This window comes from Dipteris shenzhenensis, chromosome 24 (assembly GCF_047967505.1).
Source record: "Dipteris shenzhenensis isolate YYH24624 ecotype China chromosome 24, Dip_SZ_1.0, whole genome shotgun sequence".
Lineage (NCBI taxonomy): Eukaryota > Viridiplantae > Streptophyta > Polypodiopsida > Gleicheniales > Dipteridaceae > Dipteris > Dipteris shenzhenensis.
In genome coordinates, this window is record NC_141619.1 from 52,659,518 (window position 1) to 52,803,696 (window position 144,179).

Sequence of the window (144,179 nt, forward strand, 5' to 3'; positions counted from 1 at the left end):
ACTTTCATTGAGAATGGGTTCTCAAAGCCGTAGAGCTAGTAGACGTGAAAGATGTAGAAACCCCCCCCCAAATCTCATTGACGAGGAGTGCAAGCAGAAGGCTCGTGAGCGTAAGACAGCCTCTAGAGCTAGAGCTCGCACTGCCACCACTGATCCATCTCCACCTCTACATCTCACCTCCACCTCCACCTCCACCTCCACCCCCACCCCCACCTCCATTGTCCCCCCCTCCACATCCTCATCCGCTCCCCTACCTCCAACCTCTGCCCTTCCCCTAGCCACCTACATTTTGCCCTCCACCTCTACCTCTTCCCCCTCCCCCTCCCCCTCCCCCCCTTCCCCTTGGCACCTCCCTTCCCCCCTCCACCCTACCATCTCCCATTGATCCCCTTACCCCACCTTGCAGCAGCAGTGTTGCTTCACGATGTGACTTGCCGAAGTCCACTATCTGTTGTCATAATAGCAAGATTGTGCAGTCTTTTTTTAGTGACCTCACGCCAGCTTCGCAGTGTGCTCTTCTCATGTCCGTGATTGATCAGCCTGACTTGGTAGAGTGTAGGAGGCTAGCTAGTCTTGGTGCACGTAGAGATAGGGTTATATGTAGCGAGGTCCTTAGCAGTGTTCGACGTTTCTATGATTCTATTAAGCATAGGAACTCCAGTGATGCCTTAGCAGCACGTCATGCTATTGTGGCTGCCATTAGTAGACCTCATATGACAGGCCATGTGCATACCGCTTCACGTCTTCTTCAGATTGCACCAAGCACATTGCGAGCAGGCATGATTTGGAGGCAGAGTCTAGAGGATAGTGAGATTGATGCTCTTTGGGCTTCTGCAGTGATCGATTGTTGGATGATTCCACTAGGTCCTTCATACAACAGTTTTGGAAGGAGCATTGTAGAGCATCCCCGGTGTTCAAGAAGGCATTGCGGAAGAGGGTGTCACACGGTGTGTACATTGAGCATGGTGCATGTTTTTTGGAGTGTACCTAGGCTGATTATACACTCAATTTGTAGAGGCGCATCCGGAGTTCAGAATTGGGTAGAGGTCATTTTACTGATGTAGGCCATGGTTTGTGCGATGCTCTCAGGAGCGTGACACATGCTGTTGTCACTACCATGTGGATTTTGGATTGATGTATGACATATTCCATTCCCTTGATGGTCATAGGGGAGTGGTTCCTACTAGCCCTTGCGACTTCATTCATTCCATATTGTGTACATGAGATGGCGATGCTTTATTCCACTCCCTTGATTGTGTGGAAGGCAGGTGTACTTTGTGTGGTGACTTTGCGAGTTGCACTAGATACTTGTGATGTGCAGATGGTTCGTTGGCAGTAGTATGAGTACAGTACCCAGACATTAGATGATGGTGCATAGTCGAGGAGGTTGCAGCTTGTGGGGAAGGAGACACCACGTGTTGTATTCATTGACAGTTTTTGAGGGAAGCTGTACCATTACATACATCACTCGCACACTACGAAGTGGGAGGATCATCAATCCTGTGCATGTTTGAATACATTTCCTATAGGGGTGGTTGTCTCAGTGTGGACTTTGCGGAGAATTATACCTTTGCACCACAGCATGAGATCCAATCGGAGTATTATTTCTCCGAACAGGTGATGTCTGATTGAGTTATTGGTTTTTTTATGGCCTCATTATATTGAATTATTTTAATAGTCATTTTTTTTCAATGCCATATTGCAGGTTGCTATATTTATGCACATTAGCTATCGTCATGCACAAGCTCATGTGGATGGCATTGATAGCACCATGGACTCACGTGTCATTGTGCAAGAGTATCACTTCTACATTAGCGATGATCGATCGCATGATGCCCATTTTGTGCAGCCTTGCTTCACTTTGCATGATAGTTTCTTGAGGGATCATGGTGTCACATGGCAGTGGCGTTGGATCTAGTCAGACAACTGTGGTGGTCAGTTCAAATCTGCTAGACAGTTTTATTGGTTCTGCAGATGGCACCGTGAGATAGGCATTCTGATCACATGGAGCTACTTCGAGATAGGGCACAGTAAGGGAGAGCACGATGGTGCAAGTGCTTGTGTGAAGCGTGCTTTGCGTCGATACCAGTTGCATCACAGTGCCGATCGCTTCAAGGATGCACATGATGTGGTGCGGTGGTGCGTATGTTCCTCTAGAGATTATGACCAGCTTACAGATACGTTGTGTATTGGTGATATCTTTGCAGTCATTGCTTTGGAGGGCAATGAGGAGGGTGTGGATTATTACTTATTGCGATGCTCTATGGTGAAGAGTGTGCTATATGAGGATACAGTGGATGGGCATGGGATGCACTTCAATGCTCATAGCATGATCGTAGGTGGCCACTATTTTCAGCAGATATAGAGGCGTGGTCGCTATATTGAGTTCCAAGAGTACACGGCGGATCAGGAGGCATACATGTATTCTCATCTTATTGTTGCGATCAAGATTACTTTGAGTTGTGTTTGCACTCACAAGGCGATGTCCACTCCACGATGGTGCCTTGTAGTCAAGGATCACGAGAGCATACTTGCAACTATTGGCATGAGAGCTGATCCTAAGGAGTAGCACATTACATATCGTAGTTTTGGGATCATCAGTTGATCACATAGATTTTTATTGCGTATCACTAGTTGATTACATATTTTTGTATTCGATATGTATAGGCTCACTGTGTGACCGTACCATTTTAATTTTCATGGACTCATATTTTGTATTTCACTACGATGGTTTTATACACGTTCATACACATCATTGTAGGTAGTGAAAGGTATCCTCCTACAGGCATTATAGTGTCGTACACTAATATACTTCGAGCCCTAAAAAATATGATTCAAATGCATAAATCTTGGACATGACATGTCCAATCATAATGGTCCTATAGTTCTTTGGGCTTATGGGATCCCCTACCTTGTGGATGGGTGAGATAGTTTAGCAAGACTTTGAATCCATTGCCACCTCAACCAAAAAGGAGACAAACTAGTCCACCACCTGTCATCATGGTGAATCAAATCCACTAGTAAAAGCTACAAAGTTCGAAGGGAAAAAGGGGCAAGACTGTCATGTAGGGCAGTTCAAAACATGATGGATTGCAAGCGGTTTCTAGGGATTGAACACTGTATTAGGGAATTTGGGAATTTTAAAAATATAACAATGCAGCACCTAGGAGACAATAGAACTAGAACTGGAATACATGGCAAAGACAAAATAGTTAAGCATGCACTTATTGTGGGCTTGACAATCGACATCGTCAAGGACCTTAGTGTGAACTGTGGTGTAAACACAAAACTGAAAGAGGCATACCTATTATGAATTTCACCCCCAGATTTAATGTAAATACTCCACCACAATCACCAGCAGGGGTAAATTCATTTTGGAGACTATTGTGGAGGAGTCCAAAGAGATCTTCCAGGAGGAGACTACAAGAATAGTTACAAAGATTCATAGTAAACATGATATTAGTATCCTAAATGTGAGTGTGATTGTTCAGAGTGTTGAAAGGAAGCTAAGGTGTCCATGGTTTAGTCGAATACTGATGCGTTAGTAATCACAAGGGTGGGAGCTAAATCCCAAGCTCAAGCAAAACACCCATTGGCATTTGATCCCAAATAATTGGTGGATTGGTAGGAACAGCAAGGAGTCAGGGAGGCATCCTTAAAGGCTATATACAAAGCAAATGAAGTGAAGAAAGATAGAAAAGGGGAGTCGTGTAAAGGTTCCTCTAGTTCTTCAATGGCACACCTAGCTCCCTCGTGTCTTTGTTCCAATCCAGGAGCTGAGAGGGGGTGTTAGAGGTCAACATCTCCTGATGTCACCTAGAGAGAGAGGGCCTTGCTTGTGGGTGTGCTGCCTAATGATGAGTGAGGCTAGTGTAGATGAGTGAGGGCCTGTGTTGTAGGTGTGCTCGCCCCAGTGAGGGTAGTCTAGGGTAGGCTGGTCACCATGTGTCTACCCATATTTGGATTGGGGTAGCCTCCTGTAGGGTTGCATTCAATGACACCCTAGTCAAGGTTGAGGGGCAAGAGGAGAGGCTCCATTTAGGGGTATCCTAAAGCCCTTTATAGGGCACTGTGGAGACAAGGTAGTTGGCCATGGAGGTGCCCTGAGAGTCAACCTTGAGCATCCCCTTGGAGGGCTACTACTAGGCCCTTTTATAGGGCAGAGGTGGGTCATCCCACCCTCTCTTGCTGATTGGCCATATGGCTTGATCGGTTGGCCATCTAGGGCAATGGATCAGCTATTCGCCCCCTACTAGTTAATTTTCTAGGGACGGGCTGGGAGCTATTTATACGCCCCCTCAGCCCTCATTTATCACTCAATAGAGCACCATTTCCATTTCTATAGAGCTATTTTACAGTAGGGTTGTGGAGCAGTTCATCCACCCCTTTGTGGTTCTAGTTGGTGAGGTTGTTGGCCTGTCCAATAGAGCTCTTGAGCAACTTGTTTGTGTAAAGGTTTTCCCCCAGTTGTGGTGGGGATTTTTCTAGAGATCACTTGCATTTCTCTTGTTCCTTTCTCTCCTTCTCAGTGTGGTGTGTGTGAGGTGATCTCTCTCTCTCTCTCTCTCTCTCTCTCTCTCTCTCCATTTGTGCTGCAGTTCTCACAAGTAGATCCTACCATTCTTTGAGCATAGGCATATTGGTACAAGAAATAAAGTATGCATATTATTTAATCAAACAAAATGTGCAAGATGTCATGCTTGGATAGCTCAATACAATCAAGACATCCAAAGAAGCATGGGATATGTTTGTAGCTCTTTATGAATCCAACCTGAGTCCAAGAATACTTCTAGGATTCTAACACTCATACAAGATCAACCAAAGGTTTTGCAACATCAATGAATCTGTTCATGCTTATGTACTCTAGGATCAGGATTACAACAATCAACTTGCAAGCAAGAGAGACTATGAATCCCGTAGAGATAGTTCAAGTCATCTTTAATGGGGGCTAGGAGAGGGATATGAGAACCTAGTCCAGAGTATTACCATTCAAAGGCAAGTTCCACAACACTAAAGGAAACTAGTGTGAAACCCATGGCAAGCCACGAGATCTAATAGTGCAACTCCATGATCAAGGTGAAGCTCATGTGTGTAAATAGTTTTCTTCAAATAGCATATGACTATATGTCCTTCTAATCTCTTTGTTGGTCATTCAAAGGAAAGAACTCCACAACACTAAAGAAAACTAGTGTAAAACCGGTGGCAAGCCACGTGATCTAAGAGTGCAACTCCATGATCAAGGTGAAGCTCATGTGTGTAAATAGTTTTCTTCAAACAGTATATGACTATATGTCCTTGTTGATAATATACTATAGGCCTATAACTTTTTTCATTCTAATCTATTTGTTGGTAATATACTATAAAACTATATGCCCTTGTTTCTACATAACAACGATGAGTCATCATTTTGTTGGCTTCCAACGAGCTTCCAACACTTTCAAAGATCCCCCCCAAAAAAACATGCTTACATTCTATGGCATTGTGACACATCCCCTCATCATGCTTCCAATTATTATTCTACAGTTTGTTGTGTACTACCTGGCATCTTGTAATCATGGATTCTTCTATGGCCACACCATACAAGGAGTATGAATGCCCATCCTCGTATGATTCAATGAGCTTGAATATCCAAAGAGCCAATTACAAGTCATTGAACCTATGGTTGGAAGTGAGTCCTTAAACTTTTCACGGTAGAGTGTGACACCAGCCATGAAAGTTTCTTCTTTTCATTGGGTGCAACCGATCCTTAAAAAATCTAAGGTCTTACATAGGAAAGAATCTAGTAACAAATCTTTCTTATCACAAGCTAAGGTAAAGATCATATATTTCATGCACAACCTGCTGCCCAGTCTCAAAATGTAGATTATTTGATTTTGATTCATATTATCATCTACATCTTGTTGTGTACAGTGGTGGATTTTGCTTGGACCATGTTTGTTCCGGTCGGAGTTCCACATAGGTGAAGAGGATTTTTCCTTGGGGGGTTCACTATGTATAAACCCTCTATATCATGTGCGCTCAAGGCATATTTCTAAAATCCCTTATCTGTAAATTTTTCATTAATAAAATGTACCCTTGTTCTATACAAATCTGTAAATTTTTTTGAAAATTGTTTTAAATACTCCCTTATGTAAATTAACTTTTGTTAAATTTAGATATTAAAAACATCCTTCTATTGAACTCACATGATAGGGTTACATATAATCAGTGACCCCCCCGAGGATTTTTCAAAAGCACAGTATTACTATGCTAGAGACAGTGTGGCTGCCTAGTTCTGATCTCTGATCGATCCAAAGCACATCAATGATCCTTCATTCATTCTTTAGATAGTGCGCAGCTCTAGCCCTTACAAATCCACAAGCGGACAAATGAACATGAAAATCCCCCTCATGACCAAACTTCCACCAAATTAAGATAGGAGAGGTTGAAGGGGCATACTTGCAAGAGTTGAAATTGTAACATCTACCTGAAAGAGAATTGTTATATAATTTGCAATCATTGTTGGTGCTTTTTTGAATTCTTTGTCAGAATACTTTTGCTCTGCCATCCTGTACCCAAATGCAAATGCCTCCCTATCGTTCACCGCCTTGAAGAATAGCACAACCACATTTTGGTCTACATTGCTCAAAGTCACAAAAGCCTTGCCGATCCCCCCTATTCTCAAGAATGCCAACAAAACATGGCATGTGTAGGAGAAAATCGCGAAGTAATAAGAGGCATTTTTGGCTTGATACCGCACATGAGTGAAAGGATATGAAAATCATGAGGAAAGAAGCATTTGATTGTAGCAAGTTAAAGTGTAGACTACATAGCATCCTCTTAAATTTAGGTGGTGTCCATCTTGTTACCTCTTGGCACATTAAGAAAATTCATCTGATCCTCGTAGACATACTAAGGTAGACATGATTGTGTTATGAAGAGTATGGCTCTAGGCATAATCCAAAATCATTTGGAATCCATTTGCCATGAAACGTAGCATTGCCTATTTGCTTCTTCCACTCAACACATTAGCCCACAAAGTACGATTTAACGTTTCCAAATTCCTTTGACCTCCCCAGTGTGACCTCACCATTAAATGTAGATTTGGCGAGACCACATGGACCACAATTAAGTGCTTAGGTGGAAGCTCTTGAAATGATGTTATGAAAGGCCAATCCTCGAGCATCAAAAATTTAGAAGGATGGATGTGATGAAGTCGGACGGACATTCCTCACGATGCACCATGTAACTAATTTCCATCTAATGGCTTATGTTCATCCATTGAAATCTAAGGGATCTCTTTCATTCCATGGTACTAACCGATTAGCCTCATTAATATATGATAGATACAATTAGTGTTACTTGGTTAAGAAATAAGGACTCAAGCCATTCAATCATAAAAAGGTCATTCCAATGATCAAGAATTCACATCCTCAGACAAAGGTAGAGGTAGAGGTAGAGGTAGAGGCAGAGCATCTCTGAGAAGTGGACATCGGCATCAATAATAGCACTAGCATCAGCATCAACTTCCACACCATCAATAGTAGTAGCATCATCCCAGAGGAAATCCAATAGAGTGAGCTTTCAAGAAAGAGAGAATGCATCCACTGGCATGTTAGACATTTAGTGCAACTATTGTCACAAGTTGGGACATTATGCACAAGATTGCCATAAGAAGCAGTATGACCAAGGAGGTGAATCTAGCAATAGTAGCAAAGGGAATTTTTGTGGAAGAGAAAATTAGCATGATGGACATCAAAGTCATAGTGATTATGCCAATGAACCTCACACAATGTATCTTGTGCATGAGGACATGCAAAATGAGGTTCTCCGACAAATTGTGAGTGGGAAAACGTTCATCTTTCCTCATCTGATAATGAATTCAAGAAATCTATATCATCCTCCATAGTACCATTTCTTCTCACTCGAGTTCCAAATCTCAAGGGTTATGTGAAGGGCTACCTACATGATGGGCAAGATGTTCTAGTTGGTCATGCAAAACCATTACAGCTTTGGTTTTTCATGCAAGGTGAAACACCTATGATGCAATACAAAGTGCATCCAAAATCACCAAATTGGATGCTCATAGAAGGGGGAATTGAACTACATCTCGACTCTTGACTGGGCAACCCCAAGCCATATGGGTATATAGGGCCAAATGGCATCACCAAGAAAAAGTCACCTTGCTTGACGTCCACCACTCATTGATGTGAGCATCTATATTATCCTCCTCATTAAGTGATTGTGTTCTTGGCCAAAAATCTTTGTGCACTCCTACCTTTGAGACGTTCACTTGCTCGAGTTCTCCAATCATGTTTTTCTAGTAATCCATCACTGGTCTAATATAGGATTCATACGATGCATTATTTTCCCTTGTCCACCTCTCCCAAAACCTAATGTAATCCTTTATGCCTGATATCACTTGCAAGTGGTCTTTAACAATGGCTATCACTTTTTGCCATCAGTATTCCAAACGCAACATCTCCTAACTTCAAGAGCACCATCAATTAAGGGAAAAGGTCTCAGTGATGAGGAGGTCTATACTAATTGTTGGAATAAGTATTGGGAAAAGGATAGGTTAGACCCACAAGTATGGGAATCTATTGATTTGATGGTTTGGTCATGGACATCAAAAGCCACAAAGCCACCCAAGAAGATAAAGATTCCACAGCATGTATGTATGAAGCCATAGGAAGGCATGCTTGTATTGAAGCATAGAAAATGGTGATGATTTTGTACATCATGATCTCCCAACCTATCAAGTTAAAATGTTCTCCCATGTAATGTTTCCCATTAGTTGTGATTTATTGAGTTCCCTTTCTTTGGAAGGTGCCTCAAGTTGCAAGGCCTATGTAGGAGTGATAATAGGAGAGACATGCTGCAACAACTCCTGTCATGCCAACAAAACATCCTACAAAAAAGAATCTAGCCTCGCAAACTATTGAGCAAAGTGGGTGACATAGGCCTTGTAGGCCGTCCTCTCCTAGTCGTATTGATGCCCTTTGGGCCTTGGTATGTGCCATGTAGCTTTAGTTATTGGCACTTAAGTCACCTAGTACTTTTAGTGTCTTATGACACCTAGTACTAGTGGTACCACTAGGACACTAGGTCCTAGGGTTCTCTTTTATAGTACTTTGTACTTTCATTTTCATTCTACTAGTTGATGTGATGGCCTCCACTTCTTGCTCCACTCTTGCGCATCCTTTTGCTTCCGTGAGTCTACAGTGGTATCATAGCACTTCCTTCGTAGACATGCTCCCTACTCCTAGCTTCCTACTTCCAGCTCCAGCTCCCACACTTTAGCTCCATCGTCAAGCTCAGCTACAGGGCATCCTGCATAGCTCCGACATGACCCCGCGAGACTTGATGTCTATACTATTTCATACACTCCGTACAGTTGTACACATTTTTGTCTGGCGTGTCAGCTATCCAAAAAAATTTTGGTTCATATGATTCCGTATGGCCGTCCATACAGCACGTCAGAACCTGTCCGTACAATTGTATGGATTTTCATACTGTCTGTACAGTTCGGATTTCCTTACAGTTTTGATTTCATACAGTTTTAATTTTTGTACATTTTTGTACTTCGGCGTCCGTACAGTTCCGTGTTGTATCATTCCGCACATTTCGTATCGTTCGGGGCAAACATTCACAGCAGATCTGTAATTTTTTAGTGACATTTGGGGCTTTTGCGTTCGGGCTACGATTTTGCAGATAGTTTGCAGATTTGCAGACAATTTGGGGCTTGTCTTGAATTTGCCCCATTTTTGGCTCAGTTTCGCTCTACAAATTGGGGCTTTTGAGTCTATTACAGGCAGATTGCATTCAGATTTGCAGTGAACTTGGCAAGAAATTGTAGGCCATTTGATCACATTTGCAAATTACAGCTTCTTTTGGGGCTTTTTTAGATTTGGATAGTAAGTCCTATTTTTCGCAGTTGCAAGCCTTGAGGCTATCTTTTGGGTCACTTTGTCAATGTTTTTTGACTTGTCCCATTTGCAATGGCCGGCAACAATCATGATTTATTTGGCATTCTTCGTGAAGATGATAAGTTGGATGGCACTAACTATCCAATGTGGTCTTATCTCATGAAACATATTCTTGTTGCAAGGCATTTTTTGAACATTGTTTCTTGGGTTGATCTGAGGCCAACCAATGCTATAGTGGCTGCCCCTACTACTGGTCCCTCTATAGAGGGTACTCCTCCTGATGCTTTATCCTCTAGCTGTGAAGAGAGTGGGAGAGAGGAAGGAGTCTCACTTGTAGCTTTCTCACATACACAATGGGGGAATACACACAAAGGTGGAGGTTGAAAATAGTTTCCTCTTCTTAGTTGTGAAAGCCAAAAGAACTCTCTCTAAGTACAAAAGGAATAGGTGGACCCTATATGTGGCTCTCAAACCAAACTCAGCTAACTAAGGTGGCATACTAACTGAGCCACTAACTAGAGTACATAAAGATAGCTATCATCCAGCTATTATTCATGGGCGGTGTACCAACTGCATTTGCAGCTAACAAGTCGGTGACATAAAGGCACAATGGTCACCCTGGCATATCACGAGTGGAGCTCGATATCTCAACACTCCCCCTCGAGCTCAATCCCAATTCTTGCACACCATGTAGGTCTCTGAACTTGCGCAACTTCTTTGTGCCCAATGCCTCTGTGAATATGTCAGGTACCTAATCCTCTGTGCTGACATAAACCAGATCAATAAAATTTACTAGAACCTTCTCCCACACATAGTGATAATGCACCTCAATGTGCTTTGTTCTAGCATGATAGACTGGGTTATTTGCCAAGTGTATACTGCTCATGTTGTCACAATAAATGACAATTGGCCCATCTGTAGACTGATGCATATCATAAAGTAGCTTATGCAACCAAGATGCCTCACATGCAACCATTGCTACACCCCTGTACTCAGCCTCTGTGCTCGACAAGGCAACTATAGGCTATTTCTTGCTGCTCCAAGTGACTGTAGCACTCCCAAAAGAGAACATATATCCACTTGTAGATCGTCTATCAGAAATACTACCAGCCTAATCAGCATCAATGTATCCATCAACTGTATCTGAACCCCAGTCTCATAAAATAGTCCATACTGCAATGTGGACTTCACATACCTCAGTATGTGTCTAGCCACATCCAAATGCAGTTTCCTTGGAGCCTGCATAAATTGACTTACCAACCCAACATCATAGCTCAAATCTGGCCTGGTAATAGTCATATAAATCAAACTTCCTACTATGTGCCTGTACATAGTAGGGTTTTCCAGAAGCTCACCTGCATCTGCGCTCAACTTCACACTCTGCTCCAAAGGAACTAAAATACACTTATAGCCTGTTATCCCATATTTGGATAGTATGTCCAATCCATACTGCCTCTGCAAGAGCCATATCCCACTTGTGGATCTAATCACCTCAATGCCCAAGAAGTAACACAGCTCTCCCAAATCCTTCATCTCAAACTTCTGCTTCAATAGCATTTTCACATTGAGGATATCTTCATCACTATCACCTGTGATGATCAAATCATCAACATAAATGACAAGCAACATAATGCCTTTCTTTGAATTTGATGATACACCATACAAACTCCTAAAATGAGGTCTATGGCTGAAGAGGTTTATTCCATTTTGGGTTCTAAGAAAGTCCGCTAAATTAAAATCGATATGACATGGGAAGGCTCAAATGGTTAAGTGGGTACTAGGGTTAATCATAAAAAAGAATAATAATAAGGACAAATAAAAAGAGGAGGGATACTTAGAGTTAACTAATAAAAGGGTGGTGTTAGTAAATGAAAGTGAAAACAAATATTTGAGGATCATAAGAAACTCATCTAGACCCGTTTTTTTGTCATCGAAGTCACCTTGCAATCAAACTCATCCTATAGAGCTATTGGTGTAGGATCAGTTGTTGTTCTATATGTGGAGTGCCTTGGGATACCAATGGTTTGATTAGCCTCACACCTTTGTTAGTCAGGAGCTTCTTCCATGGTAGCAAAGTGTTTTGAAGGGCTCCAATATCTTTTGTTGTAGCATGTTCTTTTGGATCTACTCCATTTGTATGAGTAGATTCTTGTGGGTCTACTACTATATGGAATTGACTGAGTGTTGTATTGAAGGAGAAGGTTTGTATTTCTTCGTGGGAAAATTGATGAAGGCCTTGAACTAGCATTGCCTTGCCTTTGTGTACCTTGCAGTAGGTTCTTATGTTACTACTCCCTTTTTAGGAGTGGTTTCTTGTGTAGCTACTACCAGTGAATGCTTCATTGTTGGTGTTGTAGACTCAAACCTTTTAGGTCTCTCCTCTTTCCTTTGTGGCTTTAGAGGGGTGAAGCTAACCATGATACAAGAACAAGAAGGTGGGCTGATGCATAGGGATCCACATTGCCATTGTAAGATCCTTGAGCTTGTAGTAGTCCTTCTTGATCCCATCTTTCTGGTGCCTTTGTCAATAGCATCCTCAAGCTTGTTCAACCTCCATTGTCTCACTGTAATAAAGTGATGCATGTCCTTTGGAGAAAATGTGAGTATGATCATAGTGTCTTGGCGATCTTTTGTTTCTAATGAGCCCAAGTTGCTTCTGAGAAAGTTGCCAGTGAAAACAAATCATCATTCTCATTAGAAGGTTCTTGTGTGACTTCCATCGTCTTTGGCATGGTTGATGTGACACGCGTTGCTATCACAAAGCTTGATGCTAAATTTAGTACTAAGGTTCTTGTGTAGCTCCTAAAGTATATTCCCTTCTTTTCATGTCAGGTTATTGTATTAATGTCTCTTTTTTGAGACATGTTCTTGTGTAACTACCATTGGCCTTGAAGATGATGCAATGAATTCAAAGGCATTTTGGTAGATTGGTGGTTGAGTAGGTTCTTGTGTCACTATCTCTTTTTTTGAGATAGGTTCTTATGTAACTACTCGATAGAAGGTAGAGGATGATCTTTGTGTGTGATCCTTTTGTATTGGTGCTTTTCCCTTATCCTTGTTGCGAGTAGATTCTTGTGGTTCTACCCTTTCTAAGGTAGGTTCTTATGGTTTTCTCTCCAATGTTTACCTTGTTTTTTCATAATCGATAGGCTTGAATTTGATGGTTTCTTCTCATTTGTTAATGATGAATATTTTAGAGGCTTGGACCTCCATTCCTTCTTCCGCTCTTTACTTAGCACATTGTCGTTGCTATTTGAAGATGATGGAGGTACTCTTGTTGCACTAAGTACCTTGGGTACCCAAATATAAGTGTTTCCAAGGTAATAACCATGAGGTTTTAGTAGTCTTCTGGTAACCCTCAGTATTGCGCCTTCCTTTTTGGATGGCTTCATTTGGATATTTGATGTCGAGGTTTGTTGTTTACATACTTGGGTGGCTTTTGATGTTATGGTGTGTGGACCAATACCTCCATTGATACTAGGATGGACATGGAGAATGAAGCCAAGATGTCAAATTTACTTCCATGTTAGTGTGCAAGTGATGCACCAATGCTTCTATTGCTTGGGGACCATGCATGGGAGACATCATCTCCACAAAACCATAACTTCATTTAAAGCTTGTGCCAGAATTTGCACATTTGATTCTCATTAGTTAGTTTTCCACATTTGTGGCCAATATATGAGAACCATGCCTAAAAACACATCTTGCTTCCCCTCTCAGCCTTGCATATGGCTCAAAAGAATCACCTATATCTTCTTCATGTACCATATTGTCAATAGTAGTTGCATTTCACCACTTAGAGAAAGGTGGATGCCTCTCTTAACTGCTAGAACATTCTACCTTTGCAAAAGATGCTGCAAGTCTTCTTCTAGGAGGCAGTGAAAACTCATAGTCATGTTAATGACTACCATGAATCCCTAATCCTTCACCCACCCCTTTTTTCTTCCTACACATTTGAGAATAGCACTTGTAGAATTTGCAAATTCAATTGCATATTGTGGGTTAATATAATTTGAGTTGGGTCTAAACAATCTAATGCAAAATATTTTCCAAAGAGGGATGTGGTCCAATTTACATTTATCTTTCATGATGCTCATACTATGCAATTTGCAACAATGTAGTAAAGTACCCAATACAAGAAACATACAATGATACTTGTCTTATGCAACCCTCCAATGCCAGCCAACATTCATGTTTATATTCTCACAAATTTGTCTTTAGAGTGGTGCCTCAAATATCCATCACCTGTAAGAAGCCAACATCAAATGCATTGCAATCTAGAAAAAAACAAATCTCACACCCAAATATATGTTACCCACCTAAACCACAAAGTTACCCCAATGAGATACCACATCCTTGAAGTCCCACCAAGCCATCCATTGGTCCAAAAATAGAATATCACTTTATTAGGCATTCTTATATCTCCACCATTGTCTCACAATCCATGACTATTCTATTGCATCCTCCCTTGTTTTTGCATTCATGAGGCTCTAGACTGTTCTAAGTGTGTTTGTCACAATATGTATTTGCTTGTGACTCTTTGTAATCCTTGCTCTCAATGAAAAACACATAATCACTCTTTTCCTTCAATACGATTGTCTACCCCTCCATTTTTCATTGTCCTCACTACTAGCCAATTGGCCTAGGGATAAACCCATTGAATCCAAGATTTTTATTTTCAATTTTTTGTTGTTGGTAGTGTAGGATCTTGGACTATGGGCAAGAGACTGCTCATGGAGCCATTTTTTCTCTCATGCTCTCATGCCTTCTCTCTTGTTGCATTCACACTACTCTTGAGTTGCCCCTGGCCCCCTCCCTCCTACTTGCTTTTCGGTACTCTTTCCATCCCAAGTAATTCCCACATTCACCAACACTTGTAGCCCTAAATCTCTTCAAGCCGTTATTGAAACAGGCTATTCAGAAGGTCATTCAAATAATGATCTACATCCCACTCCCTCACAAGCTATAGCACCATTCATGGCATGACTATCTTGTAGTTGTGTCCATCCCACTCCCTCACAAGCTGACACTTCATAAGCATCTCCTTGTTGAGAGCTAATGATTCCCACCTGAAGGTGGGGATACAGCTGGGTATTACTCCCGGCTCAGTATACACTAATGAAAAATTATGACTCAGCTCAGATGTGAAGTTGGGGATAAGGCTTGGTGTAGGATCTTCTATTGTGTGCAGCACCGCACACAGTAGAAGGGGGTTCCCCTCTACATTGAATTACACCTCAAACCTCATCAAAGCAAGGAGCTTATACAGAGTGCAAGTCTGTAGCACACGCTCATCTACTCTTAACCTTTAATCAAAATTCTAGTGCATAATGAAAGGTGGAGAGAAGGTAATAATTAAACTAGGAGTAGAGATGGATACAAGGTAATTATTAAACTAGGAGTAGAGGCGAATACGAGGCTGAAAACAAGAAAAGAAAAGATGCAATGGAAGGTCACTACAAATTCTAGAGCACCACCTTTGACTATGTGTGGTATCGCACACACTGGTTGGAGGACCTCCTTGGAATGTGAGGTAGATCCACTACCCCATAGTTGAGCATGTTATCCATTGGTTGGAGGACCTCCTTTGAATGTGAGGCAGACCTTGGGAATGTGAGGCAGATCCAATACCATGTAATTGAGCATGCTATCCACTAACCTAAACTTGTATCTGCTATCCATAGTCCACTGTCCCACTGACCCAATGTTGGATCTGCTATTTTGCCATTTACACTTGAGGCAACACTGAAGATAGGTCTTGCACAATGGCTTATCAGAAATTTGACACCTTCCCTCTTATAGGTAGTGGCAACCTCGTCCCATTGTGGTTTTTACAACTCGACATAAAAATTTAAATGGAGACACTATTGGAAATGGCACTAATCTATCCATGAACATGCTACTCAAGGACCTTATCCTTCATTCCACCCCTTGGTGGAAACGCTCCTATGGGTAGGTATTCAATCTAAATGCTCTTGTCCAACTGTTGAGCTACTATGTTCCACACATAGTTGAAGATCCCACACAACAACAACAAGAACTAATGCAATTGTAGCACATACAAGAAAGCTAGAAGATTGTATCTCATCACTCCTCCATCACCTACAAATGGACAACTTTCCTCCATGTCAATTTGGTGGTAGGGAGCTTTGAGGACAAAGGAAGGCAAGGAGATTGCAAGCAGTGAGAAGGAGGAGGAAACAGGTAAGGAGAAGAGGAAGGGCCATCATTTGCAAAGCCCATAATTAAAAACCCCACCCGAACCATTTGATTTAGCTTCACATCTATCATAGGCTAGTCTATGTACATGGATGGAGAGTAACATGCAATAGGCCTTCATGCGTGGTCTTCTTGCTATGGGGGATCTTCAGTTGTGTGCATCGCTGAGGGTCCACATTCTCCACATTTTTTATATATAGCCATTGTGAAGAAGCTTGAAATTCTCCACATTTTATATATAGCCATTGTGAAGAGGCCTAAAATTCAGTTTGTACACTTCCTTCTCACTTCCATCATGGTTTTGAAGTAGAGTTTGTGGCAACGAGTCTTCAATTTCTCTATCTCCCAAGTCATTTTTGTAGAAGGTTTGTTCCACTTCAAGATCTAAAATCCAAAGATTCAAGATCTTCGTGATCAACAATTTTTTTGCATCAGCATTGTAATTTTCCTTTTGCAAGTTCAAGTTTACATTCAATCACAAAACAAGAAGACATTTACAAAATTCATTTAAAAAAAAGGTTTTCATTTCTTCTAACATAAGGTGTTACATAACGAAGATAGGCCCAAACGCCTCACAAAATATAAGCATTTACTAGTTGGATTTGGCCCAAACGGATCTCAAAATTTCATTACATATTTCATTTGGCCCAAAGGGATCACAAAGTATCAGTTAATTAATATGTATGCCATGCCTCTATGCCTTTACAAGAGCTAGATATGGAGGTAGACATGGAATAGTACAACTCGTGGATTGAGTTTCATCCAGAGTATTAGTGGCTCATTCTCGAGACAGCAGTGCTTCGGGAGAGGTCACGAGCTCTCAATGCTTATAGCAATTTAACCTTCACTACACATTTTGAACAAGAGTAATATTCAATTTTTTTGAACAATTCTTCTAGCTTGAATGGGAATTGTCAATGCTTTCCATATAGGGATTTTGCTACACAATGGAAAATCATCATCTCCCATGTCCTTTACATGTTCATCAACCCCAAAATAAAATACCTTGACCCACCATCAATCACGCCTTTAATATGCCTATCAACATTTGTCCAACTTAATTTTGCGTCACCATAAGAGAAAATGTTACATCATGAGGCATGATTGAACACGGTGAAACCATAGCCTCCATAGGCACTCAACTCTACAACTATCCTTTCCCTTGATAGGGAATAGCCCAGGAGGTTGAAGGGTAATAGCTCCTAGATTGTAGCATTTTAAGAAAACATTTACTCAACATGGCAGCATATCTACACCTCATCTTAAACTTCCAAAACATGAATTCACGATCGCACACATTTGCACTCGTCAGACATGCCATTCTTCATTTTGTTGGCCCCATACCAGATCTATAGCTCGATTCCAACTTGCATGTCATCACATGTTATGCCTTTGGACATGCTCTTGAAATGTGGTTGTTCAAAATCCTTTAGACAGTACCCCAACATACCTTGATAAGTATGAAGATTCTTTGGCTTGAGAGCATGGCACAAAATCACCCCACCGGCCGATCTGCATCCCAACTGAGATTTTTTTGGATCAATCTATTGACACATTTGTATGCTATGTGTAGTTATGTGTATCATCATATGAAAATGCAAATGATAGAAGGCACCTCGCCTTTCAACACCACAGAAACCTAACATGTAGGCTTATTCAAAAAAAAATTGCACTTTAGAAAGCAAACACTTAATCTCGACATTCCCGCCCCCTACTCCTACTGTTATGCTCAACTCTAAGGCCTTCGAACCCTCACTCTTCTTCGAGCCATTACTTGGAGTCCTCCCCTGCTTCCTTGATCCTACAACACTCCTTCGTTCTGCACACGAGTGTTGCATCCATTTCTCTCGGCTGTTCTCCGTTCGCATCTTCCTCGTCATCACCCATCACGCACAACTCTCCATGTGCTTTAGCCATCCTTTTCACCTTCATATTGTGCACCTTCGCCTTCATGCAGGGAAACCTCCACACAACCATATTTATCATCCTCTAGGCAATCGTCATGCGCGGTTGTCATGATGATACACTCTCACTCTAACTAATGATGGCACAAGGCTTCACTCTATGAGATGAATTTGCTACTCCACAAGGATGATTTTCCTTTTAATTGATGCCTACGATGTTTATTTTTTACATTCCATTTTAGGCCTTGTGATTAATAATTCATATAGATAGCTCTGCATATACTACACACTTGAGACCTTGGTACAAAGCTATGGCATGACTTGGATTTTATGATACTCTACAAAAACTTGTGAACTTGTTGCAAAATGCCCTTTTCTGAGTGCAATTGCATTGTGGATCAATTCATCCTATGCCTTTGTTGGGTAGGTGATCTCATGTTGCACATCTCTACATCATTGGTGAGAGTGTTCAACAACCAGGATTACAACACCATTTTGCCTTATACGTTGTTAAATTAATTTGTTAACACCCTCAATTGCACCACAGAGTAATACACCAATTTTCCTTCCCATTGTTTGTCTTAGTTTAGCTTCTACATGATATCTTCCTTGCAAAACTTGTGCTAGAACATTCTCAAAAAGGCCACCTTCAACTCATCCCATGTGACAAAGTGCTCATTTGGATACTAATCAATGGCTTTGTCCACAACATAGTGGGGAGGTACATCTAGCACTCTTCCTTTATATTGACTTGTAATATCACATAAACTCACTGTAAAGTAAACCCCACTTGTTAGGTTGGCCGCCTGGAATTTTGGGAGTGGCCTAATTCATTGCATAGAGTGGCAATGCACACAGTGTCAAGGGCGCTTAGTTACTATCGAGTGCAATAATTGAGAGGGAGTGAGAGTGAAAGACAAGGGGCCATCCACACTAACTAGAGTATTAACTACACATTAATTGTTTAACATAAACTAACTCTCTAGATATACCTACATTGACATAAAAAGACTAAAAATTTATAACATTGTAACATTATAATAAGATTATAACATATACTATACTAACATTATACTACAATTTTAACATATACTATACTCACATAATAATATATACTATACTGCATTAACTTTTTCCTTATAGCATATACTATACTATATTATCAATATTACATCATTACTCTATCCTAGAATTATAATATTACTCTATACTATATGGACATTATCTAATTATTCCTACCCTAGCATTATTGCATTACTATATTAACAACATATTAACATATACTATAAGTATATCAACATTATTACATTATCCCTATCCTAACATTATAACTTTACTCTATTCTAACATTAGCACATATATTGTATAAAAAATACAATATTATAACGTATAAATTATTAACATTATAACATTATCCCTGTCCTGAAATTATAACATTATATCTATACTAACAAATAACTATAAATCTTGATTCGCAAATTAATAACACATATACTAACATTATAAAAATTAGAAAATAAAAAATCTTGTCATTATAACTCTACGCTAAAGAGAAGATACCATAAAATATTTGTTTCCTCCAATCCACATAATTGTTGCAAGTCATGGAGCCATTAGTAATATTGCCCTGTTGTGCAATGATTGCTATTTTCGTGGCAAAAAAATAAATGAATATTTAGAAATAAAGCCTTGTATTAGTGTATCCACCTCATAAGATAATTGTGACAGTTCCACCTCTGTTTTAATAATAAGACATCTGTCTATGGGTATGGTTCTTCAATCTTTCTTACCCCTAGTCATCTATTTCTTCTTGCTCTCCTATTGAACTGCCATCTCTTATCCTACCCTCTCCTATTGCCATGCCTTCCCCTGCTATGTCATGTACTATCAACCACTTCTTTTATATTGTCATTTGTTTCACTAAAATTTTCTCTTCTATTTGTGGGGGTTAAAGGCCACTGTGCCTTAACCCCGGTTATGTACAATACTCAAACACACACATATATATATATGAATGACAAAAGATAAGGGTGTTTTGCTCCTAGCAAAACTACTGGCTCCTGTTTTGCTCCTTCTCTCCCAATGTGTAGGTTTCCATTGTGTGCTCACAACTGGTATCAGAGCCTTTCCCTCTTTCCACCCTCTACTTTCCTATTACTGTGGAAGCTTGTGGGAGAGCTATTCGCTTGTGGCTTCGAAACTGAGGAAGGGAATTTTCTTGCTGCATCAATGATTTCTAGCTTGTTGCTTGCTTCCTAAAGCTTGTTTCTTGCTTGTTTCCAGCCTAGGAAGGGTTATCTTTGCTTGTAGTTATTGCATGGAGTAGTCTCCTACTGCCCGTGGGTTGCCAATGGGAGCCATATTTTGACATAGTCTAGGTCGTTTTTATTATTCGAGGTGTATATAATAGGCTGCTCTATCTTTTTAGATAGTTTGTTGCTTGTTTTAAGAGGGGGAAGTCATATATTCATCCTCTGGGAGCAAAAACCACCTGCTATACATCGGTTTTAGCCTGTGCTACACTTGTTTTCAGCCACGGGAAGCAAAAACGACCTGTTTTTTTAGGAAACTTTGCTACTACGAGTGTTGAATGTTGTCACTTTGTGGTTTCATGCCCAGGAGGTTGCCAGTGATGCGTTTACGCCGCATTGGGAGCTAAGCATTCTCTGATTTGTAGGACATTTACAGGATTTGTGCTTGTCCACTTTGCATACTTGCTCGGGTGCAGAAGAGCATTGGTTGCTCATTTTTATGTGCATTGGTTACTAATGCATCATGGCCATGATTGGCTGAGACAAAGGGAGATTGCAAAGTTAATTGTGAGGAATTTTTATGCTATTGTTTTTTCTGTTGCAAATTGTGCGAACAGTCACTTTCAGGAGAGAATATCTCCCAAACCTTGAGGATTCAGAATCTGAGTTAAATAGAGAAAGTGTATACTAAATTAAGAGCTACAACTTTGCTTTTGAAAGTTTTCTGATCTAGATTATCTGTCAAAAGTTATCAGACCTGCAAAACAGCAAAAAGTCTACAGCCTATGAAGCCCATTACTGACGTGAATTTCTTTCCAACTGTGAAGAATTTAGTCTGGGTCTAAATTGGATAGTTTGAGACCATTGGACAAGCTACAATCTTTCTTTTGAAAGCATTTCAATTCGAGATTTTCAGGAAAATCTATTGTATGCCCATGATTTACAGTTTTGACAATTTATGACAGCAGCTAGAAAAAGTGAGCAGGAGGGAATCCATAAGGAATTTGGATCTATAGTAAATTGGAAATTTTTAGAGCTATCAGTTGGCTACAATTTTGAAGTTTACAGTTTTTGTATTCGAGTTATCATTTAAAATATATTGGCTATTCAAAATAGGGAAAAGTTACTACGGAGACTGCTGTAATTTCAGCACCTTGATTGTCATTTGGATTACCATTGCAGTTGGCATTTTCTTTTGGGCTAGATTTACTCATATGGATGCATAGTATATGCACATGAGTCAGATGCATTTGATGCTTTAAGCTTTGAGTTTTTGGTGATATTACCCTCCATTGTGGCATACATATTTGGGTGCACCTGGTATTTGGTGTGATTCTTTCTTGCAGGCACTAGCATTTTGGATTTTGCTTTATTTGCATCATGGCATCCTATTCCATGTTTGAAAAGGAGTTTTTCACTATTAAAAAGTTTGATGGGACAAACTTTTCTTCGTGGAAATAATAGATAAGTGATGTACTTATTCAAAAGAAGCAGATTAAACCCTTGGTAGGGATTGCAACTAAGCTTGCAAATATGTCTGAGGATGATTGGAATGATTTGGATGCATAAGCAAAGTCTACTGCTAGACTTCATCTTGTAGAGTCAATTTATTTCATAGTAGTAAATGAGTAGACTATAGAAGATTTGTGGAAGAAATTATGTGCCACTTATGAGAAGGAAACTGCCTCTAATAAATTTTACCTCATGAAGAGGTTGTTTGAGCTGTAGATGAAGGAAGGGGTCTCCATTTCTTCTCGCTTGAATGAATTCAATATTATTTTTAGCCTGCTTCAGGCTCAGAAGATGAATTTTGATGTGGAGACCAAGGCAATATTCCTCTTATGTTCATTGCCATCCTCATGGGATACCTTCCATACGACTGTCTCAGTAACTCTGCACCTATTGGAGTACTAAAGTTTGATGATGTTATGGGTAGCTTGTTGGACGAGGAGATTAGACGAAAGTCTATGGATGGCAACAAGTAGGATACAGCCTTAAATGTGGAAAGAGGCAGATCACAGTTTAGGGGGAAGTCCCAAGAAAGAGGGAACTCTTGTAGCAAATCTAGGGCATGGAACATTGAGTGTTACCATTGTGGCAAGAAGGACCACATTAAAAAGGATTGCTACAAGATAAAAAGAGAGCAAAAGGATAAGAAAAAGAATGCAAATTGGGATGCAAATAAAAAGGAAGAGAGTCCAAGGGAGGATAAAGTAAAAGTGAAGATCGATGAGATCAATGCAATCATCACTAATAACAGTGACAATGATATTCTCTTAATGTCTAGTCTGCTACCTGCAAACTTGCTTACCACTTCAAATGATGCATATTCCTAGGATTGGATTTTGGATTCTGGTACTTCATTCCATGTTACTCCCCGTAGGGAATGGTTCTCCACTTATGATAGTGGAAAGACAAGTTGTGTGCATCTTGGAAATAACTATGCATGTGACATAGTGGGAGCAGGTGACAAAAAGTTTTCTTTTGCAAATGGGTTTGCATTTGTTTTGAAAAATGTGAGACATGTGCCTAAGCTGACCAAGAGTCTTATTTCAGCGCGTCAGCTAGATGATGCTGGTTTTCAGGCCACCTTTTGTTTTCAGAGTTGGAAAATTTAGAAGGGCTCTTTGGTTTTGGCAAGAGGTGCCAAGTGTGGGACATCGTATCCCTTACATGTATCAGGGGTGTCTGATCATGTTGTTGCAATACCCGTGTAACCAAGTACTTCTTTGTGGCATTGCCGCTTGGGGCACATGAGCCAGAATGGAATAAAACTCTTATGCCATTTGGGTTATGTACCGCATTTGAGTTTTTCTAACTTTCAATTTTGTGAGCATTGTCTCTACGGGAAGCAAACTAAATATAAGAAAGAGGTTGAAACGCTTGATTTGGTACATTCAGACACATGTGGTCCATGATCATTAAGTGGGGCTGAATACTATGTGACATTCATTGATGATGCAACTAGGAAAGTATGGGCTTATGCTATAGCTCGAAAGATTTCAAAAATGGATGGCTTTGTTGAAAATCAGTCAGATAAAACGCTTAAATGCCTACAGATTGACAATGGTGGAGAGTATTTTTCCCATGACTTTCAGCATTTTTATGATATACGTGGGATCAAGAGCGGAGCTCATGTCCTCTCATACTCTAGAGTAAAATTCAATTGTAGAACATATAAACCGCACCATTCAAGAAAGGTTGCAATGTATGCTTTCCAATGCATGTCTTTCTAGTGATTTTTGGGCTGAGGCAATGAAGACTGCAGTGCATGTGATCTCAATAGGTCACCTAGTAAGAGTTTGGATGGTGGTATTCCTAAAGAGGCATGGAGTGGCAAGAAGCCCTCTTACTCTCATTGGCATATATTTGGGTGTTAGGCATATGCACATGTGCCAAAGGAGCTTTGGAAGAAGCTAGATCCTAAGACTAGGAAATGCATCATTTTGGGTTATGGTGAAAGTGGAGAGATGGGCTATCATCTCTGGGATCCAAAGGCAAAGAAGATCATACAAATCCATGATGTAGTCTTCAATGAGAAGAAGATGCATAAGACACCCATGAGGGATGTGGGAATGAGGAGAATCATGTTCCAGGATGTGCACCCGCATATGTTGATAGACAAAAAGCTGTCCATGCACTGAATGTGCAAGAAATGGTGCCACCAAGTACTCCCCCCACATATACACAATCAAGGGTAGATGATGGATCATCTATTGGTGGAAATGATGAGCCAAATGTGGCTGATATGTAGGTGGGACAACAAGCTGAAATACCCTTGAGAAGATCATCTAGAGTGTCTGGACCACCTGAGAGATTTGTTCTAGGAACAAATTATGTGATGCTTTCTGATTACGGGGAGCCTTTTTGCTACAGAGAGGCTATGCACGAGGATCAACACAAGTGGGAGTGTGCTATGCAATCAGAAATGAATTCACTCATGAAGAATAAGACTTGGGACTTGGTTTCTTTGCCACATGGAAAAAAATCATTACCATGTAAATGGGTCTACAAGATGAAGGTCACAGGTGATGATGTGCCTAAGTACAAGGCCCATTTGGTTACTAAAGGGTTCAAGAAAGAGAAGGGTGTGGACTTTGATGAGATCTTCTCTCCGGTTGTGAAGATGGCCACACTTAGATGTGTACTTGGACTTTGTGGCAGTAGAGGATATGGAGCTTATGTAGATGGATGTTAAGACAGCTTTCTTGCATGGGGATCTACAAGAGGAAATTTACATGGTACAGCCAGAAGGCTTTGAAGAAAAGGGCAAAGAGCATTTGGTTTGCAAGTTGGAAAAGAGTCTCTATGGCCTTAAGCAAGCGCCTAGACAATGGTATCAAAAGTTTGATGCTTTCATTTGGTCCCAGGGTTTCAGAAGAAGTGAGATTGATCACTGCCTCTACACTAAAAGGGCTAAGGATAATAGCCTGATACTCCTAGCACTTTATGTGGATGATATGCTATTGGCTAGCAAGAACACTTATGAGCTGGATGCATTGAAGGCCAAGTTGCATGAGTCCTTTGACATGAAGGATTTGGGACCTACAGGTCATATTTTTGGTATGCACAGAAGGAGTATGTTACATAAGTGTTGCAGCATTTCAATATGGAGGGGGCGAAGGCAGTAAGTACTCCATTGCCTCCATTGCCTCCATATGTGAAATTGAGGGGGCGAAGGCAGTAAGTACTCCATTGCCTCCATATGTGAAACTAAGCTAGGCAGATAGTCCCAAATCAGATGAGGAGAGGACCATGATGTCTAAGGCTCCTTATGCATCAGCAATTGGGGAGTCTTATGTATGCTATGATAGCTACTAGACCGGACATTGCATTTGTAGTGGGAGTTGTTAGCTGGTATATGGCTAATCCAAGAAAGAGAGGCAGTTAAGTGCACCATGAGATACATTAAGGGTGATGTGCATTTGATTTGGCAGAGAAGAGATGCATGTACTTGGGTACACAAATTCAGACTATGCAAGGCATGTGGATAGCAAGAGATCCACTTTTGGTTATGTGTTCACCTTTGCAGGTGGTGAAGTGTCGTGGATGTCTTGCGCACAAAAGTGCGTTGCTTTGTCTACCACAGAGGTTGAGTATGTCGCAGCTACACAAAGGGTTGCAAGGAGGCTATATGGCTTGATCAGCTAGTGGGAGATTTGAGTATTCATACAGGTGTACCGACATTACATAGTGATTCCACGAGTGCCATTTAACTAGCACGGAATTCAGTCTTTCATGCAAAGACCAAACACATTGAGGTCAGATACCATTTCATCAGGGAGGTACTTGAGGACAAAGCCCATAGAGAGTGTCAAGGTTCATACAGATGGTAACCCTTCATATATGCTGACGAAGAGTCTACCTAGTTAGTGGTTTGAGTATTGTTGTGTATTGATGGGCATTGGATAGTATGTCCATTGGTTGTACTCCCTTAAAAGCACATTGGCCTTTAAGTGGGAGGTTGTGGGAGTTAAAGGCCACTGTGCCTTAACCTTGGTTATGTACAATACTCAAACACATATGTATATAGGGGTATATATATGAATGACATAGAAGATCAGGATGATCTGCACCCACCAAAACTCCTGGCTCCTATTTTGCTCCTTCTCTCCCTTCTCGTAGGTTTCCGTTGTGTGCTCACACTATTGCAATATCTTTTACTGTTGCATCCTCTACTATCAACTTCTTCATGTGTTTGTCTCTTCGTTTGTGCACGCTCTTCTAGCTCGTCCTCAATTTTGTCTCCTTTCCTACCTACATGTTAACAAATCTGTTCTCATAGTAGGTGGTGCCAACCTTTCTTTTGCCATCTTTTCTGTCTATATGTTCATGTGTCTACTTCTTAAGGAACATTGAACCATGCCTGCATCTGTGTTCATTCGATTTGGAGAAGCTGGAACATTGTGCATTTGTTACAACACCTGTTTATTGGAAGTTTCACTGGTAGACTTTAAAGAACACTTTCACCTAGTGGACAAGGAGATTAGTCTTCATCAGGAGATTGGAGAGGATGACATTGTTGTTGTGCTTCCATTTGTGGAATTGGAGGATGGTATGAAACGGTACAATATCAATGGCAAACAAGATTCTTCCTTCAGAGTTGAGGTGATTAGAAGGAGAGGTAATCAAAGTGACTTCCAAATTGCTGAAGTGAATAGTGTTATTTTGACTTGGGGGGGTCATTAAGAAATATTTAAGATAGAAAAGATGCCTTTGAATAGTTCTCTTCATGTGGAACTATCTTTAGCAGTTTGGGTTGAGAGGGTTAGTGAACTTCCATAGACTTATGATGGTTACGTTATCTTTGAGTTCCCCCCCTTGCCTAATGGATCTCTAATGTCTGGAATGGAGCTGAATGCAGACCATCATGTGTGGATAAAATATTCTACATGTTCTCAAAACTTTTTCAATGGTGTTGTTAGGATGAGTAGATGTTTAGGATACTTGAGATGCTATGATGTTGAACGTCCTTATCTCAATTGAACAGATGTTTTGAAGGATACACAATGGAAGGGAAAGCTCAAGAGGCCGCCTCCTATCCTTTGTCCAATAGGTCCAGCAGCCTTAGGATCAATTGCCTACAGGCATTGTTCAAAGATCCCAGAGGGTGTTTATCCATGTGATGCTATTCTATATTATTGCTTGCTTTATGAAAGAGTGAAGATGACAAGGTGTGCAATACATGTTGGATTCCACAATCATCTTGTTGAGAAAGGGAATAGTCATGCAAACTAATTGCAAGTAAATGATCTGGTTTCAATGTGAGCTAGGCTAAATGCAAATGCATCTTGCAAAAACATATAGGTCACAATGACACAAGATCTGATGATGGATATGTTGCTTGCAAATGAGGGTGTTGTCATGGAAGCACTAGATGATGAACAATTTCAAGAGGTTTTGGATACAATCACACCAATGACACAAAAGAGAAGGCTTCAAAGAATAGTTTAGAGTGCAACATGTGATGCAAGAGGAGGAGATGGTATAGAAGGTAGTTAAAGAGAATGGGGAGGTTGCAAGAGAGAGCATTATTATTCCAAATGAGGTGCATGTGATCCACGTTCACAAAATTGATTCGATTTCCAAGGGATTAACATACTCTATCACAATTTCAAAGTTACCACATTGTACATGTCTTGATTTCACACCTAGGAAAGTAGGTTAAAATCCTTACATGCCTTGAAAGCACATTGCCAAAAATGTGTGGTCCCTGGCAATGACTCACGTGTCATAGGGATCTTGAGGTATGCCGAGGGAACTCTCCTCCTACTAGTCCTTGTGGGAGCAATGGAAGCACATGCAGTCCAAGAGTGTCACTCCAATGGCTTCTGGAGTTGTAGCAATATGAATGCTCAAACAAAGAAGGGGGGAGAAGAAGGGGAGAGGGAAGGTGGAGAGGGCAATGAGAAGGGAGAGGGAAGGGGAAGCATGAAGCAAGAAGGGGGAAAGGGGGTGAGAGGCATTCACAAGGGCAAGAGCAAGAGAAACATAGGCAACACTTCCTTGAAAAAGAGGGAGGTCTTCTATTTCTCAATCTTACATGTATAGAACTGAAGACCAAAGTCAAACTTTCTACCTTTTATACATAGCACCTTTTGAAGGGAGGCCAACCCTAATCCTCCTTACCACTTTCCATATTTCTCCTTTTACAAGCACTTGGGCCATATGCCAATGCGGAATTCCATTGTTTCTTCTTATCCTTTCCTTCTCTTCATTCTATCTTGCAAAACTTTATGGGAACCGGCTGTGTTGTCCCATTGGGGTTGACAATTGGAGAGAGAAGATGATATGAAACAACTAAAATAGTAGCAAATAGGAAGCACAAAGGCAATGGATTGCATGTAAGTTGCACAAGAACCAAGACGATTGAATGCACAACACCTTCTCTAAATTCATTAAAGATTGCAAACAAATAACAACCTTCCAAATGATACATCCATGCACTATAGTTGGTAGATGCCTTATTGCTAAAACAAGATCCATAGTATGGCAAAGACATGCATTAAGATTTGTATATGCTAAACTCATATGGTGGGTATTTGAAAACCAAGCAATGAGGCTAATGGAAGAGACACATCTCACTTTATATGAGTGTAGTTTTCTTCTATATGAGTAAACATTATTAAGAAACTTGCCTATTTATACTAGTGTTTATATGAGTAAACATTATTAAGAAACTTGCCTATTTATTGTAGACAAACATTCTTTGTTAAGAATTGTATTTTTGAGTAACACACAATATTTCTTTTTTGTGTGACTAGTTATTACTCTATCACAAAAACCAAATTTAGGTGTGTTAACCCAACTAGTTTTGGATATGGTGTAATGTAGGTATATGAACTATGGGTTCTTTTTTTGGGGTTTTTTCGACCCTTTTTGGCACTAGGCTGCCGCGGTGTCCAGGGATGGGTCAATACTTTAGGCCCAAAGTTAATCAGACCACAGGCAAAGTTAATCAAAGCTCTAATCGAAGTTAATCATGTTTGGATGCATCAAAAGTGTGTTGTGCGCCTGGAAAGAGTCTTTCGAAACGAAATCGTCGTCGTCATCATGGATCACGAATCCTGGGATGGCCTGCGCAAACAGGTACATTTCTTTTTCTGGGATCTTGCCATTTTCCTTTCATAGTCCATAGCAAAATTTGTTAAGTGGCGGTTTACATGGAGCTTGCCGATCTCAGCAGAAAATATTGTTGGAGGTTTTCACGGGGATTCAGATGAGATAAAAGCTGTTGATCTCTTCTCTCTTCTCGAAATTAACGTCAGATCTCCCACCGTTATTTGACGGGTTTCATGGTGGCTAGAACATGCATCGCTCCGCTCCGCTAAGCGCTGAACGCGCAATATAGTATCCAGCTACTCAAACATGTGGGATCCACGTGTCCAATTTACTCAGCTTACAAGACCAAATACGAAAAGATTAAGGCATCCATTACTTATTCCCACTAATATCGATTGCTGACTAATGGACCCAACGATGCTGACGGACTCACGTATCAGTCGCCGGTGGCTGACGTGGGATTACCTTGTGGCAAATTACAGCAATCCCTTGACTTGTGTCAACGGAAACTGACCTGGGCACTTTAATTCCTGGAGGAATTCAAAAGTCTTTGCCTCATCTAGGAGTGCATGGACAGCTGAATTCATTGTCTAAGCATCATCCCATACGTGTCCTTGATCTCTGAAGCATTTGTATCTTTTGCCTCTCAAGTTTTGTCACAATTAACCCCATCATTGAGTTTCTAGAGCCAGTCAGAGTGTTGATCTAAAAACATGCCTGGAAGTCCCTGAAAGACACCTTGGGAATGCTCCCAGCATTCTGGAGGTAAGTCATCTGTGGAAGCTTTTCTTGGCCAGATAAACGAATGTTTGGGTAACCATTGGTTTCGTCTGCTACGTTTCTGTCTGAACACTTTTTGGGGAAACTCGCTGTCAATGGTGATACATCCTGAGCTGTGGGTGCTGCTACCTATTGCTGCAGCACCTGTTGCTCCTGTAAATGCTGTTGCTCCTATAAATGCTGATAGCTCCAAAACCAAATTGGAACTACTTGCCTTTAGAAGTGCCACTTCAATGAGAGAGAGAGAAAGAAAGAAAAAAGTTTAGTAAAGTCTTCGAAAGACCAAAGGGCCTCTTAGACAAAAAACCCAGATACAATGAGCTGAAAAGGAAAGCATACAGGAGCCTTTTTCCAATGTCCAGGACTGCCACAACCTATAGTCTCTCACCCTATGGGTAGCACGCATCCTGAAACATCAACCTGTTTCTTCCAGAAGAGAATTCGCATCAAAACACAACAAACACTATGACAGTCACACGTGCACCATCCCTCTCTGGGTTCCAGGGATGCTTTCCATCTCAAGCATAGATTCTTGACCCTTGCCTATTCAGCAACGAGGCTGTACCAAACATGTGCCCTCCGCAAAAAATCCACTGCTTGCATGTGGCCTATCTCTTGAAGAAACCAAAAGTATGTTTCTACACGAAACAAGATACCTGCCAAAAACTTTGGCATCATTAACCCACGCATGAGTCCTAATGGGCTCTGCTTTCTCCACATCAAGCAATAGGCATCCAGAACTGTCCTGAGTACTTGCATACACCTCATAACTCTTACTAGCAATTCTCTCTGAATCTCTATTAACGTCCTTGGGGGGGCCCAAAAATGACCCATGGGACCCGTCTCAATACATGAGAGAGAGAGAGAGAGAGAGAGAGAGAGAGAGAGAGAGAGAGAGGCTGCTCCAGCAGATTTTTCAGGTTATCTCTGCTGTCCCCATAACCTTCTGATATGACGGAATGGCTGAGGGCCAGCTAACGCTAACACTAGGGCGGTGGCTAGGGTTGACAGCTAGGGCGCTGCTGTCGGCGGCTAGGGTTGATGGCATTGGTGGCTAGGGCTAAGGCTAGGGGGTGGCAGTGGCTAAAGCTAGAGCTAGGGTTGGAGGCGGCTAGGGCTAGGTCTAGGGCTACGAGCTACGACAAGAGTAGATGGAAGGCTACAACAAGATGTGCAGACGGGCTACGACGAGAGGCATGCAGACGGGCTACGACGGATGGGTCTATGAGACTGCGAGCATGCTAAATGCTCAGTACTACATAGTCATAACATCATCATCATCATCATATCGAATCAAATCCAATGTCAAGTTTGGTCAGATACATCAGATACATGAGTCAAGGCCCCCAAAAGGGGAGTGAGAGGCCCGATGGTGGTAGGGAGCTGTACTGGCATGAGGTGAGAGATAGAACGCTGGCAGCTATCTGCGGATGTGGCCTCTTGGCGATGGCTCTGCGTCTAAGAAGGGCCTCGGTAACCCATGCCGATCATGCTCTGGTCCTAAATATGGATGGGATGTCCCCAAGCATGATTTGTATGTCTGCCCTTTGTTGAGTGTGTCATGTTGCTGGCTCTGGATCTCTACCTTGCCAACCGCCTGTAATTTGGTGGTCTGTGTGATCTGGCTGGAAGACCTCCGTAATCATACTCTAAGATGAGTCTATGTGTGTGTCTTGTCTCCGTGTCTGTGATCTTAGTTAGCGCTCTCTGTGCCTCATTGCCTCACGAATGAAGGTGGCCAGGCATGTCTGGTGTGGATAGAAGAGGAATCGAGAGAGGAGTCCGAAGCCATCTCTGGATAGCAGCCTCGGATCTCATAGTATTTATACAGGTACTACATAACAATATTTATGCAAATGTACATCCCATCCATCCTAGCCATTGTCCATTCATCCATACGTGCACACCTTCATAGACATACATAACATACGTGCATGTTTTCAGGGAATCATCAAGAATTGATATTTTGCTTTCTTAGACAGTCGTGACGTGCCTTGAAAAGGTAATGTAGGCCAATACATGTAGGTAATCTGTATATTCATTGAGGGCCTTTTGATCAGAACTATCATTGGGGCTGGTAATTGTTTTCATGCATTAATATTTACAGTACATAAATGGTATGTTAACAGGCCAGGAAGTTGGAAAGTGAGTTGGATGCAAAGTTGTCATCTTTCAGGAAGGCCATCAGTCTTCCCGGAGGAGATGCAGAAGGCACATTGGAAAATGAACTGGAGATATCACTCGAAAATTTGCAACAGATAAATTTTCGGATGCAGTTGTGGGTGTCTTCTGCTGGTTCAGACGTACTTTCTCACACTCTTGCTCGACATAAGGACATTGTAAATGAGCTTAATCAGGTGAGATATCCTACAAATGGGTTTTGTTTTGGTGGCGAGTAGGTATTGTTTCATGTTGAAGAATGTCTGGAACAAGCAGTATAGTGGTTTTCACCTGTTATATGAATCTGTATATTGTCAATCACAGCCTTGATATATAAAAGCAGCATTTCTGTATATTCAATGTTTACCTGTGGCAGGAATTTCAAAGACTTCGGTCAGTTGCTAAAGCAAAAAGAGAGCATGAGAAGCTACTTGAAAACTTCAGCAGTGGAGAAGAGAAAAAGGACGTTTCCCAAAAGAGGCCATCTACTAACTCACACCAAGCTCTGCTAAACGAGCAACGACTTTTGCAGAAATCAACTGCTCAGGTATAGTCTATTCTTTTTAATGAGCCAAGCTTTATCTTGACAAAATTGGGCACATGGGAGGAAGTCGCTTTACTTAAAGCTACCATAGCATACATCATGCATTGTCAACTAAGGCTTCCTGGATGGCCAACTGTATGTGGAAGGATTTGGCAGGCTAAGAGGGTAGTGGATCTGCTATGATAATATATCCATTGCTCAGGGCTTTCTAGGATAATAAGGGTATTCATTGGGAACTCTGTACACTCGATAGCACATAACATGTCATAATGTGTGATTAGCCAGTCCCGTCGTCTCTAGCTCATGGCTAATATGAACAGGTTCTGGATGTTTTAGAAACTGATCTATCTATTTTAGCCCTCAATCCTTTCGAAAGGTCTTCCCTATGTGTTTCTGAACTGTCATTTCAGCAAGGTGATCCTTAGTACGGGATGTAGCACCGAACAAAATGATATGACGTGATAGCATGAATGTCCATTGGAGATCTCCAACGAGTTGCATGTGAGAAAGAGTGATCTTACATTTGAGATTCAACAAGATCCATTCAACAAAGAGTGATCTCACACCAAAGGTTACAAAACTGCAGCCCTGCTGACTGCAAAATAGCTGTCATCATTCTATATCTCATATCTCTATACATGAGCATTTTGCCAGTATTTCTGCTCAGTCCACTCTACTCCATTGTTCTGGCATGTAGTTTCACTTGTCATAGGATTTGTAGCTTCCATGTCTACTGGGTGTGCTATCTGTGGAAATAGTTTGATCTTGCTGTCCAAAGATGGCCTCATCATTTTAATTCTAGTCTTTTAAACTATCCCATGCTGAGTACATTAGTTGTATCTTGAACTTTTGAGACAGACAGAAAGAAAGTTTATTAACGTCTACGAAAGACCAAAGGGTCTATGAGAGTGAAAAACCAGATACAATGAAAGCTAGGGGTGGGGGGGCCAGTAGACAAGCACCCATACCCAAGGCTGATGTCTGTGATGAAAAAAAACTAGGTGCATCGTGCTGCTGCAGCAAGAGAAGGAAAACCCAACAAAGGGGAAACAAGGTGCCCTTAGTCTACCAATCGGTCAGCTATTCATCTGAGTGACTAGACCTCTGTGTTGTCTATGGGACCAACTCTAGCGGGCGACTGAGGAGAGACGAGAAGACCTCGTTTAACAATGGCTCTGCTGGTGAGTGCTGGCGTCAAGGAAGAATATCTGTGATGGATTGCTGTTGATGCTCTCCCTCCTCTTTTGTGTCTCCATGAAGTAGCCCACTGTTTGACATGTGCTATTGCCACTCCAATAGTCTGTCTCCCTACCTCGAAAAGAGAGGGTATGTCTGCAGTCCTCATGTCTGGCCTATTGAGTCATGTACTCTAGCTTTCTTCATCCCTTTGCGACTACATCGCTAGGATAAAGCACCTAAACTCGATATCCAAATCTCATGAGAGAATGAGTGACGCACAATTGTTGCCATGTTTCCTTGTAGGTTTATGGGATTCTAAGCTTCATGACCATTTATTTGCAATGAACCCCACATCGTTTGAGCTGCGCAATAAAACTGTGATACACTTGAGCAATAGTATGAAGGAGAAATCTCAAAAGTCTTTGTTCACCTTGTCTGATGTGTCAGAAACCCTGAAGCTGAAGAGGTGACCATGACCTCTAAGGGGGTTACTAAACATAGAAGAGTTGGCTACAAATTTGTTAAACCAGTTGAGTCAACAGTGGAAAGGGGGAGCAACAAAGGAAGTTCCCAATAATCCTCACCTATATCTAAGGCATGGCAATGTGGTGTCGAATCTGCACAGGGAATCATCCCTTTGATGAGTGCCCCTGCCTTAGGGCCATGCTGTCGCTCCATTGTGCCCATTGTGCACGCTAAGGGAAACCACGACACTTCATGATGGTGTGACCTTAAGGCAATTCCCTAGCCCAACCAACAAAGGCCACAACTAACTTTTCTTACACTGTCAAATCCATCCAACCAAGGCTACTTAGTAGTACAAGGAGCCACACTTGCCAATCAAGGGCAATTTAGGGTTGAAAATCTTCCGCTACCCCCGCTTGTATTGGGACCTTAACCCACCCCATTGGGGATCACTCCTATAAACTAGGTGTTGGTAGAGGGACTGCCTAGTGATTGGAAAGACTTTGATCTGACTATTCCCCATATGATAATAATGTGAATCAGTCCGGTTTTATAAGTCATTATGTTATGCAGGATGATCAGTATATCCTAGTATACCAAACGTCCCCTATCTCTCAAAAGGCTAGAGGTATGAATACCTTGGCAAGAAGACCACCCATTCTGTGCTATACATGTCAAGGTTGTTGGAAAGGTCACCTCCCCATCTGTAAGCCCCCAAATGAGGAGAGCGTGGGGGAGGGAGACCTAGGGCAGGGTGTGCCCCAAAAGAAGAGAGGCGGGTACCTGGCTGATCTGCAGGAGCATAAGGCAGAGCAGAGGACAGCAGTAGGGGCCCAAGAGAAGAGACCACGGATGACATCAGCAACGGTACGGAATAGTACAGAGCTGAGGCGCACACGTGGCAGATCAGGAGAACAGGGTAAACAGGCGCTGACATGGCAGGTCAGGAGCGCAGGTGTAGGGGGCTGCATGGGGCCTGGTAGAGCAGCAAATGGGGCTGCCAGTGGGCAGTGGCATGCCTTATATAGGCTGGGCCCCTGCCTTGATTGGAGGGCCAAAAGCCCTAGAAGTGTGGGCCAAGGGCCCTAGTTTTGTGAGCCCTTAAAGGGCTGGTTGGGCTGAGCCAACCAGGTCGGTTGGGCCAGCCAACCTGGTCTGTCCAGTCGGCCCAGATTGGGACAGACTGGTCGGGTTTTTGACAGGCCCATAGGCCTATAAAAGGAGGGGCTTCATGCCCCATTATTCATCCAGCAATGCAGCTTCCAGCAGAGCAGAAAGGAGCAGCAGAGCACAACCCTTGGGGCCTACATCCAGAAGCTAAAGGAGTACCAGTGTTGCTGCAGACTTAGCTCAAGTGTGAGGTCGAGACCTTGGCTGTCTTCTAGGGCAGCAAGGAGCTGAGGTCAAAGGACAGAAAGTCTACAGAAGCTCCAGGTGGAGCACGCAGACTCGAGTCTAGAGATAGCTAGCAGATTGGAGAAGGACCTTGTGGTTAGATCAGAGGACCACACCATTGGTGGGACTCTGGATCTATCTCTCTCGTATTGTGTCCATAGTTTTGGACGGAAATATATATTTTGGTGGTTTCTCTATCTGGCCGGTTCATTGTCTATTGATGAGTCTGCACATCTATTGAATGCACATAAGTAAAGAAGTTTGTGATTCCACACGTAAGTAAAGAAGTTTGTGATTCCACACACATAAGTAAAGAAGTTTGTGATTCCACACCAACACCACATTGTGTGAGCTCCTGGGCATTACTATAAGTCTTCCGCTGCATGTACCCTCTGTTGGGTATTTTCTAACAAAGGTCCCCTCAACCCACCCCATAGGGGATCACTCCTATAAACCCGGTTTTGGTAGAGGAACTGCCGAGTGATTGGAAAGACTCTGATCCTACCCTTACTGGAATTGACTATTCCCAATATGATAATAATGTGAATCAGTCCAGTTTTATAAGTCATTATGTTATGCAAGACGATCAATATATCTCAGCCAAAAGGCCTCTATCTCTCAAAAGGCTAGAGATATGAATACCTTGACAAGAAAACCACCCATGCAGTGCTATACATGTGAGGGTCCCAAGAGAGAATGAGTGTCCATATAAGGGAACGGCTAATCATCAAGTCACTTGTTATAATGCCAAGGACATCATTATCTGAAGGATTTTCCATACAAGGACAGCCAACCCGTGCCAGCTGCAACTTCATCCAATGCAACCGCACCAGCTGCGGGGTGGATCACCTTTGTAAGGATTGCCCAATGCAGAGACCATCTATGCCTACTGCTGACCTTGAGGCCAGCCTTAAGTTGCTAAGCATTTCATGAAACCGAGCAAAAGAAAGATGGCAACTATAGCGGTAATTACCATGCAAGGGTTTTCATGCAAACCCACATCATATTTTAATTCCATAATATTGAATCTAAGGCTCCTTCTTACCATACTTAATAACCATGGTTATTGTCCTTGCCAAATTTCTCTACCCATAAATCTACTATTGAGCTAAAGACTCACTACAAAACTAGTAATACTCATTAGTAAATTTAATTTGCAGTCAAAATGGTTAGCGTCATTATGATACATAATGAAGGCCACATCAAGTGTACCTCAAGGCAAACGTCATGATGAACCACTAGTTTAGTATTGACTTCTAACAATGTTATTTGTATCAACCAAGGTTGTGCAAAGTGTTGGAGGTGTTTGCAGTTTTTAGAGGCACCCTTTTTGAAGGGGTGAAAAAAAAGGGGGGATGGGGATGAAGGGATAAAAAGGAGGCTTTTGGAAAATTTACATTCATGGATAGAAAACATTTGACAAACGCCCTTCTTTTGGGATGCAAAACATGAAAAGCTGAACCGTTGCCCCCCCCTTTTTGTTCAATAGTAGGAAGTTTTGATTGAGCTTTAAAAAGGTTTACAACTGAGGTGTCCACAGGGCTGTTTGTGGACTGCTGTAAAACCTTTTTTCCCAAGGTGTTAACTCATTACAGGCATCCAACGAAGTATCACATGGATGGTCTGGAGAACTGTAGCCTTATTTTACTGTTTGCTCGGTTTTTAATACAAATCATTGGTTAGCTAGAGTCACTCGTAGCAGTCAATGCGTAGTTGCAATATTATCGCAAACCATCCATTGGCTACTTTTCAGCAAAGCAATTGACTCAAATGTGAAAGCTGAGAAACCTCTGGGTCAATCGTGTCTCTCTCTGGGTCTCAGCTACTCATCTCCCTTGGGACTACTAGTCCGTACTATCTGACTGAAATAAATCAGTAATCACCCTTTGATTGGAGTTTGGCTGGGCCTTGTTTGAAGTATAAAGACTGATAATGTGTGTTCTCCACAAACACCTACTTTAATGTAAGAGTTATAGAGACTGTACTTGCATGATGATATCATGGGAATACATATCAGAGAAACTGTTTACAGCTCCTTAAAATATGTGGCTTCCTTGTAAGGAGGGAGGATTTTAATTCTGATCAACGTGTTCACATTTGCAGGTGGATGGTGTAATTCTTCAGGCACATGCAGCATTCAATACTCTCACAACTCAGCATTTTTTGTTTAATGATATCGGCACAAAGATCAATACGCTTGGGGCTAAACTTCCTAGTGTAAGCTATTTTTACTTTGCTTTCAAGCGGATGTGAAACTGCTGAATATTTGATTTGTAAGTGAATGTGAAACTGCTGAATCTTTTGTTTGCTAATGCATTATGGCTTTATGGTCACTATAAGAGATTTGACTTGAGTAATTGTAGTTATAAATGCAAATTAATCTAAGCTATCAATGACAACATATCTCTATTGCATCCCTAGTGCTATTCATAGCACTTAGTGCATGTAGATTTGTCTCATCTTCCATGAAGCTCTTGCTAGCAGAGCCAACTATGGTTTTGAAGGAGCTTGGCCTTAGTATGGTCTTCTTCTTGTTCGAATTCACTAGAAGAGTTTTGCTCGTCCAACTATTTTTAAGAGAGACATCTGTACACTTCGTGGGGCCAGATGTAGGCCTCACTAACTGAATTTCCTTGTCCCTCATATATTGTGAGCATGGAATAAATCTCAGATTGCAAGACTAGCCAATGCACCAAAATCTACCAGTAATCTCTTTTATCCACATATCACGAGTAACTAGTGTTGAGGTTACTTACAAGTATATGCCATATTTCGTCATTGCTTGTATGTTCTTATGCACTGCATTCATTTGTATCATAGGTACTTCAAGATGTAGATGTTTAAATAGATTTTCAAATATATTTTTTGTGCATTTAGATTTTTGTTAGCTTTCATATTGAATCTCTTGCTAGCAAGCCAACCATGATTTTCAATGGACTGAGCCTTAGTATGGTCTTCCTCTTGTTTCACGCCCAAATCAAATCCATGAAAAGAACCAATCTTTTGCTCTGGTCGCTCTCCGACCCGCTTAGGGTCTCTACATCCCTCTTGGCGGCACCGTGTCGGCTCTCTCTACTGACCCAAGCTGCTCTCATATCAGCTAGCGCCTCCTCCTCTACTCTGCTGGCTCAAATGCATAGAAGTCTATGACACATCATTGTGTTCGGTCAGCCTCCATCTCCTGTGGCCTCCTGTTGCTCTCTTGTTGGTCTGTAGTAGTGTCTCCCTATCTCGGCGCATTTCCTTCAGATAGAGCCCAATGCAGACGTGATCATGGAAGTGGATCAGTTGTGAGAGTGGACCGAAGCTGCTCCCCTCCAGGTAGAGACAGTGGTAGGTTGGGCAAGCACAGAGAAAATACTCCTTTGTCTCAACTAACCCCAATGTGCATAACATGTAGGTCTGCTACTCTTTGGGTATACTTGCGGTTTTCCCTGTCTCAATTCTCAGCTGATGGGATGAAACTCACATCTGTCCAGTGGCGATCCTCAGTGCGTGTGAAACTCCTTTGTCCTCAAGATACCAGGGTTTGATGATGAATCCCTCCTTTGATACTCTCAGAAAGTGGTTGCGATAGAAATGGATCTTGGTGGGGAGCTCCCGTTCCCCCCCCCCCCCCCCCCCCCCCCCCAAAGTCCGAGATGTAAGGAGTTGGAGGAGATCTAACCGTATGATATTGTTGATCTCATCTCCTGGGATGGACTTAGGTGGTGCGTCCATGCTATACTGAAAGGGGGAACATCTGTCACGAGGGCGTGAGTTTGAACTTACATGTGGGCAGGACCTTGGAAACCTAAGGGGCAAGGGCATGGGGTGTGGACATGCAAGATTTCCCCTAGGGAATGTGCCTTGGGGGTAAATTGGGAGTTTAGGCCCAAGAGGGGGCAAAGGACCTTAGAAGTTGAAGTTGGCCATTGGTTAGGCCCTTTAAAATGCCCCACTAGAGGGGGCATGGGGCAAATTCATTGGTTGGGATGTAAAAAATGGGGCAATGGGGGCAAATGAGAGGGAATGCTACGTGGCCTTCCCCATGCCTTGATGCATTTAGCAAGCTAGCCTATGGAAGGTCCTAGGAAGAAGTCACGTAAGGTGGCTGATACATGACAGGAAGTTCATGGGAGGGGATGCAGATGTTTTTTTGGTGTCGCAAGATGTGTACGGATTGGCGGCGGCTGTACGGAACAATTGGCATGGGCTGGTTGAAGGTTTGTGAATCACCCTTGTATGACATGCAAGGGTTGGCTGAAGGTAGCATACGGAGCCATACCGCGCGCACGGTTTAACGATCACTATACTTGAACCTGCTTCATATCTCCAATTCAACGATCAATCACGGGGCAGGCACTTAGATTTTCCTCCCAGCCAATCTTGGTGGTAGCAAACTCTCAGAACAGCACCATATTCCACCAAGCCCCAATTCCCTAGATGGATCTAGTATGCCACATGTCTTCATTCTAGGGTACCTCTTAAATGCATATTTCCTACCCCTCTTGGGATATCAATTTATTCACTTGCCCCTAGGCATATTTTCCACTTAATGCATTTAAGAACCATAGCCTTAGACCCATCTAGTCAATGCCTTGTCACCCTCATCAAGGACCTTGACATTAATCCCTTTGACCATTTACATGAAGCCCAAATAAATATAATACAAACATTGATCCTTTACATGGGAAAACCTCGATGATAAAGTCTGGGAACACTCTCCGTAACTGGTATACGGATTCCCAGGTAGCTTTTGATAGAGGTAAATCATGCCATGCAACCAACACCATGGGTATCTTCCGATTGCGCACTTGCATTGTTTCTCGGTCCAGGATTCTTGTTGGTTTGCGTCGTGCATTATCCTCTATCTCTTGAAACAAAACAACACCCGCGATTAGTAAGTCACCTGTATGCCAAAATTTCTTTAAACGAGAAACATGAAACACTGGGTGCACCTTACAACCCTGTGGTAATTCTAATTTATAGGCCACCTTGCCTATTCTTTTTAGAATTAACCATGGCCCACAATATCGGGGTGATAACTTAGCACACTTCTACAGTCAAAGACTTAGAATGCGAAGGAACTCTAAGAAAAATTTTTTCTCCTTTCTTAAATTCTCTAATGGATCTGTTTTCATCTGCATATGCCTTAGCTCTATTGATAGCTCGGCGGATGTTAGCTCTAGCAAGTGCTAGCATCTCCTGCATCTGAACCACAAAGTTTGCGGCACTAGGCACTTTCTGAGGTACTCCAATTGTAGTTGGATTTGCTAGTCTATAACCATAGTTCAGCTCAAATGGACTGAATCCTGTAGAGGAATGTTTTCTATCATTGTAGGCAAATTCTAACAATGGCAACCATTTGTCCCATGGCCTCAATGAAACATATGCTCTAAGCATATCCTCTAAAATTTGGTTGATTCTTTTTGTCTGACCATCCGTTTCTGGATGATCCCCACTAACTAAGTCCTTAGTATCTCAAATACTGCAGTCCAAAAATGACTGGTAAATTTGACATCCCTGTCTGATACTATGGATTTGGGTAATCCATGCAAACGAAATATATGTTTAATAAACAAATCCGCCACTTGCGGGGTACTAACAGACTCTCTAGTTGGAATGAAGTGAGCCATCTTGGTAAGACGATCAACTACCACAAGGATAGAATCATATCCACCTTGTGTCGTAGGCAGACTTGACAATAAAGTCCATGGAAATGCTCTCCCACCTACCTAGGGGTATTTCCAAAGGTTGTAAAAGTCCGGGTGGCTTCACCCGCTCTGCCTTACTTACCTAACACGAAAACAACGTGTCACATATTCATGAATATGTTTTTTCATTTTTTGCCAAAAGAAATCTCGCTTCACGAGATCATATGTTTTCTTCACTCCTGGATGTCCCGCACATGGGCTATTGTCTGAGATTCTGATTAGGTACTACTGCCTTGCCATTTCTTTTCAGCATACCATCTCTTATAGTATATCTTGCATAAGTCTGACCTTTTATAGATGCCAGGTTACCCTTTCCCCTGGGTTTAAATACATGAGCCTTAGGCCAAAGGCTCTGGACGAACTCGTCCACCTTTTGAGTTTCTAAATCTCGGTCATTGGAGCACTCTCTAATACCATAAAACTCATATTATGCATAATGCGTGACAACGCATCAGCAACTTTATTATCCTTTCCTCTTCGGTACCAAATCGTCAAGTTAAACTCTTGCATGAGTTCTGTCCACCTAGCTTGGCGGCCTCTCAAGTCAGGTTGTTTACAAAAATGTTTCAGAGTATCATGATCAACATCAACATAAAACTCTGATCCATATAAATAATGTCTCCATGTTTTCAGAGCATGGATAGCAGCATACAACTCTAATTTATGAGTTGGCCAATTTCGTTGAGAGGGAGAAAGCTTCTTGCTTTCAAAGGCTATTGGCCTTCCCTCTTGGAGGAGAACTGCTCCTACCGCAATGCCACTTGCATTGGTTTCAAGGAAAAACGGTTTCTAGGGATCAACTATTTTTAACACCGGGGTTTTGAGACCACAGCTTGTTTTATGGTGTTAAAACTTTCTTGTTGATTTTGTTCTCATATAAAAGGTACTTTATTTGAGGTTAGATCAGTAAATGGCGATACTATTTCAGGATATGCCTTCGATAAAATTGGACAAATCCCAAGAATGATCGCAAAGCGGTTAAACTCTAAGGATAGTATCGCAGCCACTTTCTTTGGATCCATTTCTACACCCTCAGGAGTAATAATGAATCCTAATCTTATGCATGTATATTCAGCCCCAGGATCTTGCGAATGCTCCCACTCCCCTCGCTCCCGTCTACCTTCCTCGCGCTGCGTGGCCCCCTCTCCCCTTTCCCTCCTCCCTCTCCGCCGCTTCTCTGCTCGCAGCCGCCGCGCCTCCCTCCATCCCCCTCTTCTCCTTCTCTGCCCGCCATCCGCCCCCCCTCTCCTTCCTTCTTCGCCCCTTCATCCTTTCTCGCCTCCCCCCCCTCGCGTTGCGCTACCCCCCCCCTGCCCCCTTTCCTCCCCCTTCCCTACCTCTGCGCCACGCTGCCACCCCCCTGGTCCCCTCCCTCCTCTCCTCCTTGCTTTCCCGCCCTCCCTCGCGCCGCGCTGCCACACCCTCGCCTCTCCTCCCTCCCCTTCCCTGTCCTGCGCCGCGCTACCACCCCCCCTCCCTCCTCCTTTACTCCCCTCCTTGCCATTCTCTCCCTACTCTACCGCCTCTCCTCCCCCTGCTTCCTCGTACACCTCCATCCCTCTCTCTTTCCTCCCCCGCCTCCGCACCATTCCTCCCTCCCTCGCCTCTGCCACTTCCCTTTTCCTGCCTTTTGGAGCTTTCGCAGTTTGTCGGTGCGATATGGCGGCCGTAAGTCTGGAATCGGTGGCCCAGACGGACCCCCCTCCTCCTTCAGCCTACCGCATAACACTGGCAGAGCATCAGGTCTCCTTGGTGAAGCAGGCCACCACTGACTTTTCCCAGACGTCCGTTTATGGAGAGTCATTGGCTACGCCTCTTCACGAGCATACATTAGGGACTGGTTGCAGTCCACCCTTTACCTTGAGGACAGCCACATAGAGGAGGTCGCACTCATGGGACATGGTATCTTTTGGCTTAAGCTCTCCTCAGCACAGGCTGCGAGCGATATGGTCAGACGGTCCCCTACCTCTGTGGGTGGGAAGCTCATCCTTATGGTCCCATGGTATAGGGGTTTCAGTGAAGCGGACTTCGATGCCCGCTTTCGCATTTCTCGCCATCCAGTTATCCTCATCTTCCCAGGCCTCGCAACAGAGCTTCGCCCGATCATCAAGGACTTGGGGGCGCACTTTGGCTGGCTCATGCAGGACACCTAAAGATATGCAAGCAAGGATGGATTCAGTAAGGGCTATGGAATGTGAGGTGAATGACATGGAGCCTAAGGTTAATGTGGAGTTTATTATTGGTACAACTAGGTCTCGCATGAGGGGGCTTCAGTATACATTGACCATATCTATTTTTCCATCTTACACTTGTGAAGACTTCCTATTTAGGTCTAGAAGATTGGATCATTACATTCCTTGCAAGCACATTTACTACATACTATTGCAATACTTGGGTCTAGATGCAGAAAATCACAAAGAGGTCCACCAAGCATCAATGATAAAACAAGAGCTTTACAATGAACTTTCAAGAATCTTGTGATGTGGACATAAGTACCTTCTGCTATAGTATTCTATAGATAGAAAACATTTTGTGCCGAGGCACCGCTCACTACATATGGTTTTGTGTATTGTTTGTGGTCATGACATGTCTGCATGGGTCTTTCGTGGCAATTTTGCACTGCCATTTTGTGGCTATATGGTGCACCCAAATTGTCACTACCTAAATGGTGCTTTGTTGATGCGGTGGCAGCCCAAGGGGTGCCACGTGTCAAAGTGGCAGTCCTAGATCCGCAGAGTATCCCCTCGGAGTTTGAGATTGAGACGGACACAGGTGTGGTGACGTAGCGCATTATGGTCACTGGTCGCCCAGATCAGTGTTTGAGATGCCATGGCTTCGGGCACCAAGCGCGCTCTTGCTCTCGCTTCACGAGGACAGAACCTCAGATGGCCCCCATCCAGGCAACTCGGGATCCCCCTTGCCAGGCATCGACACTGCCTCCCGAAGGGGAAGGCTGGACTGAGGTCAAAAGGAAACGGAAGGAAATAAAACAGTAACAAAAAAGCCCCCCCTCTCTAGCAAGAGACCCCTGTGGTCACCAGTCAGCAGTAGCCCGGTAAGGGGAAGGAGAAAGGGAAGGAGAAGGTCGGCCAGCCTCCCCCTCATCCTTCACCCCGCCCCCCCCTCCCTCCCCCTCCTCCTCGGTTCCCCTATCCCCCCCCCCCTACGGGACCCCCGTCGGCACCTTTGGTTTCAGCCCCCCCTCTCCCTCGAGTATGATCCTGTGGGAACCCCCCCATCCGCCTGTGCCGCCTGCAGCCCCGAAGCCAGCACAGACCTCCTCCGCGCCTATCCCCCCTGGCCCGGTGGAGGGGAGAGGCCCTTCTCCGCAGACAGCCAGCACCACTCCAACTCTTTCGATAGCCAGCACCCCTCTTTCTGGTTCTGACTCCTCATCTTCGTCCCCCCACCCAAGGGCAGCTCCTAGAGCTCTACCTTTGGAGTTTTACCGAGCAGGACCTTGGGATTACTTGGATGCAGCTAGTATTGGCTCCTTCCCTGCATGCCTAGACATCAACATCTTCTTCCTCCGAAAGGGGGCGGAGGGTAAGGTGTCCATCCTTGCCCCCCATGATGGTCCTAGCTATTCCTTCACTATCACTAGTGACGGGAATGAGCAATGGACGAATGAAAATGTTTGGGAGACGATTCGTGATCAGTCCCAGGAGCAGGTACAGGACTGGATTGGTAGCAGAGCAGCGGAGCTTCTTCAGCAGCAGTGGAAGGAGGGTGACGTTCGTCTGAGATGGCGCCACAGCGCCAAACGATTCCGCCTTTTGGTCATCATTTGACTGCCTCTGGAGTGGATCTACGTGGAAGGGCTCTGCCCTTGGAGGACCTTAGAGGTAGCGGGCTTCTACAGTATTTCCCTAGCGGAGGCTTCGAGTTGGTTAGAGAGAGCTTACCACCATGGGACGAAGGGCCTTTCCCCTCTGCTGAAGGTTTTAGAGGATGGGTCCGATGATCCGGCCTCTCCCTTGAAACCTTCACAGAAGCGCCTTCGTCTGCACACTGGACATGCTTCGACCACCTCGACTTCGACCGCAAGCAGACAACTGTTTGTGGCCCATCTCTCCTCTTCATGAGTATACGCATTATCTCTTGGAACGTCAACGGGTTCCACTCATCAGGAACCTGCGGCCCCAGGAAGATGGTGCTCAGACAGGAGCTTTAGCCAACTTTGGTGGGAAGGGTAGATGTGCTCCTATTGTAGGAACACAAGCTTTCGGATTCTCAGACTAGTAAGTATGGGAAGGTCCCCATAGGACACTCCCACATCTACTGGGAACCTTCGATTGGCGAGCAGGGGAGGAGCGGGGGTGTCTGTACCTTCATCGACGCTTCTCTAGTTCAACATGTGTGTGGTTTTGGCACCTTGATCCCAGGACGAGCGCTTTGGGTGGGCTTGAATATTGAGGGATCCTGCATCGGCATCCTCAATATCTATGCCCCCACTGACCTTAGACGGAGAGCCGCTTTCTGGAGCTCTTTGACAGACTTATTGCTAGAGATGGATTCTTGGATTGTAGGAGGGGATTTCAATAACCTTGAGGCTTTAGAGGATCAGCAGGGACGAGGCCCAGAGTTCTTCGGTATAGCTCAGGCGGAGCAGGCGGAATGGGACTTCTTCTTGTTCGCTGTGGGAGGTCAGGATAGTTGGAGGGAGCCTTCCTTTTGCAGATGGACAGGGAGCCTGGACTTCTCTTGGGGTTATAGGAGGGAGGGAGGCAGACTTTTGGAGCGGTTGGACCGTTTCTATGTCAGTGATTGGGCGATAGGCAGAGGTGGAGAGTCAGGGGTGGTTCCAGGGACGACCCTCTCTGACCATGACCCAATCATCCTAGTCCTGGACTGCGGATCCCAGACTCCGTCTACTACAGAGCAGCGGATCGCAGCAGGATAGTGGACCTGTGGGAGCAGGATTGGGACCCCATGGGCGATATGGCAGCTTAGGTAGCTCAAGTTCTTGCCGACTCTAGTCTCATATGTTAGCAGGAGGCGACTCTGGTCAGGCAGCAGTGGTGGGCGAAGGAGAGGGTCTCAGACGAGACCTTGTCTCGATACAGCGGATGCAGCAGTTTTCTCCAGGCTCTGAGGAGCTCAGACAACAGGAGGTTAGAGCCTGAGCCATGTTAGAGGAGATCACCCAGCAACGCTCAGAGTTCTCGTTTCATGCTTCCAAGCCCTTTTGGGCTAGGAAAGGCGACAGGATGTGCAGAGAGTTCTTCAGGACTCATGGCTAGAGGTCAGCAGGGGAACAACTCCGATCTCTTAGAGCGCTCTCTTAGAGCGCAGGATGGTAGTGTCAGGACAGATCCAGACGAGGTCAGGGACTTGGCGACAAATTTCTACAGATCCTTGTTCCAGCAGGAGCCCCAAGACCCTCGTGCCCGCCGATGCAGGGAGGAGGTGTGGAGGTATATGCCGTCGCTCATGCAGCCTAGCATGAGTGAAACCCTTCTCGCCCCATTCACCGTGGCAGAGATGCAGGATGCTGTTAGCGATATAGATGGGCAGAAATGCCTAGGTGAGGATGGGCTCTCTAGAGCTTTCTTCACCACCTTTTGGGAGCAGATCCACCAGCCCTTGCTCGCAGCCTTCCAGCATATCTTCTCCCGCGGACAGATGCCAGAGAGCCTTGCGACAGGCTTGATTTGCCTCATCCCCAAAGGGGTGGACCGTCAGGAGATCAAACAGTGGCGCCCTATCACCCTCCTCCCGATTGCCTATAAAATCCTCGCCAAGATGATTAGTAGCCGCATCCGACCCCTGCTACATGACTTGATCCATGACACCCAGACTGGTTTTGTCCAAGATCGTAGCATTTTGGACAACATCTTCACATTCTCAAAGGCGACGGAGTGGGCCCAACATAGTGGCCAGCACCTTGCCGTACTCCTTCTTGACTTTGAGAAGGCGTACGACAGGGTAGACTGGTCCTTCTTGGAGGGCACACTTTCTCGGTTCGGTTTCCCGAACGAGTGGATCAGAGGTATTGCGAGCCTCTACAGATCTGCCTCCAGCCGGGTTATCATCAGTGGCAGGATGGGGGAGAGATTCACCCTCGAGCGCTCGATACGTCAGGGCTGCCTGCTTGCGCCCTACCTCTTCCTATTTTTTGCGGAGGCCATGACTCACTTCCTAAGAGCCCGCACCACTGGTCTTCGAGGGATGCGCCTCCCTATTCGGGACGATGCAGAACTTTTGGACTCTGAGTATGTAGACGACACGGCCCTATATGTGCAAGATGATATCGAGTCACTGGAGCGAGTGAGACTGTCTTTAGAGGTTTTTTGCCTAGCCGCTGGGGCGAAAATCAACTGGCATAAGTCAGTTGGTTTTCTTACGGATCCGGGAGCCAGCTCACAGTGGGGTATTTTCCTGGGGTTTCGTTGGATCCCTAGAGGACAGACGACACGTTACCTGGGATTCCAAGTAGGGCTGGATATCACGCCGGCTCAGCAGTTCCTACTGGTCCTAGTTTCCATACGACGGAAGCTAGCCTTCTGGAGCACGGCTCGGCTATCTCTGGCAGGCAGGGCCCTTGTGGTCAATCAGGTCCTTCTAGCCACCGCTTGGTACGTGGCATCTTGCTGGTGTTTCTTGAGATCGTGCGTAGCCGGGCTCAGGAGACTGGTGCGGAACTTTCTGTGGTCTGGCTCAGATGGTTCTGGCACCACTAGAGCCCGGGTCGCCTGGCAGACGGTCATTCTCCCCCAGAGAGAGGGCGGTCTTGGCATCATAGATCCAGAACTTCAGAGTCAGGCATTACTTGGCAAGTTAGTCATCCGCGGTCTGACCTCAGGAGGGCAGACGTGGAAGCTCTTGCTGCAGCATGGTCTCAGCGCGTGTATCCCCTAGAAAGGGGGTGATTGGCAGCCGTCTATTTGGTGGATTTTCACTTCAGCCCCGCTCCCCCTTCCTCCACGGCCTCGTCTCGGTCCGGAGGAAGTTGCAGCACAGCCTCTCTCAGGTTCCCCCCAGCTGCCGAGAGGAGATAGACAGACAGCCCCTGATCTGGAGCAGCCTGGTGACAGATGATACAGGTCGCCAGCTTGGAGAGAGATCCCATATCCCATGGGCGCTCTGGGCGCGTGGGCCTACGCGCTCGCTTTGGGTTTGGAGGGACGTCTATAGCCAGTTGGGCCCATGCGAGCTGGCAGCAGTAGTAGGTACGGCACGTGGGATCCAGGCTCGGCGAGCGGAGATCGATGCTGCCATTCCTACAGGTTGGAGGATTCCCATGATCACCAGACGGCTCCTTTCAAGAGATGAGAGGTGGCTACGGCAGTTCACTCCCTGGGGCATTCCTTTGGTGGTTGCAGGCCTTTTCTCGGACTCCTCGATTCACTTCTTCTCCGTCGCCGATGGTAGCCGTCTCCAGAGCAGAGAGGTCGTGATCGACCCCTAGCTTCCGTGGCAGCGCCTTCGCATCATAGGGTTGCAAGGGAAAGCGTGGCATATAGACCCCCTGATTGTTTAGGACCAGGACTAGAGACTCTGGATTTGGGAGGGCCACTCCTTGATAGAGGTGGAGTGGGACCCGCTTGCCACCACTGGAGACCTCAGAGAACCCTACCCCCTTCTTCTCATACAACGCGCGCATCGGTAGGCGTGCTCTGGGGGCTCTCTAGCGCAGGCTACCCACCCAGGCACATTGTTGGTATGCCCAAGGGATATCTCTGGTCTTTCTTCGTACATTTTGAAAGACTCTTTGGGCAAGTTGGCAACCGAGGAAGATCTCTTACTTTCTTTGGATGGTGGTCCACAAGGGGCTACCCGTTGGGAGATGGCTGAGGCAGATGGGGCAGGAGGGGCACTGCTAGATGTGTTTTCAGGAGTAGTCCCTGAAGCATTGCCTTTGGAGCTGTTCGCATGCTCAGACAGTGTGGAAGGGAGTCATGGGGATCTTAGCGAGCGCTGCACCCGAACTAGGACCGGTCACTTGGGGAGCCGTTTGCTGGTGCAGTACCGAGATGGGACATCACTTGGCTTATGAGTTCTCTCGGCAGGATCCAGTTTTCTTCATCACGTAGGCCACCTGGGCATACATGGAAAGCTTCCCTTGGCATCTGACAGAGACAGATGCAGGAGCGATGACTTGGCACCCAGTTTGGGAGATCATAGGGAGTATTGTAGGCTGGCACTTCTAGATGCGCGCAGACCTTAGGAGATCAGGCTTCTTCTACTACCCAGACCCTATCGGACATTTGGAGCATGATCATTCACACGCTCTTCAGTGGCATTACTCCCTCCCACCGTGGCTGTTTGTCCATACTCAGATGATTATGCCCTGAGAGGCTTGTAATTATTTTGTTACCACAGGCTGTATCCGCTTTGTGATTACAGCCCGTTAGCCTTCTTGTACTCTCGTTTTCAAGCAATATAACTAGCACTACTTTTTGCGGAAAAAAAAAATAATGAATCCTAAATATTGAAGTCTTACCATACATAGTACAGTTTTCTTTTTATTTACATAAAGACTAGCTTTCCTCAAAGTATTGAACACTATTCTTAAGTGTTCATGATGCTCAGCAATACTTTTGCTGAACACAAGAATATCGTCAATAAAATGTACTACAAACTTCCCCGGACGTAGTAAATCGTTCATAAGCATGACGAATGTAGTTGGAGCATTGGTAAGTCCAAATGGCATTACCAAAAACTCATACCAAACCTGCTTCTAAAAGCGGTTTTATGCACATCCTCGGCTCTAATACGGATCTGATGGTAGCCACATTTAAGATCTATCTTACTGAAAATTACGGCCCCATGTAATGCATCTAGCAAATCATCGATCTGAGCCATCGGATACCTATGCTTAATAGTGATATTATTCAATGCTCTGTAATCTATACAAAGGCAAAAAGTATCATCTTTCTTTTTTTTTAATATCATTGGCGAAGCAAAAGGTAAGAAACTGGGTTGAATCTGCCCAGCTTGAGGTATTCTTCCAGTTGTCTTGGTACCTCCGCTTCTTTGGTAAAACTTAATCTATAGGGAGGTCTATTTACAGGTTCTGTCCCCGGGATTAGTTCAATCTTATGCTAAACATTTTGCTTTGGAGGTAACCCATAAGGTAACTCATCCCTAAAATAATCAGAGAACTTCTTTGCTATTTGACCAGCCAGCTTGGCCATCTCTCCATTTTGGGTAACATCAGTGCTAGCCGAAGAACCATCAATCGGCTCTAACGATGTTGTACAAAGAAAGAAAAACTCTTCTTGAGCTTTTCGAACTTCCATTACGGAAACCAACGGTCCTTGAGGTATATCTTTTTCACCTCGTAAGACATACAGCACATCATTCATCTTGAATTGATAAATGTGCTTTTTTCAATCTATGGCTGGATTCTTCTTAGAATGCCAAGCCTTACCTAGGGCTATATCTGCGTGAGCAAGCTTTGTCATTTCAAAATCAAGCTTCTTTGTATAGTCCTGAATTCGAAGTTTCAATTGGGTAACCCTTTGGTCCTATACTTTAGTTGAACTTCCGTCCGTCTCTGACTGTATATGCATAGTCAGATGGACTAGTCTTAAATTTCAGCCTCTTTACAAGCTTGGAGTTAATTACATTATGCGTTGACGCTGAGTCAAACCAGACAATGACATCATGATTGGCTACTTGCCTTTTCATCTTAATTAACTCCGTATCGTTAAAGGCTGTATACCCCGTTGTTGCGGGCTTTGATAGGACATTATCAGGTGCACTGGTTACTAGCTTAGCAACAGACACACATAACAAAACAGGTAACTGACCTTTGAAAAGATCCCGCTAGCTCAATCTGCATCTATTTTGCTCTGGGACTTTCCTCCAGTTCCACGTCGCATTCTGAGATCAACATCTCAGTCATCCGATGATCTTTGTTTCGTGGACAATCTTTCCACTGATGAGGCTGAAGGCATCCAAAACACAAGCCTTCTCTCCTCACTTTTTCTCTTTGCTCTGGGTTCAAAGAAGACTTCGACCAAGCTTGGGATGCCATTGGTGTTACTTTGCTTTTCACTCCAAGGGTGGTACTTGGTTTAGGAGTCTCAACTGGCTTCGTCTGCTTGGCTTGATCACTAGGCTATGAGGCACTCCCTTTGCTAATCCACTTCTTCTTAAACCCCGTCTTCTTTGGGTACTCATACCGAGTCCCAACCTGTACAAACCCACTTGGTCTATTCCCTTTGGCATCCTCATAGTTCAGGGCTATGGCAATTGCTTCATCTAGCGTGTTCGCATACTTAGCCCGAACTTCCATCTTGGTTCGATCATTCAGTCCCTGAAATCTTTTACTTGAACTGACAGAGGTAGAGGTTAATAAACTTTCATTACACTTTCTTTGAACTTATCAGTGTATTCCACCACTGATAAATTTCTCTGACGAAGGTTTCGATACTGATCCCAAGCTCGGGATGCTTCGCCAGGAGGTACGAAGTGTTTTCTAAATTCTTTTTTAAACCCCTTCCAAGTAGCGGATGCCACTTCATCTTGTTGCTATCTTATCCACCACCTATCCGCTGCCTCATTAAACATATGGCTGGCCTTGCGGATTTTCTTCATATCATTCGTGATTTCACAAATGGCGAAGGCCTCGTCCCATTTGTGTAACCAGGTATCTATGATATCGGAACTACGGTCAGACATCCGACCAGAATGCTTTTCTGGCCTATAATTGGCAATATTAGGTACCTTAGCCCTCCTAGGCTCAACCGTATGAACACTGGATTCAGGCTCCATTAGAGCTTTACCCTTCTCTTCATGAGATGGTCTAGCAGACATACTATGAACCATTTTTCTGAGCTCAGATTGCCCCACATTTGCTTGTAATTGTTGTGCTAAAATCTGTTGCAAGGCATCCTCCAATAATGCAATTCTACCAGACAGTGTAACCTGCTGCATATTTCCAATTCAACGATCAATCACGGGACAGGCACTCAGATTTTTCTCCCAGCCAATCTCGGTGGTAGCAAACTCTCAGAACAGCACCATATTCCACCAAGCCCCAATTCCCTAGATGGATCTAGTATGCCCACATCCTCAGACCAAGGCATGTATGGTAGCCCTTCTTGGGGGCCAGACCTTTCAGACAGTGGGCTTGAGTAGAGAGACTGTAGATTCTCCTGCTTTCACGGATAATCTAAGGCAAGCCACCAATGCCACATCATATATTCAGGCCGAGTTTGGCACTTCCCCATTGCAGCTAGATGTGGCATTCTAGACCATCACTTACCTACACCGTGTTAGATAGTACAGATCTTGCACATCGGGGTGACGTAGGCTGTTATGGATGGCTCTGTCCTCGTCCATGGGCTTGACGGATGGAGGGGATGAGAGAGGTTGGTATGCACAGACATGCAGGTGGCTCGAAAGATTGGGGCTCCACATTGACAGATTGCTTCCCTTTCAATACAGCGTAGATGCCCTTGTTAGATATCAATGCTCCACTCTCATGTAACTACGCGGGAACCAGCTAACTGTACTTGTAAGCCCCCCATATGAGGAGAAGGCATTTGAGTAGCTCGGTTATCCTATAGGTTCTGGTTTGGACACCAGATGGGGGCCATGTGTGGCCTGATGGCTGGACGGAGTTGGCACACTGCCAACTAGGCTACATGCAAGTGCGGGAAGGCATCCCATGACTGACCGCATTGAGGGTGGATGGGGCTTTTCCCGGGGCAGCCCACTCTCGGGTTGCGGGCCCGTTTGGAGTCCGAGATGATTCCGGATGGCTGTGGGCCGAACGGTATCCGTAGGTCTGTTGCTTTGTTTTACGCCACGGTTCTATCGTGTGGTCGGTGGCCTATTTCGGGACTGACCCCCAGTCGACCGTTTTAGGTGGACTGGATCGGTCACCACATTGGGTCTAACCGACTATGACTAGTGGCTATATAAGAGCAAGCCCGTGAAGCCCATTTCATCACTGGCTACAGCAATCCTGATTCCTTAGCATCCAGCCTCCGTCCTCTACTGTTTCCAGCTCGCCATCGAAGCTTCTTTCATAGGAGCGCACGGTTGGGAGGTAGCGCCATCTATTGTATCAGTTCTACAGTAATCAAATTTTTGATCCTCCATACTATCTGTGTTCTCTCTTGCGTACGAGACCCTGTTATCTGTTGAGCACAGATGTTATATTGTTTTCTTACATGGTATTAGAGCCTGGACTCTAGCAAGAAGATTTGGTAGTGTGTTTCTGTTTGCGAGCAGATTGTGAGAGATGGCCCAGCCCGCAAGACTGCGAATCCCACCGTTCGGCGAAAGCGAAAAGTTGGACGGCTCTAACTATCCACTCTGGAAGTTCAAGATGAAGACCATCCTAAGCGCATATGAGCTTTGGGACACTGCTACTGGGGTGGATGTGAGGCCGGTTGCGAGACCGGATCCAGCCAATGCAGAACAACAGATAGTACCAACTGTGGATGAGATTCTCGCGTGGACAAGAAGAAATGCAGATGCGCTGTGTTCTATTGTTTGTAGTGCAAGTGATTCCGTCATGGCGTTAATTCAACATGTCACCACAGCGGAGGAGGCATGGACGGTCTTGAAAAATCAGTACTAGACCACGAATCAGACGCGGATTCAGAATCTGGAGACTCAACTCACGAATGAGAAATTGTCTGAGTCTGAAGCGGCAGAGAAGTTCATCACCAGGGTGAAGAATCTGCACGATCAGATGACTGCGATTGGCATCACCATCACCAGCGAGAATCTAGCACGAAGGTGTATACGGATTCTCCCACCAAAGTACGACGGTCTTGTTACGGCGCTGAATACGCAGAACAGAAATCCGTCCCTCAACTTAGAGGATTTCAGCGCGATGCTTCTGGAGGAGGAGATGCGTCAAAAGACGAGGACTGGAGAAGATTCGGCTTTCTACGCTGGATCAAAGAAAGGTAAGGGTAAGGACTCTGGTAACCCATCTTCTTCTGATGATAAAAAGAGAAAGAAGAAGATCAAGTGCTTCTATTGCAACAAGGCAGGGCACAAGTAGAAGGAGTGCCGAAAGAAGATTGCAGATGAGAAGAACGGAGTAAAGAAAGAGTCCAGCAACAGCGCGCAGGCAGCACCAATAGAGCTGTTCGTAGCAATTGAGGAGATTTGCACGGAGGCAGTTCATGTACCTGCGGATGAACCTTGGATCATTGACAATGGTGCATCGCGCCACATGACCAATCGGAAGGATTGGTATACCTCTCTACAACCGGTAGGGAATGACATCCTGGTAGCAGTCGGCAATGATGCAAAATGTCCAGCAAAAGGAAAAGGTACGATTGCTCTTAAGTCAGATGGAGTTGTAAAACAGTTGTCCTATGTTCTTTATGTGACGGATATCAAGAGAAACTTGTTGTCCATTTCTGCGATCACGGATCGGGACCTGAAAGTTCAATTTGATAAGAATGGTGCATAGATCCTGGATCTTCAAGGAAAGGTCGTTGGTAAAGATACACGATGCAACATCTACGAACTCTCAGCTTTCAGTGCTCGAGCCGATGTGAAGAACACTAAGCTGTGGCATGAGAGGTTTGGTCATCTAAACCTTAATTCTTTGAAAGAGATGCATAAAAGTGGAATGATTGCAGACCTACCAGAAATTTCAGATCTGCCCGATGTATGTGAAGCTTGCATGCTGGGCAAGCAGCATCGGCAGCCCTTTCCTAAAGAGGCCAGTAGGGCAAAGGCTTCTTTAGAGCTCATTCACGCAGACCTCTGCGGAAAGATGGAGACAGAAGCTTTGGGTGGTTCCTGCTACTTCATGACGCTGATCGACGACTACAGTAGAAGGATATGGATATACTTCCTGAAGACTAAGGAATGTAATGGTCGAGAAAGAAATGGGAAAGAAGGTGAAGAAATTGAGATCAGACAGAGGTGGAGAGTTTACATAAACTGAATTCGAGAGTTACTGCAAAAGTCATGGGATCAAGAGGTAGAAACCCCCGCCACATACATCACAGCAAAATGGATTAGCAGAACGCAAGATACGCGTCATCTGTGAAATGGACAGGAGTATGATGAAAGGGAAAGATTTGTCAAAGACTTTTTGAGCTGAAGCATGTAACACTGCAGTTTACATTCTGAATCGTAGCTACACGAAAGTTGTGAATGGGATGACTCTACTGCAAGTCTTTTTTTGTAAGAAACCTTCAGTTGCACATTTCAGAGTTTTTGGATGTGATTGTTTTGTGTATGTCCCTGATGCTAACAGGACCAAATGGGAACCGAAGAGCCGGAAGTATATTTTCTTGGGCTACAGTGAAGAGGAAAAGGGTTACCGTCTCTATAACCCTGTTACCAAGAAGGTAATAGTAAGTCGCGATGTGCTCTTCTCAGAACAGCCGCATCAATTGGAGGAGGATGCTTCCTTCCCAGACAACCACGACTAGGATATCCATCCAGTACCACCACCAACAGTAGACCGAACTCCCCCAACGGTGCTTGAGAGGATTCAAGATAAAGAAGATGAAGAAGAGCCTGCATAATTACAACGGCAAAAGCCATTCCTGAAGTGGGTAAAGCAGCTTTTGGACGGGAGAGAACCTCCAGTCATTGAGGAGGAACCATCCGAACACTGCCGGTCCAAGAGATCAAAGGAACAAAGAAGAGCGCAGGAACACTTGGTCAACTATGCTTTGATGACAGAAGTGATTTGTGCTGATGAACCCAAGTGTCTTGAAGAGGCACAGGGTGATGATAGGTGAATGGAGGCTATGCAGTCGGAGTATTGCTCCATAATGAAGAACAACACTTGGGACCTTGTGGATCGTCCACCAAAATGCACGGTAATCGGCACCAAGTGGATGTACAAGACAAAGTACAAGTCTGACGGCACGTTGGATAAGTACAAGGCTCGGCTCGTGGCAAAAGAATTTGCACAGGTACATGGTTTTGATTATCAGGATACTTTTGCTTCCACAGCTCGACTAACCATAATTCGCAGTGTTTTGGCTTTAGCTGTTCAGGGAAGTTGGCCCGTGTTTCAGATGGATGTAAAATCCGCCTTTCTGAATGGGGATCTTAAGGAGGAGGTATACGTGGAACAACCACCAGGTTTTGTGATCCCTGGTTCAGAAGGTAAAGTCTGTAAACTAAAGAAGGCACTTTACGGGCTGAAACAGGTCCCACGAGCGTGGTACCAGCAAATTGATGCCTACTTTCTGCAAAACAGGTTCAGGAGGAGCCCATCAGATGCAAATTTGTATATCTTCAGAGGAGGGAGATGTATAATCGTGGTCCTTTATGTGGATGACCTTGTCGTAATAGGGAACCATGAAGAGAAGATCTCGCAGACAAAGCATTTGCTAGGAAGAGAGTTTGAGATGACAAACCTCGGACTGCAGACCTCGGACTGATGCATTTTTGTTTGGGGAAGTTTGGCAAGAGCCAAAACAGATCTTCATTTCACAGTTGAAGTATGCTGGAGAGATACTGAAGGCATTTGGCATGGCTGAGTGCAAGACAGTTGGTACCCCTATGGAGGTTGACGTGAAGCTCTCAAACGAGGATTCATCACCACTGGTGGATGAAGCGAAGTACAGAAGGCTTGTGGGTAGTTTGATTTACTTGTGCAACACACGGCCGGACATCAGCTTTGCGACTGGTGTACTAAGCAGGTTTTCCAATAAGCCCTGGGAGAACCATTGGAGGGCAGGGATGCGGGTGCTGAAATACATCAAAGACACACTTGATTATGGCATCACCTATACCAAGGGCAACATCTTGACCGGATTCTACGACTCGGATTGGGCAGGAGACGTGGACAACAGGAGATCAGTGATAGGTTACTGTTTCTCACTTGGATCTGGATCTGTGTCATGGGTCAGCAAGAAACAACCCACAGTTGCTCTTTCTTCTATCGAGGCTGAGTACAAATCAGCATGCTTTGCTTCTTGCGAGGCAGTGTGGTTGAGGAGGATTCTGGGAGACATGGGTGCAGTGCAGAACAAGCCTACGCAGTTATCATGTGACAATTAGAGTTTTATGGCGATTGCATAGGAGAGTTTTGAGTCTCATTGCATCGACTCTGTAATGAGAACGGGCGAGTTGAGGGGATACCTAGGGAGAACCGCCCATGCATGTTATGCGATCAGCAAGAGGTAGAGACCGAGGAGCACTTCTCACTCAGATGCCCTGTATACTATGAGTTCCGTGGTCGATATCACTGTCTCTTTAGGGACGGTTTTGGGTCCCTCTTCAGACTTCTTTCATATCCAGACCAAGGGTGCCTTGCTGCCTTCATTCATGAGGCGGTTCGGCACAAAGAGCACTTACTCAAGATGCAGAGACAGGCCTTAGGCACACTATGTGACTCGTCTTAGAGCAGGATCACAGAGTTCTTCCAATCAGATCACACAGATCGCACAGTCATTCACAGTAGGTGCAACAAAGATCTAGAGCTTGAGGCACGCCATACGCGACAGCGGATGGACACGCAGATCACGATGGGCAACCTCCCATCCAGTTCAGACCTAGGGCATGACCCATAGGGTCATAGTAGCCTTGGGGGTCAGGAGCAGAGTCATTGCCAGGAGACCGAGACGGGTAGCGCCCATAGACAGTCACCAGTGCCTCATCACTAGCTACACATTGGCACGGCATCGTCCCCCCTCAAGCCCTCCCTCACATTTACACCCCTGTGGGTTCATATTGTATTGGCCAGAGCCAGCCTGACATGATGATGATTGACTTGATGATGGTGATTATGATGATTATGATGAGGATGACGATGATGATGATGCCATTGCTGATGATATGACTATGTACCACTTAGGACTTAGCATTTAGCATTTAGCGTGGGTGATGATGCTCATTTAGTAGCTCCACCCTTCTACTTGTTGCATCACATTTTCTACCAGTCTCATAGACCCATTGGTCTTCCGTAGACTCTAATAAACTTTCTATGTTTCTTTCTTTTCCAGCACCGACCCATAAATCTTGGATAGAGTGTGGCTAATCATAAGAGTGCGGTAGTTTCCAGTGTCCATGGGATCCCCTGCCTTGTGTATTGGTACAATGGTAGTGCTTCAGGTAGGTGGGAAACTGTGGCATACGGCATGGTTGAACAACTGCGCTAGAACCGGAGTGAGGACCTTTTGCCCATGTGCAAAGTGCTTAGTGCTCATGCGTAATCCCTCATGATTGATCTCCGGTTATGAAATTGAAGAAGGGCAGCACACACATTTTGTGCAGTGAACAGATGATGGGAATTAGCTTGATTATCCTTGTGTTAATCGATCTCAGGAGCGCGCCCTTGAGACAACACCATTCCTTTTGTCTCTTTTCCCTCACCGCCCTGAAAAAAAAGGCTGCTTGGAGATGGGCTTGGGCATAGAGGACATATCCGGTGGTGTTTGTTGACTTGGGACATCATAGAGAGAGCATGCATATGTGTGCCCCTAGATATGTCCCGTCACTATGGGCAGCCCTCTCTTTGGGCTCTCATGTGTCTCGGTGTAAAAGATCATGTCTCTATGAGTGTAGGTCTCCAAGAACCCCCCTGGATTGGACCAAAGGGTACCATTGCAATTCCACACTGCCATTTTCAGTCCATTTTGGCATGCATCCCATTGGCTCGACACCGTCATCGTTCGCCATCCTCCTCCCCCATGTCTACTCTTTCTTTGATGATCGCTTTGCCATCTGTGAGAGAAGAAGAAGAAGAAGAAGAATGTATTACCGTCCTCTGGGGGCCGAGAAACCGACCCATGGGACCCATGAAAAAAAATTTGGACCATTTCTCGATTTGTGCGTGTCATCCTTGCGCAGGGGCCATGCTAATCTTCTCTGTATCGTTCCAATTTTATCAGATGTCTCCGAAGAGAGAGAGAGAGAGAGAGAGAGAGAGAGAGAGAGATTAATGTCCTCGGAAGACCTCGTGGGTCCATGGGACAAAATACACACAACATCAATTAGAGACTGAGAGTCTGTGGGGGAGTACAGCAACTCAGCCCAGGTAATTATAATATCATAACATAACTACGTGCATGTATTATGTAAGAGTGATCTGAATAACATCAGTTTAAGAGTGAGGATCTTTGGGTTTAGGTTTGAAATCTCTTATCAGTGCTTGCCCATCTTGGTAGACCGCCCATTTACCTTCCTTTCTTGCTTCTTTCACTTTGATGAGTTCATTTGCCCGTTGTTTGAGTTGGGTCATAGTGAGCTCTTCAGATATCCAAATCCTAGTACCTTTCAGCTTGTTGGTTTGTCTAAGGATTTTGACCCTTGAGCTTTTTTCTGTGAAGTAGATCTGTGCCTGGCTACCCTTTTGAGTGATGAAGCTTATGTGATTCTCATCCCAATCGATTTGTGGTACTGCCTTCTTGAGTTGAATGATCTTGCTCTCATTAATGTGTTCCTCTTCCTCTTCCATTCCAAAACAGCTAAGGCACCTGTCTTGCAGTCCTCCAATGCGTAAAATCTTCTTGTTACTTACAATGGTTTGCTGCTCTCTTACCTCAGTATAGAGATCACATTTGTTGATCTTGTTGTGTATTGCTGCTGTAATTTCCTGTCCCATGGATTTGAGCTGAGTGTTGACCATTTCTTGGACCTTGACTACGAGCTGTGGTGTTGCATTGTTGTAGGACTTCTTGTATTACCTCTTGTCTGCCTTCATTCTTCATTTCTGAAACTATCTTCTCCAAGGAGGCAATGCGGAGCTTTGCATCTCTGAGTTCTTGATGTAGGAAGTAAATCCGTTCGTGTGGATCAAGCTTACTTTGAAATATGTGATAAGCCAGAGCATAGGGGGAAGGCGTCGATGCCATGGCGGCGTAGGATGGCTTCTTGGTGGCTGGAGTCGATGGGAAAAGCTTCGTTTTCGGGAACTCCAAAGACCTGCGCAATCAGTGACCCCTTTGTTTGAGCTAAAACCTCAGACTGAGCTAGGGGCTCACCTCAGACTGAAGCTGGGTTAGCTGACGAAAACCCCCCTTTGTACGGCGAGCTATACAGCAAGTGGCAGTGGAGGGGCTAGTAGGCGGAGGGAGCTAGCGGATGGAGAGGCTAGGCTAGTAGGTGACGGCTAGCAGGCAGGTGGCGGCGGAGAGAGAGCAGGCGGGGAGGCTAAGTGGCAGAGAGGCTGAGCGGCGAGGATAAGCGGGGGAGGCTGAGCAGAGCGGAGAGGCGAAGCTGAACGGAGGGGGGGGGAGAGAGAGAGAGAGAGAGAGAGAGAGAGAGAGAGAGAGAGATTTTATTAAAGTCTACGAAAGACCGATGGGTCTATGAGATGGGTAGAAAACCTGATAAACAAGCAAAAAGAAAGAAAGAAAGAAAGGTATATTAACGTCCACGGGAGACCTTGCGGGCCTATGGGACAAAGTGCACAGAAAAGCGAACTCATACAAGCCTCAGTGGGCTGAAGCAAAGGGTACACTAGGACCCTTGTTGAGTACTAATCTATGCTAACAAAATCATAATCATAATCATCATCATAATCATATCATATCAATCAATCTATCCAGGCGCTGGGACGAAACCGAAGCCTGGTATAGTGATGGCTCTCTGGTGGGCTGCAAAAGTATCTCGTATCTACGTCTGTTGAGCTGTCTTGTGTTGCAGTGGGGGGCGCGGTCTCCTCGCTCTCTGGACTCTCTGGGCTATGTCTAGAGCGATCCCTCGTCTCTGTCGGTCCCCTCTGAGGAAAGCAGTGATAGGCTGGACCTCAATAGAGTGTAATCTGGGGGCTCTCTGTCGCACATGTGGCCTCTGTGTCCCTCTCTCAGCGGTACTGTGCCGCCTGCTCATCCAGACTGCTCTCATATTGGCTAGCTCCTCTGCCTCCACTCCACTGTGTCCGGGGGTTGACTCAAATGTATAGAAGTCTGTGATGTGCCGCTGTGTCCGGTCATCCTCTATGTCCTGTAGTGGTTTGACCACCCTTTGCTGCTCTCTAATCTGTCGTAGCAGCACCTCCCTGTGTTGCCGCATCTCCTTCAGATAAAGTCCGATACAGACCTGGTCATCGAAATGGATCAGTCGTGACAAAGGATCGAAGCCATTCCCCTCTAGGTAGAGACAGTGGTACCTCGAATCTCGTAGTAGGTTGGGCAAACACAAAGAAAATGCTCCTCTGTCTCAACCGCCCCCTTCGTACATAGTGTGCAGATCCGCTGCTCTCTAGGTATACCCGTTGCTCTCCCTGCCTCAATCCTCAGCTGATGGGATGAAACCTGCATCTGACCAATGGCAATCCTTAGTGCATGAGATACTCCTCTATCCTCAAGATATTGGGGTTTGATAATGAATCCCTCCTTTGATACTCTCAGGAAGTGGTCACGATAGAACTGGGTCTTGGTGGGGAGTTCCTGGTCCTCCCCCCAAGCCCGGGTGGAGCTACTAAGCGATCATCATCACCCATGCTGAGTGCTAAGTCCTAAAAAGATACATAGTCATATATCATTAGTAGTGGCATCATCATCATCCTCATCAATACAATGCGGTCTCATAATGGTGTGGGTGTCAGGGGGAGCTCGCGGGGAGGGCGAGGTCGTGTAGATGTATAGCCAGTGATGGAGCGCTAGCGGCTGTCTGTGGGCGCATTCCGTCTCGATGTCCTGGTGATGACCTTGTTCCTAACCAGAGCTACTGTAACTCATGTGGGCTGTGCTCCAGGTCTGAACAGGGATGGTAGATCGCTAAGTGTAATCTGCGTGTCTGTCCGTTGTTGATTATAGCTGTTAAGCGCATATCTGTTGCACCTCTGTTCTTCTCTCTTTCAATCACGGGCATAGGCACATTGATTGTCCTCCCAGCCAACCTCAGTGGTTGCAAGCTCTCAGCAAAATCCCTCATGTTACATGAAGCTCCTGCCTGCTAAATTCCACCAAGCTCCAAAATTCCCTAGATGGATCTAGTATGCCACATGTCTTCATTCTAGGGTCCCTCCTTAATGCATCATTTACTCCTCTCTTGGGATGTCATTGAAACCATTTGCCTCTAGGCACATTTCATGCATTTAGGTCCCTTAGCCTTAGATCCACCTAGTCTAGTGCCATGTGACCCTCACCAAGGACCTTGACCTTTATTCCTTTTTAATCATTTACATGAAGCCCAAACAAATATAATACAAACATTGATCCTTTAAAGGAAAGTGTCGGCTGACCCTTCTGAGGTCATGTTACCTCGACTTGAGCGTAACATTCCTTCCCTCTTTAGGCATCAGCGTCCTCGATGATAAAATCTGGGAACACTCTCCGTAATTGGTATACAGATTCCCAGGTAGCTTCTGATAGAGGTAAACCATGCCATGCAACCAACACTGTGGGTATCTTTCGAATGCGTACTTGCATTGTTCCTCGGTCCAGGATTCCTGTTGGTTTGCGTCTTGCATTATCCTCTATCTCCTGAAACAAAACAACACCCTCGATTAGTGAGTCACCTGTATGCAAAAATTTCTTTAAATGAGAAACATGAAACACAAGGTGCACCTTACAACCCTGTGGCAATTCTAATTTATAGGCTATCTTGCCTATTCTTTTTAGAATTAACCATGGCCCACAATATCGAGGTGATAATTTAGCACACACTCCTGCAGTCAAAGACTTAGAGTGCGAAGGAACTCTGAGAAAAACTTTTTCTCCTTCCTCAAATTCTCTAGCGGATCGGTTTTCATCCGCATACGCCTTAGCTCTATCCATAGCTTGGCGGATGTTTGCTCTCGCAAGTGCTAGCATCTCCCGCATCTGAACCACAAAGTTCGTGGCACTAGGCACTTTCTGAGGTATTCCAACTATAGTTGGATTCGCTAGTCTATAACCATAGTTCAGCTCAAACGGACTGAACCCTGTAGAGGAATGTTTTCTATCATTGTAGGCAAATTCTAATAATGGCAACCACTTGTCCCATGTATGTTGCCTCAATGACACATATGTTCTAAGCATATCCTCTAAAATTTGGTTGATTCTTTCTGTTTGACTATCTGTTTTTGGATGATCCCCGCTACTCATTCCCAACTCAATCCTTAGTGTCTCAAATACCGCAGTCCAAAAATGACCGGTAAATTTGACATCTCTGTCTGACACTATGGATTTGGGTAATCCATGCAAACGAAATATATGTCTAATAAACAAATCCGCCACTTGCGGGGCACTAACAGACTCTCTAGTTGGAATGAAGTGAGCCATCTTGGTAAGACGATCAACCACCACAAGGATAGAATCATATCCACCTTGTGTTGTAGGCAAACCTACAATAAAGTCCATGGAAATGCTCTCCCACCTACCTAGTGGTATTTCCAAAGGTTGTAAAAGTCCGGGTGACTTTACTCGCTCTGCCTTACTTGACAAGAAAAACAACGTGTCACATATTCATGAATATGCTTTTTCATCTTTGGTCAAAAGAAATCTCGCTTCACAAGATCATATGTCTTCTCGACTCTTGGATGTCCTGCACATGGGCTATCATGGCATTGTCGAATGACTCTCTGCCTGAGATCATTCTGATTAGGTACTACTACCTTGCCATTTCTTTTCAGCATACCATCCCTTATGGCATATCTTGCATAAGTTTGGCCTTTTCTGGATGCCAGGTCATTCTTTTCCTCGGGTTTTATTACATGAGCCTTAGGCCAAAGGCTCTGGATGAACTCGTTCACCTTTTGAATTTCTCTAATCTCGGTCATTAGAGCACTCTCTAATACCGTGAAACTCATGTTATGCATAATGCGTGACAATGCATCAGCAATTTTATTATCCTTCCCTCTTCGGTACCGAATCGTCAAGTTAAACTCCTGCATGAGTTCTGTCCACCTAGCTTGGCGGCCTCTCAAGTCAGGTTGTTTACAAAAATGTTTCAAAGTATCGTGATCAACATCAACATAAAACTCTGATCCATACAAATAATGTCTCCATGTTTTCAGAGCATGGACAACAGCATACAACTCTAATTCATGAGTTGGCCAATTTCGTTGAGAGGGAGAAAGCTTTTTGCTTTCAAAGGCTACTGGCCTACCCTCTTGGAGGAGAACTGCTCCTACCGCAATGCCACTTGCATCGGTTTCAAGAAAAAATGGTTTCTGGGGATCAACTATTTTTAACACCGGTCTTGTGACCACATCTTGTTTTATGGTGTTAAAACTTTTCTGTTGATTTTGTCCCCATATTAAAGGTACTTTATCAGAGGTCAGATCAGTCAATGGCGATACTATTTCGGAATATCCTTTGATATGCCTTCGATAAAATTGGACACAAATCCCAAGAATGATCGCAAAGCCAGTATCGCAGCCACTTTCTTTGGATCCATTTCCACCCCCTCTGAAGTAATTATGAATCCTAAATATTCAAGTCTTACCATACACAGTATAGTTTTCTTTTTATTTACATAAAGACTTGCTTTCCTCAAAGTACTGAACACTATTCTTAAGTGTTCATAATGCTCAGTAATACTCTTACTGAATATCAGAATATCGTCAATAAAGTGTACTACAAACTTTCCCATATACGGATGTAGTAAATCGTTCATAAGCATGACGAATGTAGTTGGAGCATTGGTAAGTCCAAAGGACATTACCAAAAACTCATAATGTCCAAACCTGCTTCTAAAAGCGGTTTTATGCATATCCTCGGCTCTAATACGGATCTGATGGTAGCCACATTTAAGATCTATCTTACTGAAAATTACGGCCCCATGTAATGCATCTAGCAAATCATCGATCCGAGCCATCGGATACTTGTGCTTAATAGTGATATTATTCAATGCTCTATAATCTATACAGAGGCGAAAAGTATCATCTTTCTTCTTCTTTAATATCACTGGCGAAGCAAAAGGTGAGAAACTTGGTTGAAACTGCCCCAACTGTATTCTTCCAGTTGTCTTCGCACCTCCGCTTCTTCGGTAAAACTCAACCTATAGGGAGGTCTATTTACAGGTTCTGCCCCCGGGATTAGTTCAATCTTATGCTGAATATTCCGCTCTGGAGATAACCCATAAGGTAGTTCATCCCTAAAACAATCAGAGAACTCCTCTGTTATTTGATCAGCGAGCTTGGCCATCTCTCCATTTTGAGCAACATCAGTGCTAGCCGAAGAATCATCAATGGGCTCTATCGATGCTGTACAAAGAAACAAAAACTCTTCTTGAGCTTTTCGAATTTCCATCACGGAAACCAACGGTTCTTGAGGTAACCCATAAGGTAGTTCATCCCTAAAACAATCAGAGAACTCCTCTGTTATCTGATCAGCCAGCTTGGCCATCTCTCCATTTTGAGCAACATCAGTGCTAGCCGAAGAATCATCAATGGGCTCTACCGATGCTGTACAAAGAAACAAAAACTCTTCTTGAGCTTTTCGAATTTCCATCACGGAAACCAACGGTTCTTGAGGTATATCCCTTTCACCTCGTAAGACATACAGCACATCATTCATCTTGAATTGATAAAAGTGCTTTTTTCAATCTATGGCTGGATGCTTCCTAGAATGCCAAGCCTTACCTAGGGCTATGTCTGCATGAGCAAGCTTAGTCATTTCAAAATCAAGCTTCTCAGCATAGTCCTGAATTCGAAGCTCCAACTGGGTAACCCTTTGGTCCCATACTTTAGTCGAACTTCCGTCTACCATTCTGACTGTATATGCATAGTCAGATGGGCTAGTCTTTAATTTCAGCCTCTTTACGAGCTTGGAGTTAATGACATTGTGCGTTGACACTGAGTCAAACAACAAAATGACATCATGATTAGCTACTTGCCCTTTCATCTTAGTTAACTCTGTATCATTAAAGGCTGTATACCTCGTTGCTACGGGCTTTGACAGGATATTATCAGGTGCACTAGTTACTAACTTAGCAATAGACACACATAACAAAAAAGGTACTGACCTTTGAGAAGATCCCGCTAGCTGAATCTGCATCTATTCTGCTCTAGGACTTCCCTCCATTTCCATGTCGCATTCTGAGACCACCATCTCAGCCATCCGACGATCTTTGTTTCGTGGACAATCTTTCCACTGATGAGGCTGAAGGCAACCGAAACACAAGCCTTCTCTCCTCGCTTTTTCCCTTTGCTCTGGGTTCAAAGAAGACTTCGACCAAGCGCGGGCTGCCATTGGTGTTACTTTTCTTTTCATTCCAATGTGGTACTTGATTTAGGAGTCTCAATTGGTTTCGCCTGCTTGGCTTGACCACTAGGCTGTGAGGCACTTCCTTTGCTAATCCACTTCTTCTTAAACCCAGTTTTCTTCGGGTACCCATACTGAGTCCCAACCTGCATAAACCCACTTGGTCTGTTTCCTTTTGCATCCTCATAGTTCAGGGCTATGGCAATTGCTTCATCTAGCGTGTTCGCATACTTAGCCCGAACTTCCATCTTGATTCGATCATTCAATCCAAAGATAAAATCTTTTACGTGGATTGACTGAGGTAGGGGTTCATCAACCTTCATTACACTTTCTCTAAACTTATCAGTGTATTCTGCCACTGATAAATTTCTCTGACGAAGGTTTCGATACTGATCCCAAGTTTGGGATGCTTCGTCAGGAGGTAAGAAGTGTTTTCTAAATTCCTTTTTAAACCCCTCCCAAGTAGTGGATGCTACTCCATCTTTCTGTTATTTTATCCACCACCTATCCGCTGCTTCATTAAACATATGGGTGGCCTCGCGGATTTTCTTCATATCATTCCTGATTTCACAAATGGTGAAGGCCTCGTCCCATTTGTGTAACTAGGTGTCAATGATATCGGAACTACGGTCCAGACATCCGACCAGAATACTTTTCTGGCCTATAATTGGCAATATTAGGCACCTTAGCCCTCCTAGGCTCGACCGTACGAACACTGGACTCCGGTTCCATCGGAGATTTACCTTTCTCCTCACGAGATGGTCTGGCAGACATACTATGCACCATTTTCCTGATCTCAAACTGCCCTACATTTGTTTGTAACTGCTGCGCTAAAATCTGTTGCAAGGCATCCTCTAACATTGCAATTCTGCCAGATAGTGTATGACCTGTTGGGCGCGACACTTGCGGGGTTGGCCGGACTCTGGACTCTACGGGATCCATCCTAGAAGCTTCTTCTTCTACTTTCATTTAGGTCAATGGGTGTTTTAAAAAAATAAAATAAAATTTTAAACACCGCTTGAAACTGTTATTACAAATCACAAGTCCAACTTCCAAATTTATAGCTAACCAGGCATATATCACACTGTAACCAAACCCGCTATTCCCTATACTAGGGAAACTCCTGCAATCTAAGTTGACTCAAACACGGAGGCAAATAAACAAGCAAATACTCCCACAAAGCTTAGAAGGCATAGAGAGCTCCTTGGTTATAATTCTTGCTGCATGTTCCCCTCGCATCGTGGTAAGCGATTCTTGGGCCCCCTTCTGTACCACAGCGTGTGCTTTCCGAAATCAGCAGACAGGCTTACCAGCATTTGGTCTTCTATCCATCTCTTAATGGTTTCGTTAAACCATTAAACCAATACTTGGTTCGATCGCGTCAAGATCGGTGCGTAGGCTACCATATCATGATCCCGTGGATCCGGTAGTTCTCCCTAAACATCGTATGCCACAACTCCGTGCAACTTTTATGATGATCGCTATGCTTTATCTCGCTTCAGAATTGTTATCCAGACTGACGAACTGCCAAACAACGCAATGCTCTCAGCTGTACTATCTTCGTCTTCCTTCCCTTCGTGACGCCAAAGGCCGTGAAGACACCAAGTTGCAAATCTCTGATAACCTCTGTCAACAAAGACAACCTTGCGAGAAACACAACAGACCATCGCCTCTACGCACTGCTCTCCAACGACTTCTGATACGACGCACCACAACACACCTCGATGCGTCCCAACAATCTCGTGACAGATGTTACTTTCGGAATCTATGACAACGTGTGCGTCAGTTTCTGGTGAGTCATCGACGTAACCAGCTAAAAGTAGACAGATTTTCGCTTGGCTTCCCTGACGACGCAAACAATCTACCACCGTAGTCTTTTTTTTCTAATCCCGATTGGAGTGCAATCTTGTGCCCAACCAGTCCAAGGCCTCTCTCAATTTCCTTGCTCCCAATCGCCTGCAGCTAAACACCGTGGACTGCCGTGATCTGTCAATTGTTCACGACGATCACCGAACGTGCGACAGCGTCTGGTTACAACGACCATACGATCATAGCTCCCAGTTCTGCCCCACTTCTCGTGATCAACTTGAACGCTCTGATACCAATTGTTAAGCGCATATCTGTTGCGCCTTTGTTCTTCTCTCTTCTAATCACGGGCATAGGCACATTGATTGTCCTCCCAGCCAATCTCGGTGGTTGCAAGCTCTCAGCAAAATCCCTCATGTTACGTGAAGCTCCTGCTTGCTAAATTCCACCAAGCCCCAAAATTCCCTAGATGGATCTAGTATGCCACATGTCTTCATTCTAGGGTCCCTCCTTAATGCATCATTTACCCCTCTCTCGGGATGTCATTGAAACCATTTGCCCCTAGGCACATTTCATGCATTTAGGTCCCTTAGCCTTAGATCCACCTAGTCTAGTGCCATGTCACCCTCACCAAGGACCTTGACCTTTATTCCTTTTTGATCATTTACATGAAGCCCAAACAAATATAATACAAACATTAATCCTTTAAAGGAAAGTGTCGACTGACCCTTGCGAGGTCATGTTACCTCGACTTGAGCGTAACAATAGCGTGTCTCATACTCTAGGTCTCTGCTGCGTCTCCCGTCAGGGACTGTGTGATCCAAACGGTTTGAGTGAAAAAACTATATAGTCCTGCTTTGGGGGGAATTGGACTTTGTGTCGGAGGCCTGTATCCGAACCTTGAGTAGGTGCTCTTTGTGCCTAAGTGCCTCATGAAGGAAAGCAGCAAGGCACCCCTGGTCTAGGTATGAAAGAAGATTGGAGAGGGGCCCAAACCCGTCTTTGAAGAGACAGTGATATCGACCACGTTTCTCATAGTAGACGGGACATCTGAATGCGAAGTGCTCCTTTGACTTGACTTCTTGTCGATCACATGGCGTGCATATGCGACACTCTCTGGGTATCCCCTCAGCTCGTCTGCTCTCGATACGGAGTCGGTGTGATGACACTCGAAACTGCCCAATGGCGATCCCTACGCCTTCACAGTAAACTGCCCATTTTCCATCCTTTCTGGCAGCCCTGACTTTAGCTAATTCAGTTGCCTTATTTTTGAGTTGAGCTTGTGTAAGCTCCTCAGCTATCCATACTTTGGTACCCTTCAGCTTGTAAGATTGTCAAAGAAGCTTGATTCGTATATCTTTTGACTTCAGTGTTAAGGATTGCCTGACCTTTGTAGTTCATAATAGAAGCGGGCCTGGAGTTGTATTCATCCTGCTCATCATCATCCGTCCATTCAATGTTGGGCAAGCCTGCTTTGATCTTTGTCAATATTTCACTATAAGTGTCCTCCTCTTTGTACCAATCTTTTGGAAGTCCCCCTATTCTAATCTTCAAAGCAAGAGAGCAAATACTTTATTGAGCCTGAGACTAAATATTATTGAATGCAGACGTGTTTTTAAAGTGAGCATAAACAGTTACTAAATGGTGGAGCATGGCTTGGGATGCCCTTTGGCAAGCTTGAGATTCTTTGCTCGTTTATGTTAGATGAACAGCTTAATCTGTGTTTGAGGAATGTGAAACCCTGTCTCCTTAAGCCAATCTACTGTGAATGCCTGATAGTTATTAACGCTTTTTTCAGAGTTCCCAACATTGGGTCTGGCTTAGAAATTCTCCTGTTTCTCACTGCACTGTATTCTTGCACGTATCCTGAAGCCTCCAAAGAGAACAAGTCTTTTTGAAAAGAGGTGCCTTTTGTCTTTTTTGGGAAAAAGGTTTCCAGCTTGGAGACACATTTAAGGTAGAAAGTAGCCATACAATTGAATAAGAAAGGAAAGCACTTTTATATTTTGCAAGTACTACACTGATGCAAACACGGTTCTGTCAACTTTGCTGACCTGAACTCTCTTTGATCTGGTAGCATCTGGTGCATTTATGTCCAGTTTAGTGTATTATGTGCACAAGATTAACTTGTCTATCTGCAGGTAAATGGTGTATTGACAGCAATTAGGCGCAAAAAATCTAAGGATACTATCGTTCTTTCCTTGGTGGCATCTATATGTACATTTCTTATTCTGGTTTATTGGTTCTCCAAGTGATTTTATCTGGCATTTGTTTCCTATAATGGCCACCTGATGACATGCACAAGTTATGGCTGGATTTGTCTGTACACATGTTTCCTTAAGGTGTTCCGAATCTAAAGGTGTCCAAATTTCGGGATTGGATGAATGGTATCATACTCTATGTAAGGTGAATATGCTCAGAATATTAAGGACCGCAAATATTTGCAGAGTTAGGTTATGCATGTTGTAAAATCCCACTGACATCTATAGTAGAGCAGCTTCTGTATATCACATTAAAATGTTCTTCAGGATAGATGTTTACTATATTGCAAAATGTGGTGATCATACTGCAGAAGAAGGTGTGTGAATTGTATATTTGGCTTTTGAATTGGTGCCATGCATGATCATACTGCAGAAGAAGCAGGCATGCGTGAATTGTATATTTGGCTTTTGAATTGTATATTTGCCTTGAGGAACAGGGAGTTGGACAAACAAAATGGAATGTTTCAGTTATTCTTTTATGGTCTGTGTATCTTCCTTTTTGGGGGACTATTTTTAACCTTCAGATGATATGGGTACCAGTTGTTTCCAGCTCTCTTCCTAGATGAGCTGCATTGATTTTGTTTTACATTTGTGAGACTGTCACAGGCATCAAAGGGCTTCTGCATTACAAGAACTGACCATGCTTTTATAAAAATTTATGATCTCTTCATCTTCCTTCAGTGTACCTTCTCTAGTTAGCAGTATGACAGGTTTTAAAAAGTTAGAACTCTCCTTCTGGCCAAACAGAAAGAACAGCATGCAGCAAAAATTGACCATATGATATGGATTAAGCCGTTCTTCCACTTCAGGCTGCACCTCATTAGGTAAATCCTCGGGAATATCTCCATGATATTGCTTTAACAAGCTCACATGAAAGGCATTATGTATCTTCCAATGCGGAGGCAACTTTAGCCTCTAAGCTACCTTGTTTATCTTTTCAGAAACCTGGAAAGGACCATAGTAACGCATGTTCAGCTTTGTGTACAACCTTTCCTTGCCTTTCTTATTTTTCAGCCTTGCCTTCTGAAAATGCAGTAAAACCCAATCACCTTCTGTGAATACCAATTCCCTGCGGTGCTTATCTGTTGCTCTTTTGTGCTTGTCCTGACTTCTTTGCAAGGCATATTTGATCTTCTTGTAAGCCTCTTCAAGGCTTTCCACAAAACGATCAGCTGTGAAGATTTTCTCTTTTGTATGCAAAATGGGAGGTATCTTCCTGACACCTTCCACTATTTCAAAAGGTGCTTTATTTGTGGATGTGTGCACCGTATTATTGTAAGCATATTCCAGCAAAGGCAAATAATGCTCCCATTTGCTTTTATGGTCTGAGACATAGCATTTAAACATATCCAAGATGGTGGAGTTTTCTTGCTCCGATTGTCCATCATACTGAGGGTGAAAAGATGACGAAAAATTCAGCATAGTGCCCATATTTTCAAACAGCCCTCTCCAAAAGAGGCTGGTCATCCTCGGGTCTCGATCATTGATTATGGATTCAGGCATCCCATGATACTTGAAGATATGTTGCAGAAACAATTTGGCCATTTGATTTGCTGTAATTTTCTTTCTTACTGGCACAAAGTGGGTTTGCTTGCTAAACTTGCAAATTATTGTCCACAATCCATCATGTCCAGTAGAAGACGTGGAAGATCAAACACAAAATCCATAGCTATGCTTTGCCATGGTCTATTCGGAATTGGCAAAGGGTGTAACAACCCAGGTGCCTTCTGCCTGTCAAACCTTGCTTTTTGACAAACGATGCATGTTCTCACATATTCTTCCACATCTTTTCTCAAAGATGGCCAATAAAAGTATTGCTCCACTGTTGTAATTGTTGCTGTAATTCCTCGATGTCCTGCATATGGAGGAGCATGACTTTCCATTATGACTTTACGTCGCATCTGATAAGTGACATAGAGTCGTCCATGCATCAAAATGAAACCCTCTTTCAACATATCGTGATCATGCCTTTGACCATAAGAAAGCTTATCATAAATAGTTGAAAAATTAGCATCATTAACATACTGATCTTTCATACATCTAACACATTGTTATAAGCAATGCTCATTGCTGAAACACTGGGTTTCTTGGAGACTGCTTCAGGCTGTGGTTTCTTGGAAAGTGCATCAGCCACGACATTTTTGTTACCCGGCACATGTACAATTTGAAAATGAAACATTGAGAGAAAGTTAGCTCATCTCGTGTGCTTTTCAGATAATTTTCTCCGCGTGAGAAAATATCTAAGTGATTGATGATCTGTCTACACATAAAAATCAGCTCCAAGAAGGTAATGTTTCCATGTGGTCAACGCACGTATCATTGCTAACATTTCCTTCTCGTATGTTTGCAAGTACAATTCAACATCTTTGCTCTACTCTCATATACAACCATTTTGCCATCCTGCATCAAAGTGCCTCCTATGCTATTCCCACATGCATCACAAGTTACAGCAAAGGGTTTTGCAAGATCTAGCAAGATAATAACGGGTTCAAAACACAACTTTTGCTTCAGCTCTTCAAAAGCTGCATTTTCCTTTGGTCCCCACCGAAATGGTACAGCTTTCTTCTGTAAAGCATGCAAGGGAGAAGCAATTTCTGCAAAGTACTTTATAAACCTCCGATAGTATGAACACAACCCAAGGAAGCTTCTGACTTCATGCAGATTTTTCAGAATTGGCCAACTCCTTATGGCCTCAACTTTTGCAGGATCCATCTTGACTCCATCCTTTGACACGATATGACCAAGAAAATGAATCTCATGCATAAAGAACTCACTTTTCTTGGTGTTTATTAACAGCTTGTGTCTTTTCAACTCTTGAAACACAATAGTGAGGTGTTTCCTGTGCTCCTGCTCATTTTTAGAGAACATAATGATGTCAACATAATGATGTCATCAAAGAAAGTGCCCACAGTCCTCTATAATGTAGTTACACTTTGAATTGAAACCCTCTGTAGGGTGTTTGCTTATGTAGTGATTGGAAAATATGAATACAGGAAGTCGCCTTTGGAACCCACTCGCTAGATGAGGCAATGAACACATGAACTAAAATTTTCACATGAGATAGCCATGATCAAAGTATTGGTAGGATAGCCATGAAGCCAACGAGCAATAAGCAAATAGTAGCAAAGCAAGTGGAAAGATTGTAGTGCTAGCAATAACAAACAAAAGACTTCCTCAAAATGCCAATAAACCCCTTATTCCTCATTTTGCACAAATTTATCATTGCAAGGGAGTTGTTTCCAGTAACAATGTTGTGATGTTCCACCCCTACCCAGCCGGATTTCCTATTGAAAGTAGCCCATAATAAGCCTTGAATTGAAAACCATTAATAGGTTTAGGCAATGTCACACCATAACTTCACCCCATCTAGAGTAGTTACCTCAAACAATCCAATTTCAAGCTTACCCATAATTCAGAAAGGAGCCAACCATTGCATCTTGAGCTTCCTCAGATGTGGATTCATTTGTGAATCGAACAACATTATTAGATTACCTTTATGAATAGATGACTCCAGGAATTCGCTATGGACTATTACCATCAACCTAGATCTTTTGGTGCCATTGTACCACTTCAGTCATCGAAATCCATGCAATCTCTTCTCTTCTAACGCTAATAGTTTTTGTAAATGATTCTTCTCAAAATCTTTTGGGGATAGCCTTGCTTCAATGGAAATCCTCAATTTAGGCACCATGAACTCTATCTAGATAGCTAGGGGAAATGGTGTTTGGTCGCATATACCATGCAACAACCCATAACGCAAAATGTAGTTGTTAATCCCAATCATTTAGTTTTTTATTCACGACCTTCTTCAAGGTGCAAGGTAGAATCCTATTAGTAGAGTATTCTTGGCCATGTGTTGATGGAAAATACATTGTGAATTTATGTATGATCACATGCCTTAACGTTCAATGTTGGATAGTGGTGCTAAGGAATGACCACCTTAGTCACTAATTAGCTCAATCCATTATCCAAATCGGGTCATGATTACTTCATACAAAAACCACACTACTCACTCCACTCTGTTCTCTTTTAGTATGCGAGCCTTCATCCATGAGGTACATACAATAGCTAGTTTCTACTATGGTCTTTTATAGGTTTAAAGGGACCTATAAAATCAAATGAAGGCATATCATCAAAAGGACACGACTACCCAACATGTTTATAAAAATCACATTCATGTGCAAATTTGTAGGCATATTTGATTAGCTTGGCCCACCATATTCTAGCTTAAAAGTTTTTTTGAGTGGTCAATTCACTTGAAAAATTACCCTCCACTAATAGCTTGATGGGTCTCCTGCTCGATCGTTCATCACCTCAAGCACATTGGCATATCACTTGAGCGACCTAGTACAACCAACATAAATTAAGATGACTATAATACTTTGAGTCACGGACTGCCTACTATGATCCTTGCTTATCCCTTTTTAAGAAATATCCTTTTGGGAGAAATTAAGCATCTCATCATACCAATCAAGATTTATAGTAATCACAAATAAAGTGCATCCTAATAATTGATATTTCATGCCATCTAATGGCTCACATGCATCATACCAAGATAAGAAACTTGCAATGAACTTGATGCATGCTTATTTAGAAATCAGACTCCTATGGCCATAGAATGTAGAGCTAATTTTTCATTAAAGGATAACTTTTTAATTAGAAAAGGTAGAGCTTGGTGATCTTCATGGAATCAACAAAACTTTCCTAGCAAATATTGGCAAAAATTTCAAAGAACCTCTCAATTCACATGATCATAGTAAATGGGTTGATGCCATCCTTTTTCAATGATGGGTCAAGAGACTGCCATTTGTTAGAGGATCCACATGGACATGGAGCTCCTTGGCCTAATGTACCATCGATCTTGATACCATGTCTTTTAATTTTGAAATTCAAAAGAACATTTGGATAACTCACGCAACTACCCAATCATTCTTTGTGAGCTGATACACAAAACCTTTGTGATCATAGTAAATGAGTTGATGCTATATTATTTCAATGAAGGATCAAGAGACTACCCATAGCAATTGTTGGAGGCATCCACATGAACAACAGACTACCCATAGGAAAAAGGCATCTAGATGGAACTCCTTGGCCTAATTTTGGTTGCTTAAGCACCATAGATCTTGACACCATCTTTTTTAATTTTGAAATGCTAAGGAACTTTGGACAATCACCCAAATACCGATTCTTGCTCTGTGAAGCTATTATAAAAGATATGCAAACATTGGTAAAATAGTAGAGGAATCATCTAAGCTAGCAAACCTATCCCAAACTTTGGATTTCAAGGAGATACGACACTTGAGATAACCTTAATCTTCTCATCTACAATCACTTCAGATTGCAAATGCATGTTTGGTTGGATCAAGACATGTACTTTGGCATTTAGCCAAACACTATCCATATGGTCTAAACATTAGGGGAGAAATGGGGTCTCAAAAGCGCCTCCAATTAGTGTTTCCTAATTTTAAGGGATTAAATTTGGGATTTGAGGTGTAACCAATGAGAGTGCTCCTTTGTGTGGGGCAATGGTATGTTGAGGTGGAGGGATGGCAGGCATACCAAGATCCCCTATTGGCTATTCCTCTTACATTGGGGACCACCCAAACCATCCTCCCCCCCCTTAACCCACGCTTGACCACCCTCCCATGTGCACCCACCCCAGATTAGCCCCAAATCTCATTTAAGTCTTTGTGGGCCCCTGTGGGCGAATTCCTCTTCTCCTTGGGTGTATGAAGGTCTGCCCCTCTTTCTCTACTCCTCCGCTCTGGTCTAACTAACCTCTCCCTCCATTAAGGGACCTTTTGGATGAATTTCTTTTGTCCTCTATCCTACTGCAAGCCTGCCACCTTTCTCTGCTCCTCTGTTGCTCTGGTCCTAGTTGTCCGCTCCCTCCACTGTGGGACCTTTTGGATGAATTTCTTTTGTCCTCTAGCCTACTGCAGGCCTACCCCCTCTCTCTCTTCTCCTCTGCTCTGGTCCAACTACTCTCTCCCTCGGTTTTTTCAAAATTTGGGTTGCAGTACCTCCTACAACTGGTCTTCTCTCTCCTGCTCTTCTCTTTGTTTCTATGCCTCCTCTTGCTCTATCCCCTTATGCTTTACCTCTGCCTTCTCTTTCCTCTCTTGATCTGCCCTCTCCATAGGTGCTCTTTTTCTTCTATAGGCGCTTTTCCTTCTGGTACAAGTGCTCTTTGCCCTCCTACAAGCGCTTTTCCTTTTGCTACAACAACTCCTTGCCCTCCTATAGGCGCTTTTTCCTTCTTGCTTTTCCCTCTCATATAGGATACAACTGCTCTTTCCCCTCCTATAGCTATTGTTTTCCTAATAGGCATAGTTTAGAACATAGTCACACAAGATGGTAATGATGTGAGCTCTAGTGTATTCTGGAGGCATGCTCAGGAAGAAAGTGACACAAGATGGCAATATTATGAGCTCCAGTGTGTTGTAGAGCCATGGTCAGGAACAAAGTGACCAAAGTTAGCAACATTGTGAGCTCTAGTGAGTTCTAGAGGCATGGTCAAGAAGAAAGTGATAGAAATTGACAATATTGTGAGCTCTAGTGTGTTTTAGAACACAAAAAATGCATTGAATGACTTGAACTTACAGTTTGACTAACTAGATAGTCATGCCAAGGGACCACATAAGCTTCCCAAGAGGAAGGATGTATTTCTATGTACCTTCCTTGCCTATCTTCTTTAAAAGTGTGGGTGTTAAGACCCTATTTTAAATAGGAGTGGGAAGTAGTGGAGCCTTTGATATAACTGACAATGGAATGCCTTTAAGTTAGCAGGAATACCTTTTAGTCATGGATAACCAAATGTATAGTCCTTCAACTTTACTTGAAATGATGAAATGGTAGGCAAGAATCTCGAGAAATGCATGAAAAATGTCCATTTTATCCCTCATGCAACATCAAACAATGTGTTTGACTAGTACAAGTTGTCCATAATTTGTAGGTTGGGCATTTTGGCATTTGCATAGGTTTTCTTCATGACTTGGAGTACATTAAAAACATTGATGCATTTAATTTTGATGGTTTTATTGTGTGGTTTCGTGTCCAAAGTTTTCAAATAATATGTTTAAAGTTTACATTTTATACCTATTTGGCTTGCTTCCATCATGCAAAGGTCAATGAACATTGGAAGAGAGGAAAAGTTTTAGAGAATAATCATGATTAAAGGAGACAACGCTATGATGGTAAGCATCCTATGTATTGACTTATATTTTATGGTCCTTTAATGTAATGCGTTTCGTTAGGTATGCTAATGTAATGGTTGTTAAATTGATGCAAGAGGCATTTGAGATGAAGGAGTTATCTCCTCAATAGACCAACTTTCATAGCACATTTGGTTGAAATCACTCATTGGTGCACTATATTAGTCGAGCAGGAGGATACCTTATGGTCTTCCACATCCAATTTTTAGAATGGCCTACTTAACTATTGAAGTGCATCAAAGTATTGACAGCTTGATCAAGGTGATCCACATCACATGGCTTCCCTATTACATTGTATCCAATTGGTAATGGTGTAAAAAAATTTGTGCTTGGCTACCCTGAGAGGAGAGTCTTAATGGTAATTGTATTAGGATCTTACTTGAAGATTTCAAAAGCCTCTTTTTTCTATGTATTAGAGGTAGCAAAGAGGAGGTACATGCTATGAAGAGTCTTTGTATTTGAATGGAGAGATTATAATACAAATATGTACATTTTATCACATTCGCTTCCTTGCAAGATACCATGTCATAAGCAATAATTTTGATTCAGTCATGGTTAAATTTTGAATGTGTTGTTAATGCAATATAGGGTAATGTTGCTTTGAATTGTAGAGTATTGAATACACCACCTTTTATATGCAAACTTGTCCCTTTTCCTTCATTTGTATCCATGTCATAAGCAATAATTTTGATTTAGTCATGGTTAAATTTTGAATGTGTTGTTAATGCAATATAAGGTAATGTTGCTTTGGATTGTAGAGTATTGAATAAACCACCTTTTATATGCAAACTCGTCCCTTTTCCTTCATTTGTATCCAAAGTAATTACAAATTTTATGACCCCCTTGACTTGTGACTGATTTTTAAAGGTTTTCTACATTGAATTTTAATATTCGGGGAAAAATAGGGTCGTACATCATATTTTTCAAGTCAAATATCATAGAGCTACTCATGGTCTCGATTTTGAACTAAAAATATTTGCAATCAGAGCTATAGCACAAAAGTTATAGCTATTTTACTATTCTCTTCATATTCCATGCAATTAAAGTCTATTACTTGTATATATATTTTTGTAAAATTAATTTAGGAAAATATTATGAATATTCCAAGTTAAAAAAAATACTCTCGACCACGTTTGGTCATTTTGGTGACCATTTTTGGCAAATGTAGGAGGAATTTGACCATAGCGTAAAAGACAAAGTTCATCAAGATGTCCTGGGGTGTCCAAAAATGCCAAAACCAGCCACGGTTCAAATTTGGCCATTTGGAGGGTGTCCAAATGGCCAAATTCACGCCATGGTAGGTTTTGGCATTTTTGGACACCCCATGATGTCCTGACCAACTTTGCAATCTGCGCCGCGGTCAAGTTCGTCCTACATTTGCCAAAAATGGACATTGAAATGGCCGAAGTTGTCAAATTCCTTCATCTACCCATTCAAAATCTATATTTCTTCATAGAAACATGAAATGCATCAATCTTTTACAAGGTGATATAGTAGACAACCTAAAAATTAAAATAAAAGATACATGGACATGGCCAACCTCCATGACCAAGAAAACATAGAAAATGAAAATTTTAGATTCCTCTTCAAAATATATATTTTCTCATGTAATGCATCAAATTATTTCAAGGTGATTTAGTGAATTAAATCAGAATTACATTGACATAGCCAACCTAAAAGGTGGCTCCAAAGGCAAGATAACAAAGAAAATGAAAATTGAAAAGGTGATGTAGTGGAAGATCAAAGTCTTTTGGATTAAATAAAAAATTACATTGACATAGCCAACCTACAAGTTTCCTCCAAGAGCAAGAATTTATAATAATAGAAAATATATTGCCTAAGGGTCTCACCAAGGTTGTGCTACAAGGCACATAAGTTGTCATATTGACCAACCGTCATTTGCTAAGTTACTTTGTAAATATTTTCTTTTCTATGTTTATCTATGTTCAAGTTGATGCACCCCATGACTTTCTATAAAGAAACATGGATTTCAAATAGGTAGATGAAGGAATTTGACAATTTGGTCGATTCCAATGTCCATTTTTGGTAAATGTAGAAGGAACTTGACCACGTCATAGAAGACAAAGTTGGTCGAGACGTCATGGGGTGTGCAAAAATGCAAAAACCCACCATCTTCTTCTGATGATAAAAAGAGAAAGAAGAAGATCAAGTGCTTCTATTGCAACAAGGCAGGGCACAAGCAGAATGAGTGCTGGAATAAGATTGCAGATGAGAAGAACGGAGTAAAGAAAGAGTCCAGCAACAGCACGCAGGCAGTACCAGTAGAGCTATTCGTGAATTTGGCCATTTGGAGGGTGTCCAAATAGCCAAATGTGTGCCACGGTGGATTTTGCCATTTTTGGACACCCCATGATGTCCCGACTAACTTTGCCTTCTCCGCTGCAGTTAAATTGCTCCTACATTTGCCAAAAATGGACATTGAAATGGCCAAAGTTGTCAAATTCGAGCAGGCATGAGCATGAGGGAGGAGGAGGAGCATGAAAAAGCAACAGGGGGGGGAGGAGGCATGTGGGAGGAGGAGGCATGTGGACAAAGGGAGGAGTAGGGGGGGAGGGAGGAGGGGAAGGGAGGAGGAGGAGGAGGAGGAGGAGGAGGAGGAGGAGGAATGGGATGTCTGGAAGAGAAGGAGAAGGGAGGAGGCAAGAGGATGGGGGAGGAGGGAATTTAAATTCAAAATTCAAAATTCAAAGTTTTGACTTTGGAGGATGGGGGAGGAGGGAGAGAGAGGGAATTCAAATTCAAATTTCAAAATTTTGACTTTGGGAGAAGTGCCCACTCCTTGGCCTAAGAGGTGGCCCCCTCCTAGGTGTAAGATGTGTAAGAGGTGGGATCAATTGTGCTTAACCCATCTAGGTAGGGGGGGTTAGGACTCCCTTGGACCCCACAATAGGGCTTGCATTAGACCTAATCCATTTCTTAACCCATTCCTTATGAGGCCCTTTTGAGACCCCAATTCTCCCCTAATGTGATCCTTTGGGGTTCCAAAAATGCTGAATTCATGCAATAAGGAATGTCAAAAAATACTCTCATAATCTTGAAGATGTTTTGAAAAGATTCCTTGAACCATCTTATGGAAAATTGTTGGATCATTTTTGAGTTGAAAAACCATCACCTTAGAAGCACAAACCCAATCATAAGAAACCCATTAAAAAATGTTTACATTTCATGATATTTAGAATTGTACTAGTAAAAGGCAAGCAATGGAAACATATTTTGTTTTGCTATGATCATTGAACTTTTGCTAATGCACACAAACCTTGAGTTTCCAAGTTTTTTTTTGACCAATCACAATGGGAGATTGCCAGATCATCTTAACAATGGGGTAAATAAAACAATTGTAAGAAGTCGATGAATCTCATATTTACCATTTTCACATTGTTAGGTTTCATTTTCCTTCAAGTTAACCTAGTGCAGATTGGGATAAATCCTTTAATATCTTAATAGATCCATGCAATAGGACTATAAGAAATATAGTGAATTTCCCTTGGAATTTGGATCTATTTGGCATTGATCCAAAATATTTTGGGATTGTCCTCATCGCCTAGATTTACATCTATGATGTTACCCTTTTCACTTTTGACCTTCCTATCTCATGCGACATTTTTATTGCTATGATTATCGTAAGATATTTGGTACATCATCTGTGACTTATTTAACATAATCAATTCATTTGACCTTCAACATACATTTGGATGAGTGGCTTGATTTTGTGCTCTACCTAGGGAACTATGAGGGCACATCACAGGTTAAGACAATGCAAATGTTACCTCAGGTTAACACGATGACCTGGTTGGATAAGGTCAACTTGGGTCAAGACCACGTAGATGAGTAGTACTAGGATTTGGCCAATAACAAGGTGGGTGAGGAGCATCAACAAAGCAATCATAGCTAGTAGTTCAATAGATTTGAAGAAATGAAGCAGGAAGGCAGCATATCTTGATCATCTGAGTCTAGATCTAAGGTCTTATTATATAGGAATTGCTAACACATTGTAATGGGCTATTTTTTGTGGTAGCTCTAGTATTTTTTTTCTATGCATCGGCTAGAAGAATTGAGTCTAGTTGTTATCTCTCATAGAGTGTTGTGCCTCGAGGTGAAGTGATCAAGCAATGGAGTATTGGTTTTGTGGATATGAACATTTGTACTTCAACCAAGTCTTATCAAGTAATACAAGTGTGCTTGCATTGCAATATAGTTATCCCCCCCCTTGATGATAGTTCAATCATTAGTCCCACCTAATTTTTAATTGCTACATCCATGGATGCTCCAACAACATGGGGTAAAGCTCCAAATATTTATTCCACCTTCAAGGCTATGGAGGTTGTGGGAAGTTCATTATGGAAATGTAGATCCAACCTTCAAACCAAGCCCGTAGGCATTATCAGGTGTTCCATATTGTAAACTAGGAAGTTAGCTCCATCTTAGGAAGCCCTAGCTTCTTCTAGGTGGCATCTAAGAGAATATTCACCAAAAACCCCATTTGAACTATTTTGACCTTAGATCCAGAAACTGAGAGTGGAAAGAGATTTAATCAATCTCCCTATATCCCATAATAGATATTTTATGGGCCATGCCATGTGTTTGTAAATTGTGGACCAATTACTCTTTATACTTTGGTACTAATTCCGACAATGTCCCCATGGTCACATTGGTCTTCATAGACCTCAAGTCCTCCCATGGATCATAAGATAGTTTTGGATCCTTCATATTTTGCATTTGAATTGATGACTCCTCCTACTTAAGCTAGCTCTGGAAGACAACCAACTAGATCTATCACATGATTGAAACTTTGGATCCACCCGTAACTCTTTTGCCTAAGCCACCTCGTCTAGTGGATAACAATCTTGAGTCTCTACCTATCCATCTTGGATGGTTTTCTTGATTCTGAATCAACTACAAGACTTCATCTCTCATAGCATTTGATCATTTGATGATGCATCACATTTGTCTTTTTGTTACTTGTTTCTCTTAGTTATGTGAACCAAAATTTCTTCTTTCAAGATTTTGTAACAATCAAAGCTTGGGGATGTACTTTGTTTGAGTTTGAATTGCTATTTAGAGGCTCAACCATACCATATTGGTTTCCAAGGTCTTTTTAAAGGGACTTTGGAATTAAGTAGCCATATGCAAGACTTATTGCTGATGCTTTAACCATAATGGGCACTTGTTCTTATGATGTCCCTTGATTGGATAGTAACAACAATAGACTACTCTATATGACCCTTGATTGGATAGTAATAGTACTTCTTCTTATGATGTCCCTTGCCATAAGGGTTTCATGGCTCTACAAGGACAAATAGCTTGTCAAGGCCAGATGTGACCGCAGCCATATGAAAACCCGTACGCCAAGGGAAGTGGTCGTCGATCGTATACCAGCTATGGGTGAGGACGTTATAGTCCATATGGGCAATCTTCTGGTCAGTATCCGTTTTAAAAATGTATGGGCAGAGTGATTTGATTTCTCATTGTCAAAATCCTAGAAGTATTCTTTGATTCATACAAAGTTTCAAACATATCCCATGGCTTTTTTTTTCTCATTGTACTCAGCTATCTAAAATAACTCTTATACATTTTGCTATATCAAATAATAGGCATATTTGTCCTTTTCCCATTTGATTGTGCTTGTGCAATAGCTTGTGTTTGTAGATTATCGATTGGTATAGGTAATCAACAATGAAAAAAATAATTGTTTCCATTCTTGGTATACAATTACCAAAATTTGAGTTGTCTAGCTTTGCTAAAGTTGTAAGATTGATGTTGCTTGTAGTTGACATGACTTAAATAGTCAGTGAAGGGTGGAGTCTTAACTCCATCTCAATGAATTCATTTTCGGGATCCATGGGGAAGAGTGAGGGTAATCAAGTGACAAGGGAATCGGTGGAAGAGGAAGAGTGGGAGGACATAAACAGACTGTGTTGGATGAATGTGAAAGAGGGCAGGGGGCTAAGAATTTTGATGAAATTTTGGCAGAGTCTAGGGGAAACTACTATGGCCGATGACCCGGCGGGATAGGGCCTCTTTATATAGATTTTGTATCCCCCCACAGCTATCGAGATCTTTAGATGGCGACGGTCTAGAATACGTGGATGGCGATAGTCGGTAGAATCTCTAGACGATGACAGTCGGTGAAATATGTGGATGGCGAGATGGTCGACGAAATCTCTAGAGGGCGACGGTCAGTGAAATGCGATGATGGCTACAACCGACATGATATGGGGATGGCAACGATCGACGTGATCCTTTGATGGTGATGGTCAGTGGGATCTGTTGATGGTGATGGTTGGTGTGATCCTTCGATGGTGATGATCGATGTGATCTTCCGATGGAGACGGTCAGCAAGATGGCATTGTAGCAATGACTGGTGGGATATTGTTTGAGAAGAGTAGGGAAAGGGAAAGGGGGGAAAAGTGTGAAGGTGGGAGGGAGATAGGAATGGGTGTGTGCATCGGTGTGGTGTGGGACGGATTGTGAGGTAGGCGTGCAAGATTGTGAAAAAATGCAAAAGGGACGTATTGACCCTAATTATGTAGTGCTGACCGTGGATGTGTGTGTGTAGGTGTAAGGCAGTGACTTGTGGGTTGAGGGTGCATTGGGTGATATGCCTACTATACTGACTCACCTAGACATGAACTTGACGATCATGAGGAATGCGGGGTGTAGATGGATGCTGTGCTGTCACATAGCATGTTAAAAGCCATGTAGAGCATGTGTCCAGCTTGTGTCTTACCTTGGATGCTAGAGGCACATTGGCATTATGACTAGTCATCACGGCATGTTCCTTTGTCATCACGGGGAAAGCGGGTTCTTGTGTGACTGCCTTTGATGTAGAATTTTGCTCTCATGAGTAGGATGGCACCATCGGAGATGGTATGATTGCAATTACCATTGAGGGTTCACCTTCGGATTTGGAGGGAGGTTCATATGTAGGTGTCGGTTCTTGTGTTGCTCCTTTGGTGCCTTGGCCAATTTTCATGTTGAGTTGGACGATTCGTGGTACTAGAGCATGTTTAGGATTTTGGGGATGGATTGCTGCGGTCGGTTCCTTGGTAGGTTCTTATGGTTCTACATCTCACGTCGACACAGGTTCTTATGTTGCTACCTTTGAAACCTTCGCAGTTTGTACATTAAACTTCGGCACCCAGATGACTTGTTTGCCTCGGTCTTCCAAGGGCTTGGTGGGGACCTAGTTTGTGGGGGGGATGATGTGGTTGAGGAGGTGGATTGGTGCCTGGAGTCTGAAGCATGGGATCGTGGCATGTCCTTCTTCTTGGCATGGATGCTTTCGGTAGAGACATCTCTAGAGTGATTAGGGACTCCTGTGCTATGACTCTCTTTGGTCATCAGTTTCGGTTGAAGTGGCATTGAGCACTGAGGATAGCCTCTTGTACTTGCTATTCACAACTTTCTTGAGTGGAGGATGGCAATGGTCATGAATGGGAAATGGCATCGAGTTGCCACTATGGTTGGCCTTTTGCTCCCTTTGGGGTTGGACTCTTTTCGGGGGGTTGGAGGTGGATTGGGCTTTCAGTCTTGCCCTCCCGTAGAACTTCTTTGTTAGGGGCTGGTGAGGGTGGAGCTAAAGGAGTAGGACTTAGCCCACACAGTAAGACTACCATAGTTCTACCACCATTTGTGAGAAAAACTGTTTGAGCATGCCAATCGATTTGACAGTTCACTGTGTAGCTCCAAGTCCTTCCCAATATAATCTGTTCGTCAATTGATTCTATGGGGAGAACATAAAAGTGTATTTCTACTACCTAGCAGACAACCGTTAGACTTAAATTCACAAAACCCAAGGTGCTTATGAGTTGGCCATTGATAGCCCTTACTGAAGCGACGGTGAGGTTTAGGGGTACCTGTAGCTTTTCCCATACCTCATGGGAGATGAAGTTATGGCTCACTCCCAAATCTATGAGTGCTCTGATGTGCATGCGCGAGCCCTGCAGTTGAATAAGCAACCTAGCCAGCTCCACCGTTAGCTCATCCATTAGTTCTTATTGTTCAAGTGTTGCCTTAAGTAGTGTTATTTGCCTACGTTGTCTTAGCTGGAACATGCAACTTGTGCCCTTTGCCTGCAATCAAACTCCCTGAGCTTGTACTATACTCCTTCCATGGCTGCAATCGTTGAAGTAAATCATGAAGCCTAATCACCTCTAATCTCACTGATTACCCTGCATTCGGTGACAATACTCCATGGATGTTAACATGTGCTTATCAAGTAATGTGTTGATGTGGTAGGTGTGTGCATATGTTGCAAATACTTTTTTACTAGTAACATGCATGTTGGATGAATTGGGTATATCCTATTTCTAAAAATCACAATTATTTGTGTCAACTAATTTTGCAGCTACCCTAAATCTCTATAATAGTAGTGAATGATACTGCTCTATCCTAGACACCACACCATTCAGACCATCTGGTCATGCACCTACCTAGTGACATTGCTATGCTGAGCTATATTACCATGTGCTAGGATGCAGATGTGGCCTTATCTGCCACTTGTGCTACCACATGTGTCAGTTTGTTTATCCTTGTATTGACATGTCTCATTATGACCCATGGCCTCATGTAAAATTCTTCCCCACTACTTGGTCCTATCCTATATCACAACTATCATTGCTTCTCTGTATTGCTAGTCACCATTGCATCTAAGTCTATCGTTTTCCTACTATTGCATTTTTTAGTGTATTGTCTATCATTTTTTTGCATCAAGGCTATTTGTCATACCCATTTTCTTGTTTGCATTTCGAGCATCGTTGGTTTTTTTAGTTGAGTTGCATTGTTTGTCTGTTGGCATTTGCTTTGCTCTAATAGTTTCTTAACTATAGTAGTGTGCATTGCTACTATTTCTTTTCTTGCTAGACTTTTGGTCCTTGCAGCTTGCCTCTATAGTAGGTGTTTCTTATAGTAGCTATTTTAATGGCTGATTGCTTGTATTAGCTTTGTCAATGGTGTGCTTGCTACTTTCAGGCATCACCTACTAGCTAATGATGCATTACTTTTCTAGTTGGTCTTTGTAGTTTCCCACTACTTGCTAGAGTGGTTAAGATTTGTTGTAGCCTTTATTGTTGGTTACCGTGCTATTGTTGTGTAGGTTAACTACTACGTCACATCTTGTCAATGTCATCCATAAATAGATTATGGTTTGAAGTGAAGCTTTAATTTTGGGATGATCAGTTATCTACAATTGTCACACTATAGTAGTATTTATCATAAATTTGTTTTTATAGTATGGTTTTAAAGTAAGAAACCTTGTGCTCTATCGATTTATTACAAAAAGCCTCTCTTTCCATAAATGAAAGAATTGTTCAATTGTTGTGTTGTCAAGTTCATGTTGTTGTCCATTGATGTCCTTTGATACTACTATTTGTTAATCTTTACCCTTGGTGGTTTTCTTGTTTTCACTTTTAGGATGTGTCATTCCCATGTCATTTAGTTTTGCACCTTGTTCTTTGTTTGTTATTTACAAAATCGGTAAGAAGGAAAACCAAATTTTTACATAACATTTATAAATTGCAAATCATATAAAGTGAATATGCATTTTCAATTTCTTGAATCCATATATTGTCATATTTATCCTTTTAGGATAATATTTCAATATTTCAGCTGATGTGCATAATGGACCTGCCTCTATCAACTACCTACCTCATTTTTTATTTTTTATTATTTAAATTTGTCCTTGTTTTTTTATATGTTGTAATTTTTTCTAGCTATCAATTATGTTTTCTATAAAAAAAAGAATTTTCATCTTGTACATTGAAGGATCGGTTTAAATTTCAAGCTACTCAATTTTTATGGTATGTAGTGGTATGTAGTAGATTATCGATTGGTATAGGTAATCAACAATGAAAAAAATAATTGTTTCCATTCTTGGTATACAATTACCAAAATTTGAGTTGTCTAGCTTTGCTAAAGTTGTAAGATTGATGTTGCTTGTAGTTGACATGACTTAAATAGTCAGTGAAGGGTGGAGTCTTAACTCCATCTCAATGAATTCATTTTCGGGATCCATGGGGAAGAGTGAGGGTAATCAAGTGACAAGGGAATCGGTGGAAGAGGAAGAGTGGGAGGACATAAACAGACTGTGTTGGATGAATGTGAAAGAGGGCAGGGGGCTAAGAATTTTGATGAAATTTTGGCAGAGTCTAGGGGAAACTACTATGGCCGATGACCCGGCGGGATAGGGCCTCTTTATATAGATTTTGTATCCCCCCACAGCTATCGAGATCTTTAGATGGCGACGGTCTACAGAATACGTGGATGGCGATAGTCGGTAGAATCTCTAGACGATGACAGTCGGTGAAATATGTGGATGGCGAGATGGTCGACGAAATCTCTAGAGGGCGACGGTCAGTGAAATACGATGATGGCTACAACCGACATGATATGGGGATGGCAACGATCGACGTGATCCTTTGATGGTGATGGTCAGTGGGATCTGTTGATGGTGATGGTTGGTGTGATCCTTCGATGGTGATGATCGATGTGATCTTCCGATGGAGACGGTCAGCAAGATGGCATTGTAGCAATGACTGGTGGGATATTGTTTGAGAAGAGTAGGGAAAGGGAAAGGGGGGAAAAGTGTGAAGGTGGGAGGGAGATAGGAATGGGTGGGTGCACCGGTGTGGTGTGGGACGGATTGTGAGGTAGGCATGCAAGATTGTGAAAAAATGCAAAAGGGACGTATTGACCCTAATTATGTAGTGCTGACCGTGGATGTGTGTGTGTAGGTGTAAGGCAGTGACTTGTGGGTTGAGGGTGCATTGGGTGATATGCCTACTATACTGACTCACCTAGACATGAACTTGACGATCATGAGGAATGCGGGGTGTAGATGGATGCTGTGCTGTCACATAGCATGTTAAAAGCCATGTAGAGCATGTGTCCAGCTTGTGTCTTACCTTGGACGCTAGAGGCACATTGGCATTATGACTAGTCATCACGGCATGTTCCTTTGTCATCACGGGGAAAGCGGGTTCTTGTGTGACTGCCTTTGATGTAGAATTTTGCTCTCATGAGTAGGATGGCACCATCGGAGATGGTATGATTGCAATTACCATTGAGGGTTCACCTTCGGATTTGGAGGGAGGTTCATATGTAGGTGTCGGTTCTTGTGTTGCTCCTTTGGTGCCTTGGCCAATTTTCATGTTGAGTTGGACGATTCGTGGTACTAGAGCATGTTTAGGATTTTGGGGATGGATTGCTGCGGTCGGTTCCTTGGTAGGTTCTTATGGTTCTACATCTCACGTCGACACAGGTTCTTATGTTGCTACCTTTGAAACCTTCGCAGTTTGTACATTAAACTTCGGCACCCAGATGACTTGTTTGCCTCGGTCTTCCAAGGGCTTGGTGGGGACCTAGTTTGTGGGGGGGATGATGTGGTTGAGGAGGTGGATTGGTGCCTGGAGTCTGAAGCATGGGATCGTGGCATGTCCTTCTTCTTGGCATGGATGCTTTCGGTAGAGACATCTCTAGAGTGATTAGGGACTCCTGTGCTATGACTCTCTTTGGTCATCAGTTTCGGTTGAAGTGGCATTGAGCACTGAGGATAGCCTCTTGTACTTTCTTGAGTGGAGGATGGCAATGGTCGTGAATGGGAAATGGCATCGAGTTGCCACTATGGTTGGCCTTTTGCTCCCTTTGGGGTTGGACTCTTTTCGGGGGGTTGGAGGTGGATTGGGCTTTCAGTCTTGCCCTCCCGTAGAACTTCTTTGTCAGGGGCTGGTGAGGGTGGAGCTAAAGGAGTAGGACTTAGCCCACACAGTAAGACTACCATAGTTCTACCACCATTTGTGAGAAAAACTGTTTGAGCATGCCAATCGATTTGACAATTCACTGTGTAGCTCCAAGTCCTTCCCAATATAATCTGTTCGTCAATTGATTCTATGGGGAGAACATAAAAGTGTATTTCTACTACCTAGCAGACAACCGTTAGACTTAAATTCACAAAACCCAAGGTGCTTATGAGTTGGCCATTGATAGCCCTTACTGAAGCGACGGTGAGGTTTAGGGGTACCTGTAGCTTTTCCCATACCTCATGGGAGATGAAGTTATGGCTCACTCCCAAATCTATGAGTGCTCTGATGTGCATGCGCGAGCCCTGCAGTTGAATAAGCAACCTAGCCAGCTCCACCGTTAGCTCATCCATTAGTTCTTATTGTTCAAGTGTTGCCTTAAGTAGTGTTATTTGCCTACGTTGTCTTAGCTGGAACATGCAACTTGTGCCCTTTGCCTGCAATCTTTGGCTTTGGGGTATTTGGAGCTCAAACTCCCTGAGCTTGTACTATACTCCTTCCATGGCTGCAATCGTTGAAGTAAATCATGAAGCCTAATCACCTCTAATCTCACTGATTACCCTGCATTCGGTGACAATACTCCATGGATGTTAACATGTGCTTATCAAGTAATGTGTTGATGTGGTAGGTGTGTGCATATGTTGCAAATACGTTTTTACTAGTAACATGCATGTTGGATGAATTGGGTATATCCTATTTCTAAAAATCACAATTATTTGTGTCAACTAATTTTGCAGCTACCCTAAATCTCTATAATAGTAGTGAATGATACTGCTCTATCCTAGACACCACACCATTCAGACCATCTGGTCATGCACCTACCTAGTGACATTGCTATGCTGAGCTATATTACCATGTGCTAGGATGCAGATGTGGCCTTATCTGCCACTTGTGCTACCACATGTCAGTTTGTTTATCCTTGTATTGACATGTCTCATTATGACCCATGGCCTCATGTAAAATTCTTCCCCACTACTTGGTCCTATCCTATATCACAACTATCATTGCTTCTCTGTATTGCTAGTCACCATTGCATCTAAGTCTATCGTTTTCCTACTATTGCATTTTTTAGTGTATTGTCTATCATTTTTTTGCATCAAGGCTATTTGTCATACCCATTTTCTTGTTTGCATTTCGAGCATCGTTGGTTTTTTTAGTTGAGTTGCATTGTTTGTCTGTTGGCATTTGCTTTGCTCTAATAGTTTCTTAACTATAGTAGTGTGCATTGCTACTATTTCTTTTCTTGCTAGACTTTTGGTCCTTGCAGCTTGCCTCTATAGTAGGTGTTTCTTATAGTAGCTATTTTAATGGCTGATTGCTTGTATTAGCTTTGTCAATGGTGTGCTTGCTACTTTCAGGCATCACCTACTAGCTAATGATGCATTACTTTTCTAGTTGGTCTTTGTAGTTTCCCACTACTTGCTAGAGTGGTTAAGATTTGTTGTAGCCTTTATTGTTGGTTACCGTGCTATTGTTGTGTAGGTTAACTACTACGTCACATCTTGTCAATGTCATCCATAAATAGATTATGGTTTGAAGTGAAGCTTTAATTTTGGGATGATCAGTTATCTACAATTGTCACACTATAGTAGTATTTATCATAAATTTGTTTTTATAGTATGGTTTTAAAGTAAGAAACCTTGTGCTCTATCGATTTATTACAAAAAGCCTCTCTTTCCATAAATGAAAGAATTGTTCAATTGTTGTGTTGTCAAGTTCATGTTGTTGTCCATTGATGTCCTTTGATACTACTATTTGTTAATCTTTACCCTTGGTGGTTTTCTTGTTTTCACTTTTAGGATGTGTCATTCCCATGTCATTTAGTTTTGCACCTTGTTCTTTGTTTGTTATTTACAAAATCGGTAAGAAGGAAAACCAAATTTTTACATAACATTTATAAATTGCAAATCATATAAAGTGAATATGCATTTTCAATTTCTTGAATCCATATATTGTCATATTTATCCTTTTAGGATAATATTTCAATATTTCAGCTGATGTGCATAATGGACCTGCCTCTATCAACTACCTACCTCATTTTTTATTTTTTATTATTTAAATTTGTCCTTGTTTTTTTATATGTTGTAATTTTTTCTAGCTATCAATTATGTTTTCTATAAAAAAAAGAATTTTCATCTTGTACATTGAAGGATCGGTTTAAATTTCAAGCTACTCAATTTTTATGGTATGTAGTGGTTCAAAATTGTACTTTTTTCATAAGGCATGTATATTTAGTTGTGTCTCATCGACCATGAATTATAAGTCTCTTCAAGAATAATATGGCCCATTGGAGATACAAATGATCACCCCATACTCCATTTCTTATGGCTAAAATGCCCATGCAGGGCAGATATTCCAACACTATTTACATTATGTGTATTTGTAATATATGGGTAGTTTCATTTATATGTTGCAAACCCATCCAAAGATAAGATTTGATTGATTCTCTCTTTCATTGTAAATTTTCATCTTTTCTATCTTTTTTTAATGGTACTTAAGCAAAAGAAACTAGCTATTTGCTTTGTTAGTATTGCATAATCTCCATATCAAGACTGCAAGGAGGGAAAGGAAGGGGGAAGGAGAAGGGGGGGGGAGTAACATTGGTTCGGTTGCATAATAGGACATAAAGTCGTTTTGGTGTCTTAGCAAAAGATTCACAACTTGATCTAGGTATATTTTTTGAGAATTCCCTCTCTTGAGCTTAAGGTAGGCTCATAAGACTATTAAAAGGAAAAAAAAGGAACATAATATGCATCATGCATGATTACAAAGTGCCCACAAAAGTATAGTAACACAATTTGTCAGACAGACAAGATTCAAAATAGGTTTCATAGCAACTCTCACTTTTTTAGTTTTGAAGTATCCATAAGGGTTCTACATATAAGAATTTTTTCTTGGTGTCACTCATTTATGACTAGGTCCACTCTATAAGGATAATTTAGACCTCTGAAGGTTCCTATGATATCATTTAATCCTTGTATCTTGAAATTAGCATACATAGCACTGTAACTGACAATTTGAATTTGATGTTATACACCATATTAGGTTCCCTAAAAACTCATGATACTCGATAATGTCATATTTAATACATATTATGCATGGTTGAGTTTGGAAGTTGTTATATGTGTTGACAAATGTAAAAGATCAAATTTGTCTAACTATTAGCATTTAGAAATTTATTTTTGAGTCCATAAATCATAGTGAGTATGATTATCTAACTCCAAAGGTTCTAAACATATGTATTATAGTTATTATTGAATTATGGGACTTAAAAACCATGATGAAGCCCATTTTAGTCAAGAAGTATGGCCAATTTAAAAGTTGATAAAAGCGTGAAGCTTTGGTGATAGTTTCGACATTAAAACTTACGATTAAACACAAAGTCATAGGTGTGAGTTCCAAAGCATAATAATTCCAAGTTTTTTTCAGCACATGAGATATTATGGGCAATAATCAATGTCTTTAGGGAGAGACACGTGGATGAGTGTATGAGACAAGAAAAGGACATAGATCTATCAATCTATTTTATTGAACGAAGGAGCCCGTACATATAAGCATGAGTGAATGGAGTTACAAAGGGACTCCATTAGTGAAAAGAGACAAACAATTCATTAGCTTCTAACAAGGGTCTCTTCCATAAGGAGACGTGCCTCCTCATACGTCTTGTGAATGTTGCTTAGAAGCACCATGCTAGTGATCAGTTTTGATCAATACCAATACACGCATCGAGATCAAGTGAAGTTTTGTGATTGTTACCTAATTTCTTAGTCGCACAGGTTACAGGGAGGAAATGGCCTTCAGCCAGTGAAGATTCGACCGAACACGTGTATAAGAATCCTCCATCTTGAGCATTGCATAGCATCGCCATCCACGTTCATAAGATGGTCATTCAGATTAAGAATGCTATCTATTACCCCATCGGAACCACTATTCTAGGCATGAGTCAATATTGATGTTTGAGGATTTATAGATGTGGCGGTACAAGAGCTGATGAGAAAATTGCACTGCCAAAGAAGAGAAGAAGTCCGTTTTTAAAAGAATGTCGCATAAGTGATTACCATGAACAAGCGTTAATAAAGGACCTAATTCTTAAGTCTACACAAATTTTATTATGTTTCCTGACATCAATCTCTCATTAGGAGGCAAAATATTTGCAAACTTATCTACTTCAATATCCAAACAAATGTGGAGATCTACAGATACATTCAGCGCACTACTACTTGTGCTACTGTGCTCATCGAAATAAGCATTACCAATGGTAGGCTCGTCCTCATGGGTAATGGCATGAATATCTGTATCTCCTATCTCATGATCATCCTCCTCTCTTGTATCACATTCATCATCACCTCCATGGACATGATCATCCTCCGTATGCTCCATATTAGTAAATGTACTATACATCACTTTGGAACATGGCATAATAGGTATGACGTGCCACTACCTATTATTATCCACCATTGGTTGATAGACAACTTAATTCAAACACAAATACAAACATGGTATTTTCCTTGCATCAAAGGTTCACATATTAAAAAGTTAGTATCTTTATATAAGTGTATAGTATTCATTCACATTGTTGCGGCAGTACTAGTGTTTCCTTCTTGCTTTGCCAAAACTTTGTGGAGTCAATAGTTACAAAGTCACTTGCATGGCATTTGATTACTGCATTAGGGCCTCTTTCCACCACGTCCTTAAACCACCTGACATCCAAAACATACACAAAGAAGCATCGAAAGTCAAGCTTAATAATATCTTAGATTATGCCACAATAATCATCCATGGCTCCATTGGCTCTCTCAAAGCGAGCAATGGCGCTGCAATCTTGTGTGCTTACCACCAATCCATTGTGTCTGAAAATGCTTGCCCTCACACCATATAGCATTGAACATAGTACACTACACCAAGACAAAATCAATTGAATAAGCCATCTAAATTGTTGAAAGCTCCTAGCTTACGCATAACATTCTATATACCGACCTTTTGCATGCATCCTCTAGCATACTCCCATTCTTCCATTGTGATATGCATCCCCTCGTCTCTCTCTACTCTCTCCATTTCGTCAAGTAGAAAATCCACATGAATATCCTTTGGAAGTGCTCTTAGATGCTCAGGATATGGCACACGAGATCCGTGGTGTGTACGAAAGAGGGCCCTTTCTCCTTGTCTTCTTGCCTTTACATCCTCATATCTTGTCACCCATGTTTTCATCACATCACTATTAAGCATGCAATAGAGGTTTAGATATAATTATTAAGCAACTCCCTATCCGTTACTTTGCTCTATCCTTTCCCTTGAGGCACAATAGAGGTCATCCTTAGGTCTTCATTATCTCTCCATAGTCATGGGAGAGAGCTATCCACATCAACAAGAAACTCAAAAATATGTACAAGTGACTCTTGTACCAACCAACCCTTGGCCATGCTACCTTTGGGTCTTGCATTTTGTCTCATGAAACCCTTCAAGGTCTTCATGAAGCGCTCGAGGAAGAACAACCATCGTGCATGTATAGTGCCACATATAGCAATCTCATCCACCAAATGCACTATGAGATGTAGTTGGCTTGTGAGAATAGAATGTGGAAAGGTCTCCTCCACTAAACAACCATAACTCGAGCATCCTCAAGCATGGGGGATCTATTTTCTTTAAGCTCACATACTTAGAAAGAAAAAAGTGCACCATACTAGCAATATGAAAACTTTGCATCACGCATTGATACGTTTCACATTTTGTATAGTGTAAAGTACCTTACAATCTTACCCATCTTGTAAATACAATCCTTCTCATCCTTCAATGCATTATGAGAAATTCTAGTAGGTAGTATGAATTGAATACATGAGCAATGGTTGATTAGTTTCTTCTACACTCAAAAATTTGGAAGGAAAATGAGATTATGCCAAGTCATACTTGCTTGGAGCATCTTGTGCCAATCATGAGATTTCAAGCCGTATAATTGCTCTACACTTCTTTTCTTGCTCTTTGTGAAGGCCCCCTTCAAACACCTCATGCATGCAGTGGGAGTACAAATTGTTGTCATAGCCCGCTTCACCACCACCATCTCTAACTTTGATAACTTCCATGGTGCACGGGGTCAAAAGACATGCCCATTTGGCCTCTCTTGTGGCCAAGCTTCTCCCTGTGGTGTATAGATACTCCCTTATGCTCAAGGAAACTCATGTCCCATTCAAATGTTTCCAAATGGTAGATGCCACATTCTTGAAGATATGCATGAGATCAAGCAAGTGATTGATCTTGAGGGGGACCAATATGGTAGCCGATAAAAGATGGAAGATGGTGTTAGCGTGCAATCTTTATTTCCATTCAATATAGCACACAATAGTTACAAACCCTTACCGGCTCATGCCACATGGAGGAGGAGGCTTGGAAAGGTTTTAAATTTTCATCCAATCTCCTGCAGTAGTGAGTGACTGTGGGGGGACTTAATTCCAAGGGGCGACATATCTAGGATAATTAGGTGGGAGAAATCGATGGTGATTATCATAGATGACCTTAGTCAACACGCCTGGCAACTAGCGAAGGACCACAAACAAGACATGCATGGTAACTCATGTAGTAAGACCTAAACAATAGACACAATTGCGTAAGCAAGGTGGTTTAGGGTGCCACATCGATTGCATACTCATAATTAAAAGTTCAATGCTTACCTAAGCACTCGCCATAGACTGGGAAGTCATGCATTGTCCACATCAAAACTTCCTTGCAGGTGAAGTGTCATGATGAGGGAGGCCTGCTCACATCATGCACCTCGATACCTCTCCAAAGTATCTCCAGCTCATCAATTAAAGGCTCTAGATAGACATTTGGGTTTTTGACTTTATGTTTCCATAGAACTAGAAGGGATAACATAACATGCCCTTTCTTAATCGCCATACAGGGTGGAAGATTATAATTAACCAATATCACTGCCATACACTATAAGAGGTGCTTTTGAGACCAAATGGGTTCACACCATCCATACCCAATCCAAGTCTCAAGTTCCTAGGTTCTTTCTTGAAGCTTGGCCATATGTCTTCAATATGCTTCCACATAGAAGCGTCTACGGGAGATCTCCACTTGCCACCACTGATTGATCGATGAGAGGAATGCCATGACATGATCTCTGCAATGGATTTGCACTTGAACATATGTTGGATATGAGGGATTATAGAAAAATATCACAGAACCTTATGAGACACATACAAAGTTTTGAGATCTGCTCTATATCTTGCCTCGCCACAAGTAGGACACTCTCTTGCCTCCTTATGTGGTCCACGAAATAGAATGCAATCATTGATGCATGCATGGATGTACTTGTAATCCAACCCTCCAAGAGAGGTCACATGTTTCCTTGCCATATCTCTTGAGGTTGGTAATTTATTCTCCCTTGGAAGAATTTTAGACAATAGCCTGCACATGAAGACCATAAATGAGAAAAAGTATTCCAGTAATTGATCCATTAGCATAATTCATCGTGTTTGCTAAATAGAAATAAATGCTTACTTGAGTAATGCATTCAAACTTGCATTGCTCCATTCATAAATAGTCTGCAACTTTAGTAACACAAGGGAGGCACATAGAATAGAATGTGCACCCCTCAAATATTGGTGTCGACGTTGCAATAAAAAGATCATCTTGCTCTACGCTATCATCCCTACCTAAGGATTGATGGGCAAATAAATATCAAACCATATCATTGAACACCTCTTCCTCCACGGCCTCATGAGATAATGGTGGAGGGATACTATCACCATCACTCCATGCATCCATAATGGTCCCTCTTAAATATCCCATCTCATATCGCTGACGCTTCACCTCCTCACGACAAGCATAGGGAAATATATGCAGGTGTGGCACTGCATCCTGTATCAAATTAGAAAAGGATTATATATCAAACACTTGACCACCCATAAGTATCTCAATCAACCTCAATGCTTTAACACTTACCAATGATATGGTCGCATCCCATTCTCCATACTTTGAGATGCAACTGAGTGTAATTCTACATGCATGATACATGTTTCCTCGACATCGATCACACATACATTTGATTTTTTGCTCCAACCATATTTCTTGATGGTGGATATGAAGGGATTCAAAGGTACTTGTTGAAGATGAAGACATCCTACAAATAAACAACTCAAAAAAGAATTCGTGCTTGCAAATTTAACGAGAAAGCTATGTAGCACATCTAAAAGTGCATCTATAGGCATGTCTGTACTATGATATACATGTATAGGTGCATCTAAAACATAGTGTATTCTATAGGCACATTTAAAACACATTGTAGATGTGCTTTTAGATGCATAGATTGGTTTTTAAACCTACATTTCACTAATTCTTTCACTCTGCCATGCTTGCTTTCCTTTCAACACATTCATCTGCAAGCATACACACTCATCTTCAGGCATACATACTCATCTCTAGGCATAAACACTCATCCCTAAGAATACAAGAGAAGAGGGTGAAGAAGGAAGCCACAAGAGAAGGAGATGAAGCTTTGAAGAAAGACAAGAAGCTTTTCAGACCTCTATGCAAGGTAAATGTCTTGTCAGTTGCTCTTCTCTCTCAATCTATGATGCTTCTTATACTTTTGGAAAGTTGTTCTCTTCAGATTCGTCCTTTGTCACATGCAAGAAAGAATGTTTTTTGGTACTTTTTTTCCTTTTGGGATCAGGTGGTTTGTCGTTGTCAGGATTTTATCTAGATTCATCTATCAGAGCATGTCTAAAAGTGCATCAATTTTTTTTTAAAACTATGTAGCCATGCCTATAGATGCACTATTAGCCGTGTCTATAGATGTGCTACGATAGTTCTACAACTTTTCATACCTTCTCCTTCTTCTCCTTCCCCTTCCCCTTCCCCTTCCCATCTCCCTTCTCCTTAATCCATTCTCCCTTCTCCTTCCATTCTCCCATCTCCCTTCTCTTTCTCTTCTCTTTCTTGATCCTTCCCTTCTCCTTTCCTTGGCATGTATGTTTAAGTCAAATTTTCAATGTCTTAAGCATTCATGAGGAAATATGGGATTGCATGCATGATGGAAGTAAGGGATTACATGAGGGTAATTGGCAGCATGAGGGCAGGATAAAGAAAGAGGGCATGCATGATGGAAATCACGAAATTGCATGAGGAAAATTGGGAAATTGGCATAACTCTTTTATATATGCATATGGAAAGAGGGCATGCATGATGGAAATCTTCTTCTCTTGTTTTTTGCAATTCATCGTGTGGCCAAGAAGAAGCTCTTCAGGAGCCTCGCCCGACCCTTGAGATGCCTTATTACAGTAGTTATATAACATTTTGGAGCACCCTCCCACTCCACTGGAGTTATACACATACATGACAGCACTCAAAACACCCCTCATGAGTCGAGAGTGCAGACTCCAAACCATCCCATACCCACACCGGCTAAGATTACTCTTGTGGAGTTGAGACAAGCCAATAGGTGGCAGAGCTGCTAGCCTTCTCCTCGATCATTAGGATTCCCTTCTCACTTAACAGCCCTTCTCCCTTGCGGTCTAGAGTTTCTTCTCCCCTATGGTCAAGAGGCCCTTCTAGATCATAGAGCTGCCAGCGTACTCTCGTGCAGTCGGGAGTCCCTTCTCTAGAGGCGAGTGCCCATTGTAGTAGCTCATCTCACGACAGGGCAGCATGCATAGTAGCATGGAGAGCTATGGCATAGGATGGATGGCATATTGCTTCGGGAGTAATGGTGGGGGCAGGGAGGATTCAAATGATGCAGACATGCAAGAGGGTGATGATACGATCTTCTATGACATCATTGAGACATGCGACATCTTGATGGATGCACGAGGGAAGGACATCATGGCCTTTATGCGCTCTGTAGTTCTAACAACTACAGAGATTGCTTCATTCCATTCAAAGAGTAGGAAAACAATTTGGCTGATGATACCATCAATACTATACGCTCTAGGTATCCCAATCAGTCTAGTGTTGAGCTCAAAGACAAATGGGCAAAGTCAAAGATTACCATTGCATGTGTCTATAGATGCATTGTGTTCTTGTAATGGAAGGTCTCAGAGCCATGGGTTAAGACTTAGCCAAAATTTCAAAATCCAATCCAAGTATGCAAGGTGAATTAATTAGCAATTTAAGAATCAAAGATCCACCTTTAGATGGAGAGTTGTTGAGGATGGTCATGCATCTTTGCCCATGTGGTTCACTACTCATACATTCTAATATCCTTCCTTAACTCTAAAATATTGGAAGTGTATGAACAACTCAACCACTATTATCAGGTCACAAGGGTGCTGATGATGTAATCCCAAGTGTTGAACAACAGCTCGAGTGCACAGCTCTAGGGAATAGTTTGGTGAGGACATCTGCCACCATGTCAAGTGTAGGAATGTACACTAGGTACAATCGGGATTGTTCTACTTCATATTTAATGAAATGGAACCATAGATCAATGTGCTTTAGCCTCTCAGGTTGGCCGATGTTACATGCAATTGCTATAGTAGACTTATTATCACAATAAGTGATCAAAAGATCCTCGACAACCCAGATCCTTGAACAAGCCATGAAGCCAAATGCCTTTAGTTGTAGAGATTGCAAGGGACACATACTCAGCTTCGGATAAATACAGCGGTAGTGTGCTTTTTGCTATACCACACCATTGGACCACTTGCATACATGAAGACATTACTAGTTGTTGACTTGCAGGTGTCGAGATCACTACCCCAGTTAATAGCACACCATGAATGAAGGGGTGTGCAAGATTTTGATTGGTACAAAATGCCAACATCTACTGTGGAGATGAGATAGCAAAAATTTCTTTTAACAACTTGCCAATGTCACTAATTGGAGATACTGAGAAACTTGTGAGGTAGATAAGATTAGGTCTGGTGGAGTGCATGTCACTAGATAGTGCAATGCATCAACAACATGTCGATAGGGAGCGCCCTACATATCTGCATATTTAGCTTCAGTGATAGGCATCAATGCCTTAGTAAGGTGCAATCCAGCCTCCATGGGCATGGCAATCAGACAAGACTGATGCATGTTGAACCCGAGAAGGATATCTCTTGCATACTTTCCTTGGAAGATCTTAATGTCACCTGTGTTAGGATTTTGAAGGATTTGAATACCTGAACAGTATTCTATAGGGCCTTGATTAGTCGTTTGAAATTCGTATCAAAGTTGTAATTTAACTTGTGCGAAAAAATCACTATCATTGCAAGCAATCAATAGATCATACACATATAAACCAATGATACACATTCGATCATCGTTCCATCATACACACTATTATCAGATAGTGTGCAGGAGAAATTCATGCTCTTAAGAAAATTATGAAAATGAAGATACCAGACTCGTGGTGACTGCTTGAGTCCATACATACTTTTTAAGACATTATGCAAACCTTGTGCTCTTGTCTAGGGTTGATGAAGCCATCAGGTTGCTACATGTACACCCTCTCAGATGTAATTCCATAGGTGGATTCTCAAAAAACTACATGTTGGGAGTACAAGACAGTACGAATCCTAGTATTGAAGAGCCTATAATCTTTTACTCCATGAGGATGACCATACTTGATAAATGTGCAGTGCTGGGACTTTGGGTCAAATTTACACCGTGTGAATCTGGTATTTGGGCATATGCCTGGCATCCAAACACTCGAAGATGTTGCAAGGTTGGTCAACGAGTCATCCATAGTTTGTGAGGGGTGGTTACATGAAGATGAGCATGAGTATCAATATTCTGTAGATAGGCAGCCGTTGACACAGCTTCACCCCAAAGCCGAGTCGAAAGAGAGGTTGCAAATATCATCGAGCAGGTAGCTTTGATGAAAGCATAATTTTTACATTCCGCCACTCCATTTTGCTAAGGGTATAGGAAGTGGTGAGATGCTGAAGTATTACATGAAAAGAACAATACTCACTGAAAAGATTTAGAGCAATATTCCCCTCCATTGTCAGTGCAAAGAACCTTGAGGAGGCGATCTATCTGATGCTCAACAAGGCAATGATATTCTTGGAAGTAGGACAGAACCCTGGGGCACCAACTCCCTTTCATAATAATACCTATCAAAATCTTGAGTATGAGGTGAATTTAACAATATGCCATGATGCAAATTATTCAAATTACCATGGTTGTGTTTTACACTAAAAGAGCTTTAGATATGTCTTTACACCTTGAAATTTATGTAACACATGAAAAAGCTACATTAATTTGAAAGGAGATGGGTTTTCATATTTTAGTGTGTTTTTTGTTTTACCCCCCCTCATCCAAAAGACCCCCCCCCTTGGGCCTCACATATTATGAAAATAATGTACAAATCTTAAAATCTTGCATATTTTTAAAGATATGTACCTTATATTTTGTGGGAGGGGGGACATGAAATTTTCATATTCTTCCGTTGCATATTTGAAATGTTTTTAGGGAGTCCATGCATATTCTATATGGACCTTGGCCCCCCATACCCAAGATTTTGGATGAGGGTAGTAACATATTATATATTGAATTTGTGCCCTAGGGACAGAACTTGATGCTTATGATGAAGGAAATAAACATATATAAAGGTGCTAAAATCATCGATGAAGGTGAGGAAATATGTTGCGCCTCCAAGTGATGGGGTCTGTATTAGACCACAGATATTGGAGTGAACAAGTGCCCGAAGCTCCATGGAGCGATGACGTTCTTGACCACGAAAGGAAGTGATTGTATGCTTGCCAAGAATGCAATGATCACGAAATGGCTCTGCCGTGTGAAGCGAAGGATGCAGGCCATCTACCAGATGCTTTTTTGTCAGTTTGATGATGCTTATGAAGTTGGGATGGCTGAGTTACTCATGCCACAAATGTGCTGGATCATTGCAGGTTGATACCAAGTTTGCATGAAGAGAGTGATAAGCTGATGCCAATCGGATACATGTGATTAACTTGTGGGATAACGCAGTCGATGTGTTCCATGCAAAGAGTGCATGTATTGCCCAAGATCCTAAGGTCTGCACCTAGGGATGCAGCTAATGCAATAGAGAACATGTTTTTCTTTAGGTGAGTCACATAGTACACATTAGAGAGTGTGTAATCTTGATTGTTGAGGAACTTAATGGTGATGCTCCCCATGCCATATGCTTGTAAGGATGAGTGATCTCCCAAGAACACAAAGAGGGGCTTGGGGAAAAGGGGGTAATGATGAAACCATGAGCGCCGCGTGTAGTCATGTGTTGAGATGCAGCTGTATCAAGATACCAGATCTTGTCTGGTTGATCATGTGACAAGGGAGGAGTTGCTGAAGTGTAGAAAAGATGAAGATTTGTGGTATTATCTGATGGTGAGGTTGTGGGCTGGTGCGGACTAGAGCCATTTGAAGTAGAGCTTCCACATCCTTGGTGATGAGCCCAAGTAGTGCCTCGTTGTGGTCAATGGGATTGACCATAAGCAAACCCTCCAAGGGACTGTGATGTTGGAGTGGGTAACAAAGGTGCTGAAGTTGTAGCCATGTCCTGCAAAATTATTACCATGACACCTATGGTCGCCTCCAACGGATGTAAAGAGTGGTTGGGGTGCACCATCAGAATGAGAAAACAAAGAATTCCATTGCATTGTATCTTCTTGGAGGATACAACCGATGAGGACTGGTAATGTTAGCCCAGCTAGATTGCTTTGAGTCATTATTTACAAATGAGCACCATAACAAAGAAAGAAGAATTGTCACTTGTTGAAGCTCAAGAACCTGAAGACCATCACTGATGGTTTGATCAAGCAATCCTTGCCATTGTTCAATAAAATTTGGAACAACATCAGGCTTCTTTGAGTTGAAAGAGCATCAAATGTCATTGAGTGTTAATAAGAGTGGAGACGTCAACATGATCATAGGTGGCACACTGAGTGTCCTTGATCCCTTTAACATGGTAAGGGTGTGTCGTAACTGTATCTACAGATCACCATAGTTGAGGATGATTTTGAAACACATCCTAGAGTCTGTTAAGAGCCAGGATTGAACATGAGTGACTGTTGGCTGGGCTATATTGTCAACAGAGGGTGTTGACCCAGAGATAGTAGATGTTGCAATAGGGCAGGAGCCAAAGGAGCAGTAGGGGTGGGGTACCTGAGATGATGTCCCACAACTCTGATCTGCGTAGAAGCATTTCCATCTTAATTGCCCAGATGTGGTAGTTTGTGGTGGAGAGTTTTTCAAGCTTGTACGTGTGAGAGGTATAAGCCATTACGTAGGTGATGCGAAAAACTAATGGTGAAGGTCCATGAAAAGATCGTATTGTGGTAGGCTAGCAATAGGGAAGAGCAAGGCTTACGAGAACATCTGATACCATGAAGGAATGACTATTGCAAGGAAGAAATAAATTGCTCGAGCAAGCAAGGAAGCTTATAGCTTCTTGGATGGGTTTTTAGGGTATAACCAGGTGTCCATAGCACCACAAGATCAGCATATAATGGCCTTCACCATGGAATGGGGATCTATGCTTCAAAGGTGATGATCTTTGAACTCACCAATGTGCCCACAACATTCCAACAATAAATGATCACTGCACTCAAGGAATACTTGAGGGGTTTTGTAAAAGTCTTCCTGGATGATCTGTGTGTTCACTCTAATTGGGACGATCATCTTCAATATTTGAGATTGGTGTTTGAAAGATGCCGTCCCTATACAATCTCCCTCAATCCCTTGAAGTGCCAAATTTGGGTGAAACATGGGTAATACTTGGACTGTAGTGTCCAAAAATGGGATCTCCACTGATTATAACAAAATCAATCTAATTTTGGAGTTACCCCCACCCACCAATGCAAATGGCGTACAATGGTTCACTGAGCATATGGGCTACTACCGCAAATGTATTTAATTATGCAAAGATTTGCCCGCCCTTTGTACAAATTGTTGATTATATTCCATTGGATAGAAGAACATCAATTGTCCTATGAGACCATAATGTTGGTCTTGGCATCAGCCCCTATTTTGCAAGTGCCCAATTGGAACTTAGAGTTTCATGTCCACATCGATGCCTTAAAATTTGTGATCAAGTGCAACTAGCACAACTGGGTGAGTTTAATATGGATTATCCCATATACTTTGCTGGTCTCCAATTGAAGATGCCAAAATTAATTACACCACCATTGAACATGAAGGCTTGGCCATGGTATATGTAGTCAAAATGTTTAGGCATTACTTGTTAGCAAACAAGTTTGTCTTCTTTGTTGATCACTAGGCCCTCCTCTACTTAGTTAATAAACCATGCATGATAGGTTGTGTTACCCAATGGATGCTTATCCTTTTGGAGTTTGATTTTATGGTAGCAGTCAAAAAAGGGACGTATGCACTTCATGGCAGATTACATATCTTGGATCCCTGATATTACGGTCCCTTAACATTGCAAACCTTATAGGATATCTATCAAGAAAGGGAGCTAAAGCTAGAGGTCGCTTGTATGAAATGGAAAAACATACAAAAAGCCAAAGCACATCAGGCTAAGGTGAGACTTTAGGACTTATATCTATTTATAAAGCATTCATGGAATGGTTACACCCCATGGAAGACCTTACAATTGCTCTTACCAATGTGCGAACCAATTTTCAATTGTGTAGGAAAACTATCTGTTCAGCTGATGAATTCATTAATCTAGGTGCCATCCATAATCTAATCTCCTATGACATGAGTGCACAGCTCCTAACCTTCAAGGTATCCATGGAACCCACACCTATTATGGTTCGTGCTATAAATGGTGATATTTCCCTTGTTATCGGGTATGTCAAAATTCCTTTGCTTAACAACCATTATGTGACAAGTCAATTTTATGTTATGCGAGCAAGTGCCATGGATGAACAGGTAATTCTAGGGAAAACATGGTGTTGGACAGTCAACTGCTAGATTGACTAGCAAGAACGAATGGTGACACTAACCTATGATGGCTGCAACTTGATAATTTCTATCGACCCAAAGATGTCAACTACAGTCATTTGTTGAAGAGAGAAAGGCAAAAGAGCAGGCAATGGACCCCGCAATTCCATGAGCTGTTGCCACTGTAGCCACATCATAGAAGGATGACATTCCAACTCTAACAACGTCATGGTTACATAGACAAAAGTGCTCCTTCTCGCTATCGAAGGGCTCACACACCAGTTCCTATTCCGAGGTTCTACCCAAAAAGATCGAAGATACAATTTAGGCTTCCCACTCTCCTGTCACATCCACAAAAAATAAAGCTGCATGCTCAAAAAGAAATAGGACAAGCATATGCCACAAATGACCAAGGTGAAGTCCAACAGAAGGTCCCATAGTCAGAATCATCACCAGGGTCTTCAAAACTGAGTCACTACTATAGCTTTAATGTAGCAAGACTGACCCACTCAGTGCGCTAAAACATAACTCCAATTGCTGCCCTAAAAAATAATGCCAATCATAAAGCCAATCACTGTGCTAAAAAATAGCACCAGCAATCGCTATCATAAATAATGCCTCTTGCTGTGCTATGCATAAAGCACCCACCTTTAATGCAACAACATGCCATCCCAATAAATATAAACCTACTGCTTTGATAATGTTGAGTCACTGCTATATGACCAGATTAACGCAAGTCGCGTTGCTATAATAAAGCCAGTCATCACTGTGCTATTTGCTAAAGCAACTCGCTACATTACCACGTGCCCTATATAAACAACCTGTCTCATTTTCAAGACTTTTAGCCCAGAAGGAAAATAGCCCTCCACCAATCAAAGGAGGGCATTAACGTTGAAAAAATCAGGAAAAAAAAACCAGAAATACTATCAAGTTTGCATTCAATGAGGATACTTGAGCTACTCTATCATATCTAGCATACAGTGCAAATTTTGGTATTTCTGACACACCTGCATGTCTAGACTAGGCCAAAACCCTAGTAAGGACTTTCAAAATGCCGAAAATGGGCACCTGGGAAACCAATTGTACAAAAGAATGTGATTTGACAGGTTGGCACCCTTTTTGGCCTTTTTTGAGCCTCTGGGTGCCCGTTTTCAGCATTCAAAAGTCCTTCCAAGGGTTTTGGCCCACTCCAGATGCATCGGTGCTATTAGAAATAACAATTTTTGCACCATATGCTAGTGGGATTATGATGTATTTTATTATTTTAGAGGAAAGAAAAATGAAGAAATCGTGAATTTCTCTTAGGACCCCAAAACAAACTCTCGTTTTTCCTAATGTGTCCCTTACAACCCCCACTGGCTGGGTGGTCATACCATTGGCTAATTTCACAACCAGTAGGTTGGTGCTTTCCATCTCATATTTTTTCCATTTTACCTAGCACTACTTTGTGATGATACTGATACTTGCTCCACCATCCAAGATAGTTGTGGCCTTCCTATTGGCAAAAAATTAGAATTATAGCATTTGTGTCATCGATCTCAAAGTACTGACCTAGCTTATTAATAGGTATTTTGAGCACATTCAGCTCTTCATAATGTGGGGATTCGGTAGAATCCGTGTCCACCGCTTCTGGGTTGACCATCTGCCCATTCATCCAATCGGAGAGATGTCTCCATAGGATGGGATTTCCTTAAGCAAGGCTACTATGGGCATCTTTATCTCCATGGACAAGAATGCGCTGAGCCCAGCGACATCTCATGGTTGGCCAATTTGGTACCCTACCCTAGGACGAGGGTTCTTCAAATCCTAAAAAGATGCTGGTTCACCATCTATAGCTCCAAGTTGGGCCCTCTTTGAACATCTTATGTCGCAATAGAGACTTCACCAATGAACTGTTATTTGCAATGATCTCATCCACTTTATCCAGGGTGGTGGGCAGGGGTCTTGCAGGTCCCTTTAGTGCTTAACGATTAGGATGAATAGTGTCCACATTCTTAAGAGCCTAAAGCCATTGCTCAAATCTCTCTTGGCAATTCTGTACTAACCATTGTGCCTCAATTAGACATTGCTTCTTGGTGGTCGGGTCAGGGTATTGATTTTAACGCACTATGCTTGAATCCCATAAATGTGACTGTGTCTCACTGGCCTTACCATACCTCGGGCCATGGTGCAATGGGTTCCCTATTTGGTAGGTCTTGAGGATGTTGAGGTGGATACTGTTGCAGTATGTTCATCCAAGCCACTTTGGATAATGACTCTATCTAAACCACCCCCACTTTAATTGCATTTTCCCAACCCTTGCCCTCTGGGGCATTACCGTTGTTTCCCTATTGGTATGCTTACAAAGCTCCTTACTCATGGCTTTGGCTTGGGCCTTTGTAATCACATTCACTGATACTCAGTATACTTGGCCCCTTTCATACTTAATAAGTTGATAGTGGCTTTTGGGTCGAGAGTCGGCCTAGGAGCCCTTCTCATAGGGCAATCTTTATAAAGATGATCCATTCCACAACTCGAGCATAATGGGGTATTCAAATTGGTTGCCATTGGCCCCGATATGGGTTGATCATCCTTGTATAAACAATATCATAGCAAGTGAGACCCTTGACATTTATGGTAGGCTATGGCGTGGTTAGTAGTGGTTTTGTAGGTACCTCACTAGTGTGATGTGAACCTTGTCAAGTATAACACTAGATGGCTGGTCTGTGATTCACAGCATTCATGTCCCCGGCTCGCTGTGTTGTAATAGTAGTTTGATGCACTAGAATGTATCGCTCATCCTGCATCACATAATGGCTAATTTGATTTGGTTGATATACAAGACTCTTGTAGGGAGATGACTCAGGCACTAGTAAGATGTACTCAGGGTCCTCCCACTCATTTTGCGACTCCTCGATGATTACCTAGTTATGGGAGTAATCTTCCCCATGTTGAAAGGTTTGAATAGTTTTACGAAACCTTTGGAGACATTGGTGACTTGGACAAAGTGAACGCATTTGGACTCAACCTTGATGGCAAGGCAAGCTAGTGGTACAGAGCCCTAGAGCCTAAAGAAAAGATCAACTGGTTGACTCTTTGAAAGGCCTTCATAGTGGGATTCACTCCCATAGGCCCAATCTATCAACCAGTTGTATGAAGTTAAACAAAAAGGCACGAAACCCTTCAGGAATATATTGCCAAGATCCAACATCTAAATGCCTACTATGAACCACACGATAGGATGATCAATGGGCATCTGCTACCTCAATTCCTCATTAGATTAAGGGATGCTAAGTTGCATGACCATCTATTCACCCTGAATCCCACATCCTTTAGACTATGTAACAAGACTTCCGTGCTTTTGAATTAACATGAAGGATAAGGCCCAACCCAAGAAGTCACCAATTGCTCAATAATATCTCATTTTGGTAAGAGCATCAGCTCTATCAAGAGCAAAGAATCTGCCCAAGTTACTAAGGCCACAAACATTGACAAGGTAGCCACAGATCTTTTGAACCAAGTAGCCCAACAGCTTAAGGGTGGGTTGGGTAGGGAAGGCCATAGCAATCCGCACTTGTTCCCATGACAAGACAATGTGTGGTGTGGGTTATGCATAAGCAACCACCAGAAGAATGAATTCCCTTGCCTAAGGGCAAGGCCATCACTCTACTGCACGCATTGTGCTACATGGGGAAACCAAGAAACTTCACAATTCCATTACCCTAAGCCAATTCCCCCACCCATGTACCAACAATGGCAACCATTGTCCTTAATAGCACCACCTAATCTGTAAAATTAGGGACACTTAGCCTTACAAGGAGCCCTCCAGGTCAACCAAGGGCCAATGTGAGCTCAAAATTTGCCATTGCCACCACCAGTCCTAGGAGGTAGAGGTGCTTGGGGTATTGGTGTAGTGCAAAAGCCCTTGGGGTCGATTATAAAGGTTTGTTGGCCAATAGGGTTTGGAATGGATTGTCCTAGCCTCATGGGACTTGGAGCTGGCATACACAGTACCAGTATAGGCCTTTGTATGAGTATATTCATGTTTGGAACCAGCCCATGGGATGAAGATGTGGGGAAGGAGGTGCTTTCAGAAGCTCCTCCCTAGTTTGCAAACACATTGGGACAAGGTTCCAATGATATTAGGAAGGTGTTATCTCTGAAGTTCAAGTGATTAGCCCTTTGTCCTTCAGAACTAGGAGGCAAAGACCCAGGTCTCTAGGGTGCATAAGTCCTTGTGAAGGAGGGTTCCCCCTCATATAGTTGTACGTGGGTCCTTGACGATCCCTCAATTAATGCAGATACAGGTTTTGTTGGGTGCAATACTAGATACTATGCTTGGTGGTGGGTCTTGCTACTTCTCAGCCACCCTATTTTGCTTAGAGAACAAATTGATTTGGTCAGAAATTAGCCAAGCTGGACCGTCCCATAAGATTGGAGAATGACTCCCTTATTCGTGAGACTGTGGTGGATGGGGTGGGGGATTGGGGCCTTATCGAGCTAGAGTTGTGGGAGCCATAGAGGCCACTGGATTTAAGTTCATATTTTCCCCCATCTCCATGCCAAAGCTCATAGCATCCTCTGAGCTTGAGGATTTTTTATGCATGGGACCTTGCATTGAATATGAGCTTAAGCTTGAGATTCGGGACCAATTCTGAAAGTGTGGCACTAGTTGTGGACCGATGTCGTTGGAAGTGTTATCCTCTAGTTCAGGTTCAACTCCTGTCACCCTTCTAGAACTCAGGTGCATGTGTTTTCAACTCCACCTGGATGCCTAGTCAAAATCAATTTCATTGTGCCTTCTTAGACCCTAACACGTCAGTCATGCTATGTTAACCTTAAAGTAGTGACTCAGGGAGTCACTGTGTTATCAGTCATCACTGCATTAACAATACAGCAGCAACGACTAAACATAACAATGAAAGATTATAGCAACGGGTGAATATAGCAGCGAATGATTGATTATAGCAGCAAATGAATATCACAGATTGATTATAAAAGCGGGTGAATATAGCAGTGAGTATTGAGTCATTGCGTTACCAATAAAGCAACAGGTCCTCAATTGTTGCACTAGCATTAAAGCAAGGGTTGACCTCTGAAGTGACAGCTGTGAGTTCATTAACTACTACGTGGAGTTAGGTGAGATGGGTGGGGGTAGGTGGCCAACTATCAATACACATGTTAGTCATCGCTGCATTGTATAGCAACGACTGCTTGAGTCATTGCTTTATAAAGCAACGATTGCTTAAGTCATTATTTTAAATTTATTGTAGCAGCTCCCAGTCTAGCATAGTCACCGACTGGTTTTTGATGCTCCCTAGATATTTTAAAGTTTATGTTCAAGGTTTGAGGGCACAAATGGAAACTACACTACCTAATCTACCTACTTCAAACAAGAAAGCACAAAAAACAACCACTTGAAACTATCAAAATGAGGATTTTTGAAGGTGGTGGCTGAGAACACACTCCTGTGCAAACTTGAATTAATTCAAACTCAATTTTTGGGGTTTTCAATGGAAATATGACTCGATACACACCTTAGTAATCATCCTTACTAGCTACTCCTATAATATGGCAACAAAAAACAAGATCAAATGAGCAAAAAACACTTTATGGATGAAAATGATAGTTTCTACTATTCCTACACCAAAACCACACTTATCTCCATCCAAACCAACCTACCTCGAACTCCGCGACAATGGAGCCAAAAATGTATAGTCTCTGGCAGTGACTCACGTGTCATGGGGATCTTAAGGAATGCCATCAAAGCCTCTACTCTCAAACAACTCCTTATGGAAGTTCCATAAGCACAAATGGCCCTCTTGTGTCACCCAAGCATCTACTGGATTGTGTGCAAGGGATTCCATGAAGAAAAGAAAGAGAGGGGAGAGGGGGAGATGAGAGCATGAGAGAGGGAGATGGGAGTAAAGGGACATGGCAATCACAAGACAACTCACAAGGAAGAACAAGGAAACTCAATGCAAGTTAAGGAGAGCTTCTATTCCATTCCTTGAAAGTACACAATGAAGACCAAAGTCAAACATTTGACCTTTTATACAAGTCACCTTTTGAAGGGAGGGCCTACCCTATTCCATGTACCTCTCTCTCTCTCTCTCTCTCTCTCTCTCTCTCTCTCTCTCTCTCTCTCTTGTTACAACCACTTGGACTCATTTGGCACCAAGGCATATGCTAATTCTTTCCACACTCCTTTATCTCAAAATATCTCTTGTGTTATCCATATATAGGATCCAAATGGCCCTTGTGTTATCCCAGCCAATTCAAACAATCTCAATGGCTACTTTGAAATGGAGCCATTTGTGGCTCAAAACTCGTAGGGTTTGGATAGGCCAGATCCCTTAATATGGTCAATGGTGGTTGTTAATAGATCTGTGCAATTTATAGGACAAAAAGTCCCAATGGAAGATAAACAAAGGAAAAGAACAAAAGACGTCATCTTCTATGCTCAATGAAGGCCAAAATTGTTGCGATATTTGTGATCAAGGTCTTGCTCTACAGTGCATGTGTGCATCTAACAGCAACCTATTTGTGTGTGTGTGTGTGTGTGTGTGTGTGTGTGTGTAGTATAGCATCTAATAGCAACCTATTTGTGTGTGTGTGTGTGTGTGTGTATGTGAAATGCCTTCACCATGTTGCTCTTCCAATGCTTCATATGTGAAAGCAAGAGAGAAGAAGAAAGAAGCACCTAGATATGTCAATAGAAAAGTGACAAAGCTTGTGAAGAAAAAACCATATTATTATTACTCTGCAAAAAGTTTAGGCTTTTATGATTTCATTGCTTGCAATATGCACTTGTATGGTTGACATTTAAATCCATTTGTAAGAGAGCAGACACTGCCTAAATCATGAAGGTAAGACCCTCTCATGGCTGCCTTTGAGATAAACAAATTCAATGGCCAAGGCTTCCATACTTGGCAAATGAAAATTAGGTTTGTGCTTATGAAGGAGAATTTGTGGGATTTAGTCAAGCCAAGGAATCATTCATCTCACAAGAGAGTGAATCCACTACTACCAAAGGTAAGGAGGAGGCAAATGACTCTACTTCAACACCAGGAGATGCTAAAAGGCTAGAGAAAGCCTATGCAATTATAGCTTTAGTTTTGGGAGATGATTATGTGCATCATATTTTAGATTCGGAATCTCCTTATGAGGCTTGGCATAACTTAGATGTGCTCTTTGGTGCTAGCTTTCATAACTCTAAATTGACTTTAAAGATTAATTTCTTTGAATTAAAGATGGATGGAGACTCTATTGCAGCTCATGCCAACACTATGAAGAGACTTATGACAATTGGCCTCAATCAACTCTCTAGTCACTGAAGATGATGCAATGGTTGTGCTCTTGAAGAGTATGCCTCAGGACTTTGACTATGTTGTGACTACTTTGAAGAATATTCCCCGACGAACACTAGAGAGCATCATCAATGCTCTATAAGAAGAAGAGACAACGAAGACTTCAAGGAAGGTAGAAGATCAAACTCAAGCACTTATAGTGAAGTTCTCAAAAAGCAAGTACAAAGCATGTAAGCACTATGGCAAGACAATCATCTTGAAAAATATTGATATAGGATCAATCCGTGCACTTATTGTGGAAAAAAAATCACTCTAAGAAGTTTTGCAATGAAAAATATTGATATAGGATCAATCCGTACACTTATTGTGGCAAAAACAATCACTCCGAGAAGTTTTGCAATGAGAAGGAGAAAGGCAAGGCAAACATGGTTGAAGTAAGAACTCAATCAAAAAATGAAGAAACAAATTTTGTGGTAGATAAAGATAAAGATTGAGCCTTCTAAAGTCCAGTATGTCTGAACTTTTGTCATCACTTGGTCATGTTGTCAATTTTGAGGCTCTCTTTCTAGAGTAGTACTCCAAAAAGAATGTTATGGTTATGTGTTGTGTTTTACTCCATGGTACCTCTTGCAAACATGAAAAACCAAGTCCACACAAAGGCCTAAGATTAATCCTTATACATGCAAGGGAGATAACCATTTGGGGGGGTCCATCCCATTTTTGTAAACCTGACCCTTGGGTACCCTTGCTAGCATGTGATCCTAGCCATAGATTTATCCTTGATCACCATGAGACGGCATGTGAAATAGTCACACCCTCAAATCATGTGGCTCTCTAAACATGTCTAAAATATTCATGGCCATCACATCCAGACATTTCAAGATATGTTTGAGACAAATTTTCTGAAGCCTCTCCATCTCTTTTGCCACATCACAAGCCGTTCAGTTGTTATTGCATCATGAACAACACCCTCGAGTCCAACATCATGCACCGGACACAATCCATATATGGATTGTGAATAGGAAGGGGGGCATGTTAAGAGCCATTGACCATGTTGATGGATCTGGCCTATCCAAACCCTAGGGGTTTTGAGCAAAAAATGGCTCCATTTTGAAGTAGTCATTGGGATCATCCAAATTAGCCAAGATAACACAAGGGCCATTTGGATCCCGTGTATGGATAACACAAGAGCCATTTTGAGATAAAGGAGTGTGGAAAGGATTAGCATATGCCTTAGCACCAGATGGACCCAAGCGGTTGTAACAAGAGAGAGAGAGAGAGAGAGAGAGAGAGAGAGAGAGAGAATGGTACATGGAATAGGGATGGCCATCCCTTCAAAATGTAAAAGCCTAAGTGTTTGACTTTGGTCTTCATTGTATACTTGCAAGTAATGGAATAGAAGCTCTCCTTCTCTTGCATTGAGTTTCCTTGTTCTTCCTTGTGAGTTGTCTTATGATTGCCACATCCCCTTACTCCCATCTCCCTCTCTCATGCTCTCTTCTCCCTTCTCTCCCCTCTCCCCTCTTTTCCCTTTTCACTTGCACACGATCCAGTAGACGCTTGGATGACACAAGTGGGCCATTTGTGCTTACGGATCTCCCACAAGGAGTTGTTTGAGAATAGAGGCTTTGAAGGCATTCCTCAAGATCCCCATGATAGGTGAGTCACCACTGGAGACTGCAGAGGACCTTAGTGCACATATATTTGATTATTTATACGTTAGCCTTTTCCTCTTGTAAGCCAAATTCTATGAATCCAAGGGGTTGAAAATTCTTTTGGACATGGATGATGACATTGATGGCTTGCCAAAATATTTGGAAGTAAGTAGTTCCATACTACTTAAGATCTTGTTTGGTAGCCCTAGTGATGTCGAATTGAAGAATCTATGGCAAGCCTTACCTCTATCATATGGGATACATGTATCTAGTTGTAAATAATGGTCATGTGGAGTCCTACTTTGAATCTCGTTGTTTAAATTCCTAGATCTGTTGTTGCTTTCCCTTTTCCATGACAAAAGTTTTGGACTAAAAAGGGGCCTTGTAAGAGAGCCCTTTTGTTGAAGGATAAGGTGATAAGCCTGAATATGATATTAGCTAGTAAACAATAAAGGGGCCTTATAAGAGAACCCTTTAGTTAGTGACATTGAAGGATAAGGTGATAAACCTGAATATGACATTGGCTAGTAAACAATATAAGATTACAATTTTCTTGAATTCTGAATTTTTTCAATTCAATGACCCAAAGTTTGATGCACTCTAGGTTTTTGAACTACAACGAGACTTCCCACAACCCAACTTGAGCCATCTTCTCTAAAATTGAATCCTCCTATCCTGCCAACACCTTCCTTTCATCTTCCATGTATTTCCCTTCCATTTTCCTCATTTTTGGGTTTCTTCCTATCCTAAACCCTAATCTCAACTTTTTATAGTTCTTCTAAGTGGGAAGCTTCTTTCTCTATTGTTCTTTAGTTTGGATGGTGTTTCATATCATGATCTTGTTAATCCCTCTTTTACTAAGATTTTACTCCTTACTCTCCTCCAATTTTTCAAAAATAGAGTGATATGCCACCCATACATTTTTTTGCCCAATTTTGAATCTTTTCTTTCACAAATTTGTCACTTGACCCCACCTTTTCTTGCCCAAGTTTTGAATTTCTTATTTGATAATCTTGCCACTTCTTCTCTTGTCTTAGCATTGTTGAGAGTTATAAAAGATGAGATTTTGAATGATGTTCCTCTTTATTAGTTGCAATTAGCAATGCACTGTTCCTATATCTCTTCCTTGGGAATAGAAATTGGATGAGAACCTTGAGAAAAGAAAGGATAAGCATTAGTTCTCAAACACATAGTTCTTGATGCATGAAAATCCATCCTTCTTTTGTTTGTCTCTCAAATTTGGATGAAATTACTTTATGTTCTCTCTCTTGCATTCTATATTTTGGTATGATCTCAAAAGTTTTTGGCATGTTATCTCTCTTTATAGGCAATATGTATGGAAAATATTGTAGTACAATTTTTTATAGGGTTGCATAAATAAAATGAAGTGATTTAAAGTGTTCTATTGTAAATTTTAGTGAATATTCACGTGTGAAGTTGTTTTTATAATTTTGAATATGCTTTTTCTTTGAAGTTTAATAAAGCCTTGGATTTATTTTAAACATCCACATATTTATTGCTCTAGTTTGGTATGATCTCAAAATTTTGGAGCATTTTGTATCTTTACATTCACCAACACTGAGAATGAGGTTACATTTGAGGTCATATTAATATAAATACGATGTTTCTTTCAACATGGTTTGAGACTTGTGATAATTTTTAAGAAAATACATTATTTTTTCATCCATCCCTTAACATTTCCTTTACATTCTCTTTCTTTCTACACTTTGGTATGATTGTTTTGAAGTGTTATGTCTCTTTACAAAAACATGCCTAAAAATAAGGTGATGTAGTCTATTTGATAGTGTTTTACAATGGAAAAAGGTCACTCATTAGCACACCTTGCCTTATTTCCATAAATGGGAAAACAAATTATTTCACCTTTGTGGATGTTAACAAGCTCATTTATGCTTAATAAGATATCACTAGTGATACCTTTCACTTTCTCAATGTGCACGCAATAATACACTATAGATAAGACCACTTTTAAAACCTTTTAGTTTCTTAATCTCAAAATGAATACCTTTGTTATAGTTGAGTACATTAGGGATACAGATCCATAAGTGAAATCATCGATATCTAAAAAGTCACAAATTCTATAATTTATGACTCTATGATGATGATTGATTCTTGTTTGATGATTCAACCCTACTGCTTCATGAATTACTTAAAGATTGTGCAAGCTTGGCATGTGTGTGTGGGGGGGGGGGGGGATATTTTTATCCTTTGATTTTGTAGTGTATCTTATATTTCTAGTGTATATTATTTTTGTAATTGGAAACCACATATCTCAAGCTTACCTTTAAATTTGGATGCTCGATCTAATAACCTTTCCTCATTGTAGGGACTATCTAATGTGGTTGTGTTATAAAAAATGCTATCAATGACTTTGGTAATCTTCATATGTGCCTATGAAAAGAGGTTCCCCTTGTTTTAATTCATAATTTTCCTTCTACTATAACCTCTTTAGTAAAATATATCCTACTCTAAAATCCAAAAAGGTGCATTTTATATTCTCAATGATGTCTTTTGAATAAGTCTCATCTTTGTCCCATGTGATATAAGTTTTTTTGAAGCAGTGTAGGGCCTAACATCTCCAAGGGTTTCCATTTATGCTTCAGCTACCATGTAAGCTAAGACTCTTTGATATAATAACTACAACCTTTTCTTTGATGAATTGGGTGTTTGGATCACTATCATGGTGTATGGATCACTATAATGGATCCTTGCAAAATGCAACTACCTCTCTTTTATAATGTAAAATTGCATCAATCTCAAAAATAATTTCTGGTGCCATTTGCTTTGCAAGTTTCAACAACAATTGTTTGAAAACGTTACTCAACAATCTAGTTAGTGATTATACATTTTTAATAGATATATTTCTTTTAGGTTTAGTTTCCTCTAGGTCATACCTCTTGCATATAGTGGGACATGAAACTTTACAAGGCCTCTATTCGTGTAAGATGATGTAATTGTAAACTTTTGTGTCAGTTGGACATTATCTATATGTATTTAATGGGCGATAAAACTTTACAAGGGCATTATTTTGAGCGTCACATTTACATATAGATTTGGACACATGCCAGACATCATGTATATGGTGGGACGTGCATTTTCTTAGTTTTGATCATGCATAGTGTATAAGTATCTAAATATTATGGATTAGTAGTATTATGCCAGTATGTTTACATTTACCAGTAAATTTTAAAATAATTGAACATCATTTTTATGGTGGGGCATAAATAGTAATGCCTCTTTGACCATGCATGGTACATGAGTATCAAACAAGGGGCATTGGTAATTTTACACCACACATGTCTCTCATGGTGAAAAAAGGGGCATTGGTAGGCTTACACCATACCTGTCTATCATGGTCGGGAATTCATTTTCAAAGTAAGGTCCCTATACATGAAAACTTTATAATGAGTGGACACTATTTATATGGTGGGGCATGTACATTTTCTCACTTCAACCATGCATGGTATATACTTGTCAAAAGATTGTGCATTGGTATGCTTACCCCTAACTCTTACCTTTAGTCCCTACTCTCAGCCCCCTCCCTGCTAGTCCCCCCTCTCAACCTTCCTTCTTGGTTGCATGGACACAATGGAACAATAAAGGAGTTGGTTTGATAGGTGAGCACTTGGTAGTGATTATTTTCATCATGTTCATGTAGGAAAGATGGTCATAGAGAGTTGGAGGATCTTGGAGACACTCTTTGGCATATGAATGAAACATTCCAAGGCCATGTGAAAGTAGGAGATCTTTAGCTCGCAAGTGGAGGAATATGAGATTTTAGGTACATTCTTGAATCTAAATCAGGGATGTTTTTATCGAAGCTATACTTATATATAAATATAAAAATTTGGTAAAAGTTTTCAAGCTCATTTTTTAAGTTTCACAATATTGGTAGAATGCAGTACTTTTTAATATGTTTTCATTTGAATTTTCCAGGAAAAAATGTAAATCCTGGCAAAACTTTAACTTTTTTTTAAATAAAAGTTACAAATCTTGGCAAATGTTTCCAACATTTATTTTTAATAGGATATACAAACTTTCTCCGCCAATATAAAACTTTAGCTTCTTAACGAAATCAACTTGAAAAAATAATCTATGATCTAAATGCAAGCTTTACTGAAGAATTATATGAGCGAGGCTCTAGACTTGAGGAGGAGGATAAAATGCCATACTACTGAAGAGCTTGCCCCCGAAGTACAATGATACAGTTAGGATACTTTGATTAGATGATGGCATAGATTATCTCGATGCTATGGAATTACTACTGAGCAAGGAATGTAGAGAGGAATCCTTACAACCAATTGAGGAACCTATATATTTAGTGAAAGAAAAGAAGGACAACACTATGAAGAAGTTCAAAAGAGGATGTGGCTACTATGGAAAACAAAGTCATGTTGAGGAGCATTGTTGGAAGCATTAGAAGCATGAAAAGGTAGGCAACTCAAAAGCTAACTTCTATGAGGCATTGACTATTGAAGAACATGTGGATTTTGCAGCTACTATAGACAATGAGTAGGTTCTTATGGTGTTGTGTTGCATTTGTCTTGAATTATTTATGCCATGCCTTATTTTTCTTGGTTTTCTATAGAAGCAGTTTTTTCTCTAGCAATGTTTTCCATTGGTGAAGTATAATTGGTTGTTTTCCATTTTTTGAGTTTGTCCCCCATTCATCCTCTGGGTTTAATGTTAGAGAATGCCTCATGGGGGCTATGTTCATTGCAATTCTGATGAGATTCAGTGGTATGGATAGTAGTCTAGTGCCAAGCTCTTCCTTAATCATACAAATCCTTTTACAAATTTTCATTACCATCAAACACAAATGAGGATGCAATAAGAATGCTAATGTATAATTTTTAAACACATGCACTATGCATGGTAAAACATGAGAAAATGTGCATGTCTCACCATACAAGTGGTGTCTGATGCTTATGAAATTCATGTGATTACGAGAGTATTTTTTTAAACATGTATTTTCAAAGTTTCATGACCAATCAAGCACATAGAGATATAGTATAAGCATAACCATGTATAATGTTTTGGCAGTTATGCACCATTCATAATAAAAAATGAGGAAAGTTGCATGTCCCAAGGGGTTAGTAGCTAAGTGGGGAAAATTAGAAGCTGAGGGTGAAAGGAAGGAGCTAGTAAGTCATTATAAGTTATATGTTGATCATACATAACCTATATGTTATGACAGGTACTTTTCTCATTATGGACAATGCATGGTGCATAATTACTAGAATGTTATGCATTGTACCATACCGCTATGTTTTTGATGGTCATGAAACTTTTCAAAGAAACACATATTAGATAAAGTGGTGGGGGAAATGGCATTTTGAAATTGGTTGGATTTCATTAAATTTGGGAATTCTACATTAATTATGGGAATCTCCTATTCATTATGGGAAATAAGTAGATTGTGGGAAACTTCATTATTTATGGGAAATTTCATTGATTGTGGGAAATTTCATTACTTCTAGGGATAAAATGTAATAGTGATGTTGGCATGGAGCATTGTAGGAGATTGAAAATCACATATTTGGTGGTGCTAATAAACACCATTTGAGGACACAGTGGTTTGTTAGGGGCATTGATAAATGTAAAGAATAAGGGAGAGAGATAGGAGACTCAAGTTCAACTTTCTTCACAACACTCAAAAGAGAGAGGACACAAGGTTGGAGGGTGAAGCCTTTCTTCACTTTTGCACACAACAACAACTACAATAGAAGAGGGAAATACCCTATATGTCAAACCCTAGAATACGTGGTTCATATGTGAACCCAAACCAAAACATACGTGGTAGTCTAACTACACCACGAGTACAACTAACATAGGCGGTGACATAAATGATAGTCATCCAGGAGATATGTCGGGGATAGAGCTTGATATCTCAACACTCCCCCTCAAGCTCAAATCCATCTCACGTACACCAAGCAAGCTCCTAAATCTGCGAAGCTTCTCGGTACCCAATGCCTTCGTAAAGATATCAGCCACCTGCTCCTCAGTGCTGACATAGACAAGATCAATCTCACCAGCTAGAACCTTCTCTCTCACAAAGTGATAATGCACCTCAATGTGCTTCGTTCTAGCATGATAAACTGGGTTATTAGCAAGCATGATGCTGCTAATGTTGTCACAATGAATGACAACTGCTGCATGAACTGACTGTCCCATATCTGCAAGTAGCTTCCGTAACCAAGCTACCTCACATGCAGCCATTGCTGCACCCCTGTACTCAGCCTCTGTGCTCGACAAGGCAACTGTTGGCTGCTTCTTGCTGCTCCAACTGATGGCACCACTCCCAAGGGAAAACATAAAACCACTAGTAGATCTCCTGTCTGAGACACTACCAGCCCAGTCAGCATCTGTGTATCCATGTACCTGTAATGCACACCCAGCTTCATAAAACAGTCCATAATGCAATGTGGACTTCACATACCGCAGTATGCGCCTAGCCGCATCCAAATGTGGCTTCCTCGGTGCTTGCATAAACTGACTCACCAGCCCCACAGCATAGCTCAAATCTGGTCTGGTTATAGTCATGTAAATCAAGCTACCTACTATGCGCTTGTACATAGTAATATCTTCAAGAAGCTCACCTGACTCTGCATTGAGCTTCACATTCTGCTCCAATGGAACAGAGATAGGCTTACAGCCTGTCATCCCATATTTGGACAGCATGTCCAAACCGTATTGCCTTTGCAACAGCCATATCCCACTCGGGGATCTAATAACCTCAATGCCCAAGAAGTAACGCAGCTCTCCCAAATCCTTCATCTCAAATTTCTGCTTCAACAGCAGCTTCACTTCATTAATGTCTGCATCACTATCACCTGTAATAATCAAGTCATCAACATAGATGACTATAAGCACAATCCCTCTGTTTGTCCTTTTCACATAAAGTGAAAAATCTGAATTGGAAATCTGAAATCCAATAGTGACAAGATATTGCCCTATCTTGTCTGACCATGCCCTCGGCGCCTGTTTTAAGCCATACAAGGCTTTGCGCAACCTGCATACAAAATCGGGGTGTGCATTATCCTCATAACCTTCTGGCTGCATCATATAAACCTCTTCCTGCTGCAAATCACCATGCAAGAAGGCATTTTTCACATCCATCTGATGCAAAGACCATCCCTTTGCAGCAGCCATAGCAATTACTGCTCTCACGGTTGCCATCCTTGCAACTGGGCTGAAAGTTTCCTCATAGTCAATTCCATATGTCTGCGCAAAACCTTTGGCAACCAATCTTGCCTTGTACCTGCTAACAGACCCATCAGCATTGTGCTTTACTTTGTAAACCCACTTGCAGCCAATAGCCTTCTTATCATGAGGCAAAGGCATCAAATCCCAAGTGTGGTTTGCATCCAAGGCAGCCATCTCTTCATCCATAGCTACTTCCCAATTTTTATGCCCTGCTGCATCCTCAAAACATGTGGGCTCTAGCTCCTCTAGAACCTTGACCATATAAGCATAGTGATGTGCTGTATACCCATCATATCTCAGCCTGTCAACCGGATACTTAATACGAGTGGACCTCCGTACAACTGGATCAGTTGCAGGAGTCTTTAAATCATGCCTGCTTTTCCTTGCACCAGGTGTAACAATAGAAGGAATCCCAAGTTCCTCATCAAGACTCATTTCAGAGCCACTTGACTCTCCATCAACATGAGAGCTACCAGCAGACACATCAAACACTGGAGCATGGTCCACTTTTTCTTTTCCCTTATGTGATACCTGCACAACACTATCAGGGCTGCCATGTGACGATTCACTAGATCTCAATCTCCCTGTCCATGCATTAGATCCACTAGTAGAGGACTCTCTGGGTCCACTCAAGGCTTGAGATTGCTGCTCTGCATTTATTGCAGCATTCCCATTTCCTGCATCTGCATCTCCTACCATAACAGTTGGTGCATACCAGCTGCTCATTTCATCAAAAACAACATCTCTGCTCACTTGCATTTTGCGGGTGGAAGGGTTATAACAGCGATACCCTTTCTGGTGCTGAGCATATCCAATAAAGATGCATTTTTCTGCCTTTGGATCCAGCTTGGTTCTCTTCTCATCAGGAACATGAACATACGCTATGCAACCAAATACCTTCAAGTGAGAAATATCTGGTTTTTGGCCTGTATACATTTCTTCAGGCGTCATGCCATGGACAGCTGCAGTGGGAGTTCTGTTCATAATATAAACAGCAGTTGCTACTGCTTCAGCCCAAAAATAATCAGGCATGTTTTTCTCATTTAGGATCGCCCGTCCTACTTCTGCAATATGCCTGTTCTTCCTTTCTGCAACCCCATTCTGCTGAGGGGTAGACCTGCATGAGTACTTCCTTTGAATTCCCTGTTCTTTCAGATATTCACAAAATTCTTCTGAAAAGTACTCTCCCCCTCCATCAGATCTTAGCACTTTAATATGCACACCTTTCTCTTTTTCAACCATGGCCTTAAAAGCCTTGAAATGGCTGAACACTTCACTTTTGTGCTTCATAAAATAAATCCACACCTTCCTAGTGTAGTCATCAATAAACGTCACATAATAATGGCATCCACCAATAGAAGCAGCTTTGGTTGTCCAAACATCTGAATGGATCACTTCCAAAGGTCTTCTGCTCACCTTAGCATTTTTGGGAAATGCATGTCTGGCCTGCTTACCCATTTGGCATGCTTCACATACCTTTTGCATTCCCTCAACTCTGAATTTAGGCAAACCTGCAACAATGTTTTTCGTTTGCATAGATTTCAGCCTTTGTATATTCACATGCCCAATGCGCTTGTGCCATATCTCAATATCTGCAATGACACCTCTCCCATGCGCAAACATAGCAGCTTTCACCTCAGGCATATCAACATCCAAGGTGAACATTCTGCCATTTTTGTTGCCTTTCGCAACCAAGCGGCACTTATTTTTCAAGTCCTCAACGAAGCATCCATCAGGATTAAATCTAACCTGTAGACCTTGCTCAACCATCTGGCCAACTGAAACCAGGTTCTTAGTGATTTTTGGAACATGAAGTACATCTGCCAAGTACTTCGTTTTGCCATCCTGCATAGCCAATGGCACTTTACCAACCTGCGTAATTGGGTGCGCAGTATCATCACCTGTTTCAACATAACCTGGCTTATCCAAATTTCTAACATCATGAAACCACTCACCATGACTGAAGGTATCCCATGACTAACCGCACTGAGGGTAGATAGAGCTTTTATCGAGATAGCCCACGGGTTGCACTGTCGAGTTACGGGGCTCGTTTGGAGCCCCAGATCATCTTGAATGGCTGTGGACCGAATGACAACCGTAAGTCAGTTGCTCTATTTTGTGCACCGGTTCTATCATGTGGTCGGTGGCCTGGGACTCCCAGTCGGTCATTCTGGACAGACTGGGTCCGTCACCCAATTGAGTCTAACTGAATACGACTAGTAGCTATATAAGAGCAAGCCCGTGAAGCCCATATCATTACTGGCTACAGCAACTCTGATTCCTTAGCATCCAACCTCCGTCCTCTACTGTTTTCAGCATGCCATCAAAGCTTCTCTCACAGGAGCGTATGGTTGGGAGGCAGCACCATCTATTGTTTCAATTCTGTAGTAATCAAATTTTTAATTCTCCATACTATCTGTTTTTTCTCTTGCATACGAGATCCTGTTATCTGTTGAGCATAGACGTTGTATTGATTTCTTACACAACTAACCACCATACTGGCAACCACTAATCCTACACTATCATCATGCCATCCTAAAATTCATTGTAAAGTGCTATACTAAAATAGTCCCCTTTAGGCTGATTATCTTTAACTATCTGATTTCATCCACCGAGCTACTTAATACATTAGAGTGTTATCCAAGTTTACTAGGGAAGATGTGAGATAATTTGTATATGCTCACAAAATATTACACTCATATATTATTGACACTAAATAAACCAATTGTCTTTTCAGAGATATGTAAGTATTAACATGGAAGCAAATTGACACAAAATCAGGTATTACAAGCATCATAGATCATGGATGATGGTGGTCCAAGAAGTCCAAAAAATACATGCATGATTTTTACTGAAATAAAAATAGAACAACATTTTGCAACTCAGAAAAATTCCAAAGTTTCGACTATCTTATCAACCTCTATGTAGCAAGCATCTCCCATCTATATAGGCCAGTTTGATGTAATATCATTGACCTCATTATATTCTTGGACCACCAACTGCTTGCTTGCCTCTGCTGACTTGTACACCCATAGTAGCTCCTCCTTTCGCTCAAGGTCCTCTTCATCCTAGTCTTGGTGCTCTATATAACTTTCCACTACCATCATGTCCTACCAAAAGAAACCTACATCATGAGCTTGACAAGTACATTAAAGGAGCATAAAAAATGATAGTCAAGGAAATTAATATTCACCATCTTTGCTGAGTCTAAGTCATACAACTAATTGCAAAGCATGTCCTCCTTGTAGTTATTATCCTCCCTCTTCTCCGGGTCTGGTTTTGCATTGAGGTCATCCAACAGTTTTCTCAAATAGAACATGAGAATTCTAATTTCTTTTGGGTATGCCATAGATTTATAGTAGGTAAATCAATCTACAGAGTTTCACAGCTAGAGTTCAAAATGGGCTCTTAGTTGTGTCTACACTGCACTTAAATAGGGAGAGAGTTCATTGATCCCAACCTTCTCATTATTCTTTCATACGACCTAACATGTCCATCTCTCATCATTCAACTGAGGTGGGTAGTCCTCTCTATTAGCGTGTTGGAACTCTAGCAAAGATATGCAAACATAATGTACAAGATGTCACAAGAATCTATGTGAACCTTGAAACAATTGAATTGTAAATGAAACCTAAATCCTAAACGAATGAATTGTATGACATTCATATTCATATTGTAATAATAGCCGCAAACCACCACACTAGTGGCAGTCAATATGCTAGTGTGCAAGAGAGTTCATTGAGCCCGGCCTTCTCATTCTTCTTTCATATGACTTGACATATTCACCTCTCATCATTTGACACTTAGATAGAGAGAGAGTTCATTGATCCCAGTCTTCTCATTCTTCTTTCATATGACCTAACATGTCCACCTCTCATCATCTGACTGAGGTGGGTAGTCTTCTCTATTAGCATGTTGAAACTCTAGCAAAGATATGCAAAGATAATGTATAAGCAATGACTTCCATACATGCTAGTTACGGAAAGAATCACAAATACAGGGGGTGATGTTAAAAGAATCTATGTGAACTCCTAAACGAATGAATTGTAAATGAATCCTAAATTCTAAATAAATGAATTGTATGACATTCATGTTTATATTATAATAATAGAAGCAAGCCACCATGCATGTGGCAATTAATACCCTAGTGTGCAACCAACCACTATCTTGGCGATCACTTATCCTATATTAGAGGGGTGGTCAGCCCCTAAAAAAGACCGGAGTAATATATATCCATGATTCACTCTTATACATTTTAAATTAGTTTCACTTAGAATGAAAAATTAGTTCTAAGCTTGAGGTTGAAAGCAAAAAAGACTTGTGAAAATAAAAAATAGAGTAGCCGAAGCTCTAAGAGATCAAGTGTGCCATGTTTGAAGAATTTTATATTCACACAAGGCTTTTAAGATAGTGATAGGTATATGTAGATATGCAATCTGACATTACGATGTCTTGACACTATCCAGAGTCAGAGCATTCTTCTTCCGTACTAAGTGCTACTGTCATCATAGCAACATCTCTTCCTCGAGCTCATTAGAATTATCCAACTACTTTATTTCAAATCTTCAACTTAGTTTAATTGAAATCTTTCATCTCACATTATGATCCTTGGCCTGTCAAAGGACACTATCTAGTCACATAGCTGAGAAATCATCACTTCAATCACTTTGGAATTATTTTAATATTGCATATACATATATTATTATATGTATGTATATATCTATCTTAACAACTGCACTTACATTAAAAAATATGAAATCCCATAACTAATTCACAATTCCTAAACAAATTAATTATATGCCATTCATCTTGTAATAATAATAATAGAAGCAAAACCACTACGCTAGTGGCAATTAGTATCCTAGTGTGCAACCAGCCACCACACTGGCAACCATGCTAATGGCAGTTAAGTTAATATCCTAGTAATAATAGAAGCAAAATATTATGATGGTGGTAATTAATATATTAGCGTGCAACCAACCTCTGAGCTGCAACCAATCAATGCGATACTAGAACAAATCGCATTGTTGCAAAGTGTTATTCTAAAATAGATACATTGCCAAGTAAAATTTGGAGAACATTAATAATTCAATAGATTACATATAGATTACATCTCAAAGACTCCTTTCCTTCAAGGGGCTGATTTGACATTGATTTGATCAAGTTGCCTTTTTTAGCTCCCTCATTATAGGCTTGGCCCTGCTTGCTCCTTTCCTGAAGGGGGCTGGTTCCTCCCTTTAGGGGTTGGCTCCACATTGCTTTGAGCAGGTCACCTTTTTGAGCTCCTTGATTGCAGGCTTGGACTCCTTTCTCCTTTTCTTGCTCCTTTCCTAAAGGGGGCTGGTTCCTCCCAAAATGTTTACACTACTTCATTACGGAATAGGATGTACACACTAAGGTATATTTGAGCCTCAGAATGTTCACACTACTCCATTGTGGAATAGAATGTTCACCCCAAGGTATTTTAATATCATGGAATGAAACATACATACTAGACATATCAAGTATTAAAATGCACTCTAAACCTTAGGATGTTTACGCTATGAATGAAAATGTATATATGTAGCTCATTAATTCTTAGAATGAAAGTATATACTATTTTATTATGAAACAAAATATACACATTAAGTATACTACGCCTTAGAATGTTAACACCACTCCATTGCAGAATAGGATGTACATGCTAATCCCTAGAATGTTCACACAATTCCATTACGGAATAGAATGTGTACACTAAGGTATCTTAATATCGTAAAATGAAACATTCACACTAGACAATTTTACTCTTGGAATGCACAATAAACCTTTGAGTGCACTATGCCTTTGAATGTACACATTAAATACACTACACCTTAGAATGTTCACAGTACTTCATCGTGGAGTATATACTAAGGTATATCTAAGCCCTAGAATGTTCACACTATTCCATTGCGGAATAGTGTGAACACGCTAAGGTATCTTAATATCATAGAACGAAACATACATACTAGACATTTTAACTCTTGGAATGCACACAAAACCTTGGAATGCTCATACTATGAACTAAAATGAATACACTTAGCTCATTAATTCTTAGAATGAAAAAGTTTATGCTAGCTTGGAATGAAATATAATGTAGATACTCAATATATGAAATGTGCATAGTAAAGATATCAACTCTTGGAATGCACACTGAACTTTAGAACACTCACACTATGAAGCAAAATGTATATACTTATTTCATTGATTATTAGAATGAAAAAACTTATGCTAATTTGAAATGAAATATAATGTAGACACAATACATTGCTAAATAGAATGTACACACTAAGGTATCTTAAAATCGTGGAATGAAACGAACATTCTATTCCATTCTAGGATATCAACTCTTGTCGTACACAATAAACATTGATGCACACTAAACTTTAGAACACTCGCATAGTATTCCATTCTATAATAGAATGAACACAGTAAGATATATCATGCATACCATGCAAAACAAAATAATAATCATCATATTAGAATCGTATGATATATTATATATCATATCGATAAAACATTTGTGGGGGTTAAAGTTCACTGTGCCTTTACCCTAGTTATGTACAATACTCAAACACATATATAAATGAATGAAAAAGAAGATTAGGGTGGTTTTGCACCCACTAAAACTTGAGTGGCTCTCTATCTCTCTCTCTCCTTCTTCCATTCTTGCTTCCGTTGAGACCACTCTCAACTGGTATCAGAGCTCGGGTGATCTAGCTGAGTGTGCGTGAATGCTTGGAAGCTCAGCAACTCTGTGGGAGGAAGGAGAAGCTCTGTGGGAAGCTTTGTGGGAGACTTTACTTGCATTCAAGTGTGCACAGACCTTGGAGGAACCTTTGGAAAAGTCACTTTGGCTTTGCAAAGTGGTTTTGAGAGCCTGTTAAGTGGTTTCAAAGAAAAAGTCATTTTTTGAGCTTTTCCTATTCCGTTCGATGACAAAGACTCCGCATTGACTTGTAGAGGCAACTATTGCTTGCTTTTGGTGTCCACTTCGCTTCAGGAGCTTGGAAACACCTTCATTCTTGAATCTGGTATCATTTCATTGGATTTCTAACTCACTGTGTCAGTTCCTGCGTTTTTTTTTTGCCCGGGTATTGGAACTCAAGTTTGGAGCAACCATTTGCAGATCTGTCAGTTTCGGTGGACTCAGGAGGTCCTAAAACTTCTATGTTGCTCATCATTCACACTCCGGTGGAGTTTACAAACAGCTCTATTTCAAAAAACGTTTTTCAACCCGTGTGTTGGACCCAGTGATTGAGACCACGGTTTCCAAAACCGTCTGTCCCATTGCGTTCCGGATGCCCAAAAACCCCTACCTATCAGTTCTTGCATGATTCGGTGGAGGATTTTTAAAGTTATAGATCTCTGTGTATTCAATTTCGTCTCTCTGTTATGCATTTTTCATACTAATGTTTTGAAACCTTAGATTTATGCCACATGGCAGTGGATAAGTGTTGACTCCCATTTCTCACTCATCGGTTGGGATTTTGGAGTTCTGGCAGAAGAGAGATATTTGCAGATTTTCTTGCTAAGTCCGATTATGCAATGGCGCCCATGTTTTGAGGCATCTCAGGTTCTATTTTCAGTAGCGGTCATTACCGTGGGACTATGATTTCTTGAGCATACCTTATGCAGATCACTTTGGTTGTAGTTTGAGCAGTGTGCGCTCGTTCGTGGTATGCATTGGGTTGCAGTGGATGATTTATAGGCCATTTGGATGCATTGCGATCCTTATTGGATGCGCTGATAGGCCCAAATTGCCTTGTGGGATGCTATTAGTTCTTGGTTGCATTGCCTATGTTCATGTGCCAGATGAGTTGAGATCCAAGTTGGATCCAAAAGTTGAGAAGTGCATCTTTATTGGTTATTCTCTGCAGCAAAAAGGGTATAGATGCTATAACCCTTCTACTCGTAAGTTTATAGAGAGCAAAGATGTTGTTTCTTATGAGATGAGCAACTGGTATAAACTAGTAAATGTGATTGATGATGTAGATGCACAAAATGGTAATGCTGCACAGAATTCACAGCAACAATCACAAAATATTAGTGGACCTGTAGTGTCCTCTAGCTGTGGTTCACATACTTTGCCATGGACAGGCAGATTGAGATCAGGAGGATCTCCTCAAATCAATGCAGATAGTGGTATGCAAGTATCACAAAAAGGAAAATCATCCCATGGTTGATGTGAATGCAGGCTACTCTTATGTGGATGGTGAATCCAGTGGCTTAAAACAAAGCCTTGATGATGAATTGGGTATTCCTTCTATTGTTACACCTGGAGTAAGGAAGACAAGGGATGTTTTGAGAGCATCTGGTAGTGAGCCTATTTTTTGTAGGTCTACCAGAGCTAGGTATCCTGTGGATAGGCTGAAATATGATGGATTTACAGCCATTCACTATGCCTATATGGTCAAAGTGATAAATGAACCAGAACCCACTTCTTTTGAGCAAGCCATGGGAAAAGAAAGCCATGGATGAAGAAATGGATGCCTTGGAAGCAAATGCTACATGGTAATTGGTGCCTTTGCCTAAAGACAAGAATGCAATTGGCTGCAAGTGGGTTTATAAGGTGACGCACAATGCAGATGGTTCTGTGAACAGATATAAGGCAAGATTAGTTGTCAAGGGGCATGCACAGACATATGGCATTGATTATGAAGAAACATTCAGTCCGGTTGCAAGGACGGCAACCGTAAGAGTAGTCATTCCTATGGCTGTATCAAAGTGATGGTCTTTACATCAGATGGATGTAAATAATTCTTTCTTGCATGCCCGAGGGATTCACATGGGGGAACTTATGATATCACGTGAGTGTACAATAGGGGGGTTTTCTGAAATGAGGAATAAGCTTATACATTAGGGGTGGGGGCCCATTTTATTTTTTCCCAATATTGAATTTAAGTTAGGGGGCCCATGCCATATTTAAGAGGGGGGACATAGTATAGGCTACCTTGGGTAACTAGTCCGAACAAGTTTGGTTTTGTGTATGGTTTTAAATAGTGACAAGGAAAGTAGTCTAAAATTTCTTATTGTGTAATCTAAATTCTTGAGAAAGAACGTAGATATAAGGAAAGGGGGGGACATAATAGAATTTTGGTGGTATCTTATAAGCTTAAATAGGGGTGTTTTATCATCCTACATGGATCTTAAATAGGGGGTTTTCTTGAAGTTCATGCACGCAGGTGACGTCCCCCTTTAATGAAGAGTGAATCCCACAGGCTTGCATGGTGATTTGCAAGAAGAGGTCTATATGGAGCAGCCACCAGGTTATGTTCATGATGTTCATCTTGAGTTTGTTTGTAGGTTGAAAAAAGCCTTGTATGGCTTGAAGCAAGCACCCAAAGCATGGTCTGACAAGATAGGATAGTATCTTATCACTATTGGCTTTCATATTTTCAAGGCAGATTTCTCACTTTATGTGAGAAAAACAGAGAAAGGCATTATGCTGCTTGTCATTTATGTTGATGATTTGATCATCACAGGTGATAGTGATGAAGATATCCTTCATGTGAAAATATTATTGAAGCAGAAGTTTGAGATGAAGGATTTGGAAGAGCTGCGTTACTTCTTGGGCATTGAGGTGATTAGATCCACAAGTGGGATATGGCTCTTGCAGAGGCAGTGTTGCAGAGGCAGTGTGGATTGGACATGCTGTCCAAATATGGGACGATAGGCTATAAGCCTATTTCAGTTCCTTTGGAGCAGAATGTGAAGTTGAGCGTAGATGCAGGTGAGCTTCTGGAAGACCCTACTATGTACAGACACACAGTAGGAAGTTTGATTTATATGACTATTACTAGGCCAGATTTGAGCTATGATGTTGGGTTGGTAAGTTAGTTTATGCAGGCTCCAAGGAAACCGCATTTGGATGCGGCTAGATGCATACTGAGGTATGTGAATTCCACATTGTAGTACGGACTATTTTAAGAGATTGGGGTTCAAATACAGCTGCATGGATACACTGATGCTAATTGGGCTAGTAGTATTTCTGATAGACGATCTACAAGTGGATATATGTTTTCTTTTGGGAGTGCTGCAGTCACTTGGAGCAGCAAGAAATAGCTTATAGTTGCCTTGTCAAGCACAGAGGCTGAGTACAGGGGTGCACCAATGGCTGCATGTGAGGTAGCTTGGTTGCATAAGCTACTGTATGATATGCATCAGTCTACAAATGGTGGGCCAATTGTCATTTATTGTGACAACATGAGCAGTATACACTTGGCAAATAACCCAGTCTATCATGCTAGAACAAAGCACATTGAGGTGCATTATCACTATGTGCGAGAGAAGGTTCTAGTAGGTTTTATTGATCTAGTTTATGTCAGCACAGAGGATCAGGTAGCTAACATATTCACAAAGGCATTGGGTGCAAAGAAGCTGCGCAAGTTCAGAGACCTACTTGGTGTGTAGGAATTAGGATTGAGCTCGAGGGGGAGTGTTGAGATATCGAGCTCCACTTGTGATATGCCAGGGTGACCGTTGTGCATTTATGTCACTGACTTGTTAGCTGCAAATGCGTTTGGTACACCGGCCATGAATAATAGCTAGATGATAGCTATCTTTATGTACTCTAGTTAGTGGCTCAGTTAGTATGCCACCTTAGTTAGCTGAGTTCACCTTTGTGTGTATTCCCCCATTGTGTATGTGAGAAAGCCACAAGTGAGACTCCTTCCTTCTCTCCCACTCTCTTCACATTGTCCTCCCTTCAAGACATGGGAGTAGGTCTTGGTTTTGTCTCATCTTTTGATACTCTGCTGAACTAGGCCAAAGCCAAGGTGGAAGTTAATGGATCAATCACCTCCTCATTTACGCTTAAAAGGTCTATTAGACAAGGTTGCCCTTTAGAGCCTCTCCTCTTCTCCATTGTGGTAGATGCTCTTGGTTGGCTCATCAAGGAGGAAGAAGACATTGGAAACGTCACAGGTATCTAGGTGGGAAATAGAGTACAAATAGTAGTACAAATAGTCTGCCAGCAATTTGCAAACGACACGAACCTCACACCGAGCAATGATGTCAAATCAATTGAAGGCATTCTTAGGTGTTTGGACACTGTCTGCACAGCCTCGAGATCTAAAATCAATGATGAGAAAACATGAGTCTTTGGAACTAGGGCAGCTCCTCCCCAAATTCTCATAGATAAAGGATGTAAGATTCTCAAGGAGGGTGAGATATTTCATCTCCTCGGGATTCCAATGGGTTTCAGATGCACAAACAAAGATAGATGGCATTGGGTAATTGACAAGATTAGGGAAAAATTTAACAAATGGCAAGGGCTACAACCTTCATTAGCCAGGAGAAAGTTCATGCTAAACCACTACATTTACTTGTCCATACTATATTTTATAGCTTGTTGGTTCCCAACAAGAAAATTGTTTGACCAACTCAATAGATTGTTCTGAACCTTCGTGTGGGGGGGCTCCTTAGAGCACAACAGAAGCTCCAAGTTTAGATGGAATTTGTGTACTCTACCGAAGGCGAAAGGGGGTTTAGTATTGGTGGATGTCAAAAAAATCATCAACAAGATTTATGGCTCAGTGGATTCTAAAAGCCTATCAAAATCTTGAATCACTATGGGCTTCCTTGCTTTTGAAAAATGTGAGGAAAGTCAAACCTGACCGATGTAGGCACTAAAAAGAGATTCCTCTAGGCTCCTCCTCTTCAAGAAAGAAAGGTGTTTCACGAAAGGGTCAGAGCCATGGAAAGGAATGTGGAGAGCTTGGAAAAGTATGCGACCTTTTTTTAAACGAAAGGGTTTTAAAGAAACATAGGCACCTTCTGTAGTCAATACTCAATCTAGTTCTTGATTATGTTCAGCACTCAACCGCTAAGAGAGGACCAGCTTAAAGCACCTCTTGGACTAAGCAAGAGAGGGATCAAAGTCTGAGGAGATCTCTGGGACTGTGGTCAAGGTAAGTGGCACAATGATAATTTCCTCCTGGTATCGTACAGACTAACCAAATTCGATCTTCTTCTAGTAAAGAAATGATAGGCTCTCTAGACCAAAGAAAGCCTCCCCTGGCTAGGAGGTCGACTACCTCCCTCTACAAGATCATTTAGGTGGGTGGGTCAACAAAATCTTTCACCGGTCCCAATCTTCAATAATGGATAGGAGAGTATGATAGCTAGACTCAACAAAACATGGTACAGGAGAGACGACGCTAACAATTGGTCTTTCAGATTCTCCAAAGTTTGGGATAGAGAGATTTTTGAGAAGCAATTGTGCCTTCATCCTACACCAAGGAATCTGGACCACAGTCTGAGCCCAAAAGATCAGTCATGGTAATGGCTAGTGTAAACGCTGCAATAGAGCGCGAGAGGATATCCCACACTTGTTTCTCAAATTTTCCTTCTCCAGGGAACTATGGGACTTGTTACACTGATGCATTGCTCCCTTCCCTCTTAGCTACTTGGTCATACCGCTCCGAGACTCTCCTAATAGGGCTCTGCAAAATTGAAACATCATCAGAGCTATAGCACTTTGGTCAATTTGGCTTTAGAGATGGAATAAACTGCATAATAATGTTCTAATGGATACAAAAAGTGTTTTTGAATCATTATGCCTGACCACAGGTACGAAGAGCTAATGTCAAGAAACTTGGCCTTCTGCACACCCAAGCCCAAGATTGCTTCAAGGTTAAAGAGAGACTTGCAAATGAAGAATTCAAGCTGCTGGACCAAGCCAAGGCGCTAGCAAAATTGGTGGAAGCCAAAAAAGAAGAGTTTTTATGGAACAGTTGTGCCCTAGCCCCAACCCCAACCCCCTCTATCTTGTTGACTCCTACTCCCCCCCCTTCCTCATCTCCTCTTGTGTCAGCACCTCCTTCTTTTGCTAGCCCAAAAGTCACTGCTGCTGCAACTGTGGATCAAATCAATTCTCCCCCTATGTCCCCCTTCTAAAGGCCAACCTCATGTGCAGATCCTTCCAGCATCTCATACAACGTTCACCAAGAAGCACTTACAGTAGAAGAATTCAAGGAAAGAATGTGTAACCCCATCACCTCTCCACCAACTCTTATTGCTGCTCCTATAGCTCCTAATGCCTCTCTCTTAGAGCACGTTTGAAGTCAAAGAAGAATTGACCTAGATGTTTATTTTATGAGGAAAACTTCTCGGATCAGATCATGTTTTGTTACCTTCTTGAGGTCTACATGTTTGCAATCACATTTCCTTGTGTTGATAGGATGTATGATGCCTATCAAAGAGTTTTTCTACTAATAATGCACAGTTGTATATAATCTTTCTGATATTATAATATAACCCTCATTTTTTGAAAAAAAAATCCAAATGGTAGTGCTGAAGGCCCTATGACACCAAGGCGCACCTACATGTCTGAAATGCAAGATTACATTCTAGGTAGGGCCCCCCTTGTAACAGGACTATGGCACAATGCATGTGACGCTGGCAGCACTCACAAATAAGTTATTTGCAAAGTATAAAGCAGCACTGTGTAATCTTAATTGTCTTCTGCTCTCTTGAATACAATGCTGAAATTGTAATTTGCAACTTCGATTGTCCATAGCAAAACAGGAAATGTAATGACCGCTTTCATATTTGTTGCATGCTTCCACACGATCAAAATAATTAATTTCACTGCAAGCTACTCCCAACGCACATCCTCTCCTATTCATTTCTCGACTCTTCGATGCATTTGTCCTCTAGACTTGCTTGCTTGCAAGACCTCTGCCTGCTTTTGCTTGTTGCAATGTCCACAAAAACTCGGTGACTATTTTGGAACTTCCAAAAAGAGCGCACTAGATACATGGCCCCTATACCGGGTCATGCGAGTGTCTTTGGAGAAATAGTCTTGCATCGCTTAAAAAGAAAACATGTCTAGCCGCGCCTCACCCAGACACGCCTATAGCGTAGAGCTCCAATTGCTATTAAAATTTTCCCTGGCCACTGGGCATAGGGATTTAAAAAGTACATTTTTTTAATAAACATACGTACTTTTTGACTAAAGATCACGTCCTAACACCCTAAACGCAAAAAAATGTGGTTCTTTACACTGTCTATCAACTGAAAGACCACCGCCTGATATGCGCTCTTACTACACACGATACCATTACAAGAACACCACGTGGTAGCTAGCTATACCAAGCAGTATCAGTTGCCCCACATAGTCCCTCGTCTATACACGGTATGTGTCCAATTGGCACATGTGATAGCATGGATCGTCCGATTGGGAAGGATAAGAAATCATGTACGTTGAGATACTGCACAGTATAGGAAGGTTACTGACGATGTCTGTGACAAATCCTATTAAAGGACCCTGCCCCTGCCAGTACTGCCTTGCCAAACCTGTCGCTTTCCCAGCCCGCAGCTCCCGCTTTCTTCCTTTTGGTGAGATTCTAGAGCTTTTAGGGTCGATCAGTCAGGCCAAGTGATGACCCGCCTCGGCCAGTCGAATTCACCTCGCTTGGCTAACTGTCAGTAGGCTATTTGAGAGAGGGAAAGAGAGGGATTAAAAGAGAGACAGAGGAAATAGAGGGAGGGAGAGTAAAAGAGAGAGAGGAAAGAGAGGGAGACTAAAAGGGAGAGAGGAAAATAGAGAGAGGGAGAGTAAAATATAGAGAGGGAGAGATGTTTGTTTATGTCTCAGTCAGGCTAGGAGATGATCTGCTTTGGCTAATCTTACTCTCCTCACCTCAACTGATGTGTATAATAGTAAAGATAGAAGCCGGGTGATGGCTCGCATCTGCCAATCGGTTCCCCCTATTTCGATCTTCTTATATATCATATCTATTTATGTACATAGGTGTTAGTAGAGCTAAGTTTTATCGGATGATGGCCTGCTTTTGCCATCCGGTTCCTCCCAATAAAACTCTTCCCAACTGGATGTGTGATTGGCAAAGTTTATCTAGATCATCTTGGTTATGTGATGTGTTATATGTTTTCTATTCTTACCTCCATTAGTTGATAGATTGACACTCGATAGTGACTTTATAGAATTTGCTCTATAATAGTAGAAGATCATGTAGTGATTGCTATAGTAGTAGATTATGCTGCAAGAAACGTTCATGATGTTGCATGTTGCATTTGAGTGAAATTTAGTTTACACCTGCATTGTGTATTTTGAATGTTCTTTATTTTGCATGTGTATTTTGAATGTTCTTTATTTTGCCTGTGTATTTTGAATGTTCTTTATTTTGAAGTTTGAGCACTTACAAAACAATTGTTGCATGCACTAGATCACTACACTGTCTACACATCCATCTCTGATGGCAACGCAAGAGTAGTTAAAGACAGAGATTCACATAAGACAACAATCGAGCACTTGATAGGATTGAGTGACGAAGAAATCTAAGCCCATGCAAGCTCAAAATATCTATGCGATCAAATGATATTCCAAATACTTGACTTTCTTTACATGAGCTGGCCCAATCGTGATCGAATGACACGATCGGAGGTGAAAGTGATGCTTGATCAATTTATCCCTCAAGTATTTGGAGATCCAATAGGACAATGGGGATTATACGAGAAGGTGAGCAATGTAGCCTTGCCCAACAATGGAGAGGTGAAGCTTGCACTTTGGACAACTGAATGGAAGGCATCGTAGATATCTAGATTTAGAAAAAACCAAAAGGAGAAAGGGTCTATCGGAAAGGCAACAGTCAGTGCCCTGGTCCATATGACTAAGATGGCTAGTGGTCCAGAAGCAAATGCCAACCTAGGCCAAGTTGAAGGGAGAGCATAGATAGAACTATGTATTGCATTTGATGACCTGTCCTCCCACATAGTACACTTTCCATTGCAAGCGTTGACCTTGCATGAACTGGTGGGCAAGGGAGGACAAGGGAAGGTATTCAGAATACAAATTGTGGGTGTCCCAGGTCTTAGGCCAACAGAGTGGTATGTTGACAAGAGGAGCGATAGAGACTATGCCCATGCTCAACTGGCACTAAAGAATGAGCTAGCGATGACAGTTGTCCATAGAGCCATTTGCCGAGTATTAGGGTACTCACACACCCAAGAGTTATGGGTCGTCACTCCCTTTTTTAATGGTGGAAGTGTGCATGATATGCTTATGTGTCTCCCACAGCGATGTGGGACATATGTGCAATGGGTTAAGACCACACATCCCAAAGAAGAACCTGGCTTTGACTGGAAATCTCCACTCACCAAGTTGCAAGCAAGGTTATTTTGTCATCATGCATTTTCCATTTGTGCTGCTATTGCTAGTGGTTTGAAAGCAATTCATGAACAAAGATATGCGCACACTGATCTGCAAGCAACCAACTACCTGCTGGACTTCACGACGAATGACATGTTTGTCCAAGTGGGGATTATTGATTAGGGAAGAAGCCTCCACTGGACCGAAATTCGATATCCACAAGACCCGGCTTTTGCTCCTCCTAGGGCATTTCCATGGTTAGCACCAGAATTATATGCCAATACTACTACCCAAGAAAATTTGAAGGGCACATGGGCATCGGAGTCAGATTGCTTTGCCATTGGATAGCTATTTCTTCAAATTGCCAACTTTCTTATAGATGTTGTAGATGCTCTTAGTGACAACTCCGTGAAGGGCAACATTGCAATCAAGCTCTTTGTTGATTGTGGGAATGCGCTTTGCAAGATTGATCCAAAGGAGTGACCTTCCATGGGAGAAATTTTAACAAAACTGCATAGTTTCAATGTAAACAAGTATGTGGCAATGTGACCCATTGAGGAAATGAAGACATGTTGAATAAAAGAACTATGATTGCCTAAGTTTAAGGTCTTTGAAAAATGTTAATGTGGGTTTAAAAATGTGACAATTTATTCGAGTTTGCCATTTTTATTCGTATCATTTAATCGATCGTGGTCAATCCATAATTCTGTTAGTTAGATAAATTCTTATATGGTATGGTTGGTGTAAGCATGTTATAATTAAATGTTTCAAAAACAAGTCTCTCACTCGATCTCACATGGTTTTTAGATATTCTCTTGTTCCCTCACTCATGAGTCACCATGGCATCTACATCGCAACACTCAACACAAGCTGCATACGCATCTCAAGATCCAAGCGTGAGGGGAAAGCAAGCCATGAAACACATGATGGACGTGGCTAATGCTACCCTCCTACCGACAAGAAGAGATGAGGCATGTGCAATTGCCAATGCAAGCGTTTTTCATGATCCAAACAGTTGGAAATTTAATGGCATCAATGCAATGGTCTCCAACAATGACATTGTAGTAGTATGGGATTGCAGCCATGCCTCACATGGATGGTGGCCCATCAAGAATTGCCACCACCCCGCTATGAGGGATAATGCATACTATATTCATTGCATGATCAAGTCTAACAAGCCTCATAATGGGGCCGTGCCACTTTACTTTGCAAAGATTTTATATGCAAAGTCTATGTTGGACATGCCTGTAGATTTTGTTGACAAACCCAGGACATGAGGCAAAAGGTCAGTGCAACCACAGCCACTGCTATTCCCATCGTTGCAACACTGCCTCCTAACGTGGGAAGCCCAACTTTAGGTAAGTGAAGTACATGCCATTTTGTTACATGTCCATTGTTGTAGTTGTTATATCATATAGATTGTGCTCATCAGCCATATTGCGCACTTATGTAGTTTCCATGATGAGTTTTGAATTATTTATGAATGTTCGTGAAGTCACGGAAGATGAAGGTGTAGAGGGTCCACATGCTGAGGGTTCACAAGCTGCAACGCAAAGTGCTACATGGGAAGATCTCACCTTTTCGAGCATCATAGTGCATGATGCAATGACTACACGGGAAGATCTCACCTTTTCGAGCATCATAGTGCATGACACAAAGTGTTGCACGGGAAGATCTCACCTTTTTGAGCATCATACTACGTATCGACGGGTGATGAGTGAGAATGAGAACCTACAAGCTGAAGTTAGGAGTCACCTAAATGCCATTCTCTAATAAGCCGGCCAAAGGTAAGACCTCAAAAATGCCTACGAGGAGCAATGCCACATCTCTGCTACATATTCTCAGCAAGCACGAGATGCACAAGCCGCCCTCCAACACATTGAAGATGGCAGCCATGTTTGCAATTTGGATCCAAATTTCGTGGGCCTAGCAGCCAAAAAACCATCCACCCTTCTGTCGCATATCACTTTTGTGGATGATGGACCTTTATGTCCAATATGCCAAGATCGTTTTGATACAAAGACTGAATATTATGCACTATTGTGTCATCATCGGTTTCTCCTGGTTTGCCTAGATTATACGTTGAAAATCAGGAGTGCCTTCCCAACTTGTAATGCTCCCCAAGCCAAGCAATTGTATGATGTTCTTGGCATTGGAGCAACATTTTCAGCGGATCCTCGGTTCAGAAGATTATTATCTCATATATTGTATTGCCTCATAAAGACATATGCCAATTTTGTTAATGGAGCTAATGCGATGGCTTTTTAATTATTTTGAAATATTTAAGTAAATGTTGCGGTAGTGCTAAGTTTTTTCAAATCGATTATCCTTAAGGGTGTATTTTAATTGTCTTGAAATACTTAAGTAAATGACATGCAATTTTAATGTTGGGTTTATTTAAATCAATTTTCTTTAGAGGTGTATTTTAATTGTTTTCAAATACTTAAACAAATGATGTGCAATATAAATGCTTGTTTTTCTTCAGACCTCTGCAAATCTGCCCACCATGATGATCATTTTGCTCTCCATCTTGTCCACCTTCGTGTTGGTGGTGTTGTTGTGTGGTTTATTCATTGTTTTTTTAAACAATTGCACACGATGCAATTGTTCATGCGGACCACAAAATTAGCAATAGGATATGGACTTGACATGCACCAGCAATCTTTTGATGCCCACAATTTTTGAAAAATGAGCTTCTCAGTATAATTTTTTGGCCACTTAATCTATAACTATAATTTTTGGAAACTAAGCACATGTATACTTTTCTCCTAGCGACTGTGGCTTGAAATGTAAACTATGATCAAACTCTACAACCAGCAATCAATATCATGTACAATGTGCACTTTTATAATATGATAACAAGCCGTTATTATGTTTGTTGATGTGAAAATTTGCATGTTTGAAAATTATCATAGATTAGTTGTCATTGAAATTGTAAATCTTTCACAAACATTTGATATCAAACTAAATTGCATATCAAATACTTTACATATCAAATAAATTGCATTTTAAGTGGCATTTTAAATTGCATTTTAAATAAATTGCATTTCAGAAGGATTGCATGTTTAAAAAATTGCAATTGCAACGTTTACCATATATAACCAACCATCAAACCAACATCTCCTCTTCTGAGTCACTAGAATTCAGCTCAAGGTGAGTCAGTACAAGGGCATCATGCAAGGGACCTGGAAGATCAGTATGTACCCACTTTGGCATATCACCGTCGCTGCATACCCCTTTCACATCATCCAAAACTCTACCATTCGCATAGAGGTAAACTAGCTTTTTCGATCTTTCCGATTCAAGCGGTTTCTTGTGATGGAATGCACGAACTTATAGTTACTCCAGTTGCGTTCACTAGAGGAGTTGCTACAAGGTTGCGATAACACTATCATGGCCAAGGCTTGCAAATGAGGCGTGGATGCTCCACCATCTCCATGCTGGCATGTCTTTTGCTTTTTGATTCTTGGATAGGCAAACAGTCCTCTATTTCAAAAAGTTGAAAGTTCCCTAACAACAAAGACATACTCTATCCTATCCTCAAAGAAACGTCCAAGAAGATCGTGCCACGACGACTGCATTATCTGAACATCAGTTTTTGTGCGATATTCCCACGATTGTGGATCTAATATATGTGCGGCATGGTGCAAAGAGTTGCAAGCTTGATTCAATCGTTTTCGCACCATCTCTTGCAATGCAATTCATTTAGTCATGCTATACCCACCTTCGTCGGGCCTCATATATTCCTTCAAAACATCCCTCTCAGCAATCCACCATGCCATATAAGCACTTCCCATGCTTGGACCTTTCACATCCAACCTACGGATTGCAAACCAAATTGTCTTCATAGATTCCACTGCATCGGATACCCTCTTCCAAAATGCCGAATTATTAACCAACACCTTTAGATCTCCAAATTCATTACGAGAGTTGTTTGAGCGTGCCTTGGCTATCCACTCTACCGCTTCTGTGCTCAATAGCATCTCCATTACAAGGGCCTGCTGCTTTAACAATCACTCCAGCACCCAAATAACCGAGCTACTCAAATGCCTTCTCTTCATATGGGGAGCTTATAAGTATAGTTAGATGGTTCTTGCGTAGTTACACGAGAATGGAACATTGATATCTAACACCTCCCCTCAATATCCACCCGCAAGTGAACTTACTTTTTCGGTCTAATGCCAAGTCGATGAAGATGCCTCTCTAGCAAGTCTCTTCTAAGAGCCTTCGTGAAGATTTCCGCACTATTCTCTGTAGTCGGACAATACACCAAGTCAACCTCTCCATCCATGATGAGATCGCGTACAAAGTGATATTGAATCTCAATGTGTTTTGTGCAAGCGTGGAACACAGGCTTCTTTGCAATCACCATGCAACTCTAATTGTCACATGATAACTACGTAGGCTTGTTTTGCATTACATCCATGTCCCCCAAAATCCTCCTTAATCACACTGCCTCGCAAGAAGCAAAGTATGCTGATTTATACTCAGCCCCGGTAGAAGAAAGAGCAATTGTGGGTTGCTTCTTGTTGATCCATGACACAGCTCCAGATCCAAGTGAGAAACAATACCCTGTCACTGATCTCCTACTGTCCACGTCTCCTGCCCAATCCAAGTCATAGAATCCGATCAAGATGTTGCCCTTGGTATAGGTGATGCCATAATTAAGTGTGCCTTTGATGTATTCAGCACCCACATCCCTGCCCTCCAATGGTTCTCTTGGGGCTTATTGGAAAACCTACTTAGTATACCAGTCGCAAAGCTGATGTTTGACCACGTGTTGCATAAGTGAATCAAACTGCCCACAAGTCTTCTGTACTTCGGTTTGTCCACTAGTGGTGATGAATCCTCATTTGAGAGCTTCACGTCAACCTCCATAGGGGTATCAACTGTCTTACACTCAGCCATGCCAAATGCCTTCGGCAGCATACTTCAACTATGAAATGAAGATCTGTTTTAGCTCTTGCCAAACTTCAATTCCCAAACAGAAATGCATCAGTCCGAGGTCTCTATCATTTTAAACTCTCTTCCTAGTAAATGCTTTGTCTATGAGATCTTCTTTTCATGGTTCCCTATTATGACAAGGTCGTCCACATAAAGGACCACGATCATACACTTGCCTCCTTCTCTGAAGATATACAAATTTGTATCTAATGGGCTCCTCTTGAACCCGTTTTACAAAAAGTAGGCATTAATCCACTGGTAACACACTCGTGGGGCCTGTTTCAGCCCATAAAGTGCCTTCTTCAATTTACAGACTTTACCTTCTGAACCGGGGATCACAAAACTTGGTGGTTATTCCACGTATACCTCCTCCTTGAGATCCCCATTCAGAAAGACGCATTTTACATCCATATGAAACACGAGCCAACTTCCCTGGGCAGTTAAAGCCAAAACATTGCGAATTATGGTTAGTCGAGATGTGGGAGCAAAAGTATCCTGATAATCAAAACCATGTACCTGTGTGAATTCTTTTGCCATGAGTCGAGCCTTGTACTTATCCAACGTGTCATCGAACTTGTACTTGGTTTTGTACACCCACTTGGTGCCAATTACCTTGCGTTTTGGTGGATGATCCACAAGGTTCCAAGTGTTGTTCTTCATTATGGAGCCATACTCCTGTGGGGGTTAAAGGTCACTGTGCCTTTACCCCGATTATGTACAATACTCAAACACATATATAAATGAATGAAAAAGAAGATTATGGTGGTTCTGCACCCACCAAAACTTGTGTGGCTCTCTGTCTCCCTCTCTCTTTCTCTCTCCTTCTTCCGTTCTTGCTTCCGTTGAGAGCACTCTCAACTGGTATCAGAGCTCGAGTGATCTAGCTGAGCGTGCGTGAATGCTTGGAAGCTCAGCAGCTCTGTGGGAGGAAGGAGAAGCTCTGTGGGAAGCTTTGTGGGTGACTTTACTTGCATCTGAGTGTGCAGAGACCTTGGAGAAACCTTTGGAAAAGTCACTTTGGCTTTGCAAAGTGGTTTTGAGAGCCTGTTAAGAGCTTTCAAAGAAAAAGTCGTTTTTTGAGCTTTTCCCTGTTCCGTTCGATGACAGAAACTCCGTATTGACTTGTAGAGGCAACTATTGCTTGCTTTTGGTGTCCACTTCACTTCAGGAGCTTGGAAACACCTTCATTCTTGAATCTGGGGTCATTTCATTGGATTTCTGACTCACTGTGTCAATTCCTGCGTTTTTTGCCCGGGTGTTGGAACTCAAGTTTGGAGCAACCATTTGCAGATCTGTCAGTTCCGATGGACTCAAGAGGTCCTAAAACTTCTATGTTGCTCATCATTCGCACTCCGGTGGAGTTTACAAACAGCTCTGTTTCAAAAAACGTTTTTCAGCCCATGTGTTGGACCCAGTGATTGAGACCACGGTTTCCAAAACCGTCTGTCCCATTGCGTTCCGGATGCCCAAAAACCCCTACCTGTCAGTTCTTGCGTGATTCGGTGGAGGATTTTTAGAGTTATAGATCTCTGTGTATTCGATTCCATCTCTCTGTTATGCATTTTTTCATACTAAGGTTTTGAAACCTTAGATTTATGCCACATGGCAGTGGATAAGTGTTGACTCCCATTTCTCACTCATCGGTTGGGATTTTGGAGTTCTAACAGAAGAGAGATATTTGCAGATTTTCTTGTTGAGTCCGATTATGCAATGGCGCCCATGTTTTGAGGCATCTTAGGTTCTATTTTAGTAGCGCTCATTACCGTGGGACTATGATTTCTTGAGCATACCTTATGCAGATCACTCTGGTTGCAGTGTGCGCTCATTCGTGGTATGCATTGGGTTGCAGTGGATGATTTATAGGCCATTTGGATGCATTGCGATCCTTATTGGATGCGCTGATAGGCCCAAATTGCCTTGTGGGATGCTA

At 42.0% G+C, this 144,179-nt stretch overlaps 1 protein-coding gene, 1 non-coding gene and 1 pseudogene across 2 annotated transcripts; 2 read left to right on the plus strand and 1 right to left on the minus strand.

Annotated features, from left to right (window-relative positions):
- Window positions 1–28,692: 28,692 nt before the first annotated feature.
- On the plus strand, window positions 28,693–70,654 carry GOS11 (golgi snare 11). The gene is made up of 5 exons (XM_087395580.1): window positions 28,693–28,872; window positions 31,755–31,982; window positions 32,162–32,332; window positions 37,472–37,585; window positions 70,046–70,654. Exons 1-5 carry the CDS (start codon window positions 28,774–28,776, stop codon window positions 70,157–70,159), a joined length of 726 nt encoding a protein of 241 aa, XP_087251706.1. The 5' UTR covers window positions 28,693–28,773; the 3' UTR covers window positions 70,160–70,654.
- LOC147886763 (uncharacterized) lies at window positions 45,575–46,200 on the plus strand (annotated as a pseudogene).
- On the minus strand, window positions 58,767–58,871 carry LOC147886764 (U6 spliceosomal RNA). The gene has a single exon (XR_015543376.1). It is a non-coding gene; the product is annotated as a U6 spliceosomal RNA (small nuclear RNA).
- Window positions 70,655–144,179: the final 73,525 nt, after the last annotated feature.

Excerpts from the sequence above, each read along its gene's own strand:
- GOS11 (XM_087395580.1), top strand. The coding sequence starts at position 28,774 with ATGCATCAAAAGTGTGTTGTGCGCCTGGAAAGAGTCTTTCGAAACGAA. Across the intron at positions 31,983-32,161 it reads TTGTAAATGAGCTTAATCAG|GAATTTCAAAGACTTCGGTC; the intron begins GTGAGATATCCT and ends TACCTGTGGCAG. Across the intron at positions 32,333-37,471 it reads TGCAGAAATCAACTGCTCAG|GTGGATGGTGTAATTCTTCA; the intron begins GTATAGTCTATT and ends TCACATTTGCAG.